The sequence below is a fragment of the Mya arenaria genome, chromosome 3 (assembly GCF_026914265.1).
Source record: "Mya arenaria isolate MELC-2E11 chromosome 3, ASM2691426v1".
In the NCBI taxonomy this organism is placed as follows: domain Eukaryota; kingdom Metazoa; phylum Mollusca; class Bivalvia; order Myida; family Myidae; genus Mya; species Mya arenaria.
This window is the reverse complement of record NC_069124.1, coordinates 32,079,131-32,190,884: the sequence shown is the minus strand read 5'-3', so window position 1 is coordinate 32,190,884 and position 111,754 is coordinate 32,079,131. Positions and strand designations below refer to the sequence as shown.

Here is a 111,754-nt window from a genome sequence, read left to right as displayed (position 1 = left end):
AATCAAGGGAAGCAACCACGATACAAATCTAAGGGAAAATACCAAGGGATGCAAATCTTGGAAATAATGAAATGTTTTGGAAAATCAATCAAAAGAATATATTTTACACCATAATGAGTATCTTATATGAGTGTTTATTTCGAATTTATTTAGCTAGTTCATTTTAAACCGATAAAAACGAGGCTCTGTTTACTTTTTATCATCAATGTATGTTTTAAATCGTGTGAATCAAGCTTTGAACCTTGACTTAATATCAATTCAATTTAAATTAGTCAATTAATTTCGTGTTTTGGCAATTCTATTTTTTATCAGAAACAAACTTTTATTCACAATATGGTCGTATATGCTCACATGCTTAATTACCGGCACGACGTGATATAAATTGTTTTCATAGAAATTCAATTTTTCCAACATGATTTGCGACAAGCCAGAATAAACAGTCAACAACACACACAGAACACACGCGGATAATAAAAACATTGTGAAGCTCAACAAAACATAAATTTCGATGGGGTTGACTTTATAAGCACACATTCATCAATAACTGTAAACTTATTGCAATTTTATTCAAAGTACTTCAGAGGACTGTTGGCAAGGTGTTGCCTGTAGAGGTAGATTGAAATATGTTCCATTATATATGCTGTTCAATAACGTATTATCCTTGTGCGAAATGTCCAAAATATTTTGGTATGATTGGTACAAAACGTCCACAATATATCTGGGTAATAAAGTGTCGTGTTACGAAACGCCCAAGTTCAACATTCCGTCTCGTTCCGAGGAAATACGAATCATTCAATCCAACGTAACTAAATGACACACATTCTCATATATAACTCTAAAATTTCCGACAATCTAGACACGTTTGAATGTTATATAGCGTAAGTAAATAAAGTATACTTGAGTATAAAACTACACAATTCATTGATTCAGATTGTCTAAACTGTTCAGATATGCAGATTTGTGAAGAGAAGTTAATATTTGAAGTATTCAAATTATTTGAAAAGTTCATGACATTTTAGTCGTGAATGATTGTTCTGACTAAATCAACTTTTTGCCTTTGAATAAACTTATATTAGTATCAATTATTCAGATTTTTAAAATTTTACCACAGTGTTACGCTATTATTAGATACTTAAGAATATACTAGTAATTATATGGCATATTCAATATGCTTTTGAGCTTGTGGAAATACTAAAAGATGGATTGAATATGAATGTTCAAAGGAATAACTCTTAAATTTAAGAAACTCACATGAATTATTTTCTAGTTATCATATGTGATATAAGAACATGCCAAACAAAAAATATATAAATAATATGAATGATATGATTCATATATCAATGTCGTATTATTTAAGAAGCATTAAAATAAGATTCAAAACAGTATTGGAATGGCCCTATAGAGTGAATAAAATATTGGCAAAAACGAATGTCAAAATGTAATAACTAATGAAACGAATCACATCCAGCAGTACTTTCAGTACTTTGATTTCCATAGGCTCCGCTCATTTTGCGCTGTTTCCTTTCTGGCATTGTTTCATGGCATCCATAACAGTAATCTTGGGAACAGCCAATCCTCTGAAGTATTCAAATCTCATACCTCGAACAATAGGTGCTCATAAATAAGAAAAAGTAACTGGATATACTTGTTTAGTTTGACATGCAAATAAGTTAATATTTATATGACAGGCCTAAGAATTGGATCAGATTTAAAAACTATCCTGTGTCAGCTATTGTTATGTTTACAAAGAAGACATTAAGGACAGAATACTCCAATGAAGTTAATTTGTGTTATTACTTTTTTTCTGAATAATAAGGTCAATAAGAGTTTTAGCTAAAGTTATAGACGGTTGCTTCACCCTGTTCTTTTTCGTACCATCCTTCTGACCTCATTTAAACCAGTATGGGCGCCCTCCTGCATTCATAGAAATAATTGCTTGAGATACTCATATGTTTATTTTGTTTTGATTAAAACTTGAAACATGATTATAAATTCATACAAACTTGTCATATTTGGCATTGAAATCTAATATTGCTTCACTTAAGTCTTTACATTTTCTGTGAAATTCGTAATGTTCAAAATCTTCACATCGTGGATGATTTTTTCCCTAAGCACCCAATTGCATTTTTGCATTACTCTGTCTTTTTAAACCCTGGTTTGAAGCTGCACTCTCACAGATTGACCCCTTTGACCACTTTTTAATTTGTTGTCTTTGAATGAGCCAAGTTTTCCGTAAATATCTGAAAAACAGTTATATAAGACTGCTAATAACAGATCAGTTCGCAGATGTTAATATTTTCTCTCGAAAGTTGATGTTTTATGTCTGAAGGCGTTACTAACGCTTTAAGGAAAAGGAAATTTTCGGCAGTTTTACAATTATTTGGGATATGTTATTTCGTGAGTTATCTTATATGACTGAATAGATTGTTCAAAATGAGATCGGTTTTTAATTTCATAATTGTCGAATTAACGTACTAAATGCGTATTTATTATAACTTATAATGAGTGGTCTGTGTGTCGTGTTTATATGCGAGTATGTGTTATTTATAAGTTTGTGTCTCTAGTTCATTGTCGTTCTGGCACTTGTGTCTCTAGACAGGGTCTATTTTTGAATATTCAACAGTTGGGCTTGTCCCCGTAGTTTCCATAGTATTATCATAATACCATTGTATGAAATGCCTCGACTCTTTTGAAGACATTTATAATGAAGTTATGTTGTTGTTCTTTTCTGTAAAACTTAAAATAAATTGATGTTAATATATGTTATAGGTTAGTATTCTTTAAAAGAGTTTTTTAGAATTAAAATGAGTAACCTTTCCCACAAGTCGTCAAAAACAACGACAATAAACACAGTGTACTATTTAGCCACGCATGTAACTTTAAGTGACTCGCGCACGTTTTTCCCCGTTAATGCATCTGGATACACTTATATTAAAACTATTTTTCTCTCTGATACCCAATTTGAAGTATACGATGCCTGAAGTATAAAAGATATTCTTGTTTTAGTGGGGTGTGACCCACGCCGGTACAATCAAGGAAAATAAGAAAACTGACAACAAAACCTCACGCGGTTTTCAAAGACAATATTTGAGCATATATCAACATTTGTTCAAGGGTTCCAGCCGTCAATATCCTAGTTTTAACACTCCTAATTATTTGCCACACTTTATTCCGTCATACAAAGAAGTGCATTTTTCCAAAAACATGAGCGAGTTCCTTTTAAATGAAAATCAATTACAGTCGGGTTTAGGCAGATGTGCAAATGGATTTGGGAACCGAAATTAAACCTAGGGGCCGTTTTAATAAATATCTTAGTCGACTTAAATCGTGAATTGAAATCATCATAGTTACATTATTTTACTACATATTTGTGAGAATAAAACTTTGTCAACATTGAAAATAAAAACGAAGTTGAGGTATTAAAAGCAAATCGATGTTTTGCCATTTGAGACTTTAAAACAGATTTACGATAATTGAAGAAACTACTAAAACCCTTTACTGAAACGCCCCCCCCCCCTCCACTCCGGTAGTCAAAAACTTACTGTGATCACTAAACATTTGCTTTGTGAATCGTTGTACATACGTCTTCAAGGGTAATTGGTTTATTCAACAGCATCTGATAAGTTTTAAATTAATTTTCAATCTGCGATATTTAATATGTTTCGGCACTTTCGACATTCATTTGTAATATTGCAGAGGTTGTGTATAAAGTTAAATAACACGTTCCCACAAATACTCCAATTGCTAAAATTGAACAAACTAAATGTCTTATATAAAAACCGTTTTAGTAGGTATAAAAAACACCCTGATTTTTTAAATCAAATTTGATATTTTAGACAAACTCCTTTTCACCTACTATAAATTCAAGAGGACACTGAATACGAAGAGAATTTGTAATGAAAGACCAAGTTATTACTTTAAAATAGATACGATCTGTGTCGTTGATTTAGGTCAGTCAAGGCTAAGCAACATGAATCCAGTTTAATGACACAAATTACAAAAAAAAAAACATCACACAATTATTCGTACCACATAATAAAATGTTTGTTTTCCGAATCTGAAAATGGGTACGTAGGTTATCGTCTTGAACTATTGATCGAGATACTTTATTACATTCCATGTGTATTATTAACTTTCACGTGTTTTACATTCCATATGTATTGTTACCTTTTAGGTGTTTTACCTTCCATATGAATAATTACCTTTCATGTGTATAACCTTCCATATGTATTATTACCTTTCATGTGTATTACCTTCCATATGTATTATAACCTTTCATGTGTATTACCTTCCATATGTATTATTACCTTTCATGTGTATTACCTTCCATATGTATTATAACCTTTCATGTGTATAACCTTCCATATGTATTATTACCTTTCATGTGTATTACCTTTCATATGTATTATAACCTTTCATGTGTATTACCTTCCATATGTATTATTACCTTTCATGTGTATTACCTTCCATATGTATTATAACCTTTCATGTGTATTACCTTCCATATGTATTATAACCTTTCATGTGTATTACCTTCCATATGAATTATAACCTTTCATGTGTATTACCTTCCATATGAATAATTACCTTTCATGTGTATAACCTTCCATATGTATTATTACCTTTCATGTGTATTACCTTCCATATGTATTATAACCTTTCATGTGTATTACCTTCCATATGTATTATTATCTTTCATGTGTATAACCTTCCATATGTATTGTTACCTTTCATATGTATTACCTTCCATATGTATTATTACCTTTCATGTGTATTACCTTCCATATGTATTGTTACCTTTCATGTGTATTACCTTCCATATGTATTATTACCTTTCATGTGTATTACCTTCCATATGTATTGTTACCTTTCATGTGTATTACCTTCCATATGTATTATTACCTTTCATGTGTATAACCTTCCATATGTATTATTACCTTTCATGTGTATTACCTTCCATATGTATTATTACCTTTCATGTGTATAACCTTCCATATGTATTATAACCTTTCATGTGTATTACCTTCCATATGTATTATTACCTTTCATGTGTATTACCTTCCATATGTATTATTACCTTTCATGTGTATTACCTTCAATATGTATTATAACCTTTCATGTGTTTTACCTTCCATATGTATTATTACCTTTCATGTTTTTTACCTTCCATATGTATTATTACCTTTTAGGTGTTTTACCTTCCATATGAATTATTACCTTTCATGTGTTTTACCTTCGATATGTATTATTACCTTTCATGTGTATAACCTTCCATATGTATTATTACCTTTCATGTGTATTACCTTCCATATGTATTATAACCTTTCATGTGTATAACCTTCCATATGTATTATTACCTTTTAGGTGTATTACCTTCCATATGTATTATAACCTTTCATGTGTATAACCTTCCATATGTATTATAACCTTTCATGTGTATTACCTTCCATATGTATTATAACCTTTCATGTGTATGACCTTCCATATGTATTATAACCTTTCATGTGTATAACCTTCCATATGTATTATTACCTTTCATGTGTATGACCTTCCATATGTATTATAACCTTTCATGTGTATTACCTTCCATATGTATTATTACCTTTCATGTGTATAACCTTCCATATGTATTATAACCTTTCATGTGTTTTACCTTCCATATGTATTATTACCTTTCATGTGTATTACCTTCCATATGTATTATTACCTTTCATGTGTATTACCTTCCATATGTATTATTACCTTTCATGTGTATTACCTTCCATATGTATTATTACCTTTTAGGTGTATTACCTTCCATATGTATTATTACCTTTCATGTGTATTACCTTCCATGTGTATTATAACCTTTCATGTGTATTACCTTCCATATGTATTATTACCTTTCATGTGTATAACCTTCCATATGTATTATTACCTTTCATGTGTTTTACTTTCCATATGAATTATAACCTTTCATGTGTATTACCTTCCATATGAATTATTACCTTTTATGTGTATTACTTTCCATATGAATTATTACCTTTTATGTGTTTTACCTTCCATATGTATTATTACCTTTCATGTTTTTTACTTTCCATATGAATTATAACCTTTCATATTACCTTTCATGTGTATTACCTTCCATATGTATTATTACCTTTCATGTGTATTACCTTCCATATGTATTATAACCTTTCATGTGTATAACCTTCCATATGTATTATTACCTTTCATGTGTATTACCTTCCATATGTATTATTACCTTTCATGTGTATAACCTTCCATATGTATTATAACCTTTCATGTGTATAACCTTCCATATGTATTATTACCTTTCATGTGTATTACCTTCCATATGTATTATTACCTTTCATGTGTATAACCTTCCATATGAATTATTACCTTTTAGGTGTATTACCTTCCATATGTATTATTACCTTTCATGTGTATTACCTTCCATATGTATTATTACCTTTCATGTGTATAACCTTCCATATGTATTATAACCTTTCATGTGTATAACCTTCCATATGTATTATTACCTTTCATGTGTATAACCTTCCATATGTATTATTACCTTTCATGTGTATTACCTTCCATATGTATTATAACCTTTCATGTGTATTACTTTCCATATGAATTATTACCTTTTAGGTGTATTACCTTCCATATGTATTATAACCTTTCATGTGTATAACCTTCCATATGTATTATTACCTTTCATGTGTATAACCTTCCATATGTATTATTACCTTTTAGGTGTATTACCTTCCATATGTATTATTACCTTTCATGTGTATAACCTTCCATATGTATTATAACCTTTCATGTGTATAACCTTCCATATGTATTATTACCTTTCATGTGTATTACCTTCCATATGTATTATAACCTTTCATGTGTATAACCTTCCATATGTATTATTACCTTTTAGGTGTATTACCTTCCATATGTATTATAACCTTTCATGTGTATAACCTTCCATATGTATTATAACCTTTCATGTGTATTACCTTCCATATGTATTATAACCTTTCATGTGTATGACCTTCCATATGTATTATAACCTTTCATGTGTATAACCTTCCATATGTATTATTACCTTTCATGTGTATGACCTTCCATATGTATTATAACCTTTCATGTGTATAACCTTCCATATGTATTATAACATTTCATGTGTATTACTTTCCATATGAATTATTACCTTTTAGGTGTATTACCTTCCATATGTATTATAACCTTTCATGTGTATTACCTTCCATATGTATTATTACCTTTCATGTGTATAACCTTCCATATGTATTATTACCTTTCATGTGTATTACCTTCCATATGTATTATTACCTTTCATGTGTATAACCTTCCATATGTATTATTACCTTTTAGGTGTATTACCTTCCATATGTATTATAACCTTTCATGTGTATAACCTTCCATATGAATTATTATCTTTCATGTGTATTACCTTCCATATGTATTATTACCTTTCATGTGTATAACCTTCCATATGTATTATTACCTTTTAGGTGTTTTACCTTCCTTATGAATTATTACCTTTCATGTGTTTTACTTTCCATATGAATTATAACCTTTCATGTGTATTACCTTCCATATGAATTATTACCTTTTATGTGTATTACTTTCCATATGAATTATTACCTTTTATGTGTTTTACCTTCCATATGTATTATTACCTTTCATGTTCTTTACCTTCCATATGTATTATTACCTTTCATGTCTTTTACCTTCCATACTTTTTATTACTTTTCATGTGTTTTACCTTCCATATTTTTATTACTTTTCATATGAACCTTCCATATTTTTTATTACTTTTCATATGTTTTACCTTCCATATTTTTTATTACCTTTCCTGTGCTTTACCTTCCATATTTTAATTGTTTTCATGTGTTTTACCTTCCATATTTTTATTACTTTTGATGTGATTTACCTTCCATATTTTTTATGACTTTTCATGTGTTTAACCTTCCATATTTTTATTACTTTTCATGTGTTTTTCCTTCCATGTTTAATTTAATTTTACCTTTTATGTATATTATATTTCATGCCTATTACCTTTACATCTTTAATGTGTGCAATTACCTTTCGTGTGTATTATTAACTTTCATGTGTTATGTGTAGCATTTTATTTGAAGTGTATTATTACCATTAATGTGTTAATTGCCGTTCATGTGTACTACTACATTTCATGTGTATTGTTACCTTGCATGTGTTTTATGTGATGTAATATATTCCATGTTTATAACAACTTTTCATGTGTATCATTACATGTCATGTGTATTATAACCTTCCATGTGTATTATTTACTTGTATGTATATAATTACCTTTTGTGTGTTTTAATACCTTTCATGTGTGTTTTGTGTTTTAATACCTTTCATGTATATTATTACCATTCATGTATATAATTACCTTTCATGTGTATTAATACCTTTCATGTGTATTATTACGTTCCATGTGTATTACCATCTTTCATTTATATTAATACCTTTCACGTAAATTATTACATTTCATGTGTTTTATTACATTATATGTGTATTATTACATTACATGTGTATAATTACATTTCATGTGTATTATAACCTTTCATGTGTATTACCTTTCATGTGTACTATCACCTTTAATGTGAGCTATTACCTTTTATACGTATAATTACCTTTCATATGTGTATATACATAAAGTTACAGTAGTTTATTTGTGCTCTTTATTTCAACTGAAATAGGACGTAAACTCACATCCTTGCCATTTTTAAGGCAAAAACGTTGATTTATTATCTTGTTTTCAATTGAAATTTTAATTTTTCGTTTTCTGGTCATAATACCCTTTCAGATGATACAAAACTAAGAGATGGATCACCAGGCACTCAAAACTCGCATATTTTTGTAACGGATACCCGTTCAGTGCTGATGAAAGGCGTTAGTGTTATAGGTGTTGATGTTTTTAAAGGGACTAGACGACAGATGGTCCCAAAAGCAGCAAATACGATATATTTTCAAAACAAGGCTCGAATTATCTATACGAACTATTATGAGGCCGATGATACATCATTTTACATTATTAAAAGAATATTTCGTCGCTGTCTAAGCTAAGTTTGCCCGTTTTAAAATAACGCAAAATGGTTTCCCAGTTTATAGTGTGTAAATTTAGCATATAAAAGTCACGTGATTAGTACAGATGCTATTTTTAAAGTTACTGGGATTTACGTGGTAGACAAACCCAGTAATTTTCGAATTGAAAAAAAAACCGCAAAAACTGCGAAAGATACGTGTCGTAATCGATGTGATACATCAGTAAGTAAGATTCAATGCGATGCACACAGCGATATTAATTTCATGTACGAGTAAGTTATTAACAATTTTCTTTTTTTTCTTGCAACTGTATCATCTGGTGTCTAGTCCCTTTAAAAATTTCAAATAAAAATAAATGTAAAATAATTGGATGCTGGGCTTGTCATGAAGTTACATTGTATTATCTAGCTCACATCAAATTGTATAAATTAAAATCACTTTAAACACATTCCTTATTTCAATGAATAAGCTACGTTTTAAAATTAGAAATACTTTGGCAAGCACAAAATAACCGTTTGGTATTTATGATAGATCTGTATGCAGCATTCAACTCCTAAATCAGAACAATTTGGATTGATGGTTTAAATTTGAGTATAGTTAAAAATGCGTGACTAGAAATGTGTCCACAGAAGGCAATACCATAATTTTCACCTCTAAATATATCTACATAACACCTTGAAGTATACCAACATACCATATTTCATCACTTTAGTTTAATTTGAACACAAAATAAGGAATCAGAAAACACTTTTTTACAATTTTAGCGTCAGTGATCTGGGGGTTGACCCAGATTAACAACTTCACATGCAGACTGATATCGCATGCAGACTTACACGTTTGTGAAGGTCTATGATTCTTTATCTCAAAATCATTTTTAGATAAGTGCTAAATAATATTTCTAGGCTCTTTATGCCTATTTTTTAATCTTTTTGAGGACCATTACTTTGATGAGCACCGCCATAAACAAAACCCAAGATTCCATACTTTTATATGTAAAAATCAAAAGCCATCGGCGACTATAAATAAATAGCTAGATTTTCATCCCCGCCCGCCCCCTCTTTTCCGCCGCCCCTGAAACTGTACTGACTCAAATAATAAGGTTGGCTGCTCTGTATTTGCGTATCGGTCCGGTACTTCCCAGGAACAGCGTTTATTCATACCAGTCGGTGTCGATGTAAACATTCATATGTAAAAAAAAAATTTTTTACGATCGTGTTCGTAGTTCGTCTAGAAACACATGTATTCTTAATGGTCCCTTATGCAATAAGAAAAGCATGAACACATAGAAAAAAAACGCAGCCCCCGCTCCCATTAAAAACATAAATGAAAATCTAGCAATTAATTTATATGGGCCATAACTCTACTCCTACTGAAAGAAGGCACACGCTTTACACCACGATACTAGTTAAAATGTCGGTATAGTTGCATGAATAGGCTCTCATACTTTTGGAGATATGCGTGATACAAGATTGCATGCTCTAATTGCCATATTTTAGCTATTCCTTTAGTATAAGACAAAGCAACATACAAAATGCCAGGTGCACAACTGCACATGCTGGGTTAACATCACTGTAAACTGAAATTCATCGCTCTGATTAATATACGTTTGGAGATACGCGTGACACAAGATTGAATGCTCTGTAGACTCTTTTTCGACCTGGTCAAGGGCTATAACTCTGTATTTACTGGGTGCTGTCACATAGCAAACCCAGGTGAACATATCTTCACATGATGCTTAATGTTCCTGTAGTTTACATAAGGCTGACCATTATACTGTTTGAAATATATACGCGACGCAAGGTTTTGTGACGGACTGACGGACAGACAACGGCAAATTTATACTCCCTCCTCTTTGACTTGGTGAATAAAAATAATCGCATTTAACGCAAAATAACATACTGTTTAATAAAACAACTACACAGTGCAAAATAAAACTAGCATTTGTATAAAAACAAGAGTAGAGATACCGGTAAATGTACAATTTATAACACAAAACAATATAACAAATGACCTTTCTGGAAAAAAGGGACCATTTTGATTTCTCACGGAGACTAGACCCGATGGTCCAAAAAATCGGCAAATACATTATTTCCAAAACAAGCCTAGAACTGTCATTACGAGCTAGTATGTGGCCGGTAATACACCATTATACATGATTTCAAGAATAAACGCATCAATCGTGTCGGCCCACACGCAGTCACAGCTGATTTTCCCCGTTTAAAAACAGCGCGGAATGGCTTCCCCGTTTAAAAAGCTCGGATTTTTTTTATTTCCGAACACATTGCAAGTCACGTGATCGTTTCACACAACAACCTGTCAATAAGCGTTTAAGCCAACTCGCTGTCAATTTCAGCAGCGTTTATTTCTTTCAATCAATTTCATCGCCGATGTTAATCTGTCGGGCTCCGTGTCTATGTTGTTTTGCAGCAGTTTTCCGCTTCCTTGCACTGTTCGTCCTTTTAGGAAGCAGTGAAGTGTGTATATTTAGCATGTGAAAGTCACGTAATGAGTGATGAAACATACCGACACATAAACTTACTGGGACTTACGGCGTATGCAAACAACAAGATTTTGAAAAGGAAAAATACGCAAAAACTGCGAAAAAATAAATTTGTCTAAAACGATGTGATACATCAGTTAGCAAGATCAAAGGCGTTATACACAACGATATAAATTGTATGTAAGTGTATGTCAAATTATTTTTTTCTTGCAATTGTATATTCTGGTGTCTAGCCCCTTTAAACTGATAAGTTAAAAACATGTAAGCACCATAAATCAACAATGCCAACTTGATGAATGATAACCTGAGTACGTTGAAAACATTTTAAAAATACAACAATGGAAACTTGCTACATCGATATCTCGATGTTCTGGTTATGTCGAGCTTTTTTCGGATATGTTGGGATTAGTTGTACACGTTTCGTATTTCGGTTACATCGAATGTTCGTTATCTCGAAGTATTCCCCGAGGTCCAAATGACTTCGACATAGCGAGTTTTGCCAGTAGTTAGTCTATCCGTGTCTTGATAGGCTGCCTGCCGTAAACCGCAATTGCCGTCATCTGACAACCGTATGAAAACACGCCAACAACGTTAGGTGCCTGTAATAAACAAATACTCTGTGATAAACAGTACTTCCATTTAAATGTAATTGGAATGTGTAGTACTTTCACCATTTTTACATGACTATACAAAGCATAGCTATTCTAATCGTAACTTATTATAACCACATTGCTCTGATCAGATGTAAGCTGAAAACTCGATTTTGAGTTGGAACTTTAAAAACGCATTTATATATACTTGTACGTTATTGCAACCTGTCATGTATTAATTCATGTATCTCTCTTTTTAGACCATTTGATTGCTTGTTATTGGATAATCCATGTTATGTCGGAACATAACTATTAGCTAGTGTCATTGTAACCGACTTGAAACTAGAGCCATCACAGGGGTGACAAGACGAATTTTGATGCAAGACATAAAACATGCGGTTGAATAGGTTCAAGTGTGAAAATGAATTTTCATCATAATTCGAATGGAGGAATACATAAGTTCAAACGTTGTCATAGGTGATGCATGGAAATAAGCAGGGTTGACATGAATTGATTTACCCCGGTAAAACAAATTAAGTCAAGAGAGCGCCATATTGTCAGAAACATGTTAAAGGCCTAGTTTAAGGAACGTTTGGCATGATAATCCCCTGCTGTGCATCTTCTGCTAATTTGCACTGGTGTCACAGTAGGGGTCAATTTCCTGTGTATTCGTTTATTGGCTCAGGGCCATTTCGGGTCCATTTTTATAATAAAAGATCGAAAACTGCACAGCAGGATACTCAGATTGGAGATCTGATAAGCCAATTAGGCAATAAGATTAAGATCAATTAACAGAGGTTGTGTACATATACACAGGTTTTTTTTTATTTATTTTTTTATTTTATTTTATTTATTTATTTATTTTTTTTTTTTTTTTTTGGGGGGGGGCATTTATAGAAGGCTTAAAGTAGGCCTTTAAAGCTTAAATAAAACATGTAAACCCACGTACACATAGAAGTAGAAGTCAACTCGGTACACTTAAATATGTGTATAATAAATCTAGGTTCATGTACACATATGCAGCAGTCATCACGGAACACGTACATATGTGTATAATAAATCTAGGTTCATGTACACATATGTAGAAGTCATCACGGAACACGTACATATTTGTATAATAAATCTAGGTTCATGTACACATATGTAGAAGTCATCACGGAACACGGACATATGTGTATAATAAATCTAGGTTCATGTACACATATGTAGAAGTCATCACGGAACACGGACATATGTGTATAATAAATCTAGGTTCATGTACACATATGTAGAAGTCATCACGGAACACGGACATATGTGTATAATAAATCTAGGTGCATGCACACATATGTAGAAGTCAGCACTGAACACGTACATATGTGTATAATAAATCTAGGTTCATGTACACATATGTAGAAGTCATCACGGAACACGTACATATGTGTATAATAAATCTAGGTCCATGCACACATATGTAGAAGTCACCACGGAACACATTCATATGTGTATAATAAATTTAGGTTCATGTACACATATGTAGAAGTCATCACGGAACACGGACATATGTGTATAATAAATCTAGGTTCGTGTACACATATGTAGAAGTCATCACGGAACACGGACATATGTGTATAATAAATCTAGGTTCATGTACACATATGTAGAAGTCATCACGGAACACGTACATATGTGTATAATAAATCTAGGTTCATGTACACATATGTAGAAGTCATCACGGAACACGGACATATGTGTATAATAAATCTAGGTTCATGTACACATATGTAGAAGTCATCACGGAACACGGACATATGTGTATAATAAATCTAGGTTCATGTACACATATGTAGAAGTCATCACGGAACACGGACATATGTGTATAATACATTTAGGTGCATGTACACATGTGAAGAAGTCACCACTGAACACGGACATATGTGTATAATAAATTTAGGTGCATGTATATATATATGATATGTGGAAGTCATTTCTGTACAGTAACATATGTGTATAACACATCTAAGAACATGTACATTTATGTAGAAGCCATCTTCGTACACGTTCATATGTGTAATATTTAACTAGGTACATGTACATTTATGTAGAAGCCATTTAGGTACATGTACTTTTATGTAGAAGCCATTTAGGTACATGTACGTTTATGTAGAAGCCATTTAGGTACATGTACGATTATGTAGAAGCCATTTAGGTACATGTACGTTTATGTAGAAGCCATTTATGTACATGTACGATTATGTAGAAGCCATTTATGTACATGTACGTTTATGTAGAAGCCATTTAGGTACATGTACGTTTATGTAGAAGCCATTTAGGTACATGTACGATTATGTAGAAGCCATTTAGGTACATGTACGTTTATGTAGAAGCCATTTAGGTACATGTACGTTTATGTAGAAGCCATTTAGGTACATGTACGTTTATGTAGAAGCCATTTAGGTACATGTACGTTTATGTAGAAGCCATTTAGTTACATGCACGTTTATGTAGAAGCCATTTAGGTACATGTACGATTATGTAGAAGTCATTTAGGTACATGTACGTTTATGTAGAAGCCATTTAGGTACATGTACGATTATGTAGAAGCCATTTAGGTACATGTACGATTATGTAGAAGCCATTTAGGTACATGTACGATTATGTAGAAGCCATTTAGGTACATGTACGATTATGTAGAAGCCATTTATGTACATGTACGATTATGTAGAAGTCATTTAGGTACATGTACGTTTATGTAGAAGCCATTTAGGTACATGTACGTTTATGTAGAAGCCATTTAGGTACATGTACGATTATGTAGAAGCCATTTAGGCACATGTACGTTTATGTAGAAGCCATTTAGGTACATGTACGATTATGTAGAAGTCATTTAGGTACATGTACGTTTATGTAGAAGCCATTTAGGTACATGTACGTTTATGTAGAAGCCATTTAGGTACATGTACGATTATGTAGAAGCCATTTAGGTACATGTACGTTTATGTAGAAGCCATTTAGGTACATGTACGTTTATGTAGAAGCCATTTAGGTACATGTACGATTATGTAGAAGTCATTTAGGTACATGTACGTTTATGTAGAAGCCATTTAGGTACATGTACGTTTATGTAGAAGCCATTTAGGTACATGCACGTTTATGTAGAAGCCATTTAGGTACATGCACGTTTATGTAGAAGCCATTTAGGTACATGTACGATTATGTAGAAGTCATTTAGGTACATGCACGTTTATGTAGAAGCCATTTAGGTACATGCACGTTTATGTAGAAGCCATTTAGGTGCATGTAGCCATTTAGGTACATGCACGTTTATGTAGAAGCCATTTAGGTACATGTACGTTTATGTAGAAGCCATTTAGGTACATGCACGTTTATGTAGAAGCCATTTATGTACATGTACGATTATGTAGAAGCCATTTAGGTACATGTACGTTTATGTAGAAGCCATTTAGGTACATGCACGTTTATGTAGAAGCCATTTAGGTGCATGTAGCCGTTTAGGTACATGCACGTTTATGTAGAAGCCATTTAGGTACATGTACGATTATGTAGAAGCCATTTAGGTACATGTACGTTTATGTAGAAGCCATTTATGTACGTTTATGTAGAAGCCATTTATGTACATGTACGTTTATGTAGAAGCCATTTAGGTACATGTACGTTTATGTAGAAGCCATTTAGGTACATGCACGTTTATGTAGAAGCCATTTAGGTACATGCACGTTTATGTAGAAGCCATTTATGTACATGTACGATTATGTAGAAGCCATTTATGTACATGTACGATTATGTAGAAGCCATTTAGGTACATGTACGATTATGTAGAAGCCATTTAGGTACATGTACGTTTATGTAGAAGCCATTTAGGTACATGTACGTTTATGTAGAAGCCATTTATGTACGTTTATGTAGAAGCCATTTAGGTACATGTACGATTATGTAGAAGCCATTTATGTACATGTACGATTATGTAGAAGCCATTTAGGTACATGTACGATTATGTAGAAGCCATTTAGGTACATGTACGATTATGTAGAAGCCATTTAGGTGCATGTACGTTTATGTAGAAGCCATTTAGGTACATGTACGTTTATGTAGAAGCCATTTATGTACGTTTATGTAGAAGCCATTTAGGTACATGTACGATTATGTAGAAGCCATTTAGGTACATGTACGATTATGTAGAAGCCATTTAGGTACATGTACGTTTATGTAGAAGCCATTTAGGTACATGCACGTTTATGTAGAAGCCATTTAGGTACATGTACGTTTATGCAGAAGCCATTTAGGTACATGTACGTTTATGCAGAAGCCATTTAGGTACATGTACGATTATGTAGAAGCCATTTAGGTACATGTACGTTTATGTAGAAGCCATTTAGGTACATGTACGTTTATGTAGAAGCCATTTAGGTACATGTACGTTTATGTAGAAGCCATTAAGGTACATGTACAAATGTGTATAATAAATCTAATAACACATACGTATATGTAGAAGTCTTTCAGCAGGAAACCATACAGGAACCAACAGCTGCAACATAGCGTGCCGGCAAACATCATCACGAGCGACAAACTTCCTGCGGACTGGCGGGCCATACACTCTTTCTGAACGAGAAGATGACGAGATAAATACAATTTTAAATTTAATTAGAACGCGAGTTTGATCATCGTGGTTGTAACGTTATTTACGAGAAAAGGCGAGAATGTAATTTCGTAATGAATGTTCACATGTGTCCACTATCTTTTTTGTATCTATTTAAAACGTTAGTGAAATCATGTCGATGATATGGATTGAACTAAATCACAAGATATGTATTTATTTTTATAACTATACCTCAATTGCATCGTGTGTTCCCACGGTCACATCCTCGGCACCCCATTGTATCATAACCTATATAATATTATATACGTTATGATACACTGGGGTGCCGAGGATGATACGGTCAGTACTGTCAAAATGTGTCACCCGGTACGGAAATACACGGATATTACTTATGACCATGGGCATGCGCATTCATTTTTACTTAATTTCCGATGTTAACTGATTATAATTGAAAGTCCAAAAAAAAGAGAGTTAAAAATGCCATTTTGTTTTTACAACACACTGGTGAGCTAAAATTGTAAGCTATGAATCAAACCTGAATGTACACGCAATTTGAAAGATTGAGTTTTTCAAAACATGATTTCACTGTTTTACTCTTTTTTTCCTTTTGAACACAGTGCCGGGGAAAATATAGAAAAAAATGACGTCATTCCCGGGCAACTTCCAAGTATTTTCTTCTTAAATCTGGCATGTTTTTTGTTTTTTTTATTAAATATCAAACAAGTAATAATTTTGATTAAGTATTATCATGAACTAGGCAGAAAACTGGTTTATTATAGTGTAATATTGCAATATATTTCACTTTGTATTTTACTTGTGAAGTAAAACTTTTGGTGATCATTTGGTGATACTTATGCACTCATATACTGCAAAAAAAGTATATATACTATCTATATACAATGATTTAGTTCTACTTTGAAAATACCTTATTGAATCATTATGTATGTATGTTGTAAAATAAGTAGATTACATTCTAAATGGTCACGTTATCACTGCCAAAAAATGTGATGTTTGTTTGTGTTTCTGACAGTGTGCTTTGCTTGTTTATTGAAGACAAAATCTTGAAAAATTGCCTAAATTAATTTGACTCATTATAATAGAAATTATTTACATTTGGTCTGTAGAAAAATCATATGCTTAAAAGGCAAATATTGTTTTGTTTCTTGCATGACGATCAACCATTTCAAATGCTTTCTACCAACGTGTTATGTTACTATGATCAATTAGAACAATAATAATCAGTTTATTATTATTAAGTCTTATAAAATAATGCTCAAACTTGGGCCAACAGACATTATATACAGATATTGATTAAAACATTGTATAAATAAAAACTTTAGGAAATACACAATCCTTACAACATCCAGCAATGGTGTAATTTGGAGGACGGTACACCACGTGAGCAGTATGACTCCAATATGGTCCATCCGGGTCTCTGCACGTGCTACACGCGTCACGTAGAAGTAAACACACGCAACAACCAGACAACATGATATGAACTGTCCGAATGCGGAGGACTGGAAATAGAACAAAAATTCAAGGCTATCGTTAGAAACGATGTATACTCCCGGTAACTCCGACGATGGAGGATATTTGTGTCACGTGAATTTGAAATAATTGGCAACCTACCAATGAACAAATAATGAAGTTTCAGGGTCGAATATCAAACTGATCTGTAGTTATTGTGAGAGCAAACTATTCATAAGACTGCCAATCTTGATCATTGCTCTACTGGCCCCAAAACAATAGGGTCATTCACTAGTCGATAACAACCAACTACTCAAGTTCATGGTCCTAGATCAACAGTTCTCGAGTTATTGTGCGGAAAAAGTTTTCATTGGACTGTTAACCTTTTAACCTTTGACTTTTGACCTTAAAATTAACAGGGGTCATCTTATGGTCAAGGGAAACCTTCCACCTAAGAGTGATGATTATAGGTCAAACCGTTCTAGAATTCCTATGGGGACGATTTTTGCATAAGACTGTTGACCGCAACTTTGACCTACTGGTCAAGGGAAAACTACCACTAAATTTCGATAGTCCTGAGAGAAATCGATTTCGAGTTACAGTGCGGACGAAGTGTTGTGACGGACGGCCACACGGACGGATGGACAGTCCGTATTTATAAGGACTGTATATAGTCCATCATTGATTCGTAAATAATTGAAAAGTGTATTTTTCCGTTAACTAAATATTGACATAAAATGAAAAATTGACGAATGACAGAAGAATGCATTTAAAAAATAATAATTTTGTGCATTTAAAGCACCAATAAAGATGTGTTGTTTCAGCTCATTCTACATGTAATAACTATTGTTATATTAGCCATTAAAAAGTAGCTAAAATTACAAGAGTTGCTCACCTTTCGTTTGGAGACTATAATGTACGATGCCACGTAAAATATATTGAACGCTGTGGCAATAACGTTGATTTGTAGAATCGTAGAGTGATCTGCTAGTAAGCCGTAGCCTATAGACATCACGGAACTGAAATGATATTATGGACGGTGTTATATATGCAACTTTAGTCATTCTTATGGTTAAACACCGTTGACTTCATTCATCGAATAGGTCCTTATTTATGTCATGCAATCCGATAATCTAAACATTTAAGATTTAATTAAAGCTGCACAGATGGAACGTTTTGACAACTTTTTTTATTTTTTGTCTTGGAACGAGCCAATTTTTGCGAAAATCCATGGAAACCAGTTATATAAGACTGCTGACAAAATCTTATATCGCCGATTTTCATATTTAATTTCAAAAATTGATGTTTTATGCATTTTTCTGAAACCGTTAGTAACGTTTTAAACCATAAAACATTAATTTTCGAACGGAAATATGAAAATCTGCGATCCGTTTTTTTGTCAGCCATCTTTTTTTTTATTGGTTTGCAGATATTTACGCAAAAATTTGATTTTTCCAAGACAAAAAATAAAAAAGTTGTAAAAACAGTAAATCTGTGAGAGTGCAGCTTTAAGACCAGTATTGAATATCAACTTAGGTACTGAAATTATATCAGGGAAAATCCGTTGCACTGTCACGATGGTGCAACAGTGACTTGTTATTATGTTGAGCGTATACTTCTTCCAGGTCCTTTGCTTATTTCTCCCATTATATTATATATCCTAGGTAATTTTCATACACAGTATAATTACATTTACCTGGAAGATACATCTCTTTGAGGTTAAAATTCTGTTTAAAATTCTGCACTTAAGTTTGTCCTAAACATGGAAATTTTTAACACAGTGAAAATACGACAGTCGTTTGCACGCTCGTCTGTTTTTCTCAAATGGTGTATACTGAAAATAGTTCATTACTTTTCGTGTTAATTATGACAAACATTATGGATATGGGTTTGCACGTTGCCGACGACGTACTTCATCGATACTTACAAGACCTTGACATTTCAATGAAAAATACGAATTTATAGGCTCAAAAAGAGTTGCCTTACTTGACAAGACCAGCAAGAAAGAAAGGGTAGGGTACTCCGCTGGTGTCGCCACTTCGGAGCATGCTTAGCACTGGCGACCTGCAACAAAATGATGCCAATCTTACTGATTTAAAATATAAACAATACACTACAACTTAATGTCCACATGATAGTTATCTGCATTTGGCAACGATGGTGAAACATAAGTTATACCGAATTAGTGTGAAAGTCATAAAATACAATGTACATCGCTATTTCGTATGGAATCGAACGATATGGTTCCTCCGTTTATATCATTCGGAACTCCTCGGCCATTTTCCATCGAAAACAACCTCGGATGTATATGGACGGCTAACAATGTCAGAAATATTTACATTGAACTACGCTGCAAGTAGATCGCGTAGTAATTTCAATTTAGCAATTAAACTTTAGTTAATGACTCTACTATTGTGAATCTTAATTATTATTGCAAATCACTGACATTCAATTTAAACGAAGTAATACAAAATAAACGTTAAAACACCAGTTTTCAATTCACTTTTTTAATTTATACCATTATTTAAAAAATATACGATCTACTTCAACTAATGTACCGGTATGATATACGAGGTTGTTTTCGATGGTCAATGGCCGAGGAGTTCCGAATGAGTTTATATTTGTTCATACATGTGTGAATAAATCAAATCAAAGCGCGAATGCGCTGAAAGACTTTCTGCGGGCAAATATGTGAGAGTTGCAAATTTTATTTGAACAATGGGAATCGGTGAAGGGCACATAGATAAAAGTGAAAATTGTGCCGAGGGCCAAGAGCGCTTGTGCCCACATTGAGCGAGGAACCAAACATATCTATATCTATTTTATGGCGTCTGGTGTCATTTTGTTTACGCAAAAGTCACTTCAATCGTCGTAATCCCCATGTATTTAAGGTTACAATGTATGTCCCTTTCAATCGTTTCTAAAGGTTTTTTCGTTGCTTTGATTTGATATACGATTGGAAAGTACAATACATCATATATATCATTTCCTTTTATGAACATACACGTTTTGTTTAAGAAAAATCTTTTTTTTACAAACAACTTATAATAACAACAATAATTCCTTTCAAAATGAACAGCTTATCACTTCAGTCGACGTATCCCCCATCCCCATGTATTTAAGGTTATAATGCATGCCCCTTTCAGTCGCTTCTAAAGGTTTTCGGTGCTTTGATTATATATCATACGATAGACAAGTTTTAACATACATGTTTTAATTGTTTAAGGAAAATAATTTTATTTTACGAAAAACTTCAGCTTTAATTCCTTTCAAAATGCAGAGCTTGTCAGATGGTCGTTTTCCCGCGGTGAGGACAAATATGTGGTCAGTTAATGTATGTAGAAACTATTTTTCGATTATCGGTCAGTTAATGTATATAAAGTGGAAACTATTTTTAGAATATCGGAAATTCTCTGTTCTAAGAATGAAATTTTTTATTGTGCTTTTCCAAGTTTTATTAATAAATTAATGTTATTTATTTATGTAAGTATCTTTGTAGGAATAGTGTTAGTGCTGTTATGAATGTTTCGCACACTTCGGATGTTTACAGGTTTAATCCGAACTAAAATAGTTTCACCAAACGTATACATAACTCACTGTCGTATCAGGGCATGTGTGCTAATATAAATTGAAAGCCTAATGTCTAAAACTACGCCAAGAGTACACCGGAACGCAGCTTTTATGCAAAAAAAATATGAAAAAATCGTATTAGAAAAGTATACACCTAAAAGTCATAGAATGAATAGTATTTTGTTATTGTATAGCAGGCAAATCATAGTATTTGAAGCATTAGCAACGCGAAACCTGAGATACAGCAACTTTGACATTCATACAATCATTTTTGTTTCGTATCTCATAAAAGTAATGTTTCAGGGTCACGCCAGGTTATAATAACAAACACTGCAGGCGATGGGACACTTGCGGTCGGTAATAATTTCTGGAACAACTTGGGCTAAACTCAGAGTGAATATCATTATGTAACCTTCCTACCAGAGCCTCCATTATTTTGACCCACATTACTCTTATCAATATAGCGATCTAAAAATAGTTATATTCTGCTAAAAAAGAAAACGCCGGGATACAGAAATACAGTGCGGAAATAGCCGAACAAGCAAGAACTCATACTCGGACCGCAACACAACTAATCTATTTTTATGGTTGCGACGTCATTCTGCTAAACATAGAGCGCATTGACACAAAAAAATGGGTTAAAACGACATGAAAAGAAGTAGTTCTTCGGATTTTGCTACCTGCGCGCATGCGCAGATAGTCTAAAAACCCAAGCTAGTCTACGTACACAAATTCAGTTGCCAATAACCGCTTTGTCTAGCACCAGGTCAATATATGATCACAAGATACAAGACGAATACTTACACGCCCACCACTATCGAGTTAGAATTGGCCAATACTACAGAATTTTGAACAGAGAACAAAAACTCACACGCCAGCAACGATCATCAGGTACGTGATGACCTGCGTGAACGCTTCCACCGCAAAAAGAAGCTCCATGCTGATGTGACGTTTCGTGTTGCGTTAGAGTAAACGTCACTTCCGTCAGCGTACAACGACCTAGTCACCGTCACTTTTGAAGCTAGCGATATAGTTCAGGCCATGACCATCGAAAAGGTCAAAGGAAAACTGAAACAGATATAATAGTGACAACTCCTTTAAAGGGACTAGACACCAGATGGTCCCAAAATCAGCAAATACTGTATTTTTCAAAACAATCCTCTAATTGTCAATACGAGCTAGTATGAGATCGATAATAATCACTTTACACGATTAAAAGAATAATTTGTTGTTGTCTAAGCTGAGTTTACTCGTTTACTGGTATTTACATGGTAGACAAACCCAGTAAATTTCGAATAAGAAAATTACGCAAGAACTGTGAAAAATACATGTGTCGTAAGCGACGTGATACATCAGTAGGTAAATTTCAATGCGTTGTACACAATGATGTCAATTTTATAAAGTTTCTTACCATTTTCTTTTTTTTTCTTGCAATTATATCATCTGGTCCATTTAAAGCTGCACTCTCAAAGAGATACCGTTTTAAAACTTTTTTTTTTATTTTTTGTCTTGGAAAGAACAAATTTTTGCGTAAATATCTGCAAACCAATGATAAAAGATTGCTGCCAAAGATCAAATCGCAGTTTTTCATATTTCCGCTCGAAAATTAATGTTTTATGGCATAAACCTTTACTAACGATTTAAGAAAAATGCATAGAACATCATTTTTTTAACTTAAATATAAAAATATGCGGTCTAATTTTTTGTCAGCAGTCTTATAATTGGTTTTATCATGCATTTTCGCAAAAATCGGCTCGTTCAGAGACAAAAAAAGACAAAAAAAAGTTGTCAAAACGTTCAATCTGTGAGAGTGCAGCTATAAAAAGTGCACCAAAGGTTGCAATATCACAATTGAAGTCTTAAACTGAATCCGATGCAGTAGTATTTTGAAAGCGTTTCAGTGCAAAGAAAATCACAATACCTCAACTTTTGGCGTTGCTATGGCAGTTTTCGCTTAACTAGGGTACATGAACAATAACATGAAATTGCTTGTAAAATTGAGGATAAACAAAAAGTCAAATGATGTTTAATTCACATTTTATTACGAATACTTAAAACAAGAGGGCCAAATGGCCCTGAATCGCTCACCTGTCATATATTGCACATTGGTTTGATAAGAAATCTGGATGGTTCAAAGTAGTTAAGGTTTTTTAGAAGTCTGGAATAAGCTAGGACTTATGGAGTATATCAAGTAAGAGGATGATATGTTGAACAGTGATGATAACATTGAGTCTGGTGAATGAACAACAAGAATTAGTTTAATTGTTTTTATTAATGAACTCAGTATTAAAACAAGTGTTGGCAGTAACATATCTTTTAAGAATGTAAACTATCAAAATGGGAGATGTAATAAACTGGGCTTGCTATTTTACTGCACACATCTTTCATGTCAGTAACACTCGAAAGAGGAGTTGACATTATACAGATATAGATAGATAATTCACTTCTCCGGTTGCTACGTTGTTTAAGTATATTGTTGACTAACAACGCATGAGGGACGACCCATGATGGACGACAGACAAAAGGCGGTCACAAAAGCTCACCTTGTCACAAAGTGATTGGGGAGCTAGAAACCCATGACCCCTGGAACGTGGATAATTTTGAAGCTTAAGTTTGAACAATGTTGGTAGAGGTCTACTAAACAATGCTTCACGCCAAATATCTAAGACCTAAGCCTTGTGGTTTTGGAGAAGATTTTTTTAAGGTTTTACTATATACATATAAGGAAAACCAATGACCCCCTGGGGCGGGGTCATTTTTTACCCCAATGCCAAAGTTTGGACAATAAAGGTAGAGGTCCACTTAATGATGTATTATGCCAAATAGCTCTAGTCCTATTGAATTCGGAGAGAATTTTTTTAATGCTTCCATTATATACAAATATTGAAAACCTAAGCCTATGAACACGGGGCGTGGCCAATTTTGACCCCAGGGCTAAAGTTTGAACAATCTTAATAGTGGTCCGATAAACGATGCTTCATACCAAATATCTAAGGCCTTCGCCTTTTGGTTTCGGAGAAGAAGATTTTTTAAGTTTTCATCATATACATATATAAGGAAACCCATGACCGCCCGGGTGGGGCCATTTTTTGACCCCAGGGCCAAAGATTGAACAATATTGGTACAAGTCAACTAGATGATATATCATGCCAAATATCTAAGCTCTTGTCACTACTTGATTTTACGTGTGTATCTATATATGTATATTTGTTATTAATTATTGTATGTGGCCCATATTGAAAATTGGTATGTGTACTAAATACGTTATCCAGTTTAAATTAAGACGTTACTTGTCTTTGTGAGTTCGGAGAAGATTTTTTAAGTTTTCACTATAACACATATAGAGAAAACCCATCAGCCCCGGGGTGTGGCCAATTTTGACCCCAAGGCCATAATTTGAACAATGTTTGTAGAGGTCCACTAGACGATGAATCATGCCAAATATCTAAGCTCTAGTCCAAGTAAGTTCAGAGGAGAAGATTTTTGAAGTTTTCACTATAAACATATAGATAAAGCCCATGACCCCCCGGGGCGGGGCCAATTTTGACACCAAGGCCATAATTTGAACAATCTTTGTAAAGGTCCACTAGACGATGAATCATGCCAAATATTTAAGCTCTAGTCCAAGTAAGTTCAGAGGAGAAGATTTTTGAAGTTTTAACAACAAACATATAGAGAATACCCTAACCCCCCGGGGCGGGGCCAATTTTGACCCCAAGGCCATAATTTGAACAATCTTTGTAGAGGTCCACTAGACGATGAATCATGCCAAATATCTAAGCTCTAAGCAACGTAAGTTCAGAGGAGTTTTTTTATTTTTTTTACTATAAACATATAGAGAAAACCCATGACCCCCCAGGGGCGGGGCCAATTTTGACCCCAGGGCCATAATTTGAACAATCTTTGTAGAGGTCCACTAGACGATGAATCATGCCAAATATCTAAGCTCTAGTCCAAGTAAGTTAAGAGGAGAAGATTTTTGAAGTTTTAACTATAAACATATCAAGTATACCCATGACCCCCCGGGGCGGGGCCAATTTTGACCCCAAGGCCATAATTTGAACAATCTTTGTAGAAGTCCACTAGACGATGAATCATGCCAAATATCTAAGCTCTAGTCCAAGTAAGTTCAAAGGAGAAGATTTTTGAAGTTTTCACTATAAACATATAGATAAAGCCCATGACCCCCCGGGGCGGGGCAAATTTTGACACCAAGGCCATAATTTGAACAATCTTTGTAAAGGTCCACTAGACGATGAATCATGCCAAATATTTAAGCTCTAGTCCAAGTAAGTTCAGAGGAGAAGATTTTTGAAGTTTTCACTATAAACATATAGAGAATACCCATGACCCCCCGGAGCGGGGCCAATTTTGACCCCAGGGCCATAATTTGAACAAATTTTGTAGAGATCCACTAGACGATGATGCCAAATATCTAAGCTCTAGGCCAAGTAAGTTCAGAGGAGAAGATTTTTGAAGTTTTCACTATAAACATATAGAGAAAACCCATGCCCCCCCCCGGGGCGGGGCCAATTTTGACCCAAGGGCCATAATTTGAACAATCTTGGTAGAGGACCATTTGGTGATCCTACCTACCATATATCAACGGCCTAAGCCTTGTGGTTTGGGAGAAGAAGATTTTTAAAGTTTTTTTTTTTCCTTTTGGTTGCCATGGCAACCAGAGTTCTGCATGGAATTGAATTCTTTGAACAACTTTGATAGAAGACCACCCAAGGAACATCCCTATAAAGTTTTATTAATATTGGCCCAGCGGTTAAGGAGGAGATGTCTTTTAAGTAAATTGTTGACGGACGACGCACGACGGACGCCGGACAAAAGGCGATCACAAAAGCTCACCTTGTCACAAAGTGATAGGTGAGCTAAAAACACACTCAAACTCCTGAAGGAAAAAGGTTAAAAAGTGTCATGGCAACAACAAAAACATTCATCAACGAAAATATGTTGCTTTGAAAACTGTTTTCGTTATCCCCCATAAAGCAACTAAAAGCGTTTTGCTTGCAAAATAATAACATGAAATATTGTTATTTTAGTATTTCATATCATTTAATTGTAAAACAGCGCCTACGACAAAAGTAAAGAAAAACCGATTCAAAAGATAAACTTACAACTTTTTTTACAAAATCGAATGAATTCATGTCAGAAATACAAAACTTGAGAAAACAAAGGCAATATTTACACCTCAACTTCCATTTTGTTAATGAACACTATTGTCGAACAGCTTTTTGGATTTTACACACCAACCCAACTGCGTTCGTACTCCGATAATGACACCAATTACGCAATTCATTCCTTAAATAATCATAACCAACATTAACTATGACTGTTATTCCATACTTGTAAACGATTTAAAATTAAAATGATTGGTTGTGTTGTTCATTCTCAAATTGCTACAAATGTTCAAGATATTAAAAAAATCATTTTACGTAAATGTTGTCTTTCGCAGTTGGAATGTTCTTACATTCAGATAATATTTAATCATATAGCTAGCTAATATAGCATAGTTTGGGAATTCATGTTTTTGCATGTATGTGTTAATAAACACTTTTTATTTATTTTTATTTGTTATACCCACGTGTTCTTTTGTTGCCATTGTAACAATATTGAAATAAAGTAGTTCACTTATATCCTTATAAGGGTTTTGGTCAGTTTTAGAAAAGGACAGGGTGGTGCAGAAAATGAACATAGTGCTGAGGGCTAATAGGGCACATTGTATCTCGCTATGAAGAGCTGTAACATAAACACGACACAATATGTTAAAAATGGTGTTTGATAAAAGTTATAAAATGTTTCAACTTTCAAAAATGAATGTATTTATAGCCATACTATAAATTTTAATCCGAAATGAATACATATATATGATAATCTATAGCATTTAATTTAATACCAATAAAGGATAGGGTGCAGTATAGTGATGTTCCGATGATCGATTATAATCGAAAATCGATTGGTTGGGCCTGAAATCGGCGACAATCGATTGTATTTGGTTATAATCGATCATCGAAAAAAAACATAGAAAAAAATATAAGTAAGTGTTCAGACGTTATCTTTAACAAAATGGCAGATGCAAGCCACAATGAGCAAGTAAAAATGAACTATTTTTGATATAACACTTAATAACTTCAATCATAGACATAACGTATATGCATATAATGATTAAGAGTTTAATAATGTGCATGAATGAAACTTCACTTTAGGTTTTATCTAGTATTTTAAAAGAAAACGATTGTACTATCGATAATCGGTTACTTGAGTGGAACCGATTATCGATTGTAAAATTGGAACCGATTCCCAACACTAGTGCAGTATCCTTCCATAACTCTGAAGTAAAAACCCTACCTTATACACAATTAACATACCTAAAGATCAAATGAACTTTCACTTACATCTTAGCTCAGGTAAAAAACGAAACTTATTATGCACCAGTCAATTGCAACCACGTCCGCCGCCCCCCCCCCCCTCAGGTCCGGGGAATAGCGAGGACTTTGATTTTCGGTCCATCCAAGCCAAGCCCGGGGACGAACTGCTGGTGAAACCCCAGTCAAATGCCCCCGCATCCCAGGGACTCTAGGTAACCCATTCCCCGCTATATTTGGCGTGAAGACAAAACCACCGCATTCACACGGCACTGCGGGGCCACCTGGAAGGTAAAAACACGGCCCATTTCCCCGGCTATCCCCGGTATACCCCCGGACCTGGGGGGGGGGGGGCGTGGTTACAATTGACTGGTGCATAAGTGGTAAAGCCTACTTAAGCATCTTCCATCATGTTTTTTATGTATGATGTCAGTGTTTGTTTCAAAGCCATCAAGATAAAATAGTTAACTGCATTCAATGCAGCTACAGATATTTGTTTGATTGCACCTGCACAATATAAATTACTTAAGGGCAACATAAATTAATTGCTAGATTTTTATCATTTTTTTAATGGGGCGGGGTGACATTATATATTTTTTTTTATATTAAGATGACTGTTTCACCGTTGAATATGTGTTCATGCTCTTTCATATTGCATAAGGGACTATATTTATACATGTGTTTTAGAAGAACCACGAACACGATCTTAACACATCGACACCGTAGGTATCAATCGTAACAACTCGGCCAACTCCGGTCAGCTTCGAGATAGTCAATTTTGTTGGATAATGGCCGAGGAGTTTCGATTGAGTAAGTATGAATGAACGCCGTTCCCGGACAGTACCGTACAGATACGCAACGACAGTTCAACATGATCAATAAAATTTAATGAGCGGCGGCAAAAAGAGGGGACGGGGGATGAAACCTAACATGGGTGTTTAATACTAAAAATACGTAAACTATCTCAATTTCAATATAGTTAAACAGAAAAAACGGTGTTCACATAAAATCTGTGAATGAGATCCTTCAGTACCTTTCTTATCCCCAACACACCACCGTCGACGTATAATTCTATATGTTAAATGATCAAAAAACAACAACGTAATTTCGATTATAGGTGATAACTTACATTAAACATATATAATACCTTAATAATTTAGATGTAAAACTCCTATCCTTCTTTTATGCACAGGTCATAGTACATGTAGGATTTAACTGCATAAAATGTACAACTAGGCGGCGACGCTACATGTAGGTAGTCATGTACATGTATATCAAGTTATTAAACTTAAGAACTATTTCGATTGAAATCATAATACTATTTTATTAACTATTCGGTGCTATAAACTATTCTCAATACCTTTAAGGGACCTCCACAGTGCAAAAGTCGTTTGAAGGACCAAAACATATTTTTTTATTATAAAATCCGTTTAGTTTTGAGGTTCAATATTTAGCAAGCATAATAAATATATCTGTTGCAACATGTGCAGCTGTAATTAGGAAAATGAAGGAATTTAACGAAGCAAGATTTCATCATATTTTTAATCGAAAAAGCATTTAGATTTTCCAGAAATGTCTTTATATAAAAATGAATTTGTTTTGTGTCAAAATAGTCAGTAATACCCAATTGACATTGTCTTGAGGTTTTGTGGTGATTGCAGCTATTTTAAGAAAGATATTTGCATTTTTGTAACCAGGAAACGTTTATTTATGTACTATTTTTCATTATTTTATTGAATATCTTTCTTACTTTAAAATATTCCATCAATAACTCACAAGCAATTGTTGTTAAGGTAGTTTGGGGCATGTTGACACAAACACATAGTTAGGCCATCATTTTTTAATAATCTGATTTACAAACCCGCCGACCCAAAGTTTTGCTAAAATGAAATAAAAATAAAAGAGATCATCAACTGTTTTATTTTTACTTGGCCCGCCGAACCGAAAAAATGGGAGCAAATAAAATAAAATAACTTCTTGGAAAAATTAAATTAGCTTTACATGATCATTAAAAAACAACTCGCAGACTTCATTTCCGAGTATTAAACCTATATCACGGGTTTCCCTGGTAATTGGAAGCTGACATTCGGTTATCCATCGGCATTCTCCGTACGACTCCGTTACATAGATAACATTGCAGCTTGTTGGCCGAGGAGATTCGATTGCGGTGAGGAAGTGCTAAAGCCCGGAGCCTGAACTCGTCTATTCCACGACGCTCTGTGCTAAACATAGGCCCTGTGCATAATGTTGCAAAAATTCTAACTTGATTGTCTGCCAATTTCACGTTAAGTTTTTCGTCTATCAACTGTGCTTCAAAAGAAAGAAGAAATGCATTCTTCGACTAGTTTTAACGAATTCGCAAAACATATCCGCATTTCGAGCATCGATGCCGTGTTTTAGTATAACCATCAAGGGAGGTGACTCTGAATATCGTCTGCAATGGCGGCATCGTTAGCTGTTTGTTATTTTAAAGTGAAAACAATCCTCAACAAAACAGAAACATCGACAATCCAGGCCATCAACCTTAACCAATCGTTGTCGGAGTTCGCATCTGCTTATTTAGCGGACAAAGACGTCCATATCGAGCGTGCGGCCGGGGATGATGCGGACACGGATTTAAACACACCGTTCTGGGTTCTGAATGATTTCGGGTTAGCTAAAGAACTTCAGCGAACACGTTATATATTACCTTTTTGGACGTTTTAATGTGTTGTAAACATCAAACAAATAAATATCAACATTAAAGTTATGGAAGCCAGAACTAATTTCGGGTAAGTGAATTTTAAAAAATACACGCCTTTTCATTTAGAGAAATATTCCAGTTGAAACTTTTTACTAAACCCAATATATTGTCGGGATTAACAATGATGCAACGACTACGAGTTACTATTTCCCCAAATTAATGCGAGTTAGGCTGAGAGTGAGATGAATATTCGGTACTGATGACCCTGAATACCGATGGGCTATGAATAACATTATTTAAAGTGACGAGTTTACAGACATTTGAATGGATTCATTTTTAATTTAAAAAAAAACATAAAAGAAGATGATGGACCCATTTGATGTAAAACTGTTTCTATTTACATGTTTATCAAACTTCATGACAGATTTTGACTTGTGATTTGGATTTACACACTAACTGTGATGACATCATTACTTTCCCACTTTTTGGGTCACGTGCAATTAATGCTGTCTAGACCACAAGCAAAACAAAGATGGTGGCGCAGTTACAATTACAAATTTACATCAACTGTACTGTACAGTTAGGTGCACCATGCAGGCAGTCTAGAGACGTTTGTTAACATATTGTCTCTTCTATTTGGTACATTTCACTTGGTGACTTTGGAGCTTGGTATCACGAGTAATTGAAACAACTGATCAATGGGATGCATGGTATTGCATTACATTTCAAACAAAACCAATCCACAATTCATACAGTATTGAAGCAACTACAGAATGTTTAGGTTTCTTCTCAACTGAAAGATTTTCCAACTTTATAACAATGATTGAATGTTTTTGAAAAAGTCATTTTTGAAGACCACAAAAAAATCGGTCAATGGAGCTACCGGGAATTGAACATGGGTCTACTGATTGCCATGTCATTTTCATGTAAATGTAACTGATTATAATTATTATATTGATCTATAATGTATTATTGTATATTTTAAAAATTAACCACAGTGATAGTTTCCAGGCACGTAATCGAACCAAGTATTTGTCAAGCTAGAGCAGAATCTGTCGTGCTCACTGTGGTGACATAGACTCAATTTCAGCATTTATGTTTTCAAATATTATAATTCCTACCAGAAAAATAATTTAATGAGTTCTATTTTTTCAATATCATATTTGCTCATATATATTTAATATATTTTTATACACAGATGCAAAACAGTTACACTGTGGTTGAGAGACAGGCAGGACAGAACAAATCAGATAGATGAACACAAGAACCGCATTGATGGGTTTAATGCTTTAATGCAGACGAGCAGGCAAAATGATTTCTACCCTAAATTGAGGTATTTTTTTTCAAATATTGCATAAGTAATAATACCCCGCAAACAAAGTTTAGAAGGGTATATCTAGGAATCATTCTTTCTGTCCATATTTTTTGTAAGCGCAACTTTAGTTTAGATGTGATCATACTTGGTTGCAAACCCAACGCATCCGTACCCTTTACTGCAATTGCCAGACGACATTACCATGTCATAACAAATGCCGAGATCTGCATGTCTGCGATGTTTATCATTGATGCATATACTGAACTTCAACTTCACATGAGGGGAACTGAAAAATCTTATCAAAGCTAAATAAGTTATTGTGGTTTATTTACAGGACTCAACATAATGAGAAGGATCGTCTTTTCAATGATGTTGTGAAACTCCTACACTCGAATAAGCTAGGATTTACCTCCCAATAAGCCACAACCACTGGTCAGCATGTGGCGAATGTGCCAACAGTGCTGAAATCTGGACGTCAATATGTGGTTCAATAGGTTTAAAAACCGTTTACCATCTAGACAGTCTATTAAAATGTTTTTATGACTCAGTTAGTATGACAAGTACTTAACAATGCACTTCAGATAATGCAGACCTTTTTGTCTCTTATTCAGCAGCTTTTTACCTAAATGCTGTCAAACTTTCTCAGTGTATAGTTTTCTGTTTCATTCTTTGTACACTAACATATCTGAAGATGAAGTAAAATACTTTACTGTGTATGTATTGAATGTGTGGTCAACATTTATGACCAATCTGTTGGTTGATTTGTAGACCACTTTGTGAGAACTTGATGTCATTATGTTCAGTTATTTCACAAAGTATGTAGTTATACTGTTACAATACTTACAATATACAGTATAACCTCACTTTGCGACCACCCTGGGGACCCTTTACAACTGGTCTTATTATTGAGGTGGCCTAAATAACGACCTTAAATGAAAGAGCAAAATTTGGAAAATGGCCTTGAACATTGTGTTCTTAATTTTGAGTTGGTCTTATTATTTAAGTGGTCCGTAAGGGAGGTTTTACTGTATCTGAAATAGCTGATGTTTGATGTCACCTTGAACTGCTACATAGAACATTAATTTTGAGTTGTTATGAATAAGAGAAAGTTTACCATTCACGATTGGTAAAAGTGCATTACAACCTAAGTAAAATCAAATAGTTTGCAATATGTGTTTGACTGCTGTTTAACTTGATGTTAGCGAGTATTTCATCTGAAATTTCATTCTTGTTTTACAAGTTCATGTTACAATAAGCCAAAACATGTTTCTTCATTCAATTTATTTTGTACAATTCAATTGTTAATCCATTCCAAATCTTAATCTGGCTTCAATCTACAAGACTTGAAAATAAAGCATATATTGAGCAAATTTGTGTTGTGAAGTAAAATAGTGTTTTATTATACATTCCTGTGGTTATTATGGACACAAAACATGCATATACATGATATATAGCTCTATAAACAGGCATTTTGGGCTTAAAATGATATAAATGAAAATAAAATTTATGCTCCCTCTCGGTACTTTTATTTTTATTTTTTTGTACGACTGCTCACTTTTTCAGCTTTTATTTTTATTTTTATTTCGCCCCCTCGACTCAACATTTTTGAAAAAAATCTTGTAAATCAGATAATAAAAAAATGATGGCCTTAACTGTCGACAGACTTTTTAAAAAAAAATGCAAATGCTTTCTCAAAACTAAATCAAACATGAACATTTGAAACGTTCTTATTTTTGGCCCTCTCCACCCACTTTTGCATGGTGGAAGGGCCTTAAATAGCCAAATTTAAACTCCACTCTTATCTGCGTTGATCTAGTAATCTGCGCTGACCTCGAAGGTTTACGGTTCACAGGCAGATTTATATACATTGATATACATGTATAAAATACGTACATTTTCTTCCTAATAAACATTACATGGATTTCTGCGAATGCAATACGCTATACAATATTTTATTGTCACTAGCATCATACATATCAACAAATCTTAACATGGTTTTAAACGATATATTTATATACACGTTGCTACAGATGTACATGAAGTACGTAAACTGGATACATGCAGATTATAATACACGTATATACCTTATATAAATAATTTCTTTTTCATGTTTACATAAGACGTTTTATTGTACAAAATGTGTTTTTACCTGATATTTATTCCACATGTATTCCAACTTCTTTCCGAATTTGAAAGACTTAAACTGTTAAACTGTAGTGGATTTCGTTTATCAATATACATGTACATGTAGGTTACCAGCGCTCTGAGTGTATGTACATTAAACATGTGTATCTTCTAAAAATAAGCTATCTTCATGTACGTTTGTCCAATGTGCAACAATGCGGAAGGATATGATCAATATTATTATCGAACAAATAACAACATTACATTAAGTTAATTAAATATTGTATGTTTCATGATATAATATATTAATTATATTATTACATATAATGAATGTATGTCTTAAGTAACTATTTGCTAATACTAGTATTTAAATTTTAATCTTATTTGAATGCATTTATTATCTTCCATGTTCTGTGCTGCACTATTGATATGTTATTTGATTTGCATTTTGTCGGAAAATGAAGCTCTGCGAGCTATTTATGTATATCCGATGTGAAATAAATTTTCTTGTATCCCCAGAACTTTGTTAATCAAGGGAAATAACTTGACAGTCATTATTATGACTCCTTTACAAAGGGGCATCTAGAGACAAAATATACAATGACCTTGACCTACATTTGTATATATAACCCATATTGCGTTTGCGGCTGGAAGGATCAAATGACAAGGTCACAATCAAAAGCGTTACAAAAACTTTATGATCAGAGGCGGATCCAGGATTTGATGTCAGAGGTGGCATTACTTAGGGGCGTAACATTTTGACTTGCGCCTCTCCCTCAAAACCGATTTTATTCGAATTAAAGCGTTGCAGGTGGGTTTTGGATACCCACCCAAGACAACTTAAACAATTTCCAGTGCGAAATTGGGCAGTCTGGGCATATTTTATTACTTTTTTTCTCCTATTTTGAAAAAAAAGTTAACTTGGACGATTTTTTTAGTTGGGGTCGCGCTGAGTTCTCCCCATCCTCAATCTGCTAGTGTCAATAATGGTTTGACCAAGGTCCATGAAACTTGAGCTGTAATAGGTTGCCCTTGGGTACATGACCCCTACAGTGTTTTAGGTCAAGGTCAAGGTCAGTTTATAAAAACGTCAGTGTGCACAAACCAAATCATTGGTAGGTTACATTTATAGATGATCCTTACCATTAATATTGTATTTGCAATTGTATTTAAATGAACCCAGCCCTTCTGTGCTCGCTCTCTTTGCTAAGTGGATACGTTTAGTTGAACACTGAATGTATATAATTATAATCTTGCATCCATTTTTCTTCTTAATATATGTACATATGAGCGTAGTATAGCAAGAGTGGTATCATGTACATTGTATTTATGTAAAAGCAGTTTTTTATATTAAAGGATATCTTGAATAAGAGCTGTAACAATAATTTAAAGTGACAAAAGCCCCCGAAGGGTCATCATGTACAATGGATTATGCAATTTGTTATTACTATATTAGTAATAAATCAGGAAAAACTATCATAAATTATAAGCATATGCCGGCTCCAAAGATGGTTGGGTAAGTGAGGAGGAGAGATGCGGTAAAAGATAATGAATGGGTCTTGTACCAAACACATGTGCTAAGTAAGTGTGACCTTCAACTTTTAGGTATGACCGTCGGTCTTGCACGAGTCACATGACCTTTGTTTATCAAACACTTGTGCCAAGCAATTTTAAATTTTCTTTGTTCATGACAAAGATACTACCTTGACACTACACACGATGCAATATATGCAGCATTCCATAATGATAAGCATGTAAGCGTGGCCTTGATCTTTAAGGAAGGGACATGTGTCTTGCATGCCACATGGCGTCTTTACGTACCAACTCATGTGCCAAGAGTATTTTTTTAAATCCCTCAGCATGACAAGGTTACAGACAGGGTCTTGCATGTGTGACATTGCATTCATGTACCCAACAATTTATTTTAAAGTCTCGGACACGACCAACTATACTGAATGTGCATTTTAGCAGCGCCGGTTTCATAATGATCAACATTGCCAGAATGGCCTTGACTTTTGAGGTATTGATGTGGGTCTTTTGTCTTTATGTATTGCACACATGTGCAAAGTAATTTTAAATTACCTCCTTACATGACAGGAACAGCCCAGACACAGAAAAACTGACTGATGTACGCGAAGGGCTGACAGTGCAATTTTAATATGCCAACCGCCCTCCTACAGGAGCATAGAAAAGGTTTCCCCGTTATTGTCAAGGACAAATCAGCTTTTGCACGTGTCGATGACAGCTCCACTCTATTTCTTCAATAAACAACAACTGTTGGGCTTAAAAACTGTCGGATTGTGGAAACTGCCAATAAAAAACGAGAAGAGCTCCACTTTAAATCACCATTTTATTAACTATTTGTACATTGTATAACAAGTTATTGTCATTACAGTACAGTACATGTATACATACAACATTCAATTGATGAGAAAAATGTATTTCAATCCTGCAAAAGCCTTTAAGAAAATCAGTGATATTCTACGGTGCCTTGTATAAGTCTCAGATTTCTCTGACCTGCTCGGGAGTACCTGGATCTAATGAAATGAAGAAAAGTTTAACAAAATGAATGACAAATAAATTATAAGCAGGCAGATCCATCGTTGGTGGAAGAGTAATTCAATTATGAACAGCTGAAAAAAAATACATCTAAATGCAAGCAATTAACATTCAATTGATTGGTTTAAAATGTGGCAAAATATTTTTTTAGGCTGTTGTTTTTTGCTTCTCATGATTTATTTATTAAAATGTTCATTAATTTAATGTACAAAATTTCACTGTTTTGAACAGTTTTCCAATCGTTATTTAATTCATAAAATGATATAAGAAAATATGTATAAGGAAAAAACCCATCAAACATTGAAATCCATAGAGTACAGGAAAACAACAACTGAAGTACACTTAATGGGAGAGAAATTGTCTGTTCGGTGGTAATATTAAACATTTTCAACTAGTTTTTCACAAATATGTTCTTAAACCATAAAAAAGTTTTCAGAGTTTTCAAAATATATAAAGTAAAAAAAGTAACAGCAATTCAAAGTCTTGTTACAAAATGTTAAAGCTTGGCGCCAAAATTTGATATTTGACAATCATGCGACAGGAATCTATTATAAGGATCTTTGCTTTGAAAAAATTTGGAGATGTGGATTTCCCACTTTAAGTCCTTTCGCTTAAGGAAATGATCCAAAAATGTAAGCATTTGGCTATACATTTGTAGATATACAATTTAAGGTCTTGTTGAATGCATACCCGAAACTTACAACTTTAAAAATAAAAATACCATTCAAACTAAAGCAGAACCCGCTACATTTTGCTGTTAAAGATAAAATTGCTCAATATGAAAAATTGAAAAAAATTATTGTAAAAATTTAGAACAATATTAAAAATAAATATGCCAGTAATGAATTTCATAAAAAAATAATTGAATAATGGCTTTTAAAATCTTTAATGATTTGTGTGAAATAAACACAAAGGAACGGGGGACATACATGACATTGTAATGTGTAAATGGTAAGATATATACAGCTATTACATATTTACATAATTATACTAAAGATAAGATAATTAAAAACAACTACTAACTAATATAGTGTGATGGGTAAAAATGCTTTAACCAAAGTTACATATACATACAGTATATTTTACATACGTTACTATGACTATATGAATGCTGACAGTTTTATTTTTATTTTGGTGTTATTTACATAAATATGACTCCTAACTTTAACTAGAAATGTGTCCATAGGACACGGATGCCCCCACTTCGATTTTTTGTCACAGAAAATAAGCCATAATGATTATTCAGGATAATCTGAGGGCCCTAACTCCTAAATGATTAAAGCGATTTCCATGGCTATCGAACTTGATCAAGATATTATGGTCACAAACATGTGTTAAAAGTTTGGTGAGGATTGGACAAACAGTTTTCAAGAATTAGATCGGAAACAATCTTCGGGACGTATTTTTCAAGTCTTTTTTTGCAAATAAAGGGCCGTAACTCCTAAATGACAAAAGCGATTTCCATGGCTATCGAACTTGATCAAGATATTATGGTCACAATCATGTATGTAAAGTTTGGTGAGGATTGGACACATACTTTTCAAGAATTAGATTGGAAACATATATTTTTGAAGTATTTTTGGCAAAAAAGGGCCGTAACTCCTAAATGACTAAAGCGATTTCCATGACTATCGAACTTGATCAAGATATTATGGTCACAAACATGTGTTTAAAGTTTGGTGAGGATTGGACAAACGGTTTTCAAGAATTAGATCGGAAACAATCTTCGGGAATTTTTGGCAAAAAAGGGCCGTAACTCCTAAATGACTAAAGCGATTTCCATGACTATCGAACTTGATCAAGATATTATGGTCACAATCATGTGTTTAAAGTTTGGTGAGGATTGGACAAACGGTTTTCAAGAATTAGATCGGAAACAATCTTCGGGACGTACGTACGTACGTACGTACGTACGTACGTACGTACGGACAAGGGCAACCCTATATGCCGCCACTTTGTGGGGGCATAAAAATGATTGGTAGTCCAAAATGTGTCAAAAGATGAATTTTATGTACTTTTGTTACAGTAAAATATCAGAGGTAGAATTTCTGGATTAGAGTATAGTTTAAGCAATCATTCCGAAGACTTAAGGCCGGAATATTGTTAAAACCATGACCAGAGATTAACCAGTATTTGTTTCATTCTGCAATCAACTAAGTGTAGAATAATCCTTTGTGGGGGATACCGTTTTTAGCCGATTTTTGCACTAAAATCTCAACAACGACTGGATAGTTCGAAACTTGGATTTTATTTGTTTGAAACGGAGCAGATATACCAGTATCCAGCTGAAACGATGCAGTGTCTAGCGTGGCAAAAAGTGGTATTCGAGAATAAGGTCCACTAGGAGGTACTAAAGTCATCATACAAACATAACCATACAAAGTAAACACATCAACAATGTACACAATAGATACTAGAAAAAAACAATACTCATTTTAGAACAGGTAAGCAATAGAAAGTGTTTATCTTCAGTCTTCTAAATGGTTAAGTCAGCAAGCCAGGCGCAGCCCAATGCCGACTAATTGTTTAGACGACCAAAATAAATGTTCACTTTCTTAGTGTTCAGTGCGATATGCCATACAAATGCCTTTAAACTAGTCAGAACACACATGTGAGCTTCTAAATAACTCACTTAGTAAAACTGATTAATGACTTAATGAAAATTTGGCAGTTCTGTAATCTAATTCATGGACTTTTGGTTGCCAGAGCCATTCTAAATAATTAATTGTGACTCCGTCATGTCATCCCATTATCAGAGACATGAGCCTAAACACTAAGCATCCGTATGTTGCAGTCACCGACAATACAACAAATCCAAGAAGTCACAGTGTTCTCAATACTGATTTAACTCTATGAAACTACAGTCGAAACTTGTTGGCTCGATATCAAAGGGATCAACCAAAATACTTCGAGCCTCGCGAATATCCAGCCAAGCAGGAATGCTTACAAAGAATGAAACAAAATCAGTCCTCACATCCAGTTTGAGCTTACGAGGAAATCAAGCTTAGCGAAATCAAGCCAACGAGTTTTGACTGTAGTACTTAATAAATGGTGATGAAATTTTTATAAAAATGGGAAATGTATACATGGAATATGCACAACAACCGTATAAAATCATACAAAATAACAAGTTTAAAATGCCTACAAAGTATTTCTATTAAAATAGTTTTCGATGTACATGTTTTTCTACATAATCAATAATTTTTAAATTGAATATATACAAAAATTTACAATGAGTATTGAAAATACTTTTAATACCATCATCAAAAGCCTTTTAAAAGACCCAATATATTTTTGTACATGTATCTACCATTTCTAAAGAGCATGTTTAAAATTACTTTCATTTCTGATGTTATTAAATAAATGCATACACATGCATTTTAATTTATTAAAAAAAAAACTGGTTAAATATTTTCATAGTTTCTTTTCCTTGAATATTTGAAAAAGTGCTATACTCATTGGAATGATTTTAATTTATCTGAGCATTTACAATTACTGGACATACAGCATAGGACTTTATTCTATGGACAAAGCTATTAAATAAAAAGTTGTTTATAATAATAAGATCAATGACCGATTAATTACAGCGTTTATTGTGCTCATGTCCAACCCAAATCATATAAACACATCAGTTTAAACACAGGCTTGAAGTTATTTTGTGATTGCATTATCTGCGAATGAAACGCGGCAGCAGTCAATAATTTTATTGGCATCATTGTACATGTATTTGAATGTCAACCATGGTTTGAAGTAAAGACATTCATGACTTGTTTTGAATCAGTCTGTTGAGTCCCGCCCTGACAAATTGATTGTCATAAATAACATGCAAGCATGCTTTTATTGGGATAAATTTCAAGTGTGCAGCATTAATTTTAATTGATTTAAACCGATTTATTTTACAATGCTTGTTAAACAAGTTATTACATCATAGGTCTTGTGTTGTAGGGGAAACCAGAGTTCCCGCAAGAAACCTTACTGTCCAGCTCTGTGACCACAAACCAAACTGAGATGGCGCCTAGGCCGGGAATCAATCCCGGGTCACCAAGGTGAGAAGCAAGTGCGCTAACCACTGCGCAAACCGGACAATCAAACCAGTGCAGCGTTTACATTCAATGCAGTTACAGCGGATCAATTTATTTTTTTAACAGTTCATGGCAGTTTAAATAGAAAGAAAATAACAGTCTTATTTTGTAGTCGAGTGATCAAACAATAATGAAAATTTCTTATAAGCTTGGTCAACAGAATAAAGACCACACATGTAACTATAAAACTAAGAACACGCCAAAAACAAAATGTAAACAACTAACTGTACTTTAAACACTGAGGTCACAACCATGATTAATCTATTTCTACGTATTTCCACTTGGAACCACTATAAAAAACACTCCAAGTAGTTTTCACAAACAAATGAGTACAACATTGAAATCTCACACCTACATGACTTTACATGATCAAATTTCATCCATTGCCAAATATCAATCCCTGTTAAGAGAAGCCGACTTTCATTTACTTCCATACAGGTTTTGTATTACACTTCTTCCATGAAACTTTTAGTGTTCAAAATTATATTTTTTCCAATGTGAATGCAGTATTTTCAAATTTGTGGACCATTTTATTTGGTAAGTCTGCAGTTAGCTTTAATCAAGTCAATTTGTAGCATTAAATAGAGGCCGAATCAGTAGACAAAATATAATTAATAACACTTAGTTGGTTAAAGATTAGTATGCATTTACAAAATATATGGGTCTGTGACACTCCACGCCAATTTATCTTTGGTAAACGCATGATAATAACCCTTAACCATTATTACAAATCCTGACTGAATTAACAAAGTTAAGCTAAACATTTGTTTATATCTATATATATCTTCATTTTCTAACATGGGTCTGAATCTCTCATATTTTTCTTTTTGAAAACGTAAATGTGTTACAACTATCAAATCTTAATGCTTTAAGTCTATTTTGCATTTGAAGTCGCTCAGTTATTGAAGTTCCATTAATGGTACATGTACATACATAACACCAACAGTGACTAATTTCACAGAGTTATAATTGTTTTACATGAAAAAATCATGTAAACAATGCACATAAAAAGCGTTAATTTAGGCCACAGTTAATATATAGCTTGTTTGGCGTTACCCTAAACACAGTTTTATGTATTGTTGAGTTGCTTAGGTGTTTTCTTTGTGTTGTTTCTTTACATCTATACTCCTAAACTCGGTTATGAGAATAAAATAAACAAGAGGCCCATGAGGGCCCCATGCTCTGCTTGCATGGCTCTTATGGTCATTTTCAATCTAGAGTATGTATGTATGAGAAAGAGACAACATACTGATAGTTCACAAAGGGAAGGAAGAGAACCAACCACACGCAGTCTTTACAGGTTGTCTCTCTTAAGTCTTTAACGAAGCGAAGGAAGTTAAAAAGATAAAACCAACTTAAGTGACTGAATACAGGTTGTGTCCCTTAGACTGTAATTTTTTAATTTGATACAATAGCAATTCTGATAATTTCGTGAGATATAATCCAGTAATGCATGGGCCTACCTGCCTGGTTTAAGAAAGGAACCAAGCTCTCATGGCTATCTAACTATTGTACAAGTTTGATTAAGATACTATTAAAACTATTAAGACTTTACCCCCATTCACAAGCAATTGTTTACAGACACATGCACGGATGACGAACACCGCGCCATGGCTCTTCTGGCCTTTGGCTAGTAGAGCTAAAAATGACCACTTGCGATGCTAATAAAAAATTCAGGTCATGGATACGGAAACCAAACAAACCATTTGATTAATTGTGGCCTAATGTATTCTTAGCACAATGACAGTTAATTATAATTCGAACAAAGTCCTCACACTCTCAGATTAGGATAAAGGTCAATTCGATCAAAATCCTCAAGCATTGGGATCAGGATAAAGTTCCCCACCATCTGCGCCCTGTGACGTAACATTATCCCCACCATTTGCCTTCATGCTCCCATCAATTTCTTCCATCTCAACAGCCTGGTGGTGGCGATCTATTTCTTGTAACTCATGGCGACTGAGGTGCGCCACACAGGCAGCACCAAAACTGTCTCCCAGAACGTTTACGCTCGTCCTTAGCCGGTCACTAAAATAGAACATGGGAGTTATTTCAATCCTCTTTAAACAAGAAACATAACCCTTAAAATAATGATGTCACCTGCATTAACTTGTTACCCAATCTTTGAAAATTCACCCAATCTGAGATTTACTGATAACTTGAATCATATTTAGAGGGACAAACAAAGAAGCAGCAAGAATAACGAAACCAAAATAGTAGATTGATGTTTCGGTATTTTACTATTAACATGCAATAACGAAATTCAGGGGAGACAAACCTTTTACAAAACTTTAAAACTACTCACAGGAACCAGTCGACAGCAAGGATAATGCTGACATCCTCTACAGGGAGTCCGACGGAGGTTAGCACCATCAACATTGTCACGAGGCCCGCACTTGGAATAGCTGCCGCGCCTATAGCTGCACATGTGGCTGTCAAGCTGAAAAGTATTACAGGATTAGCAAAAGATATAGCGAGCATATAATCATATCTGAGGCAGTATTCAATATAATTCTTATCCTTATCTTTAGATATGCCTCAGTGATTCCATTCGGTCTATTGGCCAGTTATTTTTACAGTCCAATCAAAACACTCGGATTCTAATGTTAAACTTAAGTAGATCTAATATGGTAATTGAATACGACCCCTGATGCAATCATCTATAAGGAAAGTGTTGACATAAGAATGAACCTTTCTATTTTATACCTGTTAAATTTCTGTCTAAAACAATGCATGATAGAAACTCAAAATATGGAAACTGATAAAAATGCATACTAAGTAATAGTGATGAAACGATAATCGAGTACAATCCATTAATCGTCGCTGACAATGCTATGTCGGCGACTATCGATAGTGGTTGTCCAAAATCAATGTCACTAATGCTACTTCCGGTAACTACATATTTTTGTGTTGTGGTAAATGTTGAGTAAATGTCAATTTTTGTTTCCGGTAAATTCTCGTTGAAGTCATTTTTACATGGGAGGTCACTCTCTTACACACAAATGCGGTGCATGTAAACACTTTTGCGTAAGAACTCTCCCAAAATTACAAACTGTATTTAATTTGTTTATATATTTCATAAAACCTTCTTCAATAACCTGTCTCTATGGTGTAGTGGGTCCGGTCTTACCAGTGATCCCGGCTCGATGCATTCTGTTTTTAAAACCTTTTTAGTATCGTTTGTAATTCATTAATTTACTTTTTTTGTGAAAGTTTTATGAAATTAAGATTTTCTAATGAAATGTTCAAAATAACAGTTTATTGAATGTTAAGCTGGTTCACAAATATTTAATATGCATTTACATGGATAATACGCTAATATAACTTACTTGACGGGGTGTGCATCAATTCGCAATTAATGTGCAATTATTAGTATTTATTGTGTTGTTATGTTTTCGTTGAGTTGAGACAAAAAAACGTTATGGAAATTTACATACTGTTGCAAATGGCATGACTATAGCATCACACGTACTGATCTCAGGTTTAACCATTTAAATGATCATGATGATACTATGTATAAAGAATGTATTGCTTACTGTTATCATGAACTTTCGATTATTTGTCCGATAGTAAATCGAAATGCTTGGTCCGATTCGATTCGACTATGGATAGCAAATGGAGTCCGATTTTCAAACACTACTAAGTAATGGGTTATTAGATTACGTATCTCAAAGTGGCATAGTATGCATACACAAATCTACTTCTATAATAACCAACGGACGTAATAGTTCATTTATGTTAGAATGAAAGAAATATTACGTTTGTCATCAAAATTAAATGCTTTTGTAAAGGGAACTAATTTTTTTTTATTAAGAAACATACATAAAGGGATAAGCATTTTTTTTTTTATAATATGTTAGTCAGTTCATCACTGGGAAGCTATCACTTCTTGTTGCTTGCATCAAGATGCACTTTATGACTTAAGGCAAAGAAATGGATTTGATACCAACCCACAGATCACCAACGAACATCTTATTCCCTAAGTATTGGGCTTAAAACATGCAATGGAAGGTTGTAGCAGATATACATTTTGCCTGTATTTACTGTACACAAAATTAAACTACATTTTGTATCGTTTAAATACCTAAATAGATAAAAATTAGTATTCTTGTGTTGAATGTGTTCAAACAAATAACATTTCTTCATTCTTAAAGCCTTAAAATTAAAGCAGTGTATTTTCCACTTCATCACGCTTAAACATTGGGCTGATTGTTCAGAACAATGCTAAAGTTAACAACATTGTTAAACTTATCTTTGTTAACTTTCAAATCGTTACTGCTCTGTAAGTTGAATGGATAAACTTATTATATGCAGTAGTGGAAACAATCTTTAAGACAGCTGTACAACTCTTTGATGTCTATAAGTTAACAACGATGTCGTTAATCATGTTGTTAACTTTATAAAAGTTCTGAAAAATTGGGCCAATTAAGTAATAAAAAAGAAATCCAAGACAAAAACACATATTACCATGAATCATTGTGTATGAGACAAACTTTTTCCCCCAGAATTCCCATAAATAAAATGCCTGCGTTTTGTAATATATAGTATTAGGCTTTTGACATTGGGATGACCGATTTAAAATGTTGTTTATTTATTATTTAATGCAGCACTGCAATTAACTATTGATGTGCTTTGTACTATTGTTGTTTCAATATATTTTATCATTTAGGTACATGTGCTGTACTACTTAATAACCCTTGCCATTATTATGATTCAATAAAATTCGTCAAAACAAACATGGCGGCTGCCGATTTCGACATTTTTTCACTGTGTTCTATATATGCCATTAGTGGCATTAAGTTTTTTCTCTTGATTTTTCTCGCATTTTTTTGCCTTCGACCTATATATGATAGGGTCCTATACACAATGTTTTATGGTAGTATTAATAGTCCACATATCCCTGGCCTACATACCTGACAGTGAGTATTTGCCCGAAGGAGAGTTCAATGCCGTTCATCTGAGCGATGAAGATCGGGGCAACTGCCTCGTAAAGGGCTGTCCCGTCCATGTTGATTGTGGCTCCTACTGGCAGTACAAATCGTGTGACACGCTTGTCAATATTCATGTTGTCTTCAAGACACTTGAATGTCACTGGCAGTGTTGCCGAGCTAGGGAAATGGAAAACATTGTATATTATAATTTAAGTGACTGGAGTTTCTATGCATAGTGAACAGTCTTGAGTGTTTTCTCCAGGATTGACAAAGTGAACATGGTATTTTTTTCTTAAAAAAGGGCACAACCGTAACACGTTATTTATTACACCCTCCTGAAAGGGCACCTTGGACATCTATTAGGTCATCCTTCAAGCTTAAGTATTTTGGGAAAATTACCTTTAATACCCTTAAAACAGCAATAAACTACAGTTTTTAAAATAACTTTCTCAATTGAAAAAAAAAATTCTGATTGCGACCATTACTTTAGGCAGCATGGTGCATGTCCAGCAGTCAAAACTACTAGACTCTCACAATGTCTATGTGATTGAGTCTTCAATGTGTCAAAGCACATTTTCAGAAATCAATTTTTGGTGTTCTTGTACTGTGGTAATATGTTAACATTCTTTTATTTACATGAAACTTTAAGTAAATAATATCTTATTTGAAAATAGTAATGATCACGGAGAAAAAATAAAAAAAAAAATAAAAAAATATATTAAAAACTTCAGCTATCACTGGATGTTATTAATATCCCAACATCGCCATCCTCATTGTAATTTAAAGTACCGGTATCACTGAGAGTTATCTATGCTTGATGAATGATCTTTGATGTCGGCCAGAAGGCATCAATTAAGTTAATGGTTCTAAGCTCTATCATATAAAAATTAGAACTATAACATCTGTGAAATAAGGCATGAAATTTTCGTTTTAGTTTATACAGCATAGCAGTTTTTTATTAAGTTGACCTCAAAAACAAATAAAGTAATGGAAAGAAGTAAAAAGAAACAGTATTAAAATAATCGAAGGGCAATAAGTTGTAACTCTAAAAATACCATACACAAATAGTGTTTCTTTTGCACAGCACTTCTCATCAACACTGTCAGTATGTGTATGAAGTTTGAAGTCAATACCTCATAAATATATGCACTTATGGAGGAAAATACAGTTGTCCCGATGTCCCAGGACAGATGGATGGACCCACCTACTGACGGACGTACATATGGGACAAAGTGATTCCTATACAGCCCCCATCACCAAGTGGTGGGCATATTAATATAACCATGCAATTAATTATCATAGCATAAAATTTTAATCTGAGAAATTAAGTATCATTCAAATCCAGTGCGTGTACACCATGTGATAAGTTGTGCCATATTAATGCTACGTCGGACCGAAATATTTCGCTATGTTTCATTTAAAATGGTGAAGAAATAATAAAATTATCTTTGTTTAAAGTCTTCGTTTGAAAAAGAAATGTTGCCTTCTGACGTAGCATTTATGACGTAATTTATCACGTGGTATACAAACACTGCAACCAGAAATAATATTATTATTAAAACAAACAAGACCCCACCAATACCTAGATGCTGTAGCAAGGGCAGTAATCCAAGCCTGAAACACAGCTTGGAACAGCTTGAGTGGGTTTTTCCTGCAGATGATGAAGTAGGTGAGTGGGAGCGAGACGCAGGCATGAACCACGAGGCCCGATACAACAGTGACAATGTAGAGTCCCAGGCGTGCGGCCACCGCTCCGATGTCCTCGAGCTCCAGAATCTTTCCGCAGATAAGGAACATGATACCCACAGGGGAATACCTATAAGGAATACACATGTGTTTAATTGTTTTTTTTAAAGGGACTAGACACCAGATGGTTAAAAAATTGGCAAATACAGTATTTCCTGAAAACAAGACTCGACATGTCAATACAAGCTATTATGAGGCCAATGATATATCATTTTACACGATTAAGATCATAGATTGTCGCTGTCTCAGCTGAATTGACCCGTTTAAAAGAAGCGCATAATGGTTTCCCAGTTAATAGTGTGTACATTTAGCATGTGGAAGTCACATGATTAGTACAGATAAATATACCAATGCTTTTTTTTAAATGAACTGGGATTTATGTGGCAAACAAACTAAGTAAATTTTCAAATTGGAAAAAATACACGAAAAACTTTAAAAGCTACGTGTCGTAAGCAATGTGATACATCAGTAATCAAGATTCAATGTGTTATACACAACGATATCATTTTCATGCTAGTTTTTGACAATTTCTTTTTTTTTTACCTGCAGTAATATCATCTTGTGTCTAGTCCCTTTAAGACTACAAGACTCAAATAGCTGTCCCAGCTAAAGGGGGTAGTGAAACTTCTCGTATGTCTTATCAAATTATACTTCTTTTTATCAATTCTATTACATTTCTCAAAATAAGGTGTTCATGCAGAGCTAGTAAATGGGATTAAGAAGTTTACATTCATTTAATTGGAAGTGAAATATTTATATGTATTGTTTAACTCAATCAATAAATATCCATTTATTAATATTCAATCTGGAATTTTAGGCCCAAATGACGTCCTAGGGTGGTATTCAATATGCAACTTAAGTTAATCTTATGGTCATATTTCATTGACTTCATTCACTCTATTGGACAGTATTAACAAGTAATCTGATTAGCTACAGCGTTCTAAGATCCAATTAAGACCAATATTGAATACCATCCCAGAATGCTCAAATCAGCTTTCATTTGAGAATGAAAATGTTCAGTGTGTAATATTATCATTTTTTCTTACCACATGACCAGCATGATAAGTTTCATGACGATGTCGTTGAGAATGTTAAAGAAGTCGATCATTGGCTGACCCTCCGCTCCCATCTTGCTCAGGTAGATGGAAAACCCAACGCAGAAACAGATTAAACCTGAAATGAAATTGGAGATTTTTTTTATTTGGTGATTTGAATTTAACCTGCCTTGCTGTATTTCCATTAAATTACCTTATAAATTTGGATTGTTTGTACACTAATGTTGGCGGTTGATCGACACCTAGTATGCTAGCCGTGAATTATATGCGAATTATATGTTACGAGGATGTCAAACTTGTGTTCAGTAAATAGTTTTGACATTCAAAAAATGTCCTTTTAAGTCAAACTCATGTTTAGTATACTAGGTTTTACATTGAATAAATGTCATTTTCACTTACTGTGGTTTACATATAATTATGTCTCCCATTTTAGACTGTCATGACTAGCCCCTTATTTAGGGGCAATACATTAATACTTAAGGGGGACACTCTTCAGACAGTATTAATTTAGAATATCAATTATCTCCTCTTACTGAAGTTTTTCATTATTTATAAAAAAAATATTTTTTGGAATTCAGTCTGAACTGCTTTTTGGATAACATCCAAATACGTTTGGATTTGATTTGCCAGACATGATAGCCACTATAACACATTAGAGTGCTTCCAATTGTGTTATACAGACCAAGGGTGGTATTCAATATGCAACTGGTCATACATCATTGACTCCATTCACTCTATAGATAAGTTATTTTTAGCGAGCAATCCGATTAGCTGCATTGTTCATAGATCCAGTTAAGGCCAGGATTGAACTCCCCCCCCCACCCCACAAGTCATGGAACTAATAAGTTTAATATTTAGTGGCGGATCCTTGGTCAAATGGAAACACACTTGAATGCCCATCCAGGGGAGGCAGGTTTGATTTGCCCCCCTCTCCCCCCCAAAAAAAACTAATTAACATTATGGTGTCAAAAATATCATGTTAACTAAAATGCTGAGAGACTAGCAGATTAGATATCCAGGAGAATCAAAATGAAGCCCGATGCATCGGCACAACTTAAGTGTTATATTTCTGTTAAAAGCTATGATTATGAAAACAACACTTATCAGGGAAATTGACGCCAACGCACGGCTAATTTTTGAGAGTTACATAAATATTCTCAACTAGCCATAAAGGAAAACTTGTCATTACCAGGAACATTGAAACCAAGGCATCTGATCAGTGTTTAAGAGTCATATTTCTACTAGCAGCCATTTAATATAAAAATGGTCCTTACTGAAGACATAAATGCTATTAATTGCAAAATTTCGGAGTCATATTTCCTTCAGAAGCCATTACAAAATGCGTCCTTTACCGATGGTATTTATGCCAGTTGCATCATCAATATATAAAAGTTACCGTAAAGGTCCTAATAAACGCACCGGATGCGAAAATGTTTTGTAAATAAGAACCATTTTTCCCTATAATAGTAAACTTTTTAAATCCACTTCAAATAATAATTATTTGTCATGTATATAGTCAAAAATAAGAAAAACTGACTACGCTTTTAACAATTATGGATCAGTTTACGCTGCAACGTTGCTGTTTACAAGCACTGGTGTGTAAATTTATAAAATGGTCCACTGAACATGTTGCTTCAATATATCAATATACACAACTTTTTGGCAAGAATGTGGAATGTCTGTTTCCTCGTAACAAATGGAAAATGTATCTATACTCAAGACGAAAAGCACTAATTTGATTTAATAATCGTCAATAAATATTCCAGAACATCGCAGTTTGAGTTTGTTTTTTTAAATATAAAACTGAACTCAAATTTATTCCTTTTCTACTTACATTGGTGGAACATCAAAGCAATACTTAGAATAGTTGTCTACTTTTATCTTACTACATAATCACTTTTATTGTATGGGTTTACTGTACATGCAGGGGGGGGGGGGGGGGGGGAGGAGGTTTAGAGTTCAGGTATGCTTTGTTCATGTAGCAGAATCGTAAAATAGACCCACAAAAAGACCCTAGGCCTGTCGTATCAGAGCATGAACGTTGAATAGGACATTTATGGTATACTTAAACTGTAAGAAGCTATTACTTATGTGCATCACAACAAGAATAATGAAGCCAAAACATAATCAGCATTTAAAGAAGAGTTATATTTTTATCAGAAGCCAAATTCAGCCATAAAAGAACATTAATGTCACTTGTGTCATCAATTTTTCAAGATTATACTTCTGTTAGAAGATATCATGATAATGCCGCCTTACCGAGGACGTTAATGCCATTCCCCAACTGCAGTCCCTTCTTCTCAACTTCAACCGTATACTCAACAATCACATTCGTCACATTTCCAATGGGGCTCAAGGTCACGTTTAGGGGCAGACCCGTAGTCGTATTCACCATGAGGGTTGTGCCAGCAACAACGTCAGTAACGTTGATCTGCTCGATACGTTTTCTGTGCTCAGTGACGTTTTTATACTCAGTTTTCACATGCTGAAACATGGCCTGGGCCAGGTTGTCTGGGAAAAAGTTTCTGAAATTAACAAAGAGTAAAAATAGGGAAACAGCAATCTAGTTTTGTTTTATAAATATATCAGTTTCAACCATGGTGGTAGTTTCTGTCAGAGCATCCTCGGCACGCAAGCATATGCATAACATATGTATGATACCATGGGGTGAAAAACACTGTACTAATGAATAATAAATGCCGTGAAATTCAGCTGCTTGATAAACCGCATGAGACACACTTTATACTGTAAGGAAATGGCCAAGAGCTACTGATGAAATCTCAGATTTAAATGATCTAATGAGATCGCAGCTTTCAAAACGTTTTAGACAGGACATTAAATATTTTGTCAAATTTGCCGATATCTCTTTACAACGAAGATTCTTTCCATTTGTAAACAGTTATTTCATTTTTCGGAAAATGCTTGTGAATATTCAAGCTTTATGAAGTGTCGCTAGCCAATTTGCCCAGAGTATCATTTATGTAATGAATTTGCTGGGGTGCTGAGGAAGCAGTTACAAATGGTGGAAAAAGTTTTATATATATGTACTTATCACAATTATAAATGATGTCACCATCATGAAATACGTCATTATATGTTTTTCATATATAACTAGTGAAATAACTATCCAAAAAGTGTAACGTTATGTCATTTATAAATAGCATTGAAAATGGCCGCGCTATATATAAATAACGACTGATGTATTTAGCAAGTTGTAAATTGGCACATAAGTATTAATGATATAATATGATTTAATTCAAAAACTCATTTTCTAAAAGCCAAGCCAAGGCTTAATTTATTTATCAAATTTAGAAAACTTGTTTATCAAATTCTATATAAAAAGACCACTCGAGTGAGATCCTCTATGGACATTATATAACATCGGAATAAAACCTACATGTTTAGCCAATGAAATAGCAGATTTGCAGAGTTCTAAAGGCTTAATTATTAAGAATTTCAACTGTTAAAGGGCCCACTACTGCAACTCATCCAATACAGTCTCCCTGCGTCAGATTTTGCGTTAAAAATGTGTCAGTCAATGAGGTAGAATTCTCAGACAGTAAGATGACCTGAAGTAATATTTTAATGATAAAGAAGGGCTCATTCGCTAAGCTCACTCTGCCCATTCTTAATCATTAAAATGTTACTTCATGTCATCTAACTATAACAAAATTATTACTATTTATACATTATATTTTTCCATCTCTGACTAATACTGCCATTAATAGTTCAAATATAAGTGGGGCATGCTTTTTATCATAAAATTTTCCCAAAATGTTTTATGACATCACATGATATTATATCATGATATTGCATACATAGATATGAATAAATCTGTAAAAAGAAACTTTTCATTATTATTCAAGGGCACGCTCTGTCACTACTACTACATCCTGCCACAACATGTTATCTTCAAGCAAGAAACAAACGTATGACTACTTTAGGTCCAGACTTGCAAATTACCTAACATAAGATTATGATGGAAGTGTTCACCATGCATCATACTCATTTCATAATTACTGTCTCTAGATACATTGTTTATTTACAGTTGTATGAAATTACAACCTTATTATAGATTTTCTAAGTGGCCTACTCTTACACAAAATGTTGTAAGATACGAAGAGAACTGATACTTCAAAGCTATACCAGGGATCGTATTGAAGGAAATCTAGTATCCTCCCTAAAAATTTCCCATGAACATTTGAAGTCAATAATTTATGACAGTGCAAATTACGCATAAATTTCCCCAACTGTTTTAGACAAAAATCACCAAAATATTAGTGTGGGAGGCCCAAAATCCCCCTTGCCATGTTTAGCGTCTATGTAGGGGCACCTGGGGAAGGGGCCTCATACCAATCGCGCACCATTTAAGTGGGCCCCCTGCTATGTTAAATCCTTAATCTGCCCTGATTGACCTACAGACTAAGAACCCGGGTCTTGTGTCTCGGTATATATCCTCTCTGTCAAGTTAACTATTTCTGTACAGATATTTCACTGACAAGTGACAACACTTGAGATGTTCTTATATCTTTTCCAAACTATATCTATGTAACTCTAAGGGGTTATTTTTGGTCTTCTTAATACAATTACGGTAGCCTGCTGATCTGACACAAAAATCTTTATATAAATTGCACACAATGCCTCTTGACTAGCTGACATGTATGCACTAGCCTCTCAACAGCCCTCTTAAAGATGCACTTTTACTTAACTACTCTCAAATAATGTACTACAAATAAAACAATTGTTTTTCTTTACCGAAAAGGATGAATAAATATCGAAAACAACGATTCTTATGAAAGATACCGTGTTTACACTTGAAAGAAAGGTGCAGAAAACACGGTATTTCTACCTTATGAGACAATAGTTCATCACAGTAAATCTTTTAGGGATCACCAGTCATTTAAAATTTATGCGTTTTAACCCATTAAATACACGGGTACGATCGTGTTATCAGTAATTAATATTTTCCATAAATTCATTACTAAGTAAGTAGTTCAAGGTTTAACACTCAAATTTTAAGTTTGTTATACATGTTTATGTATTGATTTTATTAATAAGAGTGTCACTGTGATAAAGCCAAAATTAATAATTTTTGGTTGTCAGAACTCTTTTTAAATGTTTAAATATGAATCTGTCCAGCAATCCCATTGGCAAAGGCATGAGCATGAACACCAAATAATAATTATATAAGTCTGGCCTAATGTAAAAATAGCAAGGAACAATTTGTTGCTGGAAGAAAGAGTAATGGATTTTCTACTCCCTCAGTTAATCTCATCTGTGTTGTTTTGTTACCATACTACATCAAAGAATCAGTGTCAACGCAAGCTGCGCGTGGACAGATCCGTCAGTTGCTCTAAAGGGCCTAAATATACTGTGAAATCATTAATGTTCGTGGGCATGAAATTTCGTGGTTTGCGGAAAAAAAACAATTTCGTGGGTACTTGAATTCGTGGATTTTCATTTTTGAAAAAAAAAAATCGAAGATGCGATCGTCCTAGATCGTCTGCATAATATCCACGCGCTGGCCCGTGATTTCTGTCTTCTGCGTCACTCGGTTTATGACACTCGCTAATGTGGTAAGACATGCCAATTAGTGCATATACCCATGTCACTTATCGATTTAATTGGGAATAAAGGTAATAAAAGAAGATGTACCCTGATCATAAATACAGATAGGGGAAGCCATTGAATGCCAATTCAGAATTCTGCACACTGTGAAAACACCGAAAAGGTGCGTATATTGTCACGTTCGGTGCTTAGTAACCTTCAATATACAAGTAATCGATTAATGATTTCATTAAATAAAAAAATCGAGTACAGGCACTCATCACGCACATCTTGTAAACTTGGAGATTTTCATTAACAGCACGTGTTTAAACATGTGCTTATAACTGTCATTTGCTGCATAAAACACATTTAATTGATTTGGTTCATTATTTGTTAAAGGCAGTTATAATATATTAACAGAATAATGATCGTAAGTTATACAGTGAGACAGGTTTTAACACTGTATACTGCGACCTCTGTAAATAATATACTAGAATATGTAGGTAACAAGACAATTGAAAAAGTGAATAAAGGGTTTATATTTCGTGGGATCTTGAATTCGTGGATCACCCAACCCACGAAAACCACGAACATTAATGCCCCACGAACATTAATGATTTCACAGTAGGTTGATGCAAAAAAAAAAAAAAAATATTTTATGCAGTATCATGTTTTACTCTTTTAATCTTCAGTGTGTGTATACCACGTGATAAATTACGTCATGTGTGCTACGTCGGAAGGCAATATTTTGCTTAAAATAAAGACTAAAATCAAAGGTAACTTTTCGCTTACTACATCATTTTAAATGAAACATAGGCCAGTCTATGCCGCTTAAAGAGCCCCACCTTTGTTTTATAACCAGAGTTTGATAAGGTGATAAGTTTCATCAAACACTTCGACAAACCTGTTTCTAAAACAATGTTTTGACAGTGCTCCGTCAGACAGCCATATCATGAAAAGGTTTGTGGAAGTATTATTATAAGAAACTTAACTCTCAATCAAAATTTGGTAAAAGACCAAAGGCAGGGCTCTGTAAGCGGCATAGACTGCGCTATGTTTTATTGAAAATGGTAAAGAAAATGAAAAATTATCATTGTTTTAAGTCTTCAATCGAAGCAAAATATTGCCTTCCGATGTAGCATTTATGACACAATTTATCACGTGGTAAACACACTGATCTTGATGATAAAAACAAACAAAAGGGCCATGATGGCCCTCATGCTCACCTGATTGGACAAATTATTATTATTATTATTAACTGTAAATGAGTTTAAAACATAATAATGCATTAGCATTAGAAAAAAAAAAATGGCATCAACTTGTTGTATATTGTGTGCCTTTAAAATTCTCAGTGGATTTTTTGGGGGGTAAGACCATTTTCTCATTGTTTTGCAACATATTTCAATTTACATTAAGATTTTTTCTATACTTCTATGCTTTAGTTCAAAATTCTGTTCTTGTCTCTTGAGGGACATTCAAAATATTAGTGTAGATAAATTCCTTCCTAAAATATAATAAATGCAATGCACGAAAACATGAAACCTCGTGAAAGTATAGTTATCAACTGAACATCAGGATCATCATCCAGAGAAAAAGAATGATCCTTTTTATTAAAGTGTCTGTCCGTGAAAGTATAGTTATCAACTGAACATCATGATCGTCATCCAGAGCAAAAGAATGATCCTTTTTATGAAAGTGTCTGTCCGTGAAAGTAAAGTTATCAACTGAACATCATGATCGTCATCCAGAGCAAAAGAATGATCCTTTTTATGAAAGTGTCTGTCCGTAAAAGTAAAGTTATCAACTGAACATCATGATCGTCATCCAGAGCAAAAGAATGATCCTTTTTCTAAAAGTGTCTGTCCGTAAAAGTAAAGTTATCAACTGAACATCATGATCGTCATCCAGAGCAAAAGAATGATCCTTTCTCTAAAAGTGTCTGTCCGTAAAAGTAAAGTTATCAACTGAACATCATGATCGTCATCCAGAGCAAAAGAATGATCCTTTTTCTAAAAGTGTCTGTCCGTGAAAGTAAAGTTATCAACTGAACATCATGATCGTCATCCAGAGACAAAAGAATGATCCTTTCCTGAAAGTGTCTGTGGAAATCAAGTTACCTTAAATTGCTACAATCAGGGGAGAACTAATGTCCTATCAATAATGGAACAATTACTTACTCCCAGAAATGCCTTGTCAGTCAAACTACAGACATATTGACAGTACGACGCTTCGTAAAATTGAATTGACGGTTCCTCTGAGGGGAATTAACTAAATTAAGCTATCACGAAGATTGACATTTGTGAGCAAAAGCAGTTAAAATTTCATCTCAGTTTTATTGCAACTCAAATAATTGACTACAGGTTTTGAAAGTTTTCCCTCGATTTAGAAATGTTAATGATCCCAAAACCCAGTTCCATTTCTGCAAAATGCGCCACGTAAGGGAATGTTTTTATTTGCTGACATAAAATATTTAGTACAATACCATTAATAGTACCCATCGAAAATCTTGTAAAATTCCAGAAGCCATCTTAATAGAATCTAACTGTTTTCAAGAGAAGTTTCAGCCTTCAATAAACTATTTAAACACAGATGATTCTGATGCTGTAAAAAATTACATCAAGAATATGACAAAACTTCTTTAAACACTGACGATGCTGATGATGATAAGAATGACATCGAAAATAATTATGACACAACTTCTTTGATAAATAGAGGAGCTAACAAGAATGATAAAACAAATATTGTTGGACTGACATTCTATGTTTTCAGACAGACAACGGTATGGCAGTGAATTCAATTTACTACATCTGTAAAGGATTTTCTCAGTCAAACAAGGGATGTAACTTTGCAGTATGTACATCTGCATATTGTCTCTGGCCATATGTGTACCAAGTTTCATTCAAATATCATTTTGTTTTCGTAAAACAAGGGCGGTATAAGTAAAACATCTTAAGTCATTTCTTAACTTAAGTCGATTTCAAAAATATTTCAAAGTCAAATTTTAAGATTAATACAATTGTTTTTAACTTAAAATATGCATATAACATAAAACTAATCAAAATATAAAGTATTTTAGAAATTAATGAGTTATTATATCATATGACAAGGGAGATTCTTAACTTAGGAATATGATTTAAGTTAGGAAAATTTCAGCTGTTTTATGAATACAGGCCTAGAGGAGCTAACCAAGAGTGCAGCAAAGCCAACAACAATGCTCTGCTGTTTTTTTAGTAGGACAAAGGGTATCACTCAACAATGTTAAGGCTAGAGTTACGACCCTTGCTTTACATGTGCGTATTGTCACTGGTAACATACATACCAAGTTTCATGGTAATATCTTGAATAGTTGATGAGACCACATCAAGGCTTTCGCAATAACCCAACTTCCATTGGTTCAACAAGATTGCCATGGAGCAAACGCCTGAGCTCCTCTGATATAGAACCAGGGGCATAACTTCAAAATCATCACAGCCAGAATTATGGGCCTTGCTTTACATGTGCATATTGTTACTGGCAACAGGTATACCAAGTTTCATTGAATATCTTGAATGGTTATGATTTATTGCTAAGGACTAGGATTGCTTAAGTTTTTGGATGAATTGAAGCTGCCAACACTGATATCGCTGATATCGAAACCATGGCTATCACATTTATGCCAAGACTTTCTCTTCAAAAAACAGACAAGGTAAAACTGATCTGGTATTTCCTTACAAAAGAGCTCTCATATATTACAAGATAACCATAGCAAATTGTGTCTGACATTTACAAATTGTTAGACCCATCTTATAAATCAAATTTTTTTAGAGGTTGGCATTTGCGGAAAAGGCTGTATTATCCCTAAAACTTATTCAAAATGCCTATTAAACTAATTGAAAAACGAAGCTCTCTTTTAAACCCGTTCTTTTTACTTTAAAGGGCAACGCTGTATCATTTTCCAGCGATTTTCTTCTTTTTTTAAAGCTCAATACATTCTGTTTAGATAAACCAAATACTTGCTAAACCATACAGTCCTATTGAATGTTTTTGTTTACATCAATATGTGCAAAGTAGCCAACCAGACAATGGTCAGAGCCTAGATTTCACTGTCGATAATGGGTTGGCAATCACAGTATAAATGCTTATACGTCATTCAACAACCTGCCTAAACAATCTGCTTTTAAAAATAAAACCGTTCAATGCTTTCTTTATTTAGATAACATGAAAATATCTATAATGAGTACAATATGAATTGTCTCTTATTTACTGACCTTTTCTACAAACATTTGATTTTATGGTTCACATTCAACTTCAAGAGCATATCCATTTTATCTCAATATATTTTTTGATTTTTTTGTTCAAAATAGCTTCATGCATTAAATGAAGGAGCTGGTGCACCCTTAAGAATTTAGAAATGGGTAAATATTTATTCAACAAATAGATTTTTCATTTCTACACAAATAATTTTGACTTCTCGAAACATGATTTTTACAACATATATTGGGCTGATTGTTCAGGACTTTGTTTAAGTTAACAACGTGATAAACAACATTGTTGTTAACTTTTAAATTTGAATTATTTGATTTGAAGTTTTTGTCTGATATTTGAATATTTAGTATTTCAGTTATAAACATTTTTTCCAGGCTAGTGATAGGACTGTCTTTGGCACAAAATGTCAGTAATCAAGAAAATAATTAGGTCTAACAAGAGCAGTCACAGACTGCCATAACCCCCACCGAATTAAGAACAATATCCATTTTGCCTTATGACAAAGGATTACAATTAAACATTGGAAATAATTTAACTCAAAGAACACTGCACCCAGAGTTATGATTCTTTTGCAATGAACTTCTCCTAAATTAGATATATTTGAATATGAAGTATGAAGTAAATACCTCAAAGTTGTGCTCCTGACAAAACACAAGTAAGAAAATTAACAAAGGGCAGTAAATAAAAAATACTGCACACAGAGTTATGGTTCTTGGGCACTGCATTTCTCCTAAATTAAATCTGTCTGTATATAAAGTTTGAAGTTAATACCTCAAGGACTTTTCAAGTTTTTCAAGTTGTGCTCCAGACAAGATGGCCTGGACGCACACACGACTACCATTACTATATCTTCTCCGTCTTTCAGCAGGGGATAATAAACTAGTGTATGGCTGGTAACAGTTTGGCTTTTAAGATATAGACATGTACACCACTTTTTTCTTCATCGCACAATTACCTGGCAAGATCCAGAAAAGCGTCCATTCCGGTGAGGCGACTGTCCACATTACTAACAGCAAGCTTGTCTTTCAGGTCCATCTGACCGGGGTGAATGGTGACAACAAGAATAACGCCGATGATGATTGCCATGAACGTCGTCCCGAAGTAGTAGATCAGCGTTCGAATGCCCATGTGGCCGCTTGCCTTGGCATCGAGAGACGATACACCTGCGAACAAAGTTTCATATTTAGAAAAAAAAGAAAGCAAAAACAAGTCTAGAATAATTTTTCTTGTAGGATATTATGAAATCTGAATAAATGGGATTTCTGTTTGCAATAACATCTCTGTTAATAGGATGTAATAAAGCAATATTTGCATTTAACAAATAATTATCACTCCATATCAAGCAATTGAGTCTGTTTAATACAAGTTTTAAAAAATAGAAAATTTTACATTAAATCAGACATTTGAGGATGTTTACCTAAATCCACACTTCTCAAATTACATATTTACATACTGCAGTTTCAATTACGTTTTCATAATAAAATGAAATGAAATATCATTGTATGTTGGGTGTCAAAAGGACACATTATCAAGTTTTAAGGTTAAATTATTTTATAGAATAACGATCACTTTGTCAAATAATTGTCAGGCAAAGTGATTGTCAATGGTTTTATGTACTTTATAAGGTTAGCTTCTGACCGAGCCTTAACCATTGTTTGTCACCCTTCAATGTGACAATGTCTGGCGGCTAGACTGCCCCTCGATTTGCACGAGTGTATGTGTACTCCTGTTGGAGAGAAAAAAAGTTACAAGCATATTTAAGTCCAGGTTTACCTCCCTGGACAAGTAAAACAATTCTTGAGATAAACTTAAAACTATAACTAATTTCAAACAAATAACAAGAGCGCTTGAGAGCAAAGGCTCGCCTGTTGTTTTTCAGCTAAACAAAGGTCAGAACTCAATAATTATTGAAGCCAGGGGTCGTATTCACATACATGTCTAAGCCTCAAAGGTAAACTAAGGACACAAGACTCAGACTTTTGGCTGTAAAACGGTATTCACTAGTGTTTCTGAGATCAAAATTTGAGTCCAAAGTCTGAGTCTGAGTCTCAAACGCTGAGTCTATAATTTAGAAGCTTTGCAACCTTCCAAGATGTCAGCTGGACATAGAGCTATTGTTAGAAATCCTATTTATCAGAGGCAAGTGCCACTTCCTTGTGTTTTCAGAGATGGGAGCAACCCGCTGGAGGACCTGAGGGAAGAGGAGATCTTTGCCCGCTATCGTTTCCGGCCAGATACGATCTATTTCATTGTGGATTTATGCCAGATAGCTTTTTGGGCTTTGCTGTACCTGTATGTATTGTCTCTGGTATTATGTGTACCAAGTTTCATTTGAATTGGAAAGGCTTTAGAATATTACGGCCAAAATTATGGCTTTTCATGCTAACGCTAATGGACGACATCAAGGCTATGACAATAATATTTAGATCATCATAAAATCATTAACTACTATTTTTGGCAAATCAACAATAAAATTAACTTGTACACTAAACAACAATTATAAGATGAGAAAATATTGTGGAAAGATTTATTTTACCCAAAGTCGTAATGAAATAAAATAAATTTGTGATCAAAATAATGTGAAAATCCTGAAGTGTCTGGGTATTAACTTACTGACATAAAAAGCAAAAGATAAACACATAATGTTTCCATATGAAACAGTATTTTATAGAAATTTTCTTATCAGTTTAATTATTTATATTACACATCATACAAGGTATCAGGCAAGTCATTCACTTTTATGTAATATGATTCATCAGTTCAACTGATGCTATTGTGATTAAGCATCAGGCCAAGACTAAAAAGAATTGAGGGCCTAAGCTGACCTACAGTTTGAGGGGTGGGTTGGTAGGTAGGTTTTTTTGTTCTTTTATATTTTCCTCCTTCTACCTTCAGTAATAAGACATGATAAACAATGAAGAAGCTAAAAAATCATTCGGGTGCAACTTAATCCAATGAAGCGGATACAAAATCATTCGGGTATCAATAAACCAAAAAATCAATCGGGTGACAATAGCCAGTGAAAAGGCTAAAAAATTATTAGGGTGCCAACTACCAAAGAAGAGGCTAAAAATAATGCGGGTGCCAATAAGCAATGAAGAGGCAAAAAATAATCCGGATGCCAATAAGCAATGAAGAGGCTAAAAAAAATCGGATGCCAATAAGCAATGAGGAGGCTAAAAATAATCCGGGTGCCAATAAGCAATAAAGAGGCTTAAAATAATCAGGGTGCCAATAAGCAATGAAGGGTCTAAAAATAATCCGGGTGCTAATAAGCAATGAAGGGGCTAAAAATAATTCGGGTGCCAACAAGCAATGAAGGGGCTAAAAATAATTTGGGTGCCAACAAGCAATGAAGGGGCTAAAAATAATCTGGGTGCCAATAAGCAATGAAGGGGCTAAAAATAATCCGGGTTCCAATAAGCAATGAAGAGGCTAAAAATAATTCGGGTGCCAACAAGCAATGAAGGGGCTAAAAATAATCTGGGTGCCAATAAGCAATGAAGGGGCTAAAAATAATCCGGGTTTCAATAAGCAATGAAGAGGCTAAAAATAATTCGGGTGCCAACAAGCAATGAAGGGGCTAAAAATAATCTGGGTGCCAATAAGCAATGAAGGGGCTAAAAATAATCCGGGTTCCAATAAGCAATGAAGAGGCTGAAAATAATTCGGGTGCCAACAAGCAATGAAGGGGCTAAAAATAATCTGGGTGCCAATATTAGCAATGAAGGGGCTAAAAATAATCCGGGTTCCAATAAGCAATTAAGAGGCTAAAATCCAGGTAACAACTACCAATGAAGGAGCTTAAAAATCATTTGGGTGCCAACTACCAATGAAGGGGCTTAAAAATCATTCGAGTGCAAATATCCAATAAAGAGGCTTAAAAATCATTCGGGTGCAAATATCCAATAAAGAGCCTAAAAAAACATTTCAGGGCCAATTACGAATAAAGGGGTTTAAAAATCATTAGGTGTGAGTGTTTTCTGTGAGGCAGTCGGATAAGATTAAAAAAAACTTTTTTATTAGTGGTCTTACAAATATAAAACATTCAATCGTGTAAAACTTTAGTGACAGCTTCGTTATTAACTATTTTAAATGCAAATTATTTTGCTTTTGTATAAGACTTTGCATTAATTGAATCTGATTTTATGTCACTTCATGTCTAGATTTTTTGCACCAAGCAATAATCTGTTACCCGGCAAAAATCAAATATCATCCGGCTCAGACATTCTATCCCTTTTAAATTAAAAACTGCATGTATAGCAACAAATTCAACATTCAGGCTTAAATTTTACTAAATGATGAAACAGCTATACAAACCAGGGCCCATCAATAAGATATCTTAGTTAGAAACTTCACGCTGCTTAAGAGTGCTTGAGGACCCCTAAAAAGTACAGGCAGAATCTATGGATAAATGTCCTTACGATATTTTTATTAAAACACAGTTTAGGCCAAAAACGGGACAGTTTACACAAAAAACGGGGTCACTCCTAAAACAGGGTCATGCCAAAAACGGGGTCACTCCTAAAACTGGGTTATGCCTGGAAATTAACAATTTTAAGCCTTTTGATCTTTAATGAAACAGCTAGGGCCCTCAGATGCCATCTTATCATTTCAAACCGATAGCAATGCTATCTATTGAAAGTGATGCTGAGACAAAGTTTATTTGAAGTTGCAGGCAAAACATTCTGACACTTTCATTTCCAACTCCACTATTATATTTAACTGAATTGTTTTTATCCAATGATATTTTGGCGAACACACATTGATAAGATAGTGACATCAACTTTACTACAAAATTATAAAGTATAAAGAATTACATAAAGGATTATAAGCTTAAGGCTGCACTCTCACAGATTGACTGTTTTGACAAAAAGAAATCTTTTGTCTTGTAATCACAAATGAGCCTATTTTTCCGTAAATGTCTGGAAAGCAGTGATACAGGATTGCTGACAAAATGAAAGATCAGATAGCATTTTTTCATATTTAAGTTCCAGAATTGATGTTTTTTAGCTAAAAGCGTTACTAACGCTTTAAGAAAGTATGGAATTTTTCGGCAGTTTCCTAAACGATTGAGATTTGTTCTAATGTGAGTTATCTTATATGACTGAATTGAATGGATTGATACCAAAATCAGCCAATTCTGAGACAATTGTTTTAAACAGGGTCAAAACAGACAATCTGTGAGAGTGCAGCTTTGATATTAGAGTTCTAAATGTACTTTAATATAGTAATTTATCATGGTAAAAGCCCATAAATATTTTGTTTTAATTCTCAAAAATTGAGAAACCTTAAAAATTTATGACATGAAAAACTAAAACTGGAATAATTTCCATTAAAGCATTTACAGTTCAACTCTCGCATAATAGCCAATTTGTGATAATTCGTGATAAATTAAGACAATTTTCTCATAAAAGACACATTAAGTGCACTTCATCTGCCAAACTATAATTTAACCCAGGTGGTTATAAATAATTGCATGGTTGTAAAATATGTTTTACTGTTAACTTAAGTTAATTGCATACATTCAATACATAACAGTGAACAATAAAACTGGTACTTAATGTGAAACTTTTTCATTTTTTATAATAAAAATTCAGTTCCTATTGATGCCAAATCGTAGAAAGACCTATACTATTGCAGGTTCAGCTGCTGGAATTTGGATACTAAAAGGTTATGGGGGAGATAACTGCAGCAAAAAAACTTAAGGGAGTAAAACATCTTGCCAATAGTAAACACTTGTTGAATGGCTTGTTGGTAAATAGTAAAAAAAATATTTGCCCAAGTTTGAGAAAAAAACAGTCAACTATTGCCCGAGCCAAGTTTTGACTATTGACCGACCAGCCATCTAAGAAAAAAGTATTACATGACAGAAGAATAGTTGATCATAAAAGTTCCATGGCATGGATCAACGTGTACCTGATACAAGCAATTAATACTGTAAATAATATTTTGAGTGGCTTCCCTTGTTCATAGGCGAAATGTAAACATACACCTTTCATATCACTTAACCTTGATGCACACTTTGATTTAAAACTGGAATTTTCAATTTAAGAAATATTATACATAAACTTTCTTTTTTTCCAATCATACTTAATTTATTATAAAGCATTAAAGTATAATTGAATTAGTGGGTTTCCTCCAGGTGCAGTTACCCCCACAACATAACACCACACTCTTGCATTACATGTGCCAATGAGAGTGATTAATTTAATGGTGTTATAACTTGTTTTACAATCGTTGTAAAATAAATAAGTTTAAACTAAACTTTTTTCTCTTATGAGTGTGTAGCTAAATATGCAATGAACAAAAAGAAAATAATTTACCAACAAGAAAATTCAGAACTATTGACTGCCTACCAAACTATTGACCGGTCATACAGCAAAAACTATTGACCAGTCAAGTAGCAAAAACTATTGATCGGTCAAAAAGCAAAAACTATTGACCAGCGATTTAAATAGGAAGTGATGTAATAATGAGGTTGAACATTATGGAATATGTAAATGATATACCTCGATTGGGGCCAATAATGTTTAGAACTTCGTTAAAGTTAACAACTTGATTCAAGACTTTTAAACATGAAATATTTTACTATTAGCTTACATATTTAAAGAAGTACATTTGAAACAGCTGTATCTAATCTTGTTATAAATACAGTATATCACAAGTGTATCCATAGTTAACAGTTAACAACGATGATGTTAACAATGTTGTTAACTTTAAAAAAGTTCTGAACAATCAGCTCATGTTCAAGTAAAAAATTTATTTCGCCAAGAAGAAATAGGTCATACAGGAAATATGACAGGGGCACCTAGGCGACTATAAATGAAAATTTTGCAAGACATTCATCCCCGCCCACATCCTTTTTTTTCCGCAGGCCCTTAAATTTTATTGACTCAAATAAAAATGTAGAACTGGCGTCTGTATTTGCGTATCAGTCCAGTACTGTTTTGGAATGGCGTTTATTCATACCAGCCAGTGTTGATGTAAACATTCACATGTAAAAAAAGAAGAAGAATTGTTACAATGGGGTCCGTGGTTCCTCTAGAAATACATTTTTATGGTCCCTTATGCAATAAGGAAGAGCATGAACACATATTTAATGGTGAATCGGTCATCTAGTAAAAAAAATGTAATCCCTCGTCCCCATTTAAAAAAAAATGAATTATAATCTATCTTTTAATTCATATGGGGTCACCAGTCTTGTTTTTAAGGTCAAACATACTTTTAAGGTAATTTAAGTTGTTTTTGTTGAATAGAATATTTGATAAGATACGAAAACAATGATTATTTTTGATATTTTAAGAACCACTTCTGTTTGTCGGGGTTCAAATGTACTGTTTAGGTTTGAATTCAACACCCGAAACAGTTTTAATGACTGTCAAACATTATCACCTCAACTAGTGCAATTTTTAACAGCTTTTTGGGGAAAGAATGTAAGTTGAGCTTCAGAATAGTTACATTACTGAAATGACTATGAATCATCTTTCAAGTCTCTATTGTGAGGCTGACATCCTAATTATAAGCCATCAATTTGTAACCTGCTGTGCTGTTTACTAAAACTTAATTCAGCAATTTGAAATTTGCATAAATATTCAACCCAGGTGATCAACTACTTACTTGTGACCATTACTTAATGAAGGGTTTAAAGCTTCACTCTCTCAGATTGAACGTTTTGATAACTATTTTTATTTTTTGTCTTGGAATGAACCAATTTCTCCGTAAATATCTGCAAATTAGTGTAAAAAAATCTACTGACAAAAGATCAGATCGCAGATTATCATATTTCCGTTCAAAAATTATGTTCTTTGGCTTAAAGCATTACTAATGATGTAAGAAAAATGCATAAAACATCTCTCTCTTTTTTAACTTAAATATGAATATGTGCAATCTGATTTTTTGTCAGCTGTCTTATATCACTGGTTTCCATGCATTTTCTTATAAATTGGCTCATTCTTATACAAAAAAATAAAAAGTTGTCAACACGTTCAATACTTGAATAAATGCCAAAAAAATTTTTTTTTAATGTATTATCATCTTTAATTTATTTGACTTAAATGATCAAAGCAATCTGTACCTAAATCATATGTTTTTTGTTTTGTTTTTATCATTAACGTTGAATGAGTGGTAATGTTCTAAAATTAAATGCTTTTTTGCAACAAACTATATTGTTCACCTTAAATATTATACAAGTGGGTCAAAATATCAGCAAACCCCATTTTTGATAAAAAGTTGAAGTTACTAATTTATCAAAATAAATCACACAATTTAACAACTCCATTAATCAAAATAATTCACGAAATTTTATAAAATAATATGACAAATAGTAATGGATATAGTTTTAAACGATGATGGCTATAATTACTTTGTCATTTTATGTCCGACAATTAAAAAACATAGAATAAGGAGTGGATGCAAACAATCTTCCATTTTTCTCCTGTTCAAGGGAAATAACTTGACAAAAATTGGAGCAAGAGTTATGGGCCTTAATACACATTCCCATATTGTCAGTTTACAGATATACCAAATTTTATCTGAATATCTTTGTAAATTTTGAGAAACAGCCTAGGTCAAGGAACGGTCAAGGTCAAGGAATGGCCAAGGTCGATAACTGGCTAAGGTTGAGGAATGGCCAAGGTCAAGGAACATCCAAGGTAAAGGAATGGCCAAGGTCAAGGAACAGCCAAGGTTAAGGAATGGCGAAGATCAAGGAACAGCCAAGGTCAAGGTACGGCCAAGGTCAAGGAACGGCCAAGGTCTTTTCTTTCCAAACAAAAGACAAGCTTAAAATGTGGTTTGCAAGTAGAACACTAAACAAAATACTTTTCTTTGTCCAATGAAAGAGTAATTTAATTTATACAAAAAACCTGAATATCAAAGGAAATGCACTTCATCAAACCAAGAAAACTCAGTAACGAGGTACATCATGAAAAGCCATTAAATTAATTGTTGGCATGTTGATTAAGAAATAATGTTGACATGTTTTGTAATTCTCTATGATTGATAAAAAAACTTTTCCATCTATGATAGCAATATCAATCTGGGATAGTGATTATATTCTCAGAACTATAATCTTGATGATATAAAAACATAAAAGGATGACTGGCATTGTTAACATTCATACCAAGTTAAATTTAATACGTCAAATAGTTTTCATTTTATGGCAGAAACTAATGCCGAATTTTACATGCTGCATTAGTCATGAAATAGCACTACAATACTAAAACAATATCAAGGGGGAAAATACAATTGAGCTATTCTATACTTAAAAAAACATTAGCACTAAATTTGGATGCCAATATTGGTCTTTTTAGCCCACATTAATTTTATCACACACATATGCAACCAAAAACAACATCAAGCCACTGAGGAAAATCTATTTTTTTTTTGGCCATATAAATACACAAACATCAAAAACTGCTGTATAAACAATTAAGAATAGTAAACCAATTTACATACCCACAATTAAACTGGAAACAATCAGGGGTAGAATTAACATCTTCAAGGCCCGCATAAGGATCTCTCCCGGGAAAGCTATCAACTCGATTGCCATTGGTGAGGGCTCTGCGAGACGAATGAGGGAGCCCAGAATTACGCCCATAACTACGCCCAATATTGTGAGCACCAGAAGTAGATTTTTTCGACACCATCCTAGGACCTGAAATAAAAAAAAATGGACAATTGTGAGAAACAAGTTTATCTTGTATACTAAATATGTGTTTCCGGTTATCATCTCAATGACCTTTATACCAGCCCTGGGAAGATCATTTTCCAACCTCAATGAAAAATGTGTCAAACACAACAAGCCAATTTAAAAGAGCTTAATGCATAATTTTATTTTCTATTTATGATGTATCAAAACAGGGGAAAAAATGAAAAAGAAAAAAATGATATTGTAGAAATAAACAAGCTTTGGTCTTCCAACAGACCGACCGACATGTGCAAAGCAATTATATAACCCCTCTGCTTCGAAGGGGGGCATAATTAAACTAGATGTTCACTGAAAACTGATACTTCAACTCATGCATTTAGTGACATATAAATTTCTACTGTCTACTATATAAGAAAATAAAATATGGACAATCAGAAAACCTTTTTTCAGCTTACAGTCACACTGACCTTGACCTTTGACCCACTGACCTCAAAATCAATAGGGTTCATCTGCTGGTCATGACCAATAAGCCTACCTAGTATGAGGTCCCTGGGTCAAAGCGTTCTCAAGTTATTGATCGGAAACCGTTTTTCATGTAAAGGTCACACTGACCTTGACCTTTGACCCACTGACCTCAAAATCAATAGGGTTCATCTGCTGGCCATGACCAATACACCTACCAAGTATGAGGTCCCTAGGTCAAAGCGCTCTCAAGTTATTGATCGGAAACCATTTGGTATTCGATAGGGTTCATCTTCGGAAACCGTTTTTCATGTAAAGGTCATGTAAAGGTCACACTGACCTTGACCTTTGACCTCAAAATCGATAGGGTTCATCTGCTGGTCATGACCAATACACCTACCAAGTATGAGGTCCCTGGGTCAAAGCGTTCTCAAGTTATTGATCGGAAACCGTTTTTCATGTAAAGGTCACACTGACCTTGACCTTTGACCCACTGACCTCAAAATCAATAGGGTTCATCTGCTGGCCATGACCAATACACCTACCAAGTATGAGGTCCCTAGGTCAAAGCGCTCTGAAGTTATTGATCGGAAACCATTTGGTATTCCGACCGACCGACAGACAGACAGACCGACCGACCGACCGACCGACCGACCGACCGACAGGTGCAAAACAATATACCCCACTTTTTTCAAAAGGGGGCATAAATATGGACAATCAGAAAACCTTTTTTCAGCTTACAGTCACACTGACCTTGACCTTTGACCCACTGACCTCAAAATCAATAGGGTTCATCTGCTGGTCATGACCAATAAGCCTACCTAGTATGAGGTCCCTGGGTCAAAGCGTTCTCAAGTTATTGATCGGAAACCGTTTTTCATGTTAAGGTCACACTGACCTTGACCTTTGACCTCAAATCAATAGGGTTCATCTGCTGGTCATGACCAATACACCTACCAAGTATGAGGTTCCTGGGTCAAAGCGTTCTCAAGTTATTGATCGGAAACCGTTTTTCATGTAAAGGTCACACTGACCTTGACCTTTGACCCACTGACCTCAAAATCAATAGGGTTCATCTGCTGGTCATGACCAATAAGCCTACCTAGTATGAGGTCCCTGGGTCAAAGCGTTCTCAAGTTATTGATCGGAAACCGTTTTTCATGTTAAGGTCACACTGACCTTGACCTTTGACCCACTGACCTCAAAATCAATAGGGTTCATCTGCTGGTCATGACCAATACACCTACCAAGTATGAGGTTCCTGGGTCAAAGCGTTCTCAAGTTATTGATCGGAAACCGTTTTTCATGTAAAGGTCACACTGACCTTGACCTTTGACCCACTGACCTCAAAATCAATAGGGTTCATCTGCTGGTGATGACCAATACACATACCAAGTATGAGGTCCCTCGGTCAAAGCGTTCTCAAGTTATTGATCGGAAACCATTTGGTATTCCGACCGACCGACCGACAGACAGACAGACCGACCGACCGACCGACATGTGCAAAACAATATACCCCACTTTTTTCAAAAGGGGGCATAAAAATAAAAAAGGTCATGGTCTGTAAGAAACTGTTTGGAAAAATGTTCAAGAACTGTGTTTCTAACATCAAAGTAATTAAAATGTATGCAAGAAAAATGATAATTCATGAGTTGCCAGTATGCATTGGAAAATTCGAACCTCCAGCATTTTAAGATGGTGGGGTTTGATCCCCATGACCTGCAAACTTTTCATGGCCTTAACAGACACAAACAGACACTTAAACACCAGTTTCTACTCATTAAGTACACTCTACCAGGATTCTATCGATGATTAAGCTATCAGTTTTCGTCACAAGTTAGTTTAAACTAAATATTTCGCATTGCATTCAATTACAAAAGCAACACGAACAATTCATAGATATATTTAGTGTTGGCGCTCACACCTCAGCCGATAGAATGACCAGACGTATTCACATTTTAATATTTGATCATAATGATTACTTCCAATAAGTCTTTCATTATTGATTTATTGTGTGGGCTATTTCGCATTTACACTAAGCAAGATATTTTTGGCCAAAGTACACAATAACTAAGAATCTGTACTTTTTCGTTCATTCTTTTCTGAAAATAAATTTATAACAATTTATCGCATCTATAACTAAGGTTAATATATTTTCATTGCCAATTTGTATAAGCAAGTTTGAATAAGGTAGACGTAACCTTATCAATTATGTATAGATTGAGATCATAAATAAAAGATAAAATGTATCATTTTAAAACAAATTTTGATACGGCACATTAATTTTTATTCACGCATACATGATTTATTTAATTTATAGATCTTATAATAGTTTTTATGCTTTATGAACACTTTTATTTATGTATTAAAGCTGTTGTTCAAATGCACATGTTTGCTACAAGGCTACAAGGCACAACCACAAGCAATCCTCAGGATTCAAGTGCACGAACATCTCATTTAAAATTTAACAACCATGACCCTTTTCAAAATAAACAACCATGAGACACTCCCTAACACACTGCTATGTTGGTGAGGAAATAAAAATTGTGATACTAATGCCTCGGTCACATAAGCCACTGCAGCCGTCACAAACGCCAGGGTAGCTGCATGGCGTATTTTGAAGTTTTGAAGACAGAAAACCTTCGGCTGCCATATGGCCTTTGTAGAGATGATACATGGTCACCTTAGGGCATCCCTGCAGTGGCAGTAGAATTTTGACAAATACCAAGACAGATGCTAGGTAGTTGCAAAAGTTCCACAAGGTGGCTGTAGTGGGGCCATATGGCGACCATTTGGACATAAAAGGGCTCTCCGGCATAGCTACGGCATAGCTATTGCCACAGGGAGCTTTAAAGGGACTGTACACCTGATAGGCACCAAAAAGTTTTTTTTTCTGTACTGAATCTCAGGACGATTATCTAATAGAATGTGTTACACTTTGATATCATAATTGTAAAAAAAGTACCAAAATGTAAAAAATAAATGTGTCGGAGACTGGGTTCATGTCGCCAAAATTGCAGTCCAGCGCCTTATCCACTGAGCTACAACGGCTTATACTAATTGGGTGACATAATTAAGCTATACACCTACCTCGGTAATATCACATGATAACACCGACTAGCCAATCACGCATAAGGAATGAATTCTACCTGGTAGACATACCCAGTAATCTTTTTTAATGGAAAAATACAAATTAACTGCTAAACTTTAATAAATTGTAAACTATGTGGTACTTCAGTTAGTAAGTTTCAATGCATTGTAAACATCGATGCCAAGTTTATGTCAGTTTTCGACAGTTTCCTTCTTTTTTTCGCTATTTTATCATACGGAGTACAGCCCCTTTCAAATGAAAAAAAGTTATAACTCCACATTATACTCCTATGGCCTGTAAATTATAGGGATATGTGGTATGGTTACCCTGCATCCACTGTAGATCATCTGCGGCTGCCACACATATCTCTGATTTCTGGGGCCTATGGCAGCTGTAGTAGCCTAGCCGTTGAGCAAATGTGACTGAGGCATTAAGGACAAACAAACCAATTAAAGCCATAAGGCTCTAGACACTGTGTCAACAAGATAGGACAGTAGTTCACTGATCTGAAGATGTACTCTTATGACCTTGACCTTCAACTGTCAAGGCCACTTAACCATTTGCTCAGCATATTGACATGCTGCATTATTTTGAATTCTTATATTGAGCAGGTAAAAACACACTAGTAGTTGGTGTGACCTTGACTTTGAAAAGTGCAGTGCTTTACACACTTCTTGGGTACTTAAACCTATAAATGGATTAATGCAAAGGTATTGAACATATCTGAATCAACAAAACTATCATAACATATATGTTAGCATGTGATGTTTTATCAGAAAAAAATACATTGACCTTAAACCTTCCAGTTACAAATGCAGCATATCTGGGGCAAATTCATAATATTTTTTTTCTAGAAAAAACAACAACAATGCTCTAAACCTCCTGTAAGTGTAATTGACTTGTATGCATGGAATACGAGCTCAAATGTCTGCTTAGGTATTAGTATGCATATACACATTTTCTTGTGAAAATAAATGCCATAGCATTAAATGTACCAGATTGGATAAGACATAGGCTATGTTTTGCCATCTGAGAGTGATAACTGCATAAAAAATAAAAAAAGGATTATTTTATGTAGCAATAACATGCTTTCTGACTATTAACAAGACATAAAGATGTAGGGTACCCAAATCATTGCACTTGACATGCTGTAAGCCTGTACTAGAATCATATTTACAGAGTGAAATCTGGTTTCCTTCATGGGAGAGTATGTTTGCAACCAGCTTAAGGATAAGTACTCAACTCCTGAGATATCAGGAATTGCTGTAATCATAGAGCAATAATTGTTTATTCCTCACTGAGTTTAAATCTTGTGGTAATTGACAAGATTCCAGTTTTTTGTAGCTCTGTATACCGAGTTACGTAATAGAAGCAATTGAAGCAAAAAGGTTATACCTAACAACGAATAATAATTTTCTGGGAGAAAAATATTTATTCCTATAATCTATATTGCCTTCTACTGATCTTCACCTGATATCAATCTAAGGTCTACAATGAATATCTACCAGACTCCACCTAGCAAAAACTCTCACCCTGGCATTTTTTTTCGACCCTAGATAAAAACAAACATTTTCGATTTTCTGATTTTTAGTTGTTGTTGACCATTTGTGTTGTTTATAATTAAAATCATCAAGTATTAATGATTTAAAACACAATATACCGAAATGTCATGGTAAGCATTGCCATCTTGTTTGCTATTTTAACTGGACTTAAAAACAACAACTTTGTTCATCCCCTACCTAGTATTTTTCAGACTGTTGCACCAATCTCAGATCCTAAGAGTGCTGCCTACTCTTACAAATGAACCCTGTTTAAGTCTGTTTTTAGGACAACATGAAAAAGCTTCAACTCAAGACACATGTACTGTATTATATCATGCATAGGACGCACTTTTTTACTCCCAATTCTCGTCTTAAAAATTGCCTGCGTCCTTTCTATGCTATTAGAATTTCATCTGTTTTTTTCCAAGTCCATTTCAGGTCGAAAATATCGGACCGGGGAAGAACGCGGTAATAGTAAGTATCTGTTCTGCGTCACCGAAGAGAACAACTGACATAGGTAAAATCACGCAAGTTAACACACGCAGAAATATATTGAATGTTTACTTTAAAATGATTTATTGAGAAATAAATTGAACACAAACATGAGTATTTATTTTTTTACAAAAGGGACGCTACTCACAAAAACTCGATGTGAATCAGCATTTAACTGGATTGAGTTATAACGGCAACGGAAAATCGGGAAAGGAGGTAAATATCAATTAATCGTTGTTCATGATTTTAATGTTTCGATATTTTACAAAACATTTTGTTGTATGTTACTGTTTTAAAAAATTAATAAAGGAATGTGCATAACGCAAAGTAGCATTATTGTCACTATCAAATCTTTTCAAATGTGCGAAGGTGTGAAAAACACCCGCTGTCTGTCATTAGAAAAACATCAATAGAACGAACTATTGCGATGGTAATACCGTATGGTTGTTTGTTCGCATTTTACCCGACGTGCTTTCCGCTTGCAAGGCTAATTACCGACACGCATTAATTATGCCTGACATGCTTTATTCCGCCCAGCGACAAGCCTTATCAAAACAATCATCAGTTTTACACAGTTTTGCAACGGTTGCAACGGTTGACTGTCATTCAGAAGGCATGTCGGAACTATTGCAACGGTTGACTGTCAGTCAGAAGGCGTGTCGGGACTATTACAGCATTTGTATAAGTCTTATAATATGCGTGAATGTTCTCAAAATGTCAAGACTTAACTAAATTACCGAAATGCTAAATTACCGATATACGACGATAATTATCGAAATTCACAAGACAGTTATCGAAATATGCCTTATATAACTTTTTTTTTTACTTCAATATATGTTATAAATACTTTACCAACCTCAATTTTTCGGCTCCGACTTTGACATTTTTCCGCTGCGTCCTATCTTATATATTAAGGGTTTTTACCCGTTTTTCAACTATTTTCTTGCCTGCGTCCTATCTATGCTAGCGTCCTATACATGATATAATATGGTATACAAACCACTCGAACAAATCTCATCCTGGTATGTCCTGAACTTGACGTTAAGGTTTCTAACCCACAAATATGTGAATTTTGAATGCTTTGTGACCTCAAACTATTCTGATAAAATTTGAAAGGGTTTCATGTTCAGAAAACACCGCAATGCGATAAAACCTGGCCCCAATATCACAAAAATACTCAAGTTTAGTCTCAATCTCAACTCAATTTACCACACATAAAAGCATAGTGTTATTCAAAATATTGTATTTTGTTATACTTATTGAAAATGTATTTTCTCATAGAATATGTTATTGAAAGAATTTGATAATATTTCAAAGAAAACTAATTCTAGAGCAAAATATATACTGGAGTAATTGTTAAAAGGCAATGAATTGTACTCAAGTACATTTTTGGCTGTAGAATATTTTACCCTAGGAATCTATACCAAAGAATATAATCAACTTATTCAATGATAAAATGCGGTTTTAAAATGTGTAAAATCATATTTTTTTTCCAATATTTTTTGTTGTTTTATGGTAAAATGAGTTGAGATTGAGATTTTACTTAAGTTTTTTCTGATAATCTGCCTAAAAATAATTATACCTAAAATAATATCACAAACCATCTTTTTTAGGTTGGAATGAATTTTTAATTTCGTGTCCAATTCAGTTGAAATAAAGAGCAAATTATATACAGACTGTAATAAATTCATGTATAATGCATTTTCCATACATTTAAGTTATCAACAAGCAATGCTGAGCAACCAAAGAACTAAGTTCTTTGTGGGGTGCATTGCATTCCTTCATACAATTTGTCAAATTGAATATATCAGGATCCTTGTCAAATGCAAAGCAATAGATAAACAACTCCAACAATTAAGTGTTGGAAGCGCTTAACACTTGATCATCATTCTCATGTTCTGATGAATGATTGACTTGACTTGAGGGAATATGTACTTAATCATGGACATTGAGACTATTGAACAAAATGTCATCTACGTACATGTAATAATTACAGCACCCACAACTCCAATGATTGAGATTATACACAAGTGCTTTAGCTGGAGTGTATAAATTTAATCAAGAGGGTTAGCAGTGACATGCCTGTTTTGTAATGTTTAATAGCAGGGGCGAACCTGGATGCTTTTGAAGTGTACTCAAAGTATGAGCAGCATAGCTGCGTCTCGATCAAAAATGCTGCGAGTGTGGCATGCCCCCTCTCGCTGGTGGTTAAAAGTAACAAATTAAGAGGCAAAAGGTGAATTTCATGCTATATTTTAGTGTCAATATGACACCTTAGTCCTCAGTTTTTATTGCATATTTTTAACTTATTTTCACTTTTTCTGACGAATGCGACACATTGGCCTATGTGCGTATTGCCTTGATACATGGCTCAATAGTGTGCGGTATAAGTAAATAACATTATAATTTATCTGCGTAGTTGTTATGGAACGGTTACGACCATTTTACGATCATTCTACATGTTAATTACAGTTCCAATATGGGACTTGATGTTTACACGAAGAAAAAGGAAAAACCACTCAAACATGGTACAATTAACAGACTGCTCAGCAATATTTCCATCTCTTAATTAAGCAACTGTCATGGAGACATATGTGTTAAAATCATTTACATTTCTTTCCAACAGTCCCACACATCATGCACTTCAAAAACAACTAACATCCAGAATTATACAGCTGGGTTCAAGATTAAGCCAGTTTTTGTTTATCTGTCAAGTAAATCATCAGCTTCTTAACATTGACATTAACCCTCTCATAAAAAACTTATTTTACGGCTTCTCATGCAAAACATTCCTTTTTTTCAAGAAAGTTTAACAAATATATCTCTGGTGAACTTGTATGTTATGACAATCGTTTTCCAAAATTATAGTAGAACTTTAAACAATCATTAATTTATTTGAACAATTTCTTTTTCTAAAACATTTACGTTTTCTTTAAAAATAGACGTAATAGTAATGCACCCTGTTTGTTATACTTATTTTTGCAGCTGTAAATACTTCACTTAAGTTTGTCAGATTAAAAAGGCAGGACAAAAGAGTGTTTCTAACAAAACAATAATTAATCAAGAACCAAGTGTTTTTATCTCCTTGGCCAAACAGAATTATAAAAATGAAATATTAATAATTTGTCTTATTTCTTGCAGTTTTATTATGTCTTATACTAGATGAAATAAATTTTAGTCCTAGAATCTATTATAACAATGCTGTTTTTAGGCTCAGTCACTCAAGGATTCACTGTATCAATCGTTCAAAAATCACAGGCTCAATCACTCAATGGACCATTAGCTCAATCATGAAAGAAATCGCTAGCTCAATTTCTAAAGGGGTCACTATCTCAAACACTTAAGAGAGCACAAGCTCAATAATTTTAGATCACTATCTCAATTTTTAGAGGGATCACTATCTCAACTTCAAAAGAGATCACTATCTCAATTATTAAAGGAGATAGTATAACAACATCAAAAGAGATCACTAGCCAAATTACTTAAGGGAATACTATCTCAACTTCTAAAGTGATCACTAGCTCAATTACTAAAGGGATTACTATCTCAACCTCAAAAGAGATCACTAGCTCAATTACTAAAGGGATAACCTTCTTAACTTCAAAAGAGATCACTAGCTCAAATACTAAAGGGAACACTATCTCAACTTCAAAAGAGATCACTAGCTCGAATACTAAAGGGAATACTATCTCAACTTCAAAAGAGATCGCTTGCTCATTTACTAAAGGGAAAACTATCTCAACCTCAAAAGAGATCGCTTGCTCATTTACTAAAGGGAAAACTATCTCAACTTCAAAAGAGATCACTTGCTCATTTACTAAAGGGAATACTATCTCAACTTCAAAAGAGATTGCTAGCTCAATTACTAAAGGGAAAACTATTTCAACTTCAAAAGAGATCACTAGCTCAATTACTAAAGGGATTACTATCTCAACCTCAAAAGAGATCACTAGCTCAATTACTAAAGGGATAACTTTCTTAACTTCAAATGAGATCACTAGCTCAAATACTAAAGGGAATACTATCTCAACTTCAAAAGAGATCACTAGCTCAATTACTAAAGGGAATACTATCTCAACTTCAAAAGAGATCGCTTGCTCATTTACTAAAGGGAAAACTATTTCAACTTCAAAAGAGATTGCTAGCTCAATTACTTAAGGGAATACTATCTCAACTTCAAAAAAGATCACTAGCTCAATTACTAAAGGGAATACTATCTCAACTTCAAAAGAGATCACTAGCTCAATTATTAAAGGGGATTTTATCTCAACTTCAAAATAGATCACTACCTCAATTACTTAAGGGAATACTATCTCAACTTCAAAAGATATCACTAGCTCAATTACTGAAGGGATAACCTTCTTAACTTCAAAAGAGATCACTAGCTCAATTACTAAAGGGAATACTATCTCAACTTCAAACGAGATCAATAGCTCAAATACTAAAGGGAATACTATCTCAACTTCAAAAGATATCACTAGCTCAAATACTAAAGGGATAACTATCTCAGCTTCAAAAGAGATCACTAGCTCAATTTCTAAAGGGAATACCATCTCAACTTCAAAAGAGATCACTAGCTCCATTACTTAAGGGAATACTATCTCAACTTCAAAAGAGATCACTAGCTCAAATACTAAAGGGATAACTTTCTTAACTTCAAAAGAGATCACTAGCTCAATTACTAAAGGGAATACTATCTCAACCTCAAAAGAGATCACTAGCTCAATTATTAAAGGGGATTTGATCTCAACTTCAAAATAGATCACTAGCTCAATTATTAAAGGGAATACTATCTCAACTTCAAAAGAGATCACTAGCTCAATTTCTAAAGGGAATACTATCTCAACTTCAAAAGAGATCACTAGCTCAATTACTTAAGGGAATACTATCTCAACTTCACCTAAAAATACAACCTATTCCTTACTGGACTAGAAACATATATACATATTCCTTCTCCTTAAAATACAAGCTATTCCTTACTGGACTACCGTACATGTACACTCCCAGAAAAGTAATCAGTGCATTCCATGATAGAACAAGCATTTCAGCTACTGGTCTCGGACATTAATTGGCACTAACACTGATTTAGTGCTAGTCTAATCAACTTAGTTAAGACAAACACTCTTCTTGTCGTGTCAGTTTGGATTTCTTTCTAGTTTTCTACTTGTGCCAAATTCTTCTGACAAAAATAGTGTCCAGTGGAGTATTAAGCAAACCTGAAGCTTAATAGCAGGTTAATCTAGATTCTGTGACAATGTTGAAAAACTATAAAAAACAATATTTATTATTTTGAAAGCCATTTTTATCATACAATTTAAAGTTTATTTCTAAATGGTGTCATATTTTGTCTTTTAAAAATGCGAGTATTTAAATAAAAAGAATGTTTCATCTACCTTTTCAACAATAAAATAGTCATGTTTTACACTTGAACAATATTAAAGCATTATTATCATAATCATCCAATGGTGAATTCAATAGGACATGCATGCATGTAACTACTATAACCTTACATAATTCTTTTCATCGAGATTTGAGATTAGGTTCAGGTTCAATAACAATAAAGTACAAGAGATAATTGTACAATACGTAATTGTTTGTCCCCACTAATGGAAGTAAATTAGTCTGGTCGCATTATATGTCCAAATGGCTAATTTAAAGTTATAACTGTAACATCCGTTCCAAGTTTGAGGCAAGTAGCCATAGTTATTGACCAGTTCTAAATGCTGTTATCGTTGATAGTGAACAAGTTTAATGGATAATATAAAGTTAATAATATTGGCAGTGCAAGTTGTACAGATATACAGACATATAGCTGCTTAAAGGTCAATTGAATGGTATATAAACCAAAATGTTTGAAAATATGAAAATGATCAATTTCTTGCAACTTTTAAGCAAAACTTTTAACATTTACTTTTTTATAAGACTTGTTTTGAAAAATGAACATATGGTAATCCTGGTCAATATTGTTACCTAGACCTTTGATCTAAAATTCAGAGGGGTCTACAACAGGGATCTACAAGTAATGACCAACCTCCCCACCAAGTTTAAGGATTATAGATCCAATTTATCAATCAGACAAGTTTGTTTGAGCTCTAAGGTCACCATGACCGTGACATTTGACATACTGACCTAAAAATCAATAATAGTCATTTGCTGGTCATGACAGACCTTAGGCCAAGCATTCTCTATTTATTGATCGCTTCATCTGTTGAAGCTCACTGTGACACTGTAAACTTTGACCTACTGACCTGAAAATTAATAGGGGTCATCTGCTGGTCATGACAAACCTCCAAGACCTTAGGCCCAAACGTTCTCTAGTTCTCAGTTTGGCTTAATGACAAACCGATAGACCAACTTACATGTGCAAAGCCATATACCCCACCTTTTTTGAAGGGGGTATAATAATGAGCTTTAATAAAGCAAACTTAATGCAACAGTACCACTACAAAGGGACATAACGATTGAAATATTTAGTCAGAGTTATGTCAACAACAAATGACACTTTGCCAGTGTCAACACCAAGACGCCTGCAACATAATCAAGACTATGACCTGATCTTTAAGATCTAAAAAGCTCTTACCACTTGCAGTTTTGTCTTAGGCTCGCTCTCTTTGCCACCTGTTAACATCGGTCTGTCCGCCATGTTGGCTTATCAGTTATCAATCCAGCTTCAAAATAATAGCTGTCTGGTTATACACTGAAAACAGAGAAAGGTAAAATTCTGAACATTGATAAAAAAACGCTAATTTTTATCAGTATGTTATATCTTACAAAAATTGCTTCATGTCATATACTGCTTCATACATATTGCATGCTATGGGATAAAACAAGAGCAAGATTCATCCATTTTTTTCTCAGCTGTTCAAGGGCCATAACTCAAGAGATATATCAACTTGAATTATGGAACTTGCATCACATGCACATGTATGTTCCTTGTAAGGGAATGTACCAAGTTCAATGTTCATTGATATTTTTTACTTGATTTTTTTCCGGATATACCCAATATTTACTCGCGTTTTTGCATTCTGACAACAACAACTATAACAACAACAATGACACAAAGAACAAAAGGTGACAGTGACGAAAATACCTCAACATTTGCAGCACATGCATGTTCATTTGTGTTACAAGTTTAATGTTAAATGTCACTAATATATTATGAGTTATTTTCTTTTAGAATCAACATTAACTCACATTTTTGCATTCTTACAATAACAGCAAAAATATTTTCAACAAAGACACTAACAACAAATGATTGCACTGACGAAAAATACTTAAAATACTTTTCTTCAAAAAACCGGCATGTACAAAATTTTAAAAGTTAAAAATTTGAGAAAAAAAATGAAATAAATAAATGTTTACAGGAATACATTTACTTTTTATTTAATGTTCTTTTGAAGTACAAAATATTTATCAATTCAAGTTTAAATGTTGCAGAACTCTAAAAAAATATATCGTAGTTTGAACGCAAGATGACTTTTATGCAATATTTAATCTTCACAATATTTATGCAGCCATAATCAATTAATGTGCATTAAAAGTCACAAATAAAACATGACTGAGATTAAAATGTAAGATACAAATCTAAATACCTCTGTGAACTGTCTAGATGCGATTCTTAACTATCACGAGATAATGAAATTCACCAAACAGTTTTCTCACAAATACATTCAAATTAACTCCAGAGAACGTGTGATAAAATTCAGTCAAATCCACGCATTTTCACAGTATACAAAGCAGAGTCTATTGTTGTTGGAAATACGGAAGGCGAGTTTGTCCTATTTAAGAGATTCACAATTACAACCCTTTTCCAACGATCAATAGCTTCCATAAGAGTTCAGTTGATAGAATCTTTAAAGTCAGATAATGCCCATGTAATTATGATTTTATCTAAATTTTATCTTATGATTTGTACACAAAAAATATAAATATCATTGATTTATTTTTTGCCTGTGGCAAAGCTGTTTTGGCAGGAATATTGTTTGTGTTATTATTAAGGGTTAATGACCATTTAACCTGTCAATAAAAATATCTCATAACAGCCATTTTTCTTTTTCAAAACTTAACATCAAGGTCGAGGTCATTTCAAGTTTTTCATTTTATGATTTATTTGTCATAATAATAGAGAATCCAGATTTAATTAGTTTGTGTGTTTTCTCTAAGTAATAGCTAGTGTTTATTTTTGGTGTTCTAAACAATAAAGACAGCGGACCATGCACAAGTCAGCACTGACAATAAATGCTAACTTTTTTAGTGTTAAGCACAAAATGCCTCTATACTAAGCCAGCATGCATGCATGAGCTTCTATATTACCCACTTAATAAAGCCTTTAAATGACTAAATGGAAATTTGGCGGTTGTAATTTGCATAATGGATGGTTGGTTTTCTCAGAGCTCTTCTAAATGATTAAATGTGAATCAGTCTGATGATCCCATCTGCAGATGCATGAATCTGAACACTAAATCAAGCTTGGGAGCATCCGGATTTCTAAATTTGTATACAGAATAAATGGCTTAAATGTTTTCAAATAAAATGTGCAAATTGCATGGGTCACCACTGTTGAATCTTGATTTGCTATTTTGTTGATTTGTCATATGCACATTTATCTTTGACACAAACATTATCATTATCTACATTAAAATTTAACACCAATTTGGGGAAAAACATGCATCGCTTTAATAAATCATTGAAATATTCAACCAGGAGCATCGTAGGTGGATGGCAATGCTTGTCTATATTTCCGTTGTTGATCAAAAGTAAATAGAAAGAGTTACAGGACTTGCTACAAATACATTGAACATACAGGAAGAGTTAGGGAACTTGCTCCAAATACAATGTACATACAGGTATGGTAAAGGAACTTGCTCTGATTTACAATGCACATATAGCAGGAGTTATGCAACTTGCTCTGATTACAATGAACATATAGCAGGAGTTATGCAACTTGCTCTGGTTACAATGAACATACAGCAGGATTTATGGAACTTGCCCTGTTTACAATGAACAAATAGCAGGAGTTATGCAACTTGCTCTGATTACAATGAACATATAGCAGGAGTTATGGAACTTGCTCTGATTACAATGAACATATAGCAGGAGTTATGGAACTTACCCTGATTACAATAAACATATAGCAGGAGTTATGCAACTTGCCCTGATTACAATGAACATATAGCAGGAGTTATGCAACTTGCTCTGATTGCAATGAACATACAGCTAGAGTTACAGAGCTTGCTCGAAATAAACTGAACATATAACAGGAGTTATGCACCTTGCTCCGATTACAATGAACATATAGCAGGAATTATGGAACTTGCTCTAATAACAAACAGCATACAGCTAGAGTTACAGAACTTGCTCTAAATAAACTGAACATATAGCAGGAGTTATGGAACTTGCTCTGATTACAATGAATATACAGCTAGAGTTACAGAACTTGCTCTAAATAAAATGAACATATAACAGGAGTTATGCAACTTGCTCCGGTTACAATGAATATATAACAGGAGTTATGGAACTTGATTTGATTACAATGATCACAATAGCAGGAGATAGGGAACTTGCTCCAATTACAATACAAATGTGGTAAGAGCATATGGAACTTAAAATATAGAACATGTGTGTATTATTAAGCTTATCAAGTTTCAAGGCTGTCAATACCTCTTGTTTTTGGTCAATTCAATACTGTATGCATGTATGTTCATGTTTACCAGGTTTCATCTCAATATTTCTTATGGTCTTCAAGTAATGGCCAGCATTCAAGTTTTTCCTTGACAACACCTTTGTCATTGGCAATAATACTGAGGCTGTTAATACCTCTATGGTTTTTGCTAAAAAAAAGGCAGACAAGCCAAACATTGTTGCATTATTTATAACTGTTCTCCTATCTTTGAGTAAATTTGCAAATTTCCACCAAGTGGGAAATTCCATCACCTGTTTCCAGAGGATTCTGCCCGCTTCGAGACAAGTCACAATAAGTGAGTAGTGATATTTTTAGTGCAAAACCATAGTAACTTCTTCCACAAACTCTATCATTAGGCTAGTGTTTCCTGGAGTAATATAACTCGGATCTCTAATACATCAAAGTGACAATGGAATCTTCGTAGAATCCTACAGGGAAAAAAAACAAGCTCCAAATTTCCTGAAGGTCTCAGTAAATACCTATCATTACTTGGGTCGTAACTCTGAACTAGGCTGAGTAAAGTCACACACGTTGACACTTCTTCCCGTCTTTATTAGTTTTCTACGGAATCCAGACTACAGAAACATGATGACTGCCTTAGGACAGAGTCTGCAAGAGACTTGGACACAGCAGGGAAGGAAATTGTTATTATTTTTTCTGATGAAGAAAATTAGACTTGTATACTTGATTTTGTCTACCAAGGACTCAGCAGACTTTATATGAGATTTCTAATAAACACTATGTAATAGTCATTAGTTATTTTTGCATAACTACACCATCAATCAAGCATAGCCCATTTGACAAATTCATAGTTTAGAAATGCATAAATAAATAATGGCTTTCTTAATGCCGTTATTGGAATAAGACATTTGGATTAACTAGCGTGAATTTTTATACTAGTTCATGGCATAAAAATTGAATAAGCTCTGTTTAATATAAAATTCTGAATTTGAGCAAGCCCGCAACGCATTTTATCAATCCTGAATTTGAGCAAGCCCGGAGAGCATTTTACCAATCCTTCCTTAATTGGAGCAAGCCCAGAAAGCCGTGATTTTACCAATCCTGAATTGGAGCAAGCCCGGACAGCATTTTAACAATCCTGAATTTGAGCAAGTCCGGAAAGCATTTTAACAATCCTGAAATTGAGCAAGTCCGGAAAGCATTTTACCAATCCTGAATTTGAGCAAGCCAGGAATGCATTTTACCAGTGCAGGATCTGTGGACTTATGCTAATTTTGATCCATGTGTGTGTCTTTATACTACAAGCTAGCCAGTACACATGGGTGAGCATCTAAATAACTCACTTAAAATACAACCAATTAATGACTATGGAAATTAGGCAGTTTTGTCAGAGGCTTTTTTAATAATTAAATGTAAATCCTACCAGTCATATCATTGGCAGAGATACACATGTAAATACTAAATTGATATAATTGTGCACAAGGAATTATTATTTTAAGAAGGTTTTACCCTACAAGTAAAATAACACTTTGTGTTATGTAAACATAACCAAAAGGCTCAAATTTCAACATTTGTGGGTCAGCAAGTAGCCACAAAAAGTTCACAGCATATTGTTGTAAATTGACAATCGTCAATTTTGACAACTAGGCACTCATTTATTCATTATTTCGACAATCCATTATACATTTATACATTAACCTACAGACCACTTATGCAGCTCCCCTGAGAGACTGACCTGCTGTAATGTTCATGTTTGACACTTACAAGGACAAAAGTAACTATTACTTATGTAAATTATACATCTCAAGGTGAAGTAATGGCTGTAACTGTCATACGGCATTTACATTAATTTTATTGCATAAACATTTTTTAAAAGATGACCGACAAAATGTATCATAGTTTGTGGTTTGGGGTAAATGCTAAGCGTACTAAATGACAATAAACTAGGTTTTAATACCTTCTGGCATGAAAGGGACTACACACAAGGCCCCAATTTCTCGAAACTTCTTAAGTCCCTTATAACAGGATTAAGCTAATCTCACTATTTTTGTTGTTCTATAAAATGTGTTCTATTAACTTCTTCAAGAATTTTTAGAAATTATGTAGGAATTATCTGTATGATTATCAAAATCCATTTTTCATTTATCAAAATCCATTTTCACTATGTAGTTTGGCTAATTGAAATCAGCGTCTTAAGCTTGTTAAGATTAAAAAGTTTCGAGAAATTGGGGCCAGATCATACAATTGCAAGAAAAAAATGGAAATTGTCAAAAACTTTCATAACATTGGCATCATTGTGTACAACAGATTGAATCTTACTTACTGATGTATGACATCGCTTTTAGTAGGACACATACATATTTCACAGTTTTTGCGTATTTTTCCAATTCAAAATTTACTGCCTAGCCCCTTTAAAGCAACTGAGCACCAGATGATCAATTTGCAAGAAAAAAAGAAAATTGTCGAAAACTGACATAAACTTGGTATTAATGTGTACAATGCATTGAAACTTACTAACGTAAGTACCACATAGTTTACAATTTATTTAAGTTTAGCAGTTATTTCGTATTTTTCCATTAAAAAAGATTACTGGGTATGTCTACCTAGTAAAATTCATACCTTATGCGTGATTGGCTAGTCGATGTTATCACGTGATATTACCAAGTAAGGTATATAGCTTAAATATACCACTCGGTTGGAGAAAGCTTTCGTAGCACAGTGGATACTACACTGGACTTCCAATTTTGGCGACCCGGGTTCGAACCCGGTCTCCGACACATTTTTTTTTTTACATTTTGGTCCTTTTTTTTTACAATTATGATAATCAAAGCATAACACATTCTATTAAATAATTGTCCTGAGATTCGTTACAGAAAAAAAAAATTTTTTGGTGCCAATCTGGTGTACAATTCCTTTAATGCTAGATGGACTACCAAATGATATTAAACTTATAATATAGAAGGTTGTGATACCTTCTGAAATTAACCCAACCATTATTATTCAAAAGTGAAAGAATTAGAAATTAACATTGTCACCTTTCAATTGGATAAAAATGTTTTTGTAGAAAATGGAAAAATGGTTAAAGGGATGATAACTTTGGAAGAATGTCCTCTGAGTTAAAATATGCTTGCAATGTATACCTGAACATCATATTCACAGTTCCATCAAAATTGTTTCAGTAGTTTCTGAGTTATTCTTCAGGCAAAAGAAATTTAACATTCATGCAAATGTAATGACCTTGACCTAAATTTTAAATTGAAATTTCTTTAATGTGACTTTCTCTCTGCGTTTGTATTAAAGACATATAGTTCTGCCATACGTTGACAAAAGTTTCCTTTCTTTGTTAATGCTAATTTTGTCCCAAAGGAGCTGTGCCTATGAAAATGGGAACCCCACACAGACTCTCATTTAATCACCTAAAAAGCATATGAAGATTGGAATACAACCTACATTTTCAGCCACTGAAATTGCAGATAGGAAAACATTGAGTACCGTATTATATCATGCATAGGACGCACTTTTTTACCCCCAATTATCGTCTTAAAAATTGCCTGCGTCCTTTCTATGCTATTAGAATTTCATCTGTTTTTTTCCAAGTCCATTTCAGGTCGAAAATATCGGACCGGGGAAGAACGCGGTAATAGTAAGTATCTGTACTGCGTCACCGAAGATAACAACTGACATAGGTAAAATCACGCAAGTTAACACACGCAGAAATATATTGAATGTTTACTTTAAAATGATTTATTGAGAAATAAATTGAAAACAAACACGAGTGTTTACTTTTTTACAAAAGGGACGCTACTGACAAAAACTCGATGTGAGTCAGCACTTTAACTGGATTGAGTTATAACGGCAACGGAAAATCGGGAAAGGAGGTATTTATCAATTAATCGTTGTTCATGATTTTAATGTTTTGATATTTTACAAAACATTTTGTTGTATGTTACTGTTTTAAAAAAATAATAAAGGAATGTGCATAACGCAAAGTAGCATTATTGTCACTATCAAATCTTTTCAAATGTGCGAAGGTGTGAAAAACACCCGCTGTCTGTCATTAGAAAAACATCAATAGAACGAACTATTGCGATGGTAATACCGTATTGTTGTTTGTTCGCACTTTACCCGAGGTGCCTTTTGCTGGCAACGCTAATTACCGACACGCAATAATTATGCTGACATGCTTTAATCCGCGCAGCGACAAGCCTTATCAAAACAATCATTAGTTTTGACAATACACAGTTTTGCAACGGTTGACTGTCATTCAGAAGGCATGTCGGGAGATGCAACGGTTGCAACGATTGACTGTCAGTCAGAACTAGTCTATTACAGCATTTGTACAAGTCTTATATTATGCGTGAATGTTCGCAAAATGTCAAGACATATATCATTGTTGTGTACGCTTAATTACCGAAATACGACGATATTTATCGAAATACACAAGACACTTATCGAAATATGCCTTATATACAAATTTTGTTTGTGTTTTTACTTCAATATATAAATTATAAATACTTTCCCAACCTCAATTTTTCGGCTCCGATTTTGACATTTTTCCGCTGCGTCCTATCTTATATATTAAGGGGTTTTACCCGTTTTCTCGACATTTTTTTTGCCTGCGTCCTATCTATGCTAGCGTCCTATACATGATATAATACGGTACTAGGCTTAATCTTAAAGAATTTCAACTTCCACATATGTTAAGCAGTCTGCCTACTGCCACTGATGGGATACACTCACTCTGCCCATTCTTAATCATGAAGATTTTCATCTTACTATAACAAGTGCCCGATTTCCATTAGGTCATTAATTGGTTTTATCAAGTGGATTATTTTAAAGATTGCACATGCACACCAACTAGTAAAGAGACATTTCTGTTGACACTAAGACAGTTGCTGAGCCCTTGACATTCAATTTGTGATACTGTGAACCTATCATATCTCTCTTGAACTAGAGCTGTCACAGGAGTGACGAATACCTCCAAATGCCACCTGGACACAGGAATGGCAAACCATTCCTTTGAAAAGAGGCCATAACTCAAAGGTAACTGCACACTGCATCTTTATTTATCATGCATGTATTGTTTTATTTAAATCTGTTGAGTAATTTAGAAGTTACACTGCTGACAAGAAAAACTAGCCTTTCATGAGTTATATCGTCCGGAAACCGTTTTTTCTATTTTTAGTAACAGTGACCTTGACCTTGGCCCCACCAGCCCCAATATCGAACTTGACCTGTATCGTCTGATGTTACACCTGTGAACCAAAAATTGTTCGAATCTGTCTAGCCTTTCATGAGTTATCGTCCGGAAACCGTTTTTCTATTTTTAGTAACAGTGACCTTGACCTTGGCCCCACCAGCCCCAATATTGAACTTGACCTGTATCTTCTGATGTTACACCTGTGTACCAAAAATTGTTCAAATCTGTCAAGCCTTTCATGATTTATCGTCCAGAAACCGTTTTTCTATTTTTAGTAACAGTGACCTTGACCTTGGCCCCACCAGCCCCAATATTGAACTTGACCTGTATCTTCTGATGTTACACATGTGTACCAAAAATTGTTCAAATCTGTCAAGCCTTTCATGATTTATCATCCGGAAACTGTTTTTCTATTTTTAGTAACAGTGACCTTCATCTTGGCCCCACCAGCCCCAATATCGAACTTGATCTGTATCTTCTGATGTTACACCTGTGTACCAAAAATTGTTCAAATCTGTCAAGCCTTTCATGAGTTATCGTCCGGAAACCGTTTTTCTATTTTTAGTAACAGTGACCTTGACCTTGGCCCCACCAGCCCCAATATCGAACTTGACCTATATCTTCTGATGTTACACCTGTGTACCAAACTGTATCTTCTGATGTTACACCTGTGTACCAAAAATTGTTCAAATCTGTCTAGCCTTTCAGGAGTTATCGTCCGGAAACCGTTTTTCTATTTTAGTAACAGTGACTTTGACCTTGGCCCCACCAGCCCCAATATCGAACTTGACCTGTATCTTCTGATGTTACACCTATGTACCAAATATTTTTCAAATCTGTCAAGCCTTTCATGAGTTATCGTCTGGAAATCATGAAAACCGACAGACCGACCGACCGACCGACAAGCTCACTCCTATATACCCCCTCAAACTTCGTTTGTGGGGGTATAAATATGATAAAGCTTTCAATTAGATCCTTAGGACTTAGTTTTTGCACAAAATGCACTTCCTCGGAGTAAGACTAGCTGTCAGATTAAATGTAAAACCACGCGAATACCTTAAAAAAATGCAAATAATATGATGATATTTAAAAAAACTTATATAGTAAGAGCCATTCAGGCTCATCCTTGTGCCAATGGGATCCCAGAACACAAGTAGGAAGAGTTATGTGTGGACAAGACTGATTCAAATTTAATCATTAAGAGGAGCTCTTATGCACCAGTCAATTGTAACCACGGCCCCGGGGAATAGCAGGGACTTTGACTTTCGGTCCAGCCAAGCCTGGGTAAAACCAAATACCCCCCCAACCCAGGGACCCTAAGAAGGCACATTCCCCGCTATATATGGCGCGAATACAAAACCACCGCATTCACCCGGCACTATGGGGCCACCGGGAATGTAAAAACACAGCCAATTTCCCCGGTATACCCCCGGACCTTGGGGGACTGTGGTTACAATTGACTGGTGCAATACTACTAAAAGTCAATTAGCAGATTATTACTGCCAAATTCCTATTTAGTCATTCATTGGTTTTATTGGGTAGGTTTTTAAAAGGCTTTTGCATGCACACTGGCTAAAAATAGGCATTGCTGGATATTTTTTATGCTCAACACTAAGATAGTTGGCATTTATTTTTGGTTTATAAAATACAATAAACAACACATCTGCTAACTATTACATAAAATATCTAAGTCATAAAAATAAAGTGTTTGAATTCCCTTACAGTAAAAGTTATACATGAATAAGACAAATGAAACAATATTTAACAAATTTTAAAGCATAGTATTACCATTAAATGCAAAAATTCATCATTAATAATTTTATTGACAAATAATGTATTCAGCTTACCGCAGCTATCCCGATAATGATCTTCAAATCACCAAAACGCACTAAAACTTGTATTTTTTTGTTAAACCATGCATTCACTAACAACCATAAACTCTTCTCATAATTAATGCACCACTTTCACTTAAATGCAACAAATTCAAGGAAAATCCCAAGATAATCTAAGTTATATCACAAAAGCTGAAACTTTACACCCAACTGCTCACACAGAAAGCAAAATCAATCCACAGCACACTAGGGCCCTTCTCCTCCCAAGCATCTGTCTTCACCAATTTATCCTAGTAGTGAGCACCCAGAAAGCTTTCATGAATGCATTCAATGTAACCCACTTGTACTGAGTGAGATGGACTTCCTGAAGTGACACAAAATTAATATTGCATTACTTTTCTCCTATGAAAACACAAATGAAGGTTAATTTGTGTCAGTAGACCTCACAAATAAACCAATAGTATTTTGAAAATACCCATCTGACAGGGAAATAGTAAAAAATAAATACCTTTTTATCAGTTAAATATGATATCACTGCATGATTATATGATTCAATTTTATTTTTAGTTTTACTATTCACAGTGTGAGCCAAAAATGTAATTTTATACAAGAAGAAAAAGATAGTATTCTTTAATCAAGCATTAAATTCAGACTTCAAAGCTAGTCTGTTTTTCGAAGAAAGAATAGCAAGGAATATAATTGCAATGGTGTCGGTGTCATCATGGACAATGTTGCAAAAATTATCCTTGGCCATAACTCTTAAACTGTTTAAGATATTTGAATGAAACTTGGTACACCTGTTGCAAGAGACAATACTCCCTTTTTACAGCAAAGGCCCATAACTTGGCTTGAATAATTGTTGAGTTATGCCCATTTATTGACTAAAAAACAAAGAACGAGCATAACTGTTGGCTCCATGATGCTCTCATTAAAGTGACACTCTTACTTATTCAAAATCAATACATACACATGTATAACAAACAAAAGTTTTGACTGATAAACTTTTAACTACTTACTCAATAATGCATTTATGGAAAAAAATGAATTACTGATAACAAGATTGTAACCATGTATTTAATAACAGAAAGCGCAAAAACATTAAATGATTGGTGAATGCTAAAAGATTTACTGTGGTCTACTATAGTCTCATGAGGTAGAAATACAGTGTTTTATGCTCATTTCTTTCGAATTAATTTCAGTAATAATCCTTCATAAGAACTATTGCTTTCGACATTTATTCATTGTTTTTGGAATATTAAAACAATATTATTAATTGTGGTAAATCTTATTTAGGAGTAAGAGTGCATCTTTAAACAAGAGTGATGCAAGTGACATCAGTTAAACTACATGTCAACTATGATGCCATGGATATGACTGATTCTCAACATTTTTCTCCAAAAAACCCAAACCAGTTACTTAAGAATGCAAAAAAGGATAGAAACTATTCCAATCTCGATAAAAATACGCACAATTTTGAAGAAAGTGTTTCGGTATTTATAAAAGGGCAGGCTGTCACATCTTGTGATTTTTATCTTCATCATTTGGTGACAGATGTTTAGAGCATTTAGATTCTGCAGTTTGGTAAGTACAATTATTAGGCATCCACTTATAATATGAGAATACAAACAAGATCAATCTAAAACACATGCACACACGTATGTGCTGGCTTGCATTAATTGTGGAATTAATGACAAAGTATGTAAAATAAAAAAATAATAAAAACTGGTATCAGCATATGTCACTGAAGGTGAAAAATACCCCGAATACTTCTTCAACACAAGGGGGGGGGGGGGGGGGGGGGGTCAGGTGCTTTACTTTATATTTCAATACAAAGGAGAAAAAGAAAAATGAAATCCACAATTTCGGACTAGTAAATGTTAAAATTTTCTTGAGGGAGTACCCCACAACCTCCCTGCCACCACTTTAACCAAATAAATTTTGATTCGGAGGGAAGGCTGCAAATAAAAAGGTTTAATAAGCCTCAAAGTTAGGCCCCCTCTACGCAAAAGCCTCGACCCGCCTGTGCATAATATTTCTTTTTGAGGGATATTGGTTACAAAAAGAATGTTGGTAATTGTGGGTTACCAAAAGAATATAACAACTAGTACTGGTAGCAAATTGTTATTACATGCTTGGCTTAATGGCAGTTAACCATATTATGTTTGAATATGATGATGTAAACAAATATGGTAGATGATCAAGTATTGACAGTCTCCTAACCTTATAAAATTGTTCACAAGTGAGAAAGAATTTTAATGATATTATGCAAGGAGTTTTGCACTTTGCATAGGCCAATATTAAAGCTGCCTTCTCAAATATTTACGGTTTTGACCTTCTTGGGGTTTTTGTCTTCAAATTAGTTGTTTTTGGCATCAATTCATTCATAAAAGATAACTAAAGATAGAACAGATCTCAATTGTTTCGAAAACTGTGAAAACTGCTGAAAATTTCATTTCTCTTACAGCATTTTTTAACGCTTTTAGCCATAAAACATCAATTTTCGAAATTAATATGAAAACTACAATCTGCTCTTTTGTCAGCACTCTTATATTACTGTTTCCAGACATTGATGCAAAAATGGGCTCATTCCACAAAAAAAAGAAAAGTTCTCTAAACAATCTATGAGAGTGCAGCTTTAATAAAAATTAAACTGCCACTGAGACAAACAATAGCCCTCTTTGGTGAACATGAGTGCATATCTTTTGTTTATTTATCCATTGAACTACATTAAAAGCCAGGGTTATGAGCACTGCTGTACATGTGCAGGCTTTCAAGTGACCTATAACAAAAAAGTAGGGATTAAAGTAGGATTTTTTTTTTTGAATAGGGTAAAATAGGGATTTTAAGAGCAAAAAGTAGTGATAGTAGGGCTCTTTAATAACCTTTTTAGATGCAAATAAATGACTACGAAACCTATTCATCAATTGTTATGTACATGTTAAAAGTTACCTTTGCTAAAAAACCTGCAGTGCTTAAAGCTGCACTCTCACAGATTTACCATTTTTACAACTTTTTCATTTTTTGTCTTGGAAAGGGCATTTTTTGCGTAAATATCTGCAAACCAATGATATAAGATTGCTTACAAAAACTCAGATTGTAGATTTTCATATTTCCGTTCGAAAATTAATGTTTTATGGCTTAAACCGTTACTAATAGTTAAATAAAAATGCATAAAACATCAATTTTTGAACTTAAATATAAAAATATGCGATCTCTTTTTTGTCATCAGTCTTATTTAACTGGTTTCCACAGATTTTCGTAAAAATTTCCTCCTTCCAAGTCAAAAAATAAAAATGTTGTCAAAACACTCAATCTGTCAGAGTACAGCTTTAAAGAGGGATTCAATCACAGGATCAACCTGAAATGTGTGACTTGTCAACATGCACCACTCATTCTCATCATAGAACCCCTCTTGCAGCACTGGAGACCTACCGCATCAAATCAATCCTACAAAAATTCTAGAAATAGCTTCTTATTAAAATCAAGAATTAGATTTCAATCAATGCATTTAGTTAAAACTTATATTATTTCTCAAACTATTTTACAAAAAAATAGGGATAGTAGGGCTTCGCATTCTTATTGAACTGGTAAGGAGTCTATTCTCACTTGCAAAATATGACAGGATGTTCTTTTGACGAAAACATACAGATCACAATGCTGCATGTAGTAATTCATCATTTAATAGCAGTCTGCTAATAATTAGTTCAGTCCAAAGATGTTCTGCCTTTTCACAGAGGATGAAGTTTGTTTGATCAAGTTTGTAATAATCCATTGCTAATTCAAAAGCCCTCTTTTCATTAATTTTAAGAAGGAAGCAATTTTACAGTGGTTTAAATGTACTTGCTCATGTTTTGTAAAATGCAATTTTTTTTGTTTGACAAAAAAAGTGTGGCAAATCATTAGGAGTGTAAAAACTAAGATACCAAAAGCTGGAACCCTTCAGCAAATGCTGATATTTGCTCAAATATTAAAGGGGCTGTACTCCGTATGATGAAATAGCGAAAAGAAAATTGTTAAAAAACTGACATAAACTTGGTATTGATGTGTACAATGCATTGAAACTTACTAACTGAAGTACCACATAGTTTACAATTAATTTATTTTTCTCAGATTATTCGGGGGGTTTTCCATTAAAAAAGATTACTAGGTCTACACAGTGGAATTCATTCCTTATGCGTGATTGGCTAGTCGATGTTATCACGTGATATTACCAAGTAAGGTATATAGATTAAATATTCCAACTGTTTAGGGTAAGCCTTCGTAGCACAGTGGATACAACACTGGACTGAAATTTTGTCGACACCGGTTCAAACCCGGTCTCCGACTCGATTTTTTTTTTACATTTGGTATTTTTTTTACAATTATGATATCGAAGAGTAAAACATTTTATTAAATAATTGTCCTGAGATTTGTGACCGAAAAAAACTTTTTTTGGTGCCAATCTGGTGTACAGTCCCTTTAATATAATGTTACAAGGTCCAAATATCAACCAATTTTGTTAAAGTCCTGGTGGCCTAGTGTTTTACGCGTCTGTTTTTTAGTTTTTCTTGACTCAATCGGCGTAGGTTTCCACCCCACTCAAACTCAAACTCTTCTTTAAACTTTAACTGTATTTTTTCTGCAATTTCGATATCATAGAAAAAAGTAATGATAAAGTCTTTTAAGTTTCTTTAAAGTTGTATTACCGGGAAAACTAATTTTTGGTACAAAAACATGAGCGAGTCCCTTTAATATTTCAACAAATCAAACAGCTACCAGTAGTGTATTTATTATTCATAAACCAGAGTAAGGGACCAGAATTTGGTGTAAGATGGGGTGTTACTTATGGAAAGCAAATTTGACATGTGTCTGTCCTCCCTCAAAACAGAAATGTATGGTGAATTTAGCATTTTTTTGTATTTTTCTTATAACTTCAACATTGACCTAAATCATAAACTTTCGACAATTTCGACATGCCCTTTCCCTGCAACCACCAAAATCTGCTTTCATAAGTTTATGGTTTTAGATGTAAATGGCAAAGTAAAATCTTTTATCAAGACAGTTTATGAAAATAGACCCCGAATTTTTTGGAAGGAAAAAGAAATTAGGTAAAGCTGCCCTCTCATCTATTCGGATAGCCCCCCCCCCCCCCCCCCCCCCCCGGTGTTGTACAAGACCATTAGCTCCCAGATTTGTTTTAACACCATGGGGAATCAAGCCACAGTATTCACAAATATATTTGACCAGGTGTGTCTAAATTTGAGAAGAAAACAAGAGCTGTCACAGTATGTGACGAATGCCCCCGAATGTGACATTGACCTATGAACAAGGTCAGTACATGAAAAGTTGATCTTGCCTTTACGTGTCAAATACATATGGCAAGTTATTTTAAATTGCCTCTGAACATAAAAAAACACCCATATTTGACAACCTACACTCTTATGTCCTTATATTCAGCATTCCATTGTGAATAAACACTAAGTGTATCTTTCGCCTTAGAGGTAGGGACATGGGTCTTGCACGTGACACGTCGTCTTGGTATGTCGAACACATGTGGCAAGTTATTTTAAAATCTGTCCATACAAAAACTTATATGGAGCATTCCATTGTGAATAAACACTAAGTGTGACCTTCACCATAGAGAAAGGGGAAGGGTCTTGCAAGCGACACGTCATCTTGGTATTTGGAACACATGTGGCAAGTTATTTTAAAATCTGTCGATACAAGGGAAAGTTACAGCCCTGACACAATAACCTATACTCTATGTCCTTATATGCAGCAGTCCATTGTGAAAAAACACCTAAGTGTGACCTTGACCTTAGAAGTAGGGATACGGGTCTTGCACGCGACACGTCATCTTGGTATGTGGAACACATGTGGCAAGTTATTTTAAAATCTGTCCATACAAGTGAAAGTTACAGGCGGGACACGACAACCTATACTCTATGTCCTTATAAGCAGCAATCCATTGTGAATAAACACCTACGTGTGACCTTGACCTTAGCGGTAGGGACACGGGTCTTGCACGCGACACGTCATCTTGGTATGTGGAACACATGTGGCAAGTTATTTTAAAATCTGTCCATACAAGAGAAAATTACAGCCTGGACACGACAACCTATACTCTATGTCCTTGTATGCAGCACTTCGTTGTGAATAAACACTAAGTTTGACCTTGACCTTAGAGGTAGGGACGTGGGTCTTGCACATGACACGTGGTCTTGGTATGTGGAACACATGTGGCAAGTTATTTTAAAATCTGTCCTTACAAGGGAAAGATACAGCCCGGACACGACAACCTATACTCTATGTCCTTATATGCAGCACTCCATTGTGAATAAACACTAAGTGTGACATTGACCTTAGAGGTAGGGACACGGGTATTGCACGCGACACGTTGTCTTGGTATGTGGAACACATGTGGCAAGTTATTTTAAAATCTGTCCATACAAGGGAAAGTTACAGCCGGACACGACAACCTATACTTTATGTCCTTATATGCAGCACTCCATTGTGAATAAACACTAAGTGTGACCTTGACCTTAGAGGTAGGGACACGGGTCTTGCACGCGACACGTCGTCTTTGTATGTGGAACACATGTGGCAAGTTATTTTAAAATCTGTCCTTACAAGGGAAAGTTACAGCCCGGACACGAGTTATTGAGCTGGACAAACGGACGGACGGAAGGATGGACGGACGGACGGTGCGATTTTAATTTGCCCACCTTCGGGGGCACAAAAATATATTTTTAAAGATATTCTTTAATTATCTTAACAAATATTGTGTGCATGAAATGAACAATATATTTTTTGACAATATAAATCGTAACATTCCAGAATTTTTTTTAACAGATAGCAAGTTTCTTATGGACAACATTTACTGGCTTTTCTGTTGAAGAAACAAATGACACAAACTGGCAGAACAGACACTTACCACCTACCGATTTGTTGAGGGGTTGTTAACCATTAGCGCTTGTCACTAATCTCACTTAGGGATGCACAGCTAGATCCTTGAAAGGCCATCACTGTTGACAGCTTGGGCAAGGGAAAAATGGTTTATACTAATTTATTTAAGCTTGATTGTGACAAAGCTGTTAAGATCACTCTTGAGTCTGTTTCCTGGGCAGAAACCAGTACTTTTTCGTTTTTGATAGGCCATGAGAAAGTACCCCTTGTGGAGATTGAACCCACAACCTCTTGGAAGAGAGGCGGACACCTAAACCACTAGACCACTTCAACCCTCTCAGAGAAAAACATATAAACAAGAATCCAGGCAAAATGTTTCAAGATCTGAAAAAAAACAAACACAGAAAGTAGAATATTTTAATCATTATCACACACTGCAAACTATTTTAACAGATAGCAAGTTTCTTATGGACAACATTTAGTAGCTTTTCTGTTGGAAGAAACTAATGACACAAACTGGCAGAACAGACACTTACCACCTACCGATTTGTTGAGGGGTTGTCAACCATTTAGCGCTTGTCACCAATCTCTCTTAGGGATGCACAGCTAGATCCTTGAAAGGCCATCACTGTTGACAGCTTGGGCAAGAGAAAAATGTACAAACAACCATCCAGGCGATATCTTTCAAGATCTGAAAACAAAACAGTATGTAGGATGTTTCAATGCTTATCCCACCATGCAAAACTAAGGTCGGAATATCTTTATCATCAAGTCAAACTAGCTTTTTTTGGGCTGATTTGAAAAATAAACATTCGTCAAAAATGTCATCTTATAAGCTCGCCTTAAAATACAGGCTGTTTTAGAAAATTTCAGTAATTAAAGTATATGTGAAACTACCCTGATCAACATGGATATAACAATGTCAAGGTCAATGCAATACCAAAAGTGGCTTAAGCAACTCCATCAATTAGTACTCCTTAAATAATATTTTTAGATTTAGATTTTAACCTACAATGAAATTGCTTATCCGCCTACAATATTTAGTTCTATGCTTTATAATTAAGGATATCTTTTAAACAATTTAACAAATATGAGGTCATAATTTGGTTCCCCACCTACTAGAAGCATGTTATATATATTCTAAGTCAGTTAGAACATATAAAAAATCTTAATATAAGATGGGTTGCTCAGTTTGATCCATCTGCCCTTTTTAATGTTGAATTCACATTATATAAATGTATTTAAATTCTATGACTATGTACCTTGTGGGTATACATGGCATAAAATTCTGTCCTGTTCTGTTTAATCATAAAGATTTTACATAATATCTTCTAACTATTACGTTAAGTTATGATCATTGAGAGCAGATTTTTAACAGTTCCTTCAACATGTTTGATCATAACAATGGCGTCATACTTGGCCAGCCAGGAGTAAGCCACCTATGGGCAAACTACTTCATCCTTAAAGCAGTAACTCTTTTAGTTTTTTTGTTTTTTTTAAGATCATCTCTAGAATTTCTTCAAATCTAATTACTTGGCCATGTCCTGGAGTGAAATCTTTCTCAAGGGCAAGGGTCAGAATGATGTACATTTGTCTAATTCACAGTCTATTTCAAGACAAAAGCTCTTGGAAATCTTATGTACAAAGCTGGTACGTCTAATTGAAAAGAAACAATTCCAAAAATCCATTCCAATATACTGCTAGTGGCCATATATGGTGAAAATCCTTACATGAAGCAGCTGCTGTTGTTGGATTCTTATTTCCCTCCGACAATCTCAGACAACATCATTATCTCCAATTTCACGCCACCGGCACTGCATATAGCTAAGTCCATTCGAGCCTAAGCACCATGATAAATCTGCTATTTACAAACAAAATTACCCTTCCCCCAGATAGTAAATTGCGACTTAATACCTCCAGAAATGGGCAGTGTAACAGCCATTTCCTTGATAGGATTTAAGTTAGAGCTTGGGTGCTTATTTCTGAAATGAGTCTAAATTACTTGTTTCCTCTATAAAACATCTCACGGTGATTGCAGATTTTGAAATAAGCTTACTTTTTGATAATCAAACTACTAATAAATGGATATTCAGGACTATGATTGTGAAAGTATGAAAATGTAGCTTCCACACTCATAACAGACTTTCAAACATGTCTAGTCAGCTCACTCGCTTCTCACCAAGGCGACCCGACCTGTGTTCGACTCCCGGCTTAGGCCGCATGAGTTTATTGGTTAGTGGTCATCAAATCGGTTTTCTCCAGGTTCTCAAGTTTCCCCACAACACAAAACCATTCTCTTGCGGAACATCACGCCAACTAGAGTGACTTAGTATAAGTTATAATAACTTTCTTTACAATTGTGCTAAATATGTAACTAAACATTCTTTTGACTCTGAATTCTAACTGGCCCTACACATTCTGCTGACTCTGAATTCTACCTCATCCTACAAATTCTGCTGACTCTGAATTCCACCTCATTCTACACATTCTGCTGACTCTGAATTCCACCTCATCCTACACATTTTGCTGACTCTGAATTCTACCTCATCTTACAAATTCTGCTGACTCTGAATTCTACCTCATCCTACACATTCTGCTGACTCTGAATTCTACCTCATCCTACACATTCTGCTGACTTTGAATTCCACCTCATTCTACACATTCTGCTGACTCTAAATTCTACCTCATCCTACACATTCTGCTGACTCTGAATTCTCCTTCATTCTACACATTCTGCTGACTCTGAATTTTACCTCATCCTACACATTCTTCTGACTCTGAATTCCACCTCATTCTACACATTCTGCTGACTCTGAATTCCACCTCATTCTACACATTCTGCTGACTCTGAATTCCACCTCATCCTACACATTCTGCTGACTCTGAATTCCACCTCATCCTACACATTCTGCAGACTCTGAATTCTACCTCGTCCTACACATTCTGCTGACTCTGAATTCCACCTCATTCTACACATTCTGCTGACTCTTAATTCTACCTCATCCTCAACTTTCAGTTGAGCTTCTTATTAAGCTTGTTCTACACAATATGTTGACCCTCAAATCAAGCTCAACCTACATTGGCCCTCAAATCTACCTCACCTTCACATAATAATGACCCTCAAATCTACCTCACCTACACACCATGTTGGTCCTAAATTCTACCTCAAGTCCAGCATTTCCTTCTCACTGTACACATTTTTTCGATCCTTAAATCTACCTCACCTACATATAATGTTGACCCTCAATTATTCATCACCTAACATATTATGTTGACTCTCAAATCTACCTCACCTACACACTTTGTTGACCCTCAATTATACCTCACCTAACGTATTATGTTGACTCAAATCTAACTCATCTACATATTATGTTGACTCTCAAATCTACCTCACCTACACTTTGTTGACCCTCAAATCTACCTCACCTACACATACTGTTGACCATTAAATCTACCTCACCTACACATTCAGTTGACCCTCAAATCTACCTCACCTACACATATTTTGACCTTTAAATCTACCTCACCTACACATTCAGTCGACCTTCAAATCTACTTCACCTACACATTCAGTTGACCCTCTAATCTAACTCACCCTAAACATTCAGTTGACCCTCAAATCTACCTCCCCTACACATTCATTTGACCCTCTAATCTACCTCACCCTACACATTCAGTTGACCCCTAGATCTACCTCACCTTCACATAATGTTGACCCTCCAATCTACCTCACCTACACATTCAGTAGACCCTCAAATTTACCTCACCCTACACATTTTGTTGACCGTGTAATCTACCTAACCTACACATGAAGTTGACCCACAAATCTACCTCAACTACACATTAAGTTGACCCTCAAATCTACCTCAACCTACACATTTCGTTGACTCTCAAATCTACCTCGCCTTCACATGAAGTTGACCCTCTAATCTACCTCAACCTACACATTTCGTTTACTCTCAAATCTACCTCACCTTCACATGAAGTTGACCCTCAAATCTACCTCACCTACACATTCAGTTGACCCTCGAATCTACCTTACCTACACATAATGTTGACCCTCAAATCTACCTCACCTACACATAATGTTGACCCTCAGATCTACCTCACCTTCACATTCAGTTGACCCTCAGATCTACCTCACCTTCACATAATGTTGACCCTCCAATCTACCTCACCTTTACATAAAGTTGATCCTCAAATCTACCTCACCTACACATTCAGTAGATCCTCAAATCTACCACACCCTATACATTTCGTTGACCCTCAAATCTACCTCTCCTACACATTTCGTTGACCCTCAAATCTACCTCACCTACACATTCAGTTGACCCTTAAATCTACCTCATCCTAGACATTTTGTTGACCCTCAAATCCACCTCACCCAACACAACACCCTTAGTTTGTCATTGACCTTTGTGTCAAGGCAGACAAGTGTTGCTGTGCTATCATTTTGTAGAGGGCAATAACAATTCAGATTTAATCTATTTTCTTAACTCTGTGTTATCTCTCTTTCATTCCAAGACTTGCAGTACTTCTGAACAAGGAAAACATGGAAACGTTTGATGGGTCTATGATTGCATATTTATCTGGTCATATAATCAACACTGACACCATGTTTCGATATTAATATGAACATCCATCTTCAAACTAGATGTATAAATGAACAGTTCATTATTTTGGTAATTAAATATTGATAGTTTATCACAGCTTTTAGGATCAAGATATATATTATAAGAACGCCAACTTTTTCTTAATTGTAAAGTAGGTATGTCAACTGATTTCAGAAAAGGAAACAATACAAATTTGAAAATTTTATTGCTGACACAATTTTATACCAATAGATGTCAATGCAGTGAAATTAAAGCTGCACTCTCACAGAGTGACAATTTTGACATTTTTATAAAATTGTCTCAATTCAGTCATGTAGGAAAACTCAAAATCGAAAAGATCTTAATAGTTTGAAAAACTGCTAAAAAAATCATTTTTCTTAAAGATGCACTCTTACTCCCAGATAAGATTTACCACAATTAATAATATTGTTTTAATATTCCAAAAATGATGAATAAATGTTGAAAACAATGGTTCTTATGAAGGATACCAAGTTTAATTTGAAAGAAATTAGCATTAAACACGGTTTTTCTACCTTATAAGACTGTAGTAGACCACAGTAAATCTTTTAGCATTCACCAATCAATTCATATTTTTGCGCTTTCTGCTATTAAATACACGGTTACATTCTTGTTATCAGTAATTAACATTCAGGGTTCGAATTTAGACTCACATACTCGCAAAATGCGAGCGACATTTGGAAATTGCAAGTGACTTTTATTCAAGCTCGCAAAATTCTGCGAGTGGCTTTTTCTAGACCACAAAATGTTAAAAGGAAAGAAGAATAAACATGAACTCAACTCCCCTACGTAGTCGAGTGTAAACAGTCTATAAGTAGCATGTTTACACTACCAGTATAAGGAAGACAGTACGGAGTCACGCTCTAGTAGGTTTTCAAAAATAGAACAAATACGGAAAAGGCCGAGTTTTATCTCGAATCTTTCCGGGATGCTCCGAGGCGTGCATAATACAAAGTTAATACTCACCTAGCTTAATCATTGGCTAAATTTAGCGCTTTCGCGCACTAAATGTAAACCCCATCATCCTTTGAATTTATTTCCGCCCAACTGTCAAAATGAATAGACTTCGTTGATCGACATATTTCATGGTCCAAAGTATCCACGCTACATTTACTGTTGTTTTTTTTATTTTAGATTTATTATTTTATTGTTTTTAATACTTATAGACTTAATGAAATCTGTAGCGTGCTTGTCGAATGGGTATTAAATTACCCGATGGCGTGGGTAAATATACAAAGTGAACAATGTCAAATTATTGGACAGCTTTGTTATCAAAAAGCTGCCAGCATCAGATGAGTCTTTCCATACCCTCCAAATAGAATAAGCCATCAACAAGTTCTAGTAGTCGAGTCACTCAAGATTGATACTTTTTAATATTCATAATATGTCTTAGGTGTTAATTTCTAAATTTTGCGAGTGCTCCTCAAAGTTAAATTTGAACCCTGACATTATCAATAAATGCATTATTTAGGAGTTAAAGGTTTATCAGTCAAAATTGATGTTTGTGATCCATGTGTATGCATTGATTTTGAATAAGAGTGTCACTTTAAAGACTTAGTAACACTTTTAGCATAAAACATCAATATTAGACGTAAATATGAAAAATGTGATCTAATCTTTTGTCACCAGTCTTATCTCATTGATTAGCAGACATTTACGCCAAATTTTGCTCTTTCCTAGACAAAAAATAAGAGTTGTCAAAACGGTCAATTTGTGACAGTGCAGCTTTTAGAATACACATAAAATTCATATATTCCCACATAGCATCATTCATGGCTACAATAACAAATAAAACTAAGTAATATGAATGTGGGACAAAAACATTGTTTCAGGAAATAATATGGAATACATTAACACATACAATCATAAGTACATAATATGCAACATGCATCATAGTACACAGGAAATAAATATAATAGCAAAAACATCTTGATGTTTGAAAATAACAAAACACTAATTATTTCATTGTTCAAAATAATCATATATTCAAACATTTTAGCAAATACAAAATTTCATCAAAAATAGCTGAAAATTAAATAAAGAGTTATATGCATAAAATTAGTTATCAACTTAATTAAATGTTAACACCATGATAATTCTTAAATAATAAAATGTCCAAGCTCATTTTAATTTCAAAATCTATGCACAACTACAATGCTCTGTTAAATGTTCTTGTTCAGCGATATAACTTAAATGACTGGTTGCCTAAATTGAGGAACTGTATTATTGTTGTAGTTTAGCTGCATCATCACTTTTATCATAAAGAAGCATTCAGAATCACACTAGACATTTTTGTATCTTAAATCAACATAATATAAAGAATTTACTAGTTGTTTCAGTTCAAAAATGCAAAACTGAAGTGAACACAAAAAAAAAAAAGTCATATGAGTTAAACATCATAATGCATTAAAATTAAAAAAAAAATAAAAAAAATTTGCATCAACCTTTTTTGTGAGGCTTTAAAGGCAAATTCCTGCAGGAAGTCTTTGCTAAGAATTCTGGCCCTCAGATAGAATTGTTTTATGAAAACAACTAATTATTTCATTGTGCTTTATCAACATGAGATGAAAGGCAACCTCAACCAAAAGAAGCTGGTGCACATTGATGACTTTAAAGGCAAATTCCTGCAGGAAGTCTTTGCTAGGAATTCAGTCAAAACTGGTTCGGGGGGGGGGGGGGGGGGGGGAAAGTATACATGTTTTGTGTTTTTACCAATAGGAGATAAAGGCAACCTCAACCAAAATGTGGTGCACCTTAAAAACATTGATGTCTTTAAAGACAAATTCCTGCAAGAAGTCTCAAGATAGGGATTCTGTCCTTCAGGTAATCCTGGATTGGGGGAAAAGCGCCAATGCTTTTGTGTTTTTATCAATAGCAGATGAAAGGCGACCTCAACCAAAAGAAGGCTGTGCACCTTAAGAGCGTTGATGACTTCAAACGCAAATTCCCGCAAGAAGTTTCAGCAAGGGGTTCCTTACCATCCAGTATTACTGGCTCAAGAGGGAAAAAAGTATTCTTAGTATTTACATCAACAGAAGACGAAAAACCACCTCAAACCAAAGAAGATGATGCAGTAAAAAAATCCAAATAAATCTATTTATGGATCAACTGTTTTGTTTCCATTGGTCTTCAAACATACACAAGACTGATGACACCATGAACTGCGTGATCCTTGTGGAGGTGGATTTTTTTACACTCTGACAACTGTCTGCATCGTTGATCAAATTAGTATACAACATTATTGTGTATACAAGTGTGAATTATGATAAAGATCATTATTATCAATATATATGAAATGATGTGCTCATTAACAATATACATACTTCTAGTGTCACGAGGCCTTTCAGAAGTGACAACTGTCGATGTTCTTCCTAGATGGTCCAGCAAAGTCTTCGGTTGGACTGTGGTTTTCAAATGACAATATGTCATTGTGTTTTAAACAACAGGAGGTTGAAAGGTCACCTCAACCAAAAGGTGGTGCATTTTAAAACGCAATTCTCTTTAAAGGCAAATTCCTGCAAGAAGTCTCTTCAAGGGATTCTGTCCTTCAGTCAAAACTGGTTCAGGGCAGAAAAAAGTATGAATATTTTAGTGTTTTCATCAATAGGAATAGTCAAGGCAAGCTCAACCAAAAGAAGGTGCTAAACCTTAAGAACATCGATGTCTTAAAAGGCAAATTCCTGCAAGAAGTCTCTGAAAGGGATTCTGTCCTTCAGGTAATCTTGATTTAAGCAATATAACTAAATATGTCATTGTAACCTCAACCAAAAGAAGGTGGTGCATTTTGTGATACTTTGATCGTCATGCTAGTATCAAGATCCAATCAAATATGTATTTTGTGAAACCATAAAAATCTTCGCAGCATGGGGTCAATCTTTCCGATGATTTCACACACCCCACCTGACTTGCATGTGCTAATGTGTATGTGAAAAAAAAGATGGACTAAGTGAGTGAAACTTGGTTCAGAATATGCAAAATTTGCTACAAAAACTCAAATGTGTGTGACCTCAAGCATTCCGCCTTAATATGCTGGTGGGAAGTCGATGGTCTCACATGATCAAAATTCAGTTCTCTTGATGGCAGAATATCATAGTCCATACATGCCATATATATCCCCTGACAGAGGGACCCCCCCCCCCCCTTGAATTCTGACCCATCCCCTGGCAGAGGATCATTATCTCTTGGAATTAAAAAAAAGACTCATCCCCAAGCAGATCAAGATGTAACTATCCATCTTGCTTAGTGCAATAAAAATTGACTTAAGCCTGTTAATGTTCTTAGTGAAAGCCTACCGTAAGCAAACATTATTTTTATGGATGTACTACTATAAGTTTAAGCAACCATAAATGTTGGGATACACCAGTGGCACAACGTGAATCCAACATCAAATGTAAACTAGGTTAAGGGAACTTTACTACACTTGCTGCTGCCAAAACTGATAAATTTATATGTATATTTTGATGACAAATCTGCTTTATATAACAGCCATAACTTTATAATTTTATTAATAATATTTTACAATTTATTAATAATATTTTACAATTCAATGAAACGACGACCACACAATATATAGTTGTAAAAAAAATATTTTTCAGACAAATCCAGAGGCAGAGCCAGGATGGGCTACCATGCGGACCCTACAGCTCCTGGGAAAGATGGAAGGTGATCGTGTGTTGAAGACATGCTTCACCAAATTCTACAAGCTGGCGCAGTTGATGTGCATTATTTCAACCAGTACAGCTGCTGTTGAGAAGGACTTCAGTGTTATGAACTTGTTGTGCAACTCAGAAAGGAATTCTTTCCTACAAACCTAGCCGCCATCACTCCTGATGACAAGTCTTGAAGGGCCTAACAAATTGACTGAAGGGGACTTGGAGACTCTTTGTGATGTGTTCAAAACTGCAAAAGCACGCAAGCTTAATCTTTTAATTTAATGTAATGTGCAACAGAATACAGGACAATGGCACTCAAAAAATGACAGTTACTGTTTTAAAAACTATAACACCTTTCTTAAGTATATAAGCACAGAAAGGTGATCATATATATATTTATTCCATACTAAATGAATATTTGCATTATACATTCTTGCTTTTTGAAACATTTGTCGAGTGAATTGACTTTTGAATTATTTGATTATCATTTGGATCATCTTGTTTCATATATACTTGAAACTTTAAATAGATAATAAGCATGTTTTACATAAAGACAAAATGAAGAAAAAAAGCTGGTTTGTTTTTTTTAACCCTGAAAACTGAAACTTGATGCAAAGAAATTTCTTCCAAAAATGTAAAATTTTACAACGCTAATTTCATCAAGGGTCTTTATCAAAATGGAAAGAAAGAGCCCTTAATAACATAAATGTTCATAAAAAATTATAGTGCTTAATTTCGCTATGTAAAAATCCCCTAGTCTAATATCAAAATACCCTGGAATTCCCTGCAAAAGGCCTCATAGAAATATGGCGTATATGCTACTGTTTTGACCACATAATAGATCAATATTTTCACACACCAGAGGCAGAAGGACTCTGTGTAAGACTCAGGTTCAAACTTTTATAGGCGTCGCAACATGGTTTTCATCATCCTCAAACTAGTTATGATGTGCCTTTACCAGCAAAATTACCGTCATGCTGATGTGAAGAGAGTGGTTGTTATGAGATAGGTATGTTTATATATAAACAAATAACATTTATAGCAGAGTTCCACAACAGTAAGTACATACTGAACTTAAGGGAAATAGTACATTACTGGGGGAACTTAGGGGAAATACTAGTAATTTGTTCTTTAGTATTCAAATTTTTGAATTTGTGCACATTTTATAGGGAGCACAATGCTCTACAAGTTTGACAGGAACTGGGAATTCCCTAGGGAAACACTGCAACTGAGGAAAGAGCTTGGTAGTGGAGCCTTTGAAGAAGTGAGGGAGGGTTGTGCAATGGGAATAGAAAGCAGCCAGTGGACAACACCTGTTGCCATGGAGATGTTGAAACATATGTCAAAGCTTAGTTAACTAGCAGAATCCCTTTCCAGGGTAGGGGAGTGGAAGAGGTCTAGAACAACATATGAATAATTACTGTTTAAACCAACTGTGATCCGATTTGTATTAAACCGTAACAAACAAATTATTGAGATAATATTTACACTTAAAACATAACTTTGCTGTTGATTTACTAAATTTTAAATCCAATTATCTAAGTTTAATCCCAAAGGAGACTTAGACAATATTTATTTTTTTTAAATCGAAGGAGTCATGTATTGTACAAAGTTATACCACAATTTTATTTGGTAAATAAATAACTAGTGTTATTTCAGATCAACTTTGTATGTTCGTTGTTTTTAAAATGAAGTAATTTAAATATAATTATAAAAAATAAAAAGAATTCTGGGTCAGCCTCTAGCAACGGTTTTAACATCATTTGCGAATGGATTTGATGACCTCGACGTCTTACTAGATATTTACCTCAACGAAGCCGTTTATCAATAGAATTAGTAAGTGTTCTATATCTATGGAACGGACTATAGATAGACTGACCACGTGATTGGCCAGAGCCCGCGGAGCCCGGCACGCTCCAGCGTCAGTCATTAACTATAGCTCGATAGGATAACATGCAACTGTAGATTGTGTATTAAACTGTTAAATAGACATAGCCTTTTGTACTTGCCTTCACCCTTGTGTTGACTTTACATTAGCACTACTACAAATATAAAACATGATGTCAGAAAATAGACGAATTACGTAGTCCTCTGACAGTGATCTTGACATTATTTGGACTTAATTCATAACAGCGAAATATGGATATGTCAGGAATTACACCTCCGTGCATGGATTGGGACAGTACAAACCTCCCGGAGGCGTGGGAAAGGTTCAAGCGACACGTGGAACTCATCTTCACTGGACCTTTGAGCTCCAAATCAGAGATAGAGAAAGTGTCATATCTTCTCTTGTGGATAGGCGACAAAGGCCGCGACGTTCATCAAGCGTGGACTCTGACTGAAACCGAGAAAAAGAGCCTGAAATCCATTTACAAGAAATTTCAAGCTCACGTCCAGCCAAAACTCAACCCAATTTTCGCGCGCTTCAGATTCTACAACGAAGTTCAAGGAGCTGACACTATCGACAAATTTGTCACTCGACTACGACTACGCTCACGTGACTGTAAGTTCAACGCAAACGAAGACGAAATGATCAGAGACAGGATCGTTTTCGGCACGAACAATTCAAGAATAAGGGAAAAACTCATCAATGAAGGAGAGAAGCTAACGCTTGACAAAGCACTCCAGATAGCTCAAAGCTTTGAGTACTGCCAGACTCAAATGGCAAACATGAATTTGACGTCAACGCAAACGGACACACCGCCAGTCACCCCAACACCCGTGGACGCCATACACAGACGTAACGGACGTAAGCCACCGCCAGACAACCACCAACAGCAGCGCCAACCACCACAGCAGCGCCAACAACAACATTCATATCAACGATATGAGAAATCATGTGACAATTGCGGACGAGTGCACGGACCTACCAAAACTCAGTGCCCAGCATTTGGCAAATTGTGTAACAAGTGCCAAAAACAAAATCATTTTGGACATATGTGCAGAAGTAACCAGAATTACCACAAATCTGTACATGACATTGACGCTAGTGCTGTAGACGGTGCATGTGGATATTCATGTGACACACCGGAATACTACATCGACATGGTAAGCACACGTTCTTTATCACAATCGCCAGACCGTGCCTTCGTTCCCATCACTCTTGGTCCTAGCAAAGTACCAATACATTTCAAAATTGATACAGGCAGTGAATGCAACATAGTTTCACATGAAACGTTCAAACGCCTAAAATTAAGTGCCCCTCTCGAGCCCCCCGACAGCAAACTGACCTCTTACTCAGGCGACCTTCTCAAGGTTCTTGGAAAAGTGAGTCTTCCCTGCTGCCACAAATCTGATACAATCATGGCTACAATCTATGTTGTTGAGAATCGTGCCCCTCCATTGTTAGGACTCAGATCATCACTAGAGTTGAATTTGATCAAGCTGACCTACTCTGTAGAAAACTCCCCCAAAGAGCCCCAAGTACTGACTAGGGATTCTGTAATGTCCAAATACAAAGAGCTTTTCCATGGAGTTGGGGAAATTCCAGGGTTTGCGAAATTACACCTTAAGGAAAATGCAGTCCCCGTTGTGAAACCCCGCGAAAAGTGCCCGAAGCTCTTAAACCACGACTTAAGGACAAACTCGACCGCATTGTCACTAAGGTCACCGAACCCACTGACTGGATAAATTCGATAGTTTTGGTAGAAAAGCCAAAGACAGGTTAACTTAGGGTTTGCATTGACCCAAAGGCTCTAAATGACTCAATCCGTAGACCGCATTACCCAATGCCGACTTTAGACGACGTGACGTCAGAGCTATGTGGGGCTACACATTTCAGTATTCTAGATATTACGCATGCGTATTGGAGTGTCAAACTAGATCACGAGTCTTCCCTACTTACAACGTTCAGTACGCCTTTCGGCAGATATAGATACCTAAGGCTCCCATTTGGCATCACATCTTCAGGCAACATATTTCAGCAGAAATGCAATGAAATCTTTGAAAACTTGCCCGGAATTCATGCCATAGTAGACGACATTTTGATACATGGTCGCTCACGGTCAGAACACGACGAAAATTTGCGAAAAGCGCTCAATAGAGCACTCGAAATATTAAATTTAATCCCGACAAATGCGTTATCGGAGCGACAGAAGTCCCTTTCTTTGGTCACGTCATTTCTAGTCATGGCCTCAAACCCGACAATGCCAAAATAGACGCCATTGTGAAACTCAAAACGCCGGACTCCCGCGCAGAGTTAGAAACATTCCTCGGCATGGTCAATTACTTGGCCAAATTCGCGCCAAAACTCGCCGAAACCACATCCCCTCTCCAGAGCCTCTTGCAGAAAGATATCGAGTTCTTTTGGGATGAGCCGCAGACACGCGCGTTCGAAAAGGTCAAGGAGACGATAACAAGCTCACCCGTTCTAGGTTACTTTGACCCAAAGAAGCCCTTAGTCTTAGAATGTGACGCATCACAAAACGGGCTCGGATGCTCCTTATGGCAGGACGGTAGGCCCATAGCATACGCTTCAAAACGCTTAACTAATACTGAGAAAATGTACGCAAACATTGAACGCGAACTCCTTGCAATCGTGTTTGGTTGTAAGCGATTCCATCAGTTTACGTATGGTAGACACGTAATAGTTCACAGTGACCACCGACCGATTTCTGCAATAATGAAAAAAAACCTGTCGGCAGCCCCTCCCAGGCTTCAGAGATTGCTGCTATCTCTGCAAAAGTATGACGTAACAGTAGAACACGTACGCGGAAAGGACATTCCCGTTTCTGATTACTTGTCAAGGCACTCAGTAAATGAAACTTACCCGACACTGATTGAAGGTTTGGACACACACGTCCATTCGGTTAAAAGACAGCTTCTTGTAACCGACTCACGACTTGAAAAAATAAGACAGGCTATTAGAGACGATCATGACATGAAAGTATTGAAACGGACTATACTACAAGGTTGGCCGGAATCGCGGTCAGACTGCGAGTCCGCGGTAACCGATTTCTGGAATCACCGGGACGAATTGTCATTCGAAGATGAACTATTTTTCAGAGGTCAAACACTCCTCATTCCAAAATCCCTGCAAGTAGAAATGGTTAAACAGGTTCACACAGGTCACCTAGGTGTAACCAAGACTTTACAGCGCGCCAAAGACTGTTTGTTTTGGCCTGGCATGCAAAGGCAGATCACAGAACACGTGTTGCAATGCCCTATATGTTTGACTCACAGAGATTCAAATACGAAAGAACCCATGATCTCTCTAGAAT

At 34.7% G+C, this 111,754-nt stretch overlaps 3 protein-coding genes across 5 annotated transcripts in view; 1 reads left to right on the top strand and 2 right to left on the bottom strand.

The window, feature by feature from the left end:
* Positions 1 to 11,059: 11,059 nt before the first annotated feature.
* Positions 11,060 to 34,462, bottom strand: LOC128228933 (sugar transporter SWEET1-like). The gene is made up of 7 exons (XM_052940493.1): positions 34,315 to 34,462; positions 22,665 to 22,861; positions 20,210 to 20,287; positions 19,119 to 19,242; positions 18,115 to 18,273; positions 16,639 to 16,758; positions 11,060 to 12,168 (listed from the first exon to the last, which is right to left on the bottom strand). The coding sequence occupies exons 2-7, from the start codon at positions 22,730 to 22,732 to the stop codon at positions 12,076 to 12,078; spliced, it is 642 nt and encodes a 213-aa protein (XP_052796453.1). The 5' UTR covers positions 22,733 to 22,861; positions 34,315 to 34,462; the 3' UTR covers positions 11,060 to 12,075.
* A 2,166-nt stretch (positions 34,463 to 36,628) lies between these two features.
* LOC128227629 (excitatory amino acid transporter 2-like) lies at positions 36,629 to 90,718 on the bottom strand. 3 transcript variants are annotated; one of them, XM_052938339.1, is made up of 10 exons: positions 90,383 to 90,718; positions 80,273 to 80,389; positions 67,914 to 68,112; positions 59,410 to 59,617; positions 50,922 to 51,187; positions 48,654 to 48,780; positions 47,444 to 47,677; positions 45,844 to 46,038; positions 43,236 to 43,370; positions 36,629 to 42,958 (listed from the first exon to the last, which is right to left on the bottom strand). In XM_052938339.1, exons 2-10 carry the CDS (start codon positions 80,333 to 80,335, stop codon positions 42,745 to 42,747), a joined length of 1,641 nt encoding a protein of 546 aa, XP_052794299.1. In that variant the 5' UTR covers positions 80,336 to 80,389; positions 90,383 to 90,718; the 3' UTR covers positions 36,629 to 42,744. The 3 variants fall into 3 exon arrangements, with proteins under 3 accessions (XP_052794299.1, XP_052794300.1, XP_052794301.1); XM_052938340.1 differs by lacking the exon at positions 90,383 to 90,718 and adding an exon at positions 81,285 to 81,474; XM_052938341.1 differs by lacking the exons at positions 67,914 to 68,112; positions 80,273 to 80,389; positions 90,383 to 90,718 and adding an exon at positions 60,072 to 61,930.
* Positions 90,719 to 109,410: 18,692 nt separating this feature from the next.
* The window catches only part of LOC128229036 (uncharacterized), a 3,665-nt gene continuing 1,321 nt past the window's right edge, over positions 109,411 to 111,754 (top strand). The window contains exon 1 of the mRNA XM_052940679.1: positions 109,411 to 109,802. Within this exon, the coding sequence (XP_052796639.1) occupies positions 109,473 to 109,802 (330 nt within the window). The 5' untranslated portion in view covers positions 109,411 to 109,472. The remainder of the gene's footprint in view (positions 109,803 to 111,754) is intronic.

What these genes read in the sequence shown, in the direction of transcription:
- LOC128228933 (XM_052940493.1), bottom strand. Translation starts at nt 22,732, where the DNA reads ATGGAGCTTCTTTTTGCGGTGGAAGCGTTCACGCAGGTCATCACGTAC. An exon ending in CTGATGATCGTTGCTGGCGT is followed by an intron (nt 20,288 to 22,664) that starts GTGAGTTTTTGT and finishes ATTTTGTTGCAG; the next exon opens with GTCGCCAGTGCTAAGCATGC. An exon ending in TTATAGTCTCCAAACGAAAG is followed by an intron (nt 18,274 to 19,118) that starts GTGAGCAACTCT and finishes TTCTATTTCCAG; the next exon opens with TCCTCCGCATTCGGACAGTT.
- LOC128227629 (XM_052938339.1), bottom strand. Translation starts at nt 80,335, where the DNA reads ATGGCGGACAGACCGATGTTAACAGGTGGCAAAGAGAGCGAGCCTAAG. An exon ending in CTTATCATGCTGGTCATGTG is followed by an intron (nt 47,678 to 48,653) that starts GTAAGAAAAAAT and finishes TATTCCTTATAG; the next exon opens with GTATTCCCCTGTGGGTATCA. An exon ending in GGGCAAATACTCACTGTCAG is followed by an intron (nt 43,371 to 45,843) that starts GTATGTAGGCCA and finishes AATACTTTTCAG; the next exon opens with CTTGACAGCCACATGTGCAG.